We start from the raw sequence: 144,179 nt of genomic DNA, 5'->3' as shown, positions 1-144,179 counted from the left end.
ACTCTCCTGCTCAATGTCCGTACATTTTAATATCCCACCCAGTCTAATCCCACACTCCCCTCACTCCCCGTACCCTATAATATCCCACCCAGTCTAATCCCACACTCCCCTCACTCCCCGTACCCTTTAATATCCCACCCAGTCTAATCCCACACTCCCCTCACTCCCCGTACCCTTTAATATCCCACCCAGTCTAATCCCACACTCCCCTCACTCCCCGTACCCTTTAATATCCCACCCAGTCTAATCCCACACTCTCCTCACTCCCCAAACGCTCGAATATCCCACCCAATCTCTTGATCACCCCCAATACCCTTTATTATCCTAGTTAATCACATTACACTCTCCTGCTCACTCCCATAACCTGTAATATCCCACTCAGTCTAAATCCAACTCTCCGTGCCCTTTAATATCCCATCTGGTCTAATCCCACTCTCCTGATCACTCCCTGTATCGTTTAATATCCCGCCCAGATTAATCCCACCGACTGCTCATTCTCCATACTTTTAGCATCCCACCCAATCTAATCCCACTCTCCTGCTCAGTCCCCATACCCTTTAATATCCCACCAAATCTAATCCCACTCTCCTGCTCACTCCCTGTACCCTTTAATATCCCACCCAGTCTAATCCCACACTCCCCACATTCCCCAAAACCTTTAATATCCCACCCATTCACTCCCATTCTCCTTCTCACTCCCCACACCCTTTAATATCCCATTCAATCTAGTCTCAAACTCCCCACACACCCCACACACTTTAACATCCCATCCAGTCGAATCCCACTGTCATGCTCACTCACCCTACCCTTTAATAACCCAGTTACTCTCATTCCACTCTTCTGCTCACTCCCTGTATTCTTTAATAAACCTCCCAGTCCAATCCCACTCTCCTGCTCACTCCCTGTACCGTATAATATCCCACACAGTCTAATGCACTGTCCTGCTCACTCCCTATACCATTTAATATCCTGCTTAGATTAATCCCACAACTGCTCATTTTCCATACTCTTTAATATCCCACCCAGTCAAAACCCACTCTCCTGCTCACTCTCGATACTCTTTAATATCCCAACTAATATCCTACTTACTGTCATTACACTCTCCTACTCACTCCCATAACCTGTAATATCCCACCCAGTCTAAATCCCACTCTCCATACCCTTTAATATCCCATCTGTTCAAATCCCACTCTCCGGCTCACTCCCCGTAGCGTTTAATATCCCGCCCAGATTAACCCCACCGACTGCTCACCCTCCATTCGCTTTAATATCCCACCCACTGTAATTCCACTCTCCTGCTCTCTCCCCATACCCTTTAATATCCCACCCAGTCTAATCCCACTCTCCTGCTCACTCCCCATACCCTTTAATATTGCACCCAATCTAATCCCACTCTCTAATCCCACTCTCCTGCTCTCTCCCCATACCCTTTAATATCCCACCCAGTCTAATCCCACTCTCCTGCTCTCTCCCCATACCCTTTAATATCCCACCCAGTCTAATCCCACTCTCCTGCTCTCTCCCCACACCCTTCAATATCCCACCCAGTCAAATCCCACTCTCCTGTTCAACTCTAATACCTTTTAATATCCTGTCATCTAATCTCACTCTCCTGCTCAACTCCCATACCCTCGAATCTCACTGTCCTGCTCTCTCCCCATACCATTTAATATCCCGCCCAGATTAATCCCAGTCTCGTGCTCACTCCCTGTACCCTTTAATATCCCACCCAGTCTAATCTCACTCACTTGCTCACTCCCTGTACCCTTTAATATCCCACCCAGTCCAATCTCACTCACTTGCTCACTCCCCATACCCTTTAATATTTGTCTTTTTCAAGCATCTCTGTAATTTCCTTTTAAAATAACCCTAATTACAATGATAGGAAATCATAGAAGGAAAACTTGGGTGTCTCTTATTTAATTTCAATAATCTATTGTTGCAGCCAGAACAGTCTGTTGCATGGATAAGATACTGGCTGAGACTTGCCGAGTGACATTGGAGATGCAACTAACACCTGCAAGACATCATTTTTGGCAATAATATAGTGTAAATAAAATACACTTAAAAAGGACTAAAACCTGTATTAATGTGTGACTTAAGTCTTCCTGTATTTATGAGCAAATGAAAGCCTAGAAATTGCTGATTGTGATGTTAGCGAAAGAAAACCTGACACATTCCACTAACATTCCTCCATTAGTTTGGACTGGCTCACAATAGGGTTGCCAACCCTCCAGGATTGTCCTGGAGTCTCCAGGAATTAAAGATTAATCTCCAGGACACTACTACGAGCAACACCCAGGCGAAAAACTATAGGGACATGAAAGAAAATGTGTGTTTGTTTCATTTTTTTGAACACTTACATTTGTTAGTGATAGAAATATTGGAAATGGGGGAAAAAAGGCTGTTTGACTAGGTGGGATGGTTGGAGGAGGGAGGTCATGAAACCTTCAGGAATATGTCCAATCAGAGTTGGCAACCCCAGGTAGGCTGCTATTCTGGGGCCTAGGCACAGCAATGCCTGCAGAGCTATAACACAGATCCTCACTGCTGGCAACAATTCTAGTCTTGTGAATAGGGGCTGTTATACAGAATTTATAAATTGGAGTAAGTGTTCAGAGTCCATTGAGTATGAACTGCATTGAAGATGTTACAATGATGTGATGACTGAATATATTCTAATATATCTAATCTAGAATAAATATTCTAATATATCTATCTATATATTATTAAAAAAAACATGTGTGTGGTACATACTTCCTGTTGTCACAATGTTTGGACACGCTTGTGTGTAAACAATTCCCATTTAATTTTGCTATTTTACTGTCACAACGTAGTTGCAAGCTTTGGCCACTGGGTGACAATGTGGATCGAGTTTGTCGCCCAACTCTGTCACAGTCTCGTAAAAGCACAATGTGCCAAGAATGAGCAATTCAAAAGCAAAAATCTTGAAAGAATGAATGAGTGCAGAATGAAAGTAATATTGAATCAGAGATTAGAGAAATAGGCAGGGAAAGATTACGAGTGAATTGGATGCCTGTCCACCTGTATACGTACGAGTAATTTGTACCAGTTAAAGGTGCAATGACCCTTTTGATATACACTGTCCCGTCACAAAACAGTTAAGGAGGAGCGGCTCTCGAACCTTTGTGATGTCAGGTGTTCTGAGCTGGTAAATGAAGCTATTTTCTAAGTAATGCCAAACAAGAAGAGCATTCATTAAATCCATGGAGAGTAGAAGGAAGTACAGCTAATGTTAATGGATGCCACTAAAAGGTGACACTGCACCTTGCTTTAGTGTTTGGCTCGCAGAAAGTTTTGTTTACGGTCAATTCCGTGACAGCTCTCACCACTTAAATGTGTTTCAGATTGAACGAGGTTTTTGATAATCAAGAATACCCAATGGAAAGGAGGGCAGCTTTCGTTAGAAACGCAAAAGCTTTTGGTTTCGCAAAAGACAATGCAGATTTGTAGTTCCTCTTGACAAACAACACTTTATTAAAAGATTTTATTTGAAAAAAAAATCAAACCAATACATGCTGTGACATGAACCGATTGCGTCCAGATCTGGGTAACTGTCTGACAGATTGCCAGAGACCTTGGACCATGATGTGAATGTCTTACAAACTCCACTGTACTGGCTTGCTCAGCAAGACGCAGCCAATCTGCATCTTCCAGGAGTTTAATTGAGTATCTGTATTCTGATCCCTTAACAGAAAATTAAGTATCGTGACTTTTGAGCTTGATTTGCAACCAGGAAAAAATTTGGTCCAAATTCTGACCTTTCACATGATGAATAAGTCATTTCATGTAAAAATACCTGGGAATAATTCGAACAAATGTCACTAGTGAAATGGTGAGGTAAGTGTAAGAAAAGTTCTTTAATGTTAGACATATACCAGTGTCTATCATGTAACTGTGAACTAAATTCAAATGCAGGATTAATTACGATACAATAGGCCTTCATTGGCATTGTTCTGTCAGATCGAGGGCCGCCTCACTGTCTGTGGCCCACTTTAGATAACAGAAGCAGCACGTTCCAGACACCAATACAAAAAATGCATCTTATGAATTTCTGTAACACAGTAATAAAAATCCAATTGAAGAGTAAAAACAGTCATTAAATCTTTGCAAAATATACTCTGGATCTTACTTTGTCACCACATGCAAAAATTATTTGTGGATTATGGGATTATTGGTGAGGTTGTGAGTGTGGCTCAAAACATACTTTGTACAACTTGTCAGGTGTTTCAAATCAGCCCAAACTGTGCTCCCCCCGCCTCCCCTCTCCTCCCCACCAAAAAAATAAAAAGGCAAGAAAGAGAAATCAATAATACAAATCATAGACGAGTGGTGTGGCTGTGTGTTCTTCTAAAATGTTTCGACTCAAGGAGTTCATCAAAACACACGTGAACAAATGCTTTGATGTGAAAGCAGTGCTGCTATTATTTTTAAGTTTATTTTCTCAACAAACAATTAAATAAAACAAAAGAAAAGGGCTTTCAGCCCATTCAAAGCAACTCCTATACACTATTCATTGCCCACTCACCCACACCATGTACCATTCATTGCCCATTCACCCCACACCATGTACCATTCAATGCCCACTCACCCCACACCATGTACCATTCATTGCCCACTCACCCCACACCATGTACCATTCATTGCCCATTCACCCCACACCATGTACCATTCATTGCCCACTCACCCACACCATGTACCATTCATTGCCCACTCACCCCACACCATGTACCATTCATTGCCCACTCACCCCACACCATGTACCATTCATTGCCCATTCACCCCACACCATGTACCATTCATTGCCCATTCACCCCACACCATGTACCATTCATTGCCCACTCACCCACACCATGTACCATTCATTGCCCACTCACCCCACACCCTGTACCATTCATTGCCCATTCACCCACACCATGTACCATTCATTGCCCACTCACCCACACCATGTACCATTCACTGCCCACTCACCCACACCATGTACCATTCACTGCCCACTCACCCACACCATGTACCATTCATTGCCCACTCACCCACACCATGTACCATTCACTGCCCACTCACCCACACCATGTACCATTCACTGCCCACTCACCCACACCATGTACCATTCATTGCCCACTCACCCACACCATGTACCATTCATTGCCCACTCACCCCACACCATGTACCATTCATTGCCCACTCACCCCACACCATGTACCATTCACTGCCCACTCACCCCACACCATGTACCATTCATTGCCCATTCACCCACACCATGTACCATTCATTGCCCAATCACCCACACCATGTACCATTCATTGCCCACTCACCCCACACCATGTACCATTCACTGCCCACTCACCCCACACCATGTACCATTCATTGCCCATTCACCCACACCATGTACCATTCATTGCCCAATCACCCACACCATGTACCATTCATTGCCCACTCACCCCACACCATGTACCATTCACTGCCCACTCACCCACACCATGTACCATTCATTGCCCACTCACCCCACACCATGTACCATTCATTGCCCATTCACCCCACACCATGTACCATTCATTGCCCACTCACCCCACACCATGTACCATTCATTGCCCACTCACCCCACACCATGTACCATTCATTGCCCACTCACCCCACACCATGTACCATTCACTGCCCACTCACCCCACACCATGTACCATTCATTGCCCATTCACCCACACCATGTACCATTCACTGCCCACTCACCCCACATCATGTACCATTCACTGTCCACTCACCCACACCATGTACCATTCATTGCCCATTCACCCACACCATGTACCATTCACTGCCCACTCACCCCACACCATTTAGCATTTATTGCCCACTCACCCCACACCATGTACCATTCATTGCCCACTCACCCCACACCATGTACCATTCACTACCCAATCACCCCACACCATTTACCATTTATTGCCCACTCACCCCACACCGTGTACCATTCATTGCCCACTCACCCCACACCGTGTACCATTCATTGCCCACTCACCCCACACCATGTACCATTCACTGCCCACTCACCCCACAACATGTACCATTCATTGCCCATTCACCCACACCATGTACCATTCACTGCCCACTCACCCCACACCATTTACCATTTATTGCCCACTCACCCCACACCGTGTACCATTCATTGCCCACTCACCCCACGCCATGTACCATTCACTGCCCACTCACCCCACACCATGTACCATTCATTGCCCACTCACCCCACACCATGTACCATTCATTGCCCACTCACCCACACCATGTACCATTCATTGCCCACTCACCCCACACCATGTACCATACACTGCCCATTCACCCCACACCATGTACCATTCATTGCCCAATCACCCCACACCGTGTACCATTCACTGCCCACTCACCCACACCATGTACCATTCATTGCCCATTCACCCCACACCATGTACCATTCATTGCCCACTCATCCCACACCATGTACCATACACTGCCCATTCACCCCACACCATGTACCATTCATTGCCCACTCACCCCACACCATGTACCATACACTGCCCATTCACCCCACACCATGTACCATTCATTGCCCAATCACCCCACACCGTGTACCATTCACTGCCCACTCACCCACACCATGTACCATTCATTGCCCATTCACCCACACCATGTACCATTCACTGCCCACTCACCCCACACCATGTACCATTCACTAATCAAAGCTTACTCACAGGTACAAGTAATGAAAAATCATAGAATCATCGCAAGGTTACAGCACAGGAGGCCATTCGGCCCATCCAGCCCGTGCCGGCTCTATGCAAGAGCAATCCAGCTAGTCCCACCCCCCTGCCCTATCCACATAGCCCTGCACATTTTTTTCTTTCAACTACTTATCCAGTTCCCTTTTGATGACCATGATTGAATCTGCCTCCACCACCCCCTCAGGCAGTGCATTACAGATCCTAACCACTCGCTGTGTAAAAAAGTTTTTCCTCATGTCACCTTTGTTTTTTTTGCCAATCACCTTAAATCTATGTCCTCTGGTTCTTGACACTTCTGCCAATGGGAACAGTTCCTCTCTATCTACTCTGTCTAGGCCCTTCATGATTTTGAATACCTCCATCAAATCTCCTCGCAACCTTCTCTGTTCCAAGAACAACCCCAGCTTCTCCACTCTATCCATGTAACTAAAGTCTTCATCCCTGCAATCATTCTAGTCAATCTCTTCTGCACCCTCTCTAAGGCCTTCACATCTTTCCTAAAGTGTGGTGCCCAGAACTGGACACAATACTCCAGTTGTGGATGAACCAGTGTTTTATGAAGGTTCATCATAACTTCCTTGATTTTGTACTCTATGCCTCTATTTATAAAGCCCAGGATCCCATATGCTTTTTTAATCGCTTTCTCAACCTGTCCTGCCACCTTCAACGATTTGTGCATATATACCCCCAGATCTCTCTATTCCTGTACCACTTTTAGAGTTGTGCCCTCTAGTTTATATTGCCTCTCCTCATTCTTCCTACCGAAATGTATCACTTCACATTTTTCGGCGTTAAATTTTATCTGCCACGTGTCCACCCATTCCACCAGCATGTCTATATCCTCTTGAAGTCTATCACTATCCTCCTCACTGTTTACTACACTTCCAAGTTTTGTGTCATCAGCAAATTTTGAAATTATGCCCTGTACACCCAAGTCCAAGTCATTAATATATATCAAGAAAAGCAGTGGTCCCAGCACTGATCCCTGGGGAACACCACTGTACACCTCCCTTCAGTCCGAAAAACAACCGTTCACCACTGCTCTCTGTTTCCTGTCCCTTAGCCAATTCTGTATACATGTTGCTACTGCCCCATTTATTCCATGGGCCGCAATCTTGATGACAAGCCTACCATGCGGCACTTTATCAAACGCCTTTTGAAAGCCCATATACACCACATCAACTGCATTGCCCTCATCTACCCTCTGTTATCTCATCAAAAAACTCTATCAGGTTAGTTAAACATGATTTGTGTTTAACAAATCCGTGCTGGCTGTCCCAAATCAATCCACACTCGTCCAAGTGACTGTTAATTCTGTCCCAGATTATCGTTTCTAAAAGTTTCCCCACCACTGAGGTTAAACTGACTGGCCTGTAGTTGCTGGGTTTATCCTTACACCCTTTTTTGAACAAGGGTGTTACATTTGCAATTCTCCAGTCCTCTGGCTCCACCCCATATCTAAGAATGTTTGGAAGATTATGGCCAGTACCTCCGCAATTTCCACCCTTACTTCCCTCAGCAACCTAGGATGCATCCCATCCGGACAGGGTGACTTATCTACTTTAAGTACAGCTAGCCTTTCAAGTACCTCTTCTTTATCAATTTTTAGCCCATCCAGTATCTCAACTATATCTTCCTTTACTGAGACTCTGCCAGCATCTTCTTCCTTGGTAAAGACAGATGCAAAGTACTCATTTAGTACCTCAGCCATGCCCTCTGCCTCTATGAGTAGATCTCCTTTATAGTCCCTAATCGGCCCCACCCCTCCTCTTATTACCCGTTTACTGTTTACATGCCTGTAGAAGACTTTTGGATTCCCTTTTATGTTGGTCACTAGTCTATTCTCATACTCTCTTTGCCCCTCTTATTTTCTTTTTCACTTTCCCTCTGAACTTTCTGTATTCTGCCTGGTTCTCACTTGTGTTATCAACCTGACATCTCTCATACGCCCCTTTTTTCAGTTCCATCTTTTGTCATCCTGGGAGCTCTGACTTTTGGATGCAGTCTAGACACATTCCCATGAGGCTCGTCTGAATGTACCTAGACTGTACCTGAACCATCTCCTCTTTAAAGCCCGCCCATTGTTCAATTACAGTTTTTCCTGCCAATCTTTGATTCCAATTTACCCGGGCTGGATCTGTTCTCATCCTCTTGAAATTGGTCCTCCTCCAATTGAGTATTTTTACTTTAGATTGGTCCATGTCCTTTTCTATAGCTATTCTAAACCTTATGACACTGTGATCGCTGCTCCCTAAATGTTCCCCCACTGACACTTGCTCCACTTGGCCCGCCTCATTCCCCAGATCCAAGATCCAGCAATGCCTCCTTCCTCGTTGGGCTAGAACCGTACTGGTCAAGAAAGTTCTCCTAAACACATTTCAAAAATTCCTCCCCCTCTATGCTCTTATATTATTATTATCCCAGTCTATATTAGAATAGTTAAAGTCCCCCGTTATCACTACTCTGTGGCTTTTGCACCTCTCTGTAATTTCCCTGCAAATTTGCTCCTCTATCTCCTTCCCACTAGTTGGTGGCCTATAGAATACACCCAGTGGTGTAATGGCACCTCTTTTGTTTCTTAACTCTAACCAAATAGATTCTGTCCTTGACCCCTCCAGGACATCCTCTCTCTCCAGCACTGCAATATTCTCCTTAATCAATACTGCCACCCCCCTCCTCCTTTCTTTCCTTCCCTATCTTTCCTGAACACCTTGTATCCAGGAATATTTAGTACCCAATCCTGCCCTTTTTTGAGCCAGGTCTCCGTTATCGCCACAACATCGTATTCCCATGTGGCTACTTGAGCCTGTAGTTCACCAACCTTGTTTACCACGCTTTGTGCGTTTACACACATGCACTGCAAACCAATCTTAGACTTTCTTGTACTCTTTCTTAGTCTGATCCCACCTAATACTGCACTATTACTTGTTCTAGTGCTATCTTTCTCTCCCAATCCTTTGTGCCCTTTGTTTCTCCTTTCCAATGCGACATCCTGATGCCCATCCCGCTACCAAATTAGTTTAAACCCCCACAGCATTAGCGAACCTCCCTGTGAGGACTTTGGTCCCAGCTCCGTTGAGGTGCAACCCATCTGGCCTGTACAGGTCCCACCTTCCCCAGAATTGGTCCCGATGCCCCAGGAATCTAAAGCCCTCCTTCTTGCATCATCTCTCCAGCCACGCATTCATCTGCTCTATCCTCCTATTTCTATACTCACTAGTGTGTGGCACCAGGAGTAATCTGGTGATTACTACCTTTGAGGTCCTGCTTCTTAATCTCTTTCCGAACTCCTTAAAATCTGCCTGTAGGACCTCATCCCTCTTTCTACGTGTGTCGTTGGTCCCAATATGGACCACGACCTCTGGCAGTTCACCCTCCTCCCCCTCCCCCAGAATGTTCTGCTAAAAAGGCGAATAGAATGTTGGCCTTTATCTCAAGGGGGTTGGAATACAATGGGGAGGAAGTGATGCTTCAGCTGTGCAAAGCACTGGTCAGGCCCCATCTGGAGAACTGCGTTCAGTTTTGGGCACCACACCTCAGGAACGATATATCAACTTTAGAAGGGGTGCAGGACAGATTCAGCAACATGATACGGAGATTGAAGGTTTAAATTATGAGGACAGGTTGGACAAACTTGGGTTGTATTGCCTTGTGTTTAGAGGGTTGAGGAATGATCTAATCGAGGTGTTTAAAGTGATAAAGTGATTCCATAGAGTAGATACAGGGAAACAATTTCCTCTGGTGGGGGGAGTCCAGAACAAGGGGACGTAATCTCAAAATTAGAGCCAGGCCGCTCGGGAGTGAAATCAGGAAGCACTTCTTCACACAAAGGGGAGTGGAAATGTAGATTTCTCTCCCCCAGAAGGCTGTGGATGCTGGGACAATGGAAATATTCAAGATGAGATTGACAGATTTTTATTAGGGAAGAGCATTAAGAGATTTGGATCAAAGGCGGGTAAATGGAGTTAAGGTACAGATCAGTCATGATCTAATTAAATGGTACAACATGCACAAGGGACCGAATGGCCTGCTCATGTTCCTATGTTCCTTCTAAACCCTTTTTTTAATTCGTTCATGGGATGTGGGCATCGCTGGCGAGGCCGGCATTTATTGCCCATCCCTAATTGCCCTTGAGAAGGTGGTGGTGAGCCGCCTTCTTGAACCGCTGCAGTCCGTATGGTGAAGGTTCTCCCACAGTGCTGTTAGGAAGGGAGTTCCAGGATTTTGACCCAGCGACGATGAAGGAACGGCGATATATTTCCAAGTCAGGATGGTGGGTGACTTGGAGGGGAACGTGCAGGTGGTGGTGTTCCGATGTACCTGCTGCTCTTGTCCTTCTAGGTGGTAGAGGTCGCGGGTTTGGGAGGTGCTGTCGAAGAAGCCTTGGCGAGTTGCTGCAGTGCATCCTGTGGATGGTACACACTGCAGCCACAGTGCGCCGATGGTGAAGGGAGTGAATGTTTAGGGTGGTGGATGGGGTGCCAATCAAGCGGGCTGCTTTATCTTGGATGGTGTCGAGCTTCTTGAGTGTTGGAGCTGCACTCATCCAGGCAAGTGGAGAGTATTCCATCACACTCCTGACTTATGCCTTGAGGATAGTGGAAAGGTTTTGGGAAGTCAGGAGGTGAGTCACTCGCCGCAGAATACCCAGCCTCTGACCTGCTCTTTGTAGCCACAGTATTTATATGGCTGGTCCAGTTAAGTTTCTGGTCAATGGTGACCTCCAGGATGTTGATTGTGGGGGATTCGGCAATGGTAATGCCGTTGAATGTCAAGGGGAGGTGGTTAGACTCTCTCTTGGATGTTGTCCAAGTCTTGCTGCACGCGGGCACGGACTGTTTCATTATCTGAGGGGTTGAGAATGGAACTGAACACTGTGCAATCATCAGCGAACATCCCCATTTCTGAGCTTTGATGGAGGGAAGGTCATTGATGAAGCAGCTGAAGATGGTTGGGCCTAGGACGCTGGCCTGAGGAACTCCTGCAGCAATGTCCCGGGGCTGAGATGATTGGCCTCCAACAACCACTACCATCTTCCTTTGTGCTAGGTATGACTCCAGCCACTGGAGAGTTTTCCCCCTGATTCCCATTGACTTCAATTTTACTAGGGCTCCTTGGTGCCACACTCAGTCAAATGCTGCCTTGATGTCAAGGGCAGTCGCTCTCACCTCACCTCTGGAATTCAGCTCTTTTGTCCATGTTTGGACCAAGGCTGTAATGAGGTCTGGAGCCGAGTGGTCCTGGTGGAACCATTCACCAATCAAAGCCCACTCCCCAAACACCATGTACCATTCACCAATCAAAGCCCACTCCCCACATACCACATACCATTCAACAATCAAAGCCCACTCCCCACATACCAGGTATAATTCACCAATCAAAGCCCACTCCCCACATACCATGTACCATTCACCAATCAAAGCCCACTCCCCACATACCATGCATCATTCACCAATCAAAGCCCACTCCCCACATACCACATACCATTCACCATTCAAAGCCCACTCCCCACATATCATGTACCATTCACCAATCAAAGCCCACTCCCCACATATCATGTACCATTCACCAATCAAAGCCCACTCCCCACATACCATGTACCATTCACCAATCAAAGCCCACTCCCCACATACCTTGTACCATTCTCCAATTAAAGCCCACTCCCCACATACCATGTACCATTCACCAATCAAAGCCCACTCCCCACATACCATGTATCATTCACCAATCAAAGCCCACTCCCCACATACCATGTTCCATTCACCAATCAAAGCCCACTCCCCACATACCATGTACCATTCACCAATCAAAGCCCACTCCCCACATATCATGTACCATTCACCAATCAAAGCCCACTCCCCACATACCATGTACCATTCACCAATCAAAGCCCACTCCCCACATACCATGTACCATTCACCAATCAAAGCCCACTCCCCACATACCATGTACCATTCACCAATCAAAGCCCACTCCCCACATACCATGTATTATTCACCAATCAAAGCCCACTCCCCACATATAATGTATTATTCACCAATCAAAGCCCACTCCCCACACCATGTACCATTTACCAATCAAAGCCCACTCCCCACATACCATGTACCATTCACCAATCAAAGCCCACTCCCCACATACCATGTATTATTCACCAATCAAAGCCCACTCCCCACACCATGTACCATTTACCAATCAAAGGTCACTCCCCACATACCATGTACCATTCACCAATCAAAGCCCACTCCCCACATACCATGTATTATTCACCAATCAAAGCCCACTCCCCACACCATGTACCATTTACCAATCAAAGCTCACTCCCCACATACCATGTACCATTCACCAATCAAAGCCCACTCCCCACATACCATGTATTATTCACCAATCAAAGCCCACTCCACAGACCATGTACCATTCACCAATCAAAGCCCACTCCCCACATACCATGTATTATTCACCAATCAAAGCCCACTCCCCACACCATGTACCATTTACCAATCAAAGCTCACTCCCCACATACCATGTACCATTCACCAATCAAAGCTCACTCCCCACATACCTTGTACCATTCACCAATCAAAGCTCACTCCCCACATACCTTGTACCATTCACCAATCAAAGCCCACTCCCCACATACCATGTATCATTCACCAATCAAAGCTCACTCCCCACATACCTTGTACCATTCACCAATCAAAGCTCACTCCCCACATACCATGTACCATTCACCAATCAAAGCTCACTCCCCACATACCTTGTACCATTCACCAATCAAAGCCCACTCCCCACATACCATGTATCATTCACCAATCAAAGCTCACTCCCCACATACCATGTACCATTCACCAATCAAAGCCCACTCCCCACATACCATGTACAATTCACCAATCAAAGCCCACTCCCCACATACCTTGTACCATTCACCAATCAAAGCCCACTCCCCACATACAATGTACCATTCACCAATCAAAGCCCACTCCCCACATACCATGTACAATTCACCAATCAAAGCCCACTCCCCACATACCATGTACCATTCACCAATCAAAGCCCACTCCCCACATACCATGTACCATTCACCAATCAAAGCTCACTCCCCACATACCATGTACCATTCACCAATCAAAGCCCACTCCCCACATACCATGTACCATTCACCAATCAAAGCCCACTCCCCACATACCATGCATCATTCACCAATCAAAGCCCACTCCCCACATACCATGTACCATTCACCAATCAAAGCCCACTCCCCACATACCATGTACCATTCACCAATCAAAGCCCACTCCCCACATATCATGTACCATTCACCAATCAAAGCCCACTCCCCAAATACCATGTACCATTCACCAATCAAAGCCCACTCCCCACATACCTTGTACCATTCTCCAATTAAAGCCCACTCCCCACATACCATGTACCATTCACCAATCAAAGCCCACTCCCCACATACCATGTATCATTCACCAATCAAAGCCCACTCCCCACATACCATGTTCCATTCACCAATCAAAGCCCACTCCCCACATACCATGTACCATTCACCAATCAAAGCCCACTCCCCACATATCATGTACCATTCACCAATCAAAGCCCACTCCCCACATAACATGTACCATTCACCAATCAAAGCCCACTCCCCACATACCATGTACCATTCACCAATCAAAGCCCACTCCCCACATACCATGTACCATTCACCAATCAAAGCCCACTCCCCACATACCATGTATTATTCACCAATCAAAGCCCACTCCCCACATACAATGTATTATTCACCAATCAAAGCCCACTCCCCACACCATGTACCATTTACCAATCAAAGCCCACTCCCCACATACCATGTACCATTCACCAATCAAAGCCCACTCCCCACATACCATGTATTATTCACCAATCAAAGCCCACTCCCCACACCATGTACCATTTACCAATCAAAGGTCACTCCCCACATACCATGTACCATTCACCAATCAAAGCCCACTCCCCACATACCATGTATTATTCACCAATCAAAGCCCACTCCCCACACCATGTACCATTTACCAATCAAAGCTCACTCCCCACATACCATGTACCATTCACCAATCAAAGCCCACTCCCCACATACCATGTATTATTCACCAATCAAAGCCCACTCCACAGACCATGTACCATTCACCAATCAAAGCCCACTCCCCACATACCATGTATTATTCACCAATCAAAGCCCACTCCCCACACCATGTACCATTTACCAATCAAAGCTCACTCCCCACATACCATGTACCATTCACCAATCAAAGCTCACTCCCCACATACCTTGTACCATTCACCAATCAAAGCTCACTCCCCACATACCTTGTACCATTCACCAATCAAAGCCCACTCCCCACATACCATGTATCATTCACCAATCAAAGCTCACTCCCCACATACCTTGTACCATTCACCAATCAAAGCTCACTCCCCACATACCATGTACCATTCACCAATCAAAGCTCACTCCCCACATACCTTGTACCATTCACCAATCAAAGCCCACTCCCCACATACCATGTATCATTCACCAATCAAAGCTCACTCCCCACATACCATGTACCATTCACCAATCAAAGCCCACTCCCCACATACCATGTACAATTCACCAATCAAAGCCCACTCCCCACATACCTTGTACCATTCACCAATCAAAGCCCACTCCCCACATACAATGTACCATTCACCAATCAAAGCCCACTCCCCACATACCATGTACAATTCACCAATCAAAGCCCACTCCCCACATACCATGTACCATTCACCAATCAAAGCCCACTCCCCACATACCATGTACCATTCACCAATCAAAGCTCACTCCCCACATACCATGTACCATTCACCAATCAAAGCCCACTCCCCACATACCATGTACCATTCACCAATCAAAGCCCACTCCCCACATACCATGTACCATTCACCAATCAAAGCCCACTCCCCACATACCATGTACCATTCACCAATCAAAGCCCACTCCCCACATACCATGTACCATTCACCAATCAAAGCCCACTCCCCACATACCATGTACCATTCACCAATCAAAGCCCACTCCCCACATACCATGTACCATTCACCAATCAAAGCCCACTCCCCACATACCATGTACAATTCACCAATCAAAGCCCACTCCCCACATACAATGTACCATTCACCAATCAAAGCCCACTCCCCATATACCATGTACCATTCACCAATCAAAGCTCACTCCCCACATACAATGTACCATTCACCAATCAAAGCCCACTCCCCACATACCATGTACCATTCACCAATCAAAGCCCACTCCCCACATACCATGTACCATTCACCAATCAAAGCCCACTCCCCACATACCTTGTACCATTCACCAATCAAAGCTCACTCCCCACATACCATGTACCATTCACCAATCAAAGCTCACTCCCCACATACCATGTACCATTCACCAATCAAAGCTCACTCCCCACATACCATGTACCATTCACCAATCAAAGCTCACTCCCCACATACAATGTACAATTCACCAATCAAAGCCCACTCCCCACATACCTTGTACCATTCACCAATCAAAGCTCACTCCCCACATACCATGTACCATTCACCAATCAAAGCTCACTCCCCACATACCATGTACCATTCACCAATCAAAGCCCACTCCCCACATACCATGTACCATTCACCAATCAAAGCCCACTCCCCACATACCTTGTACCATTCACCAATCAAAGCTCACTCCCCACATACCATGTACCATTCACCAATCAAAGCTCACTCCCCACATACCATGTACCATTCACCAATCAAAGCCCACTCCCCACATACCATGTATTATTCACCAATCAAAGCCCACTCCCCACATACCATGTATTATTCACCAATCAAAGCCCACTCCCCACATACCATGTATTATTCACCAATCAAAGCCCACTCCCCACATACCATGTACCATTCACCAATCAAAGCCCACTCCCCACATACCTTGTACCATTCACCAATCAAAGCCCACTCCCCACATACCATGTACCATTCACCAATCAAAGCCCACTCCCCACATACCATGTACCATTCACCAATCAAAGCTCACTCCCCACATACCATGTACCATTCACCAATCAAAGCCCACTCCCCACATACCATGTACCATTCACCAATCAAAGCCCACTCCCCACATACCTTGTACCATTTACCAATCAAAGCTCACTCCCCACATACCTTGTACCATTCACCAATCAAAGCCCACTCCCCACATACCTTGTACCATTTACCAATCAAAGCTCACTCCCCACATACCTTGTACCATTCACCAATCAAAGCTCACTCCCCACATACCATGTACCATTTACCAATCAAAGCTCACTCCCCACATACCTTGTACCATTCACCAATCAAAGCCCACTCCCCACATACCATGTACCATTCACCAATCAAAGCTCACTCCCCACATACCATGTACCATTCACCAATCAAAGCCCACTCCCCACATACCATGTTCCATTCACCAATCAAAGCCCACTCCCCACATACCATGTACAATTCACCAATCAAAGCTCACTCCCCACATACCATGTACAATTCACCAATCAAAGCCCACTCCCCACTTACCTTGTACCATTCACCAATCAAAGCTCACTCCCCACATACCATGTACCATTCACCAATCAAAGCTCACTCCCCACATACCATGTACAATTCACCAATCAAAGCCCACTCCCCACATACCATGTACCATTCACCAATCAAAGCCCACTCCCCACATACCATGTACCATTCACCAATCAAAGCCCACTCCCCACATACCATGTACCATTCACCAATCAAAGCTCACTCCCCATATACCATGTACCATTCACCAATCAAAGCCCACTCCCCACATACCATGTACCATTCACCAATCAAAGCTCACTCCCCACATACCATGTACAATTCACCAATCAAAGCCCACTCCCCACATACCATGTACCATTCACCAATCAAAGCCCACTCCCCACATACCATGTATCATTCACCAATCAAAGCCCACTCCCCACATACAATGTACAATTCACCAATCAAAGCTCACTCCCCACATACCTTGTACCATTCACCAATCAAAGCCCACTCCCCACATACCTTGTACCATTCACCAATCAAAGCCCACTCCCCACATACCATGTACCATTCACCAATCAAAGCCCACTCCCCACATACCATGTACAATTCACCAATCAAAGCCCACTCCCCACATACCATGTACCATTCACCAATCAAAGCCCACTCCCCACATACAATGTACAATTCACCAATCAAAGCCCACTCCCCACATACCATGTATCATTCACCAATCAAAGCCCACTCCCCACATACCTTGTACCATTCACCAATCAAAGCCCACTCCCCACATACCATGTACCATTCACCAATCAAAGCCCACTCCCCACATACCATGTATTATTCACCAATCAAAGCCCACTCCCCACATACCATGTACCATTCACCAATCAAAGCCCACTCCCCACATACCTTGTACCATTCACCAATCAAAGCCCACTCCCCACATACCATGTACCATTCACCAATCAAAGCCCACTCCCCACATACCATGTACCATTCACCAATCAAAGCTCACTCCCCACATACCATGTACCATTCACCAATCAAAGCCCACTCCCCACATACCATGTACCATTCACCAATCAAAGCCCACTCCCCACATACCTTGTACCATTTACCAATCAAAGCTCACTCCCCACATACCTTGTACCATTCACCAATCAAAGCCCACTCCCCACATACCTTGTACCATTTACCAATCAAAGCTCACTCCCCACATACCTTGTACCATTCACCAATCAAAGCTCACTCCCCACATACCATGTACCATTTACCAATCAAAGCTCACTCCCCACATACCTTGTACCATTCACCAATCAAAGCCCACTCCCCACATACCATGTACCATTCACCAATCAAAGCTCACTCCCCACATACCATGTACCATTCACCAATCAAAGCCCACTCCCCACATACCATGTTCCATTCACCAATCAAAGCCCACTCCCCACATACCATGTACAATTCACCAATCAAAGCTCACTCCCCACATACCATGTACAATTCACCAATCAAAGCCCACTCCCCACTTACCTTGTACCATTCACCAATCAAAGCTCACTCCCCACATACCATGTACCATTCACCAATCAAAGCTCACTCCCCACATACCATGTACAATTCACCAATCAAAGCCCACTCCCCACATACCATGTACCATTCACCAATCAAAGCCCACTCCCCACATACCATGTACCATTCACCAATCAAAGCCCACTCCCCACATACCATGTACCATTCACCAATCAAAGCTCACTCCCCATATACCATGTACCATTCACCAATCAAAGCCCACTCCCCACATACCATGTACCATTCACCAATCAAAGCTCACTCCCCACATACCATGTACAATTCACCAATCAAAGCCCACTCCCCACATACCATGTACCATTCACCAATCAAAGCCCACTCCCCACATACCATGTATCATTCACCAATCAAAGCCCACTCCCCACATACAATGTACAATTCACCAATCAAAGCTCACTCCCCACATACCTTGTACCATTCACCAATCAAAGCCCACTCCCCACATACCTTGTACCATTCACCAATCAAAGCCCACTCCCCACATACCATGTACCATTCACCAATCAAAGCCCACTCCCCACATACCATGTACAATTCACCAATCAAAGCCCACTCCCCACATACCATGTACCATTCACCAATCAAAGCCCACTCCCCACATACAATGTACAATTCACCAATCAAAGCCCACTCCCCACATACCATGTATCATTCACCAATCAAAGCCCACTCCCCACATACCTTGTACCATTCACCAATCAAAGCCCACTCCCCACATACCATGTACCATTCACCAATCAAAGCCCACTCCCCACATACCATGTACAATTCACCAATCAAAGCCCACTCCCCACATACCATGTATCATTCACCAATCAAAGCCCACTCCCCACATACAATGTACAATTCACCAATCAAAGCTCACTCCCCACATACCTTGTACCATTCACCAATCAAAGCCCACTCCCCACATACCTTGTACCATTCACCAATCAAAGCCCACTCCCCACATACCATGTACCATTCACCAATCAAAGCCCACTCCCCACATACCTTGTACCATTCACCAATCAAAGCCCACTCCCCACATACCATGTACCATTCACCAATCAAAGCCCACTCCCCACATACCTTGTACCATTTACCAATCAAAGCTCACTCCCCACATACCTTGTACCATTCACCAATCAAAGCCCACTCCCCACATACCTTGTACCATTTACCAATCAAAGCTCACTCCCCACATACCTTGTACCATTCACCAATCAAAGCTCACTCCCCACATACCATGTACCATTTACCAATCAAAGCTCACTCCCCACATACCTTGTACCATTCACCAATCAAAGCCCACTCCCCACATACCATGTACCATTCACCAATCAAAGCTCACTCCCCACATACCATGTACCATTCACCAATCAAAGCCCACTCCCCACATACCATGTTCCATTCACCAATCAAAGCCCACTCCCCACATACCATGTACAATTCACCAATCAAAGCTCACTCCCCACATACCATGTACAATTCACCAATCAAAGCCCACTCCCCACTTACCTTGTACCATTCACCAATCAAAGCTCACTCCCCACATACCATGTACCATTCACCAATCAAAGCTCACTCCCCACATACCATGTACAATTCACCAATCAAAGCCCACTCCCCACATACCATGTACCATTCACCAATCAAAGCCCACTCCCCACATACCATGTACCATTCACCAATCAAAGCCCACTCCCCACATACCATGTACCATTCACCAATCAAAGCTCACTCCCCATATACCATGTACCATTCACCAATCAAAGCCCACTCCCCACATACCATGTACCATTCACCAATCAAAGCTCACTCCCCACATACCATGTACAATTCACCAATCAAAGCCCACTCCCCACATACCATGTACCATTCACCAATCAAAGCCCACTCCCCACATACCATGTATCATTCACCAATCAAAGCCCACTCCCCACATACAATGTACAATTCACCAATCAAAGCTCACTCCCCACATACCTTGTACCATTCACCAATCAAAGCCCACTCCCCACATACCTTGTACCATTCACCAATCAAAGCCCACTCCCCACATACCATGTACCATTCACCAATCAAAGCCCACTCCCCACATACCATGTACAATTCACCAATCAAAGCCCACTCCCCACATACCATGTACAATTCACCAATCAAAGCTCACTCCCCACATACCTTGTACCATTCACCAATCAAAGCCCACTCCCCACATACCATGTACAATTCACCAATCAAAGCTCACTCCCCACATACCTTGTACCATTCACCAATCACAGCCCACTCCCCACATACCATGTACAATTCACCAATCAAAGCCCACTCCCCACATACCATGTACAATTCACCAATCAAAGCCCACTCCCCACATACCTTGTACCATTCACCAATCAAAGCCCACTCCCCACATACCATGTACAATTCACCAATCAAAGCTCACTCCCCACATACCTTGTACCATTCACCAATCAAAGCCCACTCCCCACATACCATGTACCATTCACCAATCAAAGCCCACTCCCCACATACCTTGTACCATTCACCAATCAAAGCCCACTCCCCACATACAATGTACAATTCACCAATCAAAGCCCACTCCCCACATACCATGTACCATTCACCAATCAAAGCCCACTCCCCACATCCCATGTACAATTCACCAATCAAAGCCCACTCCCCACATCCCATGACCAGCTGCATTCCACAGATTGTTCATCCATGGCCCTCAGCTCACCGTGTTTAGTAAAGTAGTTCATGGTGCTGCCTATGTTAATCTCTCCAATCCTAACATGGTTCTCATCCAGAACTAATTTTAAAAGCAGGTAATTGCCACATTAACTTCCTTTGCTTGGAGACTGTTGTATGCAGTCAGCATTGTGTCCGGGGAGGCCTCAGAGCAGATTCTCCACTGACTGTGCTTGGGCACGGCACATATGGAAAATCAGGGAGGGGTGGGGTGAGGGGTGAGGGGATGAGGACTTTGAACGCTACTAACCGAGTCCCCTGATCTGTGGTCCTGTTTGAAGTCTGTTAATTGCTTTGAAAAGATATTCACCTTGTTACTTTTGACCAGGGATCCATGTTAACTCCTCCGTTCTCTCCACAGATGCTGACTGACCTATTATGTGTTTGCAGCATTTTCTGTTTTAGTTACACTAATAAATCCAATAGGGAATTCAGGAGAAATTGTTATACCCAGAGAGTGGTGAGAATGTGGAACTCGCTGCCACATGGAGTAGTTGAGGCGAACAGTGAAGATACATTTAAGGGGAAACTAGATAAACACATGAGGGAGGAAGGAATAGAAGGATATCCTGATAGGGTGAGATGAAGTAGGGAGGGAGGAGGCTCCTGTGGAGCACAAACCCTGGCATAGACCTGTTGGGCCGAATGGCCTGTTTCTGTGCTGTAGTTTCGACATAACTCGATCTAACGTGCTATCATCTCTTTGGCTGGCATGTTACTGGTGAAACACCGGATCTGATTTACGTTCAGGACTTTCTTTAGGGAGAAAATGCAAAACAATCACAGCCAATACCAGGCAGGAGATTGGATGCAGGAGGCAGGAATCTCTTCATCTTTAATGTGGCTGAGAGGATTCGAGTGGGTTATACTGCTCTGAACCGCAGCACACGCACCCCAGCCTTATCTGTAGTTAGCATCTCCGCAGAATGTTATAAAAGTCTCAATCCGTGAAAAGGGATGTAACACACAAGTAGAAATGGTTTGGAGTGGAAGTTACAAGTTGTCCCAAGTTACAAATTGTCCTATAAAAGTGCTGCTGACATTTCTGCCGGCAGATTGTAGAGGTGATACTACAAAGTGAAGGCTCAATAAATGGGAGCGTGGGTCACAGAATCAACCTCATGTTATAAAATTACCCCTAGTGTTTCAAGTTTAAAGGTTCAGGAATGGGCGGTGCCATCTGTGAAGGGACACCTACTCACCCTGTGCCAATGCAAACATGTCGTATTCATGAATCACAGCTCCCAACTGACCCAAAAATGAAGATATCACCAAAATAGAAATAAAAATGTGAAATCTCCTAAATGCCTTTATGATGTGGAAGTATAAGAGGAAGTGATCTGTGGTACTTTTCTGTACAATTGAATCATGAAATGACACCACAAAGTTTCCAGTTGTTCACCCTGAGGGAATCACCTTGTGTTCGGTAAGACCAGGAATGAATGTGTTTGGACATAGTATTATAAATCATTCTAACAAGCGTCTGAATTTCTGAATGGACTCAAGGAAAGCGGTTCACAGATTGCTGCAGGTCATCACAATATGCTCGGGGCATTAACCAACGTGGTAGCTTGTTCAAAAACATTTGGTACATACAGTTACATATCTACAGACGGACTGTGTGGACACTATATGTGTATAGAGATGGACCTACCTGTTTATATGGACAATTCTTTAACGTGCAATAGTCACCCTGCAAACCCCAACCAGCATTTTGTAGTACATCATTCACCTTCACTCTCTCGTAAAAAGTTTCAGCAGGTTGTCCGGGAGGCAAGTGTGTGACATTTGTCAGTAATTACAAACCGTGCTTTTCTCATTATCAGTGCCAAATAAATACAGTTTGCAATGACTAACACAAGAGTGTAAGGATTCCTCGCCAATTAAAAGTAAGCTTAACAAAAAAGTAACTGAATGAGGGTTGTGCCAAATCGGAGGATCTGTATATTGGGAGTGAGTTTGCTCTTGTTATTTCTCTTCAATCTGCCAACTGACTCAAATCCAGGACAATATCCCTAACTCCTCAGTATGTGCTTGTAGTCCTGTGCAGGATAATGAGGTAAGTTACGTTAAGTGAATGATCTAATTTGAATTATAAGATGTTTGAAGGTTAACTGCCTGCCTTCTGTGATGGCGTTTCATGGGGGAATCGTCTTGTGTAGATCATCAGACGGAGACTGGGTCCAATCATTTTGTGTGGAACCCTCAGTGCTTAGCGAAACAGCAAGTGTCCCGTTTGATTCACAGTCCATCCAGTCTCTGTCAGCTGATCGAACAGGAGACAGGTGAGGGGCCAGCCACGGCCTCACACTAGGTCACCGGGCAGCTCGGATTACTCTCAGAGGGCTGGTCCTTTAGCAGAAGGACAACTGACAAGGCTCGTTCTGGAATGTGTCGAACACTGGGTTTATTCTGGGCATTTTATATTTTATATTACATTTGATAGAGTAAAGAAGGAGAAACTGTTTCCAATGGCAGGAGGGTTGGTAACCAGAGGACACAGATTTATGATAATGGGCAAAAGAACCAAAAGGGGGAGATGAGGAGAATTTTTTTATGCAGTTGTTATAATCTGGAATGCACTGCCTGAAAGGGTGGTGGAAGCAGATTCAATGGTAACTTTCAAAACGGAATTGGATAAATACTTGAAAAGGAAAAATTTGCAGGGCTTTGGGGAAAGGGCAGGGGATTGAGACTAATTGGATAACTCTTTCAAAGAACCTGCACATGCACGATGGGCTGAATGGCCTCATTCTGTGCTGTATCATTCTATGATTCTATGATTTTCCAATTCAAGGATCGGACTGGACATTTAATTTTATCTGTACTTCTGCAAAATAAATCAGAGCTATTTCATGGTTCTGTTTGCTTTGTGTTGTACCCAGTGATTGCCCTGTACCCAGTGATTGCACTGCATCCAGTGATTGCACTGCAACCGGCGATTGAACTGCATCCAGTGATTGCACTGCACCCGGTGGTTGCACTGTACCTGGTGATTGCACTGCACCCGGTGATTGCACTGCACCCAGTGATTGCACTGTACCCAGTGATTGCACTGCATCGATTGATTGTACTGTACCCAGTGATTGCACTGCACCCTGTGATTGCACTGTACCCAGTGATTGTACTGCAGTCGGTGGTTGCACTGTACCCAGTGATTGTACTGTACTCAGTGATTGTACTGTACTCAGTGATTGTACTGTACCCAGTGATTGTACTGTACTCAGTGATTGTACTGTACCCAGTGATTGTACTGTACCCAGTGATTGTACTGTACCCAGTGATTGTACTGTACCCAGTGATTGTACTGTACTCAGTGATTGCACTGTACCCAGTGATTGTACTGTACCCAGTGATTGTACTGTACTCAGTGATTGTACTGTACTCAGTGATTGTACTGTTCCCAGTGATTGTACTGTACTCAGTGATTGTACTGTACCCAGTGATTGCACTGCACCCTGTGATTGCACTGTACCCAGTGATTGTACTGCAGTCGGTGGTTGCACTGTACCCAGTGATTGTACTGTACCCAATGATTGTACTGTACCCAATGATTGTACTGTACCCAGTGATTGTACTGTACCCAGTGATTGTACTGTAATGTAATGGTATCGGGTGCCAGTGGGGCTGGGATTTCCTAGAATAAATTACTGGATCTTTAAATACAAATTCTGAGAGATAAAAGCAACAAAAAAAAGCCCTTCCTGAATGAGACACTACCTGTTGCCGTGGAAACTGATGCCCAGCCTTGTTTGGTGAACTTGTCATCCAGCAAATGCCAATCGACGCTTTTAATCTTAGAATTATTCAACTAATTAAAGAAATACTCCAGGAGGGGTCCAAAAAGCAGAAACGTGGTTCGTTCCCAACATCTAGTGGTTCCCAAGTTGAAAAATGATATTCAAACTTGCCTACCCGAAGGATTTTAATGGTGGAGTGAGCACCTGGTGTACGAGAGCCATTACCACCACAAGATCATCCAGCTCACATTTGGGAAGCAGTTCCGCAGAGTGAAAATGAGCAGATGAATCATCTAATGCCCCCGATCCAGTCCCGGTTTATCCCTGGAATGCTGAGGACCGCCCACCTCCCAGTCTCAGAACCCTGGGTGGCTCAGAATAGGCTAAATTATGAAGGGGTTTGATAGGGTAGACACAGAGAAGGTGTTTACACTTGTGGGGGAGACCAAAACCAGGGGTCATCAATATAAGATAGTCACTAACAAATCCAATAGGGAATTCAGGAGAAATTTCTTTACCAGAGAGTGGTGAGAATGTGGAACAAGGTGTAGTTGAGGTGAATAGTATAGACGCATTTAAAGGGAAGCTTAGATAAACACATGAGGGAGAAAGGAATAGAAGGATATGCTGATAGGGTGAGATGAAGTAGGGTGGGAGGAGGCTCGTGTGGAGCATAAACACCGGCATGAACCTGTTGGGCCGAATGGCCTGTTTCTGTGCTGTAAATTCTATGTTAAAGTATGAGTAGGGGGTCAAGTATTTTTTCTCGCTGACATTTTCCACTCTCTCTCTTCTCCCATTCCCCCTCCTGCCCCCCCCCACCACCCCCCGAAAAGCTGTACTCACTCAGCCCATTTCCCCCCGTCCCACCTACACTTTCAAATGTTCACCCTCTCTCTCTTCACATCGCCTGGCTGCTCGTGTCCATCAGACCGAGGTGATGTGGTCGACCACTCGCGTGCCGTCCAGGTCCACCATCTCCATACACTCAATCTCCTCCTGGTCACTGGGACTTTTCCTTTCCGCCCTGTCCTTAGAGGGCGGCACGAAGGTCAGGATCACGGGTAAAATGGCAAAGCAGTGGAGAAAGGTGAAAAGCGCTATTAGAAACAGACACCTGAATAGTGTGCAGATCAGATTAGAAGGCACGGAAGTAAGTGGGATTATACCGACCATGTAGCAAAAGTTGCTCTGCAAAATGGCCACTCCATGCAGTTCCAAAGCATTTTTAACCCACTTCGTCCTTGTTAGGTCTTTGCCCAAGACAAATGTTGATATGAGTGGTGTACAGTTATCGATGGTGTAGTTTATCCCATAAATTAAGCAGAGAACAGAGATACAGTCTAGTTCCACCTCCCAGAGCGTCATGAAGCCAAGAACTCCAAACTCCACCGAGGCCACAGTCAGTGTGACCCAGACATTAACCAACGAGTTCGCCACCAGGAACGCAGAGAAGAAGAGGACAAACAGCGCACTGATGCACGAATTCTGCAAGGGTGCTCCGACAGACGAAGCATACCGATCCATATAGATAAAGGACGGGTTGAAAATCATAAACTTCACTTTGTAGGTCAGAGAAAGTTTCCTCAGTGTCTCCAGCAGGTCATAAATCTCTTCTCTGGTGTTCTCTGCTGTCTTGGCCACCAGATACATCCGTGAAGCGACCACCTCAAGATCACTGTTGGGTTTCCTCACCAGTATGATGTCATCCAAGAACTGAGTGTATTGTGGAGACTTCAGGAAGGAATTTCGCAGGGTTTCTAGGAAGTAGTTTCTGGACACTGCAGTGGTTATATTCAATTTTTTAAGGTAATTTAAATATGTTTCGAACCAAGATATTCTCACAAAGCCCTCAGTGATTTCCAACAAATCATCCTGAACACTGGCATTCCAGTATTCGATCGGTTCATAGATATAAAAGCCAATGACGGGGCTGTAGCTGGTGAAGTATCTCTGCTGGACAGTGCTGTATGAAACGGTGCGTGACTCAGTGGCCACGACGTTGCTGAGATCCAACCCTTCGCTGACCTGCAGGTAGCCCATTAAGGCAAAGGAGATATAAACCAGATAAAACAGAACCACAAAAGGCTTGACGTAAGTGTTTGTAATCCAGTCGCAATAATACTGCTTCAGAAACCAAAGCAGGAAATGATTTTCATACGTGCCCGCGTCACTCGAACCTGCCGCTTCCTCGCTGAATTTGGACATCATGATGAACCGGTACCAGGCGGGTTTACCTTGTAGATCATTGGGTTTTGGTACCTTTCTGCAAAAGATACTGTGCTGGTAATTATTTTCCAAGTAACCAGTGAAGACCAGGTTGGAGCCATAGAATGCCATCAGGTAGAGGTAGTTGAAAAGCACTGATATGCAAGTGTTAGCACAGAACTCCTTCACTGCTTCTATGTTGGTGAATGGGCTGGCACCAATGCCAAACGTGACCATGTACATAGCAGTGGTGAGTGTAATGGGCAGCATAGTGTCGGCATACACACTGGCAATCCTCTCCTTCACATGCTGATCCTCCATCGTCTCCCTCCACGACGAAAGCATCTCAAACATGCCATAAAGTCCATGACCTGAGAAAAGGGCGACAGAAAGGCTATGATTAAAATCAGAGAATCAACCGCTAGCCCAGGAAGCTGCTTGTTGCATGACAAGGTGACGGGCTGGTGCTCGCACAGCATGCAAACCGTAACCACCCGGCCCTTTCGTACACCCTTCACTTAGGGAGCTGCACAGGCCCAGCTTCTGACCCTCTCAAAATTGACATGGCCGCTCCGTGGACGGGCTGGGTCCTTGCTTGCTGATCCCGCACATCGGGGTCGATTGTGACTTTCGGTCGCCTGTCCTGGAGAGGAGAGGCCCCCCCCGCCCCGCCCCCCCACCACCACCACCATTTTCGAGGCCCTGGCATCTTTTAAATTTGGCAGGCGACCGGTGGGACGCCAAACAGCTGGGGGTCAAAGGGCGGCAGCGGCCTGGATTATTTCCGTAACCATCTGAGCCCAGGGGTGCTCCACCCGGGCCCACGAAAAGATTTCAACACTTACCGGCGGTGGGGCCTCTCAGCTTCCATCGGCCGTGGGACTGATCGTAGACCAAAAACGGCGGTCGGGGTCCTAGTTACATCGTAGCGCCCTGATGTCCATATTAAAAGGGGCCTAGCGCCTGAAACAGGCGGGTGCTTTGGACACCCGGCGGTAGGCCCCCTTTCAAAATGGCGCCGGTGTTAACGGGGTTCTGCGGCCTGTGAAGGCAGGCAAAATCAACCCATAATGTGTCAGCTCCACGACACATAGATAATATGGTCCGGATCACCATGGCGACTACCCCCAGCCTTTGCTATTTTACTGCACATCTCAACACGTTGCTTTTATGATTCTCTTTATTCTATGGTTCAGGTTGTCACACGGTTGTGCATTCTATATCTCTTTGGTGCAGTGAGCTGCCTTCTGACAACTCAGGATCGCGGAAACGTTACACAGGTGGTTCGCCACACTTGCAGTCGCTTAACATTTGTACGGGAGACTGTCACTGTTGGTGGGAGACCCGTCGGAGATGTTAGTCAAACCAATACCAACTACTTATGTGTCAGCTGTGGTTTAGTGGTAGCACTCCTGCCTCTGAGTCAGAACGTCGTGGGTTCATTGTCCCACTCCAGGGACTTCAGTCCATAATCCAGACAGATACTCCAGTGCTGCACTGTCGGAGGTGCTGTCTTTTGAATGAGGCGTTAAACCGAGGCCCCGTCTACCCTCGTAGGTGGACGTAAAAGATCCCACGGCACTATTTCGAGGACGAGCAGGGGAGTTCTCCCCGGTGTCCTGAACCAATATTTATCCTTCAACCAACGTCACTAAAACAGATGATCTGGTCATAATTACATGGCTGATTGTGGGATCTTGCTGTGCACAAATTGGCTGCCACATTTCCAACATTACAACAGTGACTACACTTCGAAAAAGTACCTCATTGGCTGTGAAGGGCTTTGGGATGTCCTGAGATTGTGAAAGGCGCTATATAAATGTAAGTCCTTCTTTCTTAATACACTGTGTTCCACTCTGAAATATCAATTCCTCCGCTGGGTGGACATTGGAGATTGGGCTTACCGTTGTCCATTACCGCGGGGCTTACACTGTTAACAGTGTACACACCGACCGGGCTTGACATCGAGACAAACATGAACACTGGTTCAGATTTTCCTGCGACAGCGAGATTGGTGACGTGCATCATAGGTTTCGCCATTGATAACTTCCTCCGTTTCCGATTAGAACACGTCCCAGCGAGCATGGCGACCATTCAGAAGCGGAGTGGTCAATGGCCAACGATTGACGCAGGGGCACCCCCTCCTGACCGACACAGGCTCCCGGTCCGGCAACGCCCCGATTTAAAAATAATGGAGAATTCAAGCCATTGCTGGGTCCCCAACGCCATTATTTACCAGTCTAAGTGGCAGCCGTCTATCAAGGAAAATCACGATCGCGATACATTTTCATGGGGACGCAGCTGTGATAATGAACTTAAGCATTGTTTTGGCGAGGGGGGTAACGATAGAGCGGCGCAAATGACCCAGGACACTTTGGAGTAAGTAATGGCGTAAGTTACTTACACCTTAAATTCCTGGACCATCTACACCAGAATAATGGTATAAAGTGTAGTTGCAACTTTACCATGGCACAGATTTTTAGGAAAATCTGGACCAACATCATCAGATCTGGCAAATTGTCAGCTTTCACTTGGTGTGTACAGTGACTCTCAAAATTGAATTTAAACTTAACTTTAATTCTCGAATGGCCATCCCATAGTTTGGGATGGTTATGTATACTTTCCACATTCAATATCAGAGAACTGCAGAGCCCACAAATGACATACAGACCACAACCTCAAACACCTACAGACCACAACCTCAAACACCTACAGACCACAACCTCAAACACCTACAGACCACAACCTCAAACACCTACAGACCACAACCTCAAACACCTACAGACCACAACCTCAAACACCTACAGACCACAACCTCAAACACCTACAGACCACAACCTCAAACATCTCCAGACCACAACCTCAAACATCTCCAGACCACAACCTCAAACATCTCCAGACCACAACCTCAAACACCTACAGACCACAACCTCAAACACCTACAGACCACAACCTCAAACACCTACAGACCACAACCTCAAACATCTCCAGACCACAACCTCAAACATCTCCAGACCACAACCTCAAACACCTACAGACCACAACCTCAAACATCTCCAGACCACAACCTCAAACATCTCCAGACCACAACCTCAAACACCTACAGACCACAACCTCAAACATCTACAGACCACAACCTCAAACATCTACAGACCACAACCTCAAACATCTACAGACCACATCCTCAAACACCAACACACCACATCCTCAATCCCCATCCCTGTCACCCCCTCTCCCTCTCACCCCCTCTCCCTCTCACCCCCTCTCCCTGTCACCCATTTCACCTCCCTGTCCCTGTCACCCCCTCGCCCTGTCACCCCCTCTCCCTGTCAACCCCCATCCCTGTCACCCCCCTCTCCCTGTCACCCCCTCTCCCTTTCAACGCCCATCCCTGTCACCCCCTGTCCCTCTCACCCCCTCTCCCTGTCAACCCCCATCCCTGTCACCCCCTCTCCCTCTCACCCCATCTCCCTGTCACCCCTTTCACCTCCCTGTCCCTATCACCCCCTGTCCCTGTCACCCCCTCTCCTTAACACCCCCTTGTCCCTCTCACCCCCCTCTCCCTGTCACCCCCATCCCTGTCACCCCCTCTCCCTGTCACCCCCCATCCCTGTCACCCCCCTCTCCCTGTCACCCCCATCCCTGTCACCCCCCTCTCCGTCACCCCCCTCTCCCTGTCAACCCCCATCCCTGTCACCCCCCTCTCCCTGTCACCCCCTCTCCCTGTCACCCCCTCTCCCTGTCAACCCCCATCCCTGTCATCCCCCTCTCCCTGTCACCCCCCTCTCCCTGTCACCCCCCTCTCCCAGTCACCTCCTCTCCCTGTCACCCCCTCTCCCTGTCACCCCCTCTCCCTGTCACCCCCCTCTCCCTGTCACCCCCCTCCCTGTCAACCCCCATCCCTGTTACCCCCCTCTCCCTGTCACCCCCTCTCCCTGTCACCCCCTCTCCCTGTCACCCCCCTCTCCCTGTCACCCCCTCTCCCTGTCACCCCCTCTCCCTGTCACCCCCTCTCCCTGTCACCCCCCTCTCCCTGTCAACCCCCTCTCCCTGTCACCCCCTCTCCCTGTCACCCCCCTCTCCCTGTCAACCCCCATCCCTGTCACCCCCTCTCCCTGTCACCCCCTCTCCCTGTCACCCCCCTCTCCCTGTCACCCCCTCTCCCTGTCACCCCCCTCTCCCTGTCACCCCCTCTCCCTGTCAACCCCCTCTCCCTGTCGCCCCCTCTCCCTGTCGCCCCCTCTCCCTGTCAACTCCGATCCCTGTCACCCCCTCTCCCTGTCACCCCCTCTCCCTGTCACCCCCCTCTCCCTGTCAACCCCCATCCCTGTCACCCCCTCTCCCTGTCACCCCCTCTCCCTGTCACCCCCCTCTCCCTGTCAACCCCCTCTCCCTGTCACCCCCTCTCCCTGTCACCCCCTCTCCCTGTCACCCCCCTCTCCCTGTCACCCCCTCTCCCTGTCACCCCCTCTCCCTGTCACCCCCTCTCCCTGTCACCCCCCTCTCCCAGTCACCCCCTCTCCCTGTCACCCCCTCTCCCTGTCACCCCCTCTCCCTGTCACCCCCTCTCCCTGTCACCCCCTCTCCCTGTCACCCCCTCTCCCTGTCACCCCCTCTCCCTGTCACCCCCTCTCCCTGTCACCCCCTCTCCCTGTCGCCCCCTCTCCCTGTCACCCCCTGTCCCTGTCAACCCCCATCCCTGTCACCCCCTCTCCCTGTCACCCCCTGTCCCTGTCACCCCCCCTCTCCCTGTCACCCCCCCTCTCCCTGTCACCCCCTCTCCCTGTCACCCCCCTCTCCCTGTCACCCCCTGTCCCTGTCACCCCCTCTCCCTGTCACCCCCCTCTCCCTGTCACCCCCTCTCCCTGTCACCCCCTCTCCCTGTCACCCCCCTCTCCATGTCACCCCCTCTCCCTGTCACCCCCCTCTCCATGTCACCCCCCTCTCCCGGTCGCCTCCCCGATTGCCCCCTCTCTCGGTCGCCCCCTCTCTCGGTCGCTCCTCCCCCCCCCCCCCGCCAATTGCCTCCTCTCCCGGTCCCCGAGGGTTGCTGCCAGTTTCAGAGTGGCCTGATCTTCGAGGCCTCTTCTCCCGCCAGTTGCCGGGGACGCTCATTAGGTGTCTGCAGCTCGCCGGTTTGATGATAGTGAGGCTCGAGGCCCAATATTAGGTGCACCTCGGGTCAATTGATATGGGTGCTGGAATCGTTCTCGACACCAACTGCTCCCATTCTCGGGCGTGAATTAATTTTCCCCCCATTGTGTCTAATACGCATGAATGATGGTTAGACAGCATCAAACTTTAATTTTCATACTTAAAGAAAGTATATACGGTATTAGCTCCACGCTTTCCTCCGGCCCCGATTATTTACACTGATATCTGCTGGTTTACGCATATTTTTACATTCCGACACATGTTAATGAGATCGTCAGGAAACTTAGGCATCAGTTGACATCGGCAAAATGGGCACAGGAAGGGTGTCATTCTGATTCCGTTCTCACAGGGAATTTCACCCAAGGGTTCAATTCCCCACAGATCACAGACCCCAAACTTGAAAGAGATTCAAACCTTTACAGATAGAGAACTTAAAACCTTACAGATAGAGAACTGAAACCTTACAGATAGAGAACTTAAAACCTTACAGATAGAGAACTCAAAACCTTACAGATAGAGAACTGAAACCTTACAGATAGAGAACTGAAACCTTACAGATAGAGAACTGAACCAAAACCTTACAGATAGAGAACTTAAAACCTTACAGATAGAGAACTTAAAACCTTACAGATAGAGAACTTAAAACCTTACAGATAGAGAACTGAAACCTTACAGATAGAGAACTGAACCAAAACCTTACAGATAGAGAACTGAAACCTTACAGATAGAGAACTTAAAACCTTACAGATAGAGAACTTAAAACCTTACAGATAGAGAACTGAAACCTTACAGATAGAGAACTTAAAACCTTACAGATAGAGAACTTAAAACCTTACAGATAGAGAACTGAAACCTTACAGATAGAGAACTGAACCAAAACCTTACAGATAGAGAACTGAAACCTTACAGATAGAGAACTCAAAACCTTACAGATAGAGAACTGAACCAAAACCTTACAGATAGAGAACTGAAACCTTACAGATAGAGAACTTAAAACCTTACAGATAGAGAACTTAAAACCTTACAGATAGAGAACTGAAACCTTACAGATAGAGAACTGAAACCTTACAGATAGAGAACTGAACCAAAACCTTACAGATAGAGAACTGAAACCTTACAGATAGAGAACTCAAAACCTTACAGATAGAGAACTTAAAACCTTACAGATAGAGAACTTAAAACCTTACAGATAGAGAACTGAAACCTTACAGATAGAGAACTCAAAACCTTACAGATAGAGAACTGAAACCTTACAGATAGAGAACTCAAAACCTTACAGATAGAGAACTGAAACCTTACAGATAGAGAACTGAAACCTTACAGATAGAGAACTGAACCAAAACCTTACAGATAGAGAACTGAAACCTTACAGATAGAGAACTGAAACCTTACAGATAGAGAACTGAAACCTTACAGATAGATAACTGAAACCTTACAGATAGAGAACCAAAACCTTACAGATAGAGGACTGAAACCTTACAGATAGAGAACCTAAAACCTTACAGATAGAGAACTGAAAACCTTACAGATAGAGAACCGAAACCTTACAGATAGAGAACTGAACCAAAACCTTACAGATAGATAACTGAAACCTTACGGATGGAGAACTGAAACCTTACAGATAGAGAACTGAAACCTTACAGATAGAGAACTGAAACCCATACAGATAGAGAACCCAAAACCCTGTTTAAGAAAGGTGAGAGAGGGAAACCAGGGAATTATAGACCAGTTAGCCTAACATCTGCTGCCAGGAAATTACTAGAGTTTATAATTAAGGATAATTATAGGACTGAACACCTTGAAAATTTTCAGCTGATCAAAGAGATTTGTAAATGCCTGATGAACTTGATTGAATTTTTTGAAGAGGTGACTAAAGTAGTGGACAGGGGAATGTCTATGGATGTTGTTTATATGGACTTTCAAAAGGCATTTGATAAAGTCCCTTATAAGAGACTATTAGCTAAAGTTGAAGCTCATGGAATTGAGGGCAAATTATTGACGTGGTTAGGAAATTGGCTGAGCGGCAGGAGACAGAGAGTAGGGATAATGGGCAGGTACTCAAATTGGCAGGATGTGACTAGTGGTGTCCCACAGGGATCTGTGTTGGGGACTCAACTATTCACTGTATTTATTAACGACTTAGATGTCGGGATAGAGAGCCACATATCCAAGTTTGCTGATGGCACAAAGATAGGCAGCATTGTAAGCAGTGTAGGTGGAAGCATAAAATTACAGAGAGATATTAATAGATTAAGTGAATGGGCAAAACTGAGGCAAATGTGAGGTCATCTACTTTGGACCTAAAAAGGATAGATCAGAGTACTTTCTAAATGGTGAATAGCTCTAAACAGTGGAGGTCCAAAGAGACTTAGGGGTCCATGTACATAGATCATTAAAATGCCATGGACAGGTACAGAAAATAATCAGAAAGGCTAATGGAATGCTGGCCTTTATATCTAGAGGACGAGAATACAAGGGGGTAGAAGTTATGCTGCAGCTGTACAAAGCCCTGGTTAGACTACACCTGGAATACTGTGTTCAGTTCTGGGCACCGCACCTTAGGAAGGATATATTGGCCTTGGAGGGAGTGCAGCGTAGATTTACTAGAATGATACCTGGACTCAAAGGGTTAAATCACGAGGAGAGATTACACAAACTAGGGTTGTATTTCCTAGAATTTAGACGATTAAGGGGTGATTTGATCAAAGTTTTCAAGATATTAAGGGGAACTGATAAGGTAGATAGAGGGAAACTATTCCCGCTGGTTGGGGAGTCTAGGACTCGGGGACATAGAGTAAAAATTAGAGCCCGGACTTTCAGGAGTGAAGTTAGGAAACACTTCTACACACAAAGGGTGGTAGAAGTTTGGAATTCTCTTCCGCAAACGGCAGTTGATGCTAGCTCAATTGTTAATTTTAAATCTGAAATTGATAGATTTTTGTTAACCCAAGGTATTAAGGGATATGTGGCTACTACAGGTACATGGAGTTAGGTCACAGATCGGCCATGATCTCATTGAACAGCGGAACAGGCTCGAGGGGCTAAATGGTCCTCTCCTATTCCTGTCTTCCTATGTTCCTATGTAGATAGAGATCTCAAACCCCTACAGATAAAGATCTGAAACCCAGACAAATCACAGATCTCAAACGTGACAGAGAGATTTAACACCCTATATATCACAGACCTCAAACCTGACAGAGAGACTCAAATCCCTAAAGATCACAGAGTTCAAACACTACTGACAGAGAGATCTCAAACCCCGACAGATAGAGATCTCAAACCCCGACAGATAGAGATCTCAAACCCCGACAGAGAGATCTCAAATACCGACAGAAATTTTTTTTTTTTATTCGTTCATGGGATGTGGGCGTCGCTGGCAAGGCCAGCATTTATTGCCCATCCCTAATTGCCCTCGAGAAGGTGGTGGTGAGCCGCCTTCTTGAACCGCTGCAGTCCGTGTGGTGACAGTTCTCCCACAGTGCTGTTAGGAAGGGAGTTCCAGGATTTTGACCCAGCGACAATGAAGGAACGGCGATATATTTCCAAGTCGGGATGGTGTGTGACTTGGAGGGGAACGTGCAGGTGGTGTTGTTCCCATGCGCCTGCTGCTCTTGTCCTTCTAGGTGGTAGAGGTCGCGGGTTTGGGAGGTGCTGTCGAAGAAGCCTTGGCGAGTTGCTGCAGTGCATCCTGTGGATGGTGCACACTGCAGCCACAGTGCGCCGGTGGTGAAGGGAGTGAATGTTTAGGGTGGTGGATGGGGTGCCAATCAAGCGGGCTGCTTTATCTTGGATGGTGTCGAGCTTCTTGAGTGTTGTTGGAGCTGCACTCATCCAGGCAAGTGGAGAGTATTCCATCACACTCCTGACTTGTGCCTTGCAGATGGTGCAAAGGCTTTGGGGAGTCAGGAGGTGAGTCACTCGCCGCAGAATACCCAGCCTCTGACCTGCTCTCGTAGCCACAGTATTTATATGGCTGGTCCAGTTAAGTTTCTGGTCAATGGTGACCCCCAGGATGTTGATGGTGGGGGATTCGGCGATGGTAATGCCGTTGAATGTCAAGGGGAGGTGGTTAGACTCTCTCTTGTTGGAGATGGTCATTGCCTGGCACTTATCTGGCGCGAATGTTACTTGCCACTTATCAGCCCAAGCCTGGATGTTGTCCAGGTCTTGCTGCATGCGGGCTCGGACTGCTTCATTATCTGAGGGGTTGCGAATGGAACTGAACACTGTGCAGTCATCAGCGAACATCCCCATTTCTGACCTTATGATGGAGGGAAGGTCATTGATGAAGCAGCTGAAGATGGTTGGGCCTAGGACACTGCCCTGAGGAACTCCTGCAGCAATGCCCTGGGGCTGAGATGATTGGCCTCCAACAACCACTACCATCTTCCTTTGTGCTAGGTATGACTCTAGCCACTGGAGAGTTTTCCCCCTGATTCCCATTGACTTCAATTTCACTAGGGCTCCTTGGTGCCACACTCAGTCAAATGCTGCCTTGATGTCAAGGGCAGTCACTCTCACCTCACCTCTGGAATTCAGCTCTTTTGTCCATGTTTGGACCAAGGCTGTAATGAGGTCTGGAGCCGAGTGGTCCTGGCGGAACCCAAACTGAGCATCGGTGAGCAGGTTATTGGTGAGTAAGTGCCGCTTGATAGCACCGACAGATAGAGATCTCAAATCCAGACAGATAAAGATCTCAAACCCGTACAGATAGAGATCTCAAACCCGTACAGATAGAGATCTCAAACCCCGACAGATAGAGATCTCAAATCCCGACAGAGAGATCTCAAACACCGACAGAAAGAGATCTCAAACCCCGACAGATAAAGAGCTCAAACCCCGACAGATAGAGATCTCAAACCCCGACAGATAGAGATCTCAAATCCTGACAGATAGAGATCTCAAACCCCGACAGATAAAGATCTCAAACCCGTACAGATAAAGATCTCAAACCCCGACAGATAAAGATCTCAAACCCCGACAGATAGAGATCTCAAATCCTGACAGAGAGATCTCAAATCCTGACAGAGAGATCTCAAATCCCGAGAGAGAAATCTCAGACACCGACAGAAAGAGATCTCAAACCCCGACAGATAAAGATCTCAAACCCCGACAGAAAGAGATCTCAAACCCATACAGATAGAGATCTCAAACCCGTGCAGATAGAGATCTCAAACCCTGACAGATAAAGATCTCAAACCCCGACAGATAGAGATCTCAAACCCGTACAGATAAAGAGCTCAAACCCGTACAGATCGAGATCTCAAACCCGTACAGATAGAGATCTCAAACCCGTGCAGATAAAGATCTCAAACCCGTACAGATAGAGATCTCAAACCCGTGCAGATAAAGATCTCAAACCCGTACAGATAGAGATCTCAAACCCGTACAGATAAAGAGCTCAAACCCGTACAGATAGAGATCTCAAACCCGTGCAGATAAAGATCTCAAACCCGTACAGATAGAGATCTCAAACCCGTACAGATAGAGAGCTCAAACCCGTACAAATCACAAAGACTCAACCCTGACAGACACTCAAACCCCTAAAGATAGAGATCTTAAAGCCCTACAGATATAGACGTCAAAGCCCTGTAGATAAAGGCCCAGAGCCGGGAAGACGGCGGGAGTGGGGGGGGAATTCCTGACGGGAAACCCAGAAGTGATTGACAGGCTAGCATTGGTTGCACAGAAGAAGAGCCAGGAAATGGATGCAAGAAGATAAGTCGTAGATTGGGGGGGGTCGGGGGTCATTGGGGGTGTCAGGAGTCATCGCGGGTGATTGGGGGGTCAGGTGTCGTCCGAGGGTCGGGGTCATCGGGGGGTTGGGGTCGTGAGTCATTGGGGGGTCAGGGGTCAGGATCGGGAGTCATTGGGGCGGTCAGAGATCGTGGAGGGGGTCGTGGATCAGGGGGGCAGTCAGAGATCATGGTGGGGGGTGGTCGGAGATCCTGGGGAGGGTCACTGGGTAGGCTTGTTGGGCCTGGGGGAAGTACTCCTACTCCTCTGGGCCCACAAGCAGTGCATTAAATGCACTTACCTGCTGTTTCGAGCCTTCTCACCTCCTCTCACGTAGCGTGAATCAGAAGGCCCAGGAATCCCGGTCCCCATGGGTTAAAAACAAAAAAGCTGTGAAAATGGAGGCCCGCAGCCTCCTTAAAAGCTTTTTGTGACCAACCCGCCTCCTGGGAGTGGGTTGACGCTCGACCCGCCTCTGTTAAAACCAGAAATGGGCGGGTTGGGGGCAGGTTTTAGATTTTTAAAATTTTCACCGCACCCTGCCCCCAAACCCACCAATTTTTCGGCGAAAAGTTTCAAACCCCTATGGATAGAGAGCTCAAACCCCTATAGATAGAGAGCTCAAACCCCTATAGATAGAGAGCTCAAACCCCTATAGATAGAGAGCTCAAACCCCTATAGATCGAGAGCTCAAACCCCAATAGACAGGCATCTCAAACCTCTATAGATAGAGAATTCAAACCCCTATAGACAGACATCTCAAACCCCATAGATAGAGAGCTCAAACTCCTATAGATAGAGAGCTCAAACCCCTATAGATAGAGAGCTCAAACCCCTATAGACAGGCATCTAAAACCTCTATAGATAGAGAATTCAAACCCCTATAGACAGACATCTCAAACCCCATAGATAGAGAGCTCAAACTCCTATAGATAGAGAGCTCAAACCCCTATAGATAGAGAGCTCAAACCCCTATAGATAGAGAGCTCAAACCCCTATAGATAGAGAGCTCAAACCCCTGCAGATAGAGAATTCAAACCCCTATAGATAGAGAGCTCAAACCCCTATAGATAGAGAGCTCAAATCCCTCTAGATACAAAGCTCAAACCCCTATAGATAGAGAACTCAAACCCCTCCAGATAGAGAGCTCAAACTCCTATAGATAGAGAATTCAAACCCCTCCAGATAGAGAATTCAAACCCCTATAGACAGAGAGCTCAAATCCCTCTAGATACAAAGCTCAAACCCCTATAGATAGAGAGCTCAAACTCCTATAGATAGAGAATTCAAACCCCTGCAGATAGAGAATTCAAACCCCTATAGACAGAGAGCTCAAACCCCTATAGATAGAGAGCTCAAATCCCTCTAGATACAAAGCTCAAACCCCTATAGATAGAGAGCTCAAACCCCTATAGATAGAGAGCTCAAACCCCTATAGATAGAGAGCTCAAACCCCTATAGATCGAGAGCTCAAACCCCTATAGATAGAGAGCTCAAACCCCTATAGATAGAGAGCTCAAACCCCTATAGATAGAGAGCTCAAACCCCTATAGACAGAGAGCTCAAACCCCTATAGATAGAGAGCTCAAACCCCTATAGACAGAGAGCTCAAACCCCTCCAGATAGAGAGCTCAAACCCCTATAGATAGAGAGCTCAAACCCCTCCAAATAGAGAGCTCAAACCCCTATAGATAGAGAACTCAAACCCCTATAGATAGGGAGCTCAAACCCCTCCAGATAGAGAGCTCAAACCCCTATAGATAGAGAACTCAAACCCCTCCAGATAGAGAATTCAAACCCCTATAGATAGAGAATTCAAACCCCTATAGATAGAGAGCTCAAACCCCTCCAGATAGAGAGCTCAAACCTCTATAGATAGAGAACTCAAACCCCTATAGACAGAGAGCTCAAACCCCTATAGATAGAGAGCTCAAACCCCTATAGATAGAGAACTCAAACCCCTATAGATAGAGAGCTCAAACCCCTCCAGATAGAGAGCTCAAACCCCTATAGATAGAGAACTCAAACCCCTATAGATAGAGAGCTCAAACTCCTATAGATAGAGAGCTCAAACCCCTATAGACAGAGAATTCAAACCCCTATAGATAGAGAGCTCAAACCCCTATAGATAGAGAGTTCAAACCTGACAGAGAGTTTCAATTCCCTACAGATCATGGTATTGTAGTAGGTGCAGCACAGGAGGAGGCCATTCGGCCCATTGTGCCTGTGCCCGCTCTTTGAAAAAGCTATCCAATTAGTCCCATTCCCCTGCTCTTTCCCAATAGCCCATTGATAATTTTTTCCCTTCATTTATCCAATTCCCTTTTGAAAGTTACTATTGAATCTGCTTCCACCACCCTTTCAGGCAGGGCATTCCAGATCATAACAACGCACTGCATAAAAAATGTTTCCTCATGTCGCCTCTGGCTCTTTTGCCGATCACCTTAAATCTGTGTCCTCTGGTTACTGAACCTTCTGCCACAGGAAACAGTTTCTCCTTATTTACTCTATCAAAAACCTTCATGATCTCGAACACCTCTATCAATTCTCCCCTTAACTTTCTCTGTTCTAAGGAGAACAACCCTAGTTTATCCAGTCTATCCACGTTGCTGAAGTCCTTCATCCCTGGCATCATTCTAGTAAATCCCCTCTACACGCTCTCTAAGGCCTTGGCATCCTTCCTAAAGTGTGGTGCCCAGAATTGAACACAATTCTTCCGGGTATGGAAGGGTTGTCTTATGAGGAAAGATTGAACAGGTTGGGTCTATACTCATTGGAGTTTAGAAGAATGAGAGGAGATCTTATTGAAACATACAAGATTCTGAGGGGATTCGATAGGGTAGATGCTGAGAGGATGTTACCCCTCATGGGGGAATCTAAAACTCGGGGGCATAGTCTCAGAATAAGGGGTCGCCCATTTAAGATGGAAATGAGGAGGAATTTCTTCTCCCAGAGGGTCATGAATCTTTGGAATTCTTTACCCCAAAAAGCTATGGAGGCTGAGTCATTGAATACATTAGGGAGTCAAAGGACATGGGGAAAGGGCGGGAAAGTGGAGTTGAGATAAAAATCAGATCAGCCATGATCTCATTGAATGGCGGCTCAGGCTCGAGGGGCCGAATGGCCTACTCCTGCTCCTATCTCTTATGGTCTTATGGTCTTACAATATTCCAGCTGAGGCCGAACAAGTGTTTTATAAAGGTTTAGCATAACTTCCTTGATTTTGTACTCTATGCCTCTATTAATAAAGCCCAGGATCCCATTTGCTTTTTAACAGCCTTCTCAACTTGTCCTGCCACCTTCAAAGATTTGTGTACATACACCCCCAGGTCTCTCTGTTCCTGCACCCCCTTTAAAATTGGACCATTTAGTTTATATTGCCTCTCCTCACTCTCCCTACCAAAATGCATCACTTCACACTTCTCTGCGTTAAATTTCATCTGCCGTGTGTCTGCCCATTTCACCAGTCTGTCTACGTCCTCCTGAAGTCTGTTACTATCCTCCACATTGTTTACTACATTTCCAAGGGTCATGTCATCTGCAAATTATGAAATTATACCCTCTGTACCCAAGACCAGGTCATTAATATATATCAAAAAGAGCAGTGATCCTAATACTGACCCCTGGGGAACAGCACTGTATACTTCCCTCCAGTCTGAAAAACAACCGTTCACCGCTACTCTCTGCTTTCTGTCCCTTCGTCAATTTTGTATCCACACTGCCACTGTCCCTTTAATCCCATGGGCTTTCATTTTGCGAACAAGTCTATTATGTGGCACTTTATCAAATGCCTTTTGAAAGTCCATATACACAACATCAACCGCATTACCCTCATCAACCCTCTCCGTTACTTCATCAAAGAACTCAATCAAGTTAGTCACGATTTTCCTTTAACATGTCTGTGCTGATTTTCATTTATTAGCCCATACTTTTCTAATTGCCAATTAATTTTGTTCCGGATTATTGTCTCTATAAGTTTCCCCACCACCGAAGTTAGGCTGACTGGCCTGTAATTGCCGGGTTTATCTCTCTCCCCTTTTTTGAACAAGGGTGTAACATTTACAATCCTCCAGTCCTCAGGCACCGCCCCCATATCTAAGGAGGATTGGAAGATTGTGGCCAGAGCCTCCACAATTTCCACCTTTACCTCCCTCAGTAACCGAGGATGCATCCCATCTGGACCGGGTGAGTTTTCTACTTTGAGGACTGCCAATCTTTTAAGTCCCTCCTCTTTATCTATTTTTATCCTATCCAATATCGCCACTACCTCCTCCTTTACTGCTACAATGGCAGCATCCTCTTCTCTAGTGAAGGCCAATGTGAAGTATTCATTTAGTACCTCAGCCATGCCCTCTGCCTCCACAAGAAGATCCCCCCTTTCCTTTCTTTCCTTCCCTATCTTTCCTGAATATTTTATATCCAGAAATATTAAGTTCCCAATCCTCTCCTTCTTTGAGCCAGGTCTCTGTTATTGCCACTCTATCATAGTCCCATTTGGTGACTTGAGCCTGCAGCTCACCAGCCTTATTTACCACACTACCTGCATTTACACACATGCACTCTAAACTCATCCTAGTCTGCCTCACATTTGCCCCCTGCCTGATCCCTCCTATTTCTGAACTATTCTTTACTCTAGTGCTATTTGTCCCTCCAGTCCTTTGTGCACCTTGTTTCTCCTCTCGAATGTTTCATCCTGGTGCCCATCCCCCTACCAAATTAGTTTAAACCCTCCTCCACCGCACTAGTTAACCTCCCCGTAAGGACATTGGTCCCAACTCTGTTGAGGTGCAACCCGTCCATCAATCTGAAGCCCTCCCTCCTGCACCATTGCTCCAGCCATGCATTAACCTGCTCTATCCTCCTATTTCTGTACTCACTAGCACGTGGCACTGGGAGTAATCCAAAGATTACTACCTTTGAGCTCCTGCTTTTTAACTTCCTTCCTAGCTCCTGAAACTCTGACTGCAGGACCTCAACCCTTTTCCTTCCTATGTTGTTGGTTCCCACATGGACCATGACTTCTGGCTGTTCCCCTTCCCCTCTCAAAATGTTCTGCACCCTCTCCGGATTGTCCTTTACCCTGGCACCAGGGAGGCAACACGCCATGAGGGACTCACATCGATGGTCACAAAAATGCCCATCTATCCCCCTGACTATCGAATCCCCTATAACAACTGCATTTCTTTTGCCCCCCTGTGCAGCCGTGTCCCCCACGATGCCGTGGATTTGCTCCTGACTGCACTCTCCCGAGGTGCCAACACTGAATACTGGGGGTTTGTAGTGCCACACACCCAGGGGACTCCTGCACTGCCTGCCTGTTCCCCCTAGTCTATGGGCTGGTCAGCCATTCCCTCTCTGCCTGAACTCTCTGTAGCTGTGGGGTGACCACCGCCTGAAACGTGCGATCCACGAAACTCTCAGCTTCCCGTATGCACGGTAGTGACGCCAACTGTCCCTCAAGCTCAGAAACTCTGAGCTCGAGCTCGAGCAGTTGGAGGCACTTCCTGCACATGTGGTTTTCCAGGACACACAAAGTTTTCTGGAGTTCCCACATGGCACGGGATGTGCATGCGATGGGCCCCAGGACACAGAGATCAAACCTGACAGAGAGACTCATATCCCCACAGTTAGAGATCTCAAAACCATACAGATATAAAGGTCAAACCCGATAAATTAAGGAGGTCCATCCCCGAAAGATAAAGATAAACCCCTACAGATCACACAGCCATCGGGGACAGGCACCCTGGGCTCCTGTCACTAACCATTGGGGACAGGCACCGTGGGCTCCTCTCACTAACCCTCGGGGACAGGCACTGTGGGCTCCTCTCACTAACCCTCGGGGACAGGCACCGTGGGCTCCTCTCACTAACCATTGGGGACAGGCACCCTGGGCTCCTGACACTAACCATTGGGGACAGGCACCCTGGGCTCCTGTCACTAACCCTCGGGGACAGGCACCGTGGGCTCCTGTCACTAACCATTGGGGACAGGCACCCTGGGCTCCTGTCACTAACCCTCGGGGACAGGCACCGTGGGCTCCTCTCACTAACCCTCGGGGACAGGCACCGTGGGGTCCTCTCACTAACCATTGGGGACAGGCACCCAGGGCTCCTCTCACTAACCCTCGGGGACAGGCACCGTGGGCTCCTCTCACTAACCATTGGGGACAGGCACCGTGGGCTCCTGTCACTAACCATCGGGGACAGGCACCGTGGGCTCCTCTCACTAACCATCGGGGACAGGCACCGTGGGCTCCTGTCACTAACCATTGGGGACAGGCACCGTGGGCTCCTCTCACTAACCCTCGGGGACAGGCACCGTGGGCTCCTGTAACAAACCATTGGTGACAGGCACCGTGGGCTCCTCTCACTAACCATTGGGGAAAGGCACCGTGGGCTCCTCTCACTAACCATCGGGGACAGGCACCGTGGGCTCCTCTCACTAACCATTGGGGACAGGCACCCTGGGCTCCTCTCACTAACCATTGGGGACAGGCACCGTGGGCTCCTCTCACTAACCCTCGGGGACAGGCACCATGGGCTCCTCTCACTAACCATCGGGGACAGGCACCGTGGGCTCCTGTAACTAACCATCGGGGACAGGCACCATGGGCTCCTCTCACTAACCATCGGGGACAGGCACCGTGGGCTCCTGTAACTAACCATCGGGGACAGGCACCATGGGCTCCTCTCACTAACCATCGGGGACAGGCACCCTGGGCTCCTCTCACTAACCATCGTGGACAGGCACCGTGGGCTCCTGTAACTAACCATTGGGGACAGGCACCGTGGGCTCCTCTCACGAACCATCGGGGACAGACACCGTGGGCTCCTGTAACTAACCATCGGGGACAGGCACCATGGGCTCCTCTCACTAACCCTCGGGGACAGGCACCGTGGGCTCCTCTCACTAACCATTGGGGACAGGCACCGTGGGCTCCTCTCACTAACCCTCGGGGACAGGCACCGTGGGCTCCTCTCACTAACCCTCGGGGACAGGCACCGTGGGCTCCTCTCACTAACCATCGGGGACAGGCACCCTGGGCTCCTCTCACTAACCCTCGGGGACAGGCACCATGGGCTCCTGTCACTAACCATCGGGGACAGGCACCCTGGGCTCCTGTAACTAACCATCGGGGACAGGCACCGTGGGCTCCTGTCACTAACCGTTGGGGACAGGCACCCTGGGCTCCTGTCACTAACCCTCGGGGACAGGCACCATGGGCTCCTGTCACTAACCATCGGGGACAGGCACCGTGGGCTCCTCTCACTAACCCTCGGGGACAGGCACCATGGGCTCCTGTCACTAACCATCGGGGACAGGCACCCTGGGCTCCTGTAACTAACCATCGGGGACAGGCACCGTGGGCTCCTGTCACTAACCGTTGGGGACAGGCACCCTGGGCTCCTGTCACTAACCCTCGGGGACAGGCACCATGGGCTCCTCTCACTAACCATCGGGGACAGGCACCCTGGGCTCCTCTCACTAACCATTGGGGACAGGCACCCTGGGCTCCTCTCACTAACCCTCGGGGACAGGCACCGTGGGCTCCTGTCACTAACCGTTGGGGACAGGCACCCTGGGCTCCTGTCACTAACCCTCGGGGACAGGCACCGTGGGCTCCTCTCACTAACCATCGGGGACAGGCACCATGGGCTCCTGTCACTAACCCTCGGGGACAGGCACCATGGGCTCCTGTCACTAACCATCGGGGACAGGCACCCTGGGCTCCTGTCACTAACCGTTGGGGACAGGCACCCTGGGCTCCTGTCACTAACCATCGGGGACAGGCACCGTGGGCTCCTCTCACTAACCCTCGGGGACAGGCACCCTGGGCTCCTCTCACTAACCATCGGGGACAGGCACCATGGGCTCCTGTCACTAACCATCGGGGACAGGCACCCTGGGCTCCTGTCACTAACCGTTGGGGACAGGCACCGTGGGCTCCTCTCACTAACCGTTGGGGACAGGCACCGTGGGCTCCTCTCACTAACCATTGGGGACAGGCACCCTGGGCTCCTGTCACTAACCGTTGGGGACAGGCACCGTGGGCTCCTGTCACTAACCATCGGGGACAGGCACCGTGGGCTCCTCTCACTAACCATTGGGGACAGGCACCGTGGGCTCCTGTAACTAACCATTGGGGACAGGCACCGTGGGCTCCTCTCACTAACCATCGGGGACAGGCACCGTGGGCTCCTCTCACTAACCATCGGGGACAGGCACCCTGGGCTCCTGTCACTAACCATCGGGGACAGGCACCATGGGCTCCTGTCACTAACCGTTGGGGACAGGCACCGTGGGCTCCTGTCACTAACCATCGGGGACAGGCACCGTGGGCTCCTCTCACTAACCATTGGGGACAGGCACCGTGGGCTCCTCTCACTAACCCTCGGGGACAGGCACCGTGGGCTCCTCTCACTAACCCTCGGGGACAGGCACCATGGGCTCCTGTCACTAACCATCGGGGACAGGCACCGTGGGCTCCTGTAACTAACCCTCGGGGACAGGCACCATGGGCTCCTGTAACTAACCATTGGGGACAGGCACCGTGGGCTCCTCTCACTAACCCTCGGGGACAGGCACCGTGGGCTCCTGTAACTAACCATTGGGGACAGGCACCGTGGGCTCCTGTCACTAACCCTCGGGGACAGGCACCGTGGGCTCCTCTCACTAACCATCGGGGACAGGCACCGTGGGCTCCTCTCACTAACCATCGGGGACAGGCACCGTGGGCTCCTCTCACTAACCCTCGGGGACAGGCACCCTGGGCTCCTGTAACTAACCATTGGGGACAGGCACCGTGGGCTCCTGTCACTAACCCTCGGGGACAGGCACCGTGGGCTCCTCTCACTAACCATCGGGGACAGGCACCGTGGGCTCCTCTCACTAACCATCGGGGACAGGCACCGTGGGCTCCTCTCACTAACCATCGGGGACAGGCACCGTGGGCTCCTCTCACTAACCCTCGGGGACAGGCACCATGGGCTCCTCTCACTAACCATCGGGGACAGGCACTGTGGGCTCCTCTCACTAACCCTCGGGGACAGGCACCATGGGCTCCTCTCACTAACCATTGGGGACAGGCACCGTGGGCTCCTCTCACTAACCATTGGGGACAGGCACCGTGGGCTCCTGTAACTAACCCTCGGGGACAGGCACCGTGGGCTCCTCTCACTAACCATTGGGGACAGGCACCGTGGGCTCCTCTCACTAACCATCGGGGACAGGCACCGTGGGCTCCTCTCACTAACCCTCGGGGACAGGCACCGTGGGCTCCTGTCACTAACCCTCGGGGACAGGCACCGTGGGCTCCTCTCACTAACCATCGGGGACAGGCACCGTGGGCTCCTGTCACTAACCCTCGGGGACAGGCACCGTGGGCTCCTCTCACTAACCCTCGGGGACAGGCACCGTGGGCTCCTCTCACTAACCATCGGGGACAGGCACCGTGGGCTCCTCTCACTAACCCTCGGGGACAGGCACCGTGGGCTCCTCTCACTAACCATTGGGGACAGGCACCGTGGGCTCCTCTCACTAACCATCGGGGACAGGCACCCTGGGCTCCTCTCACTAACCATCGGGGACAGGCACCGTGGGCTCCTCTCACTAACCATCGGGGACAGGCACCCTGGGCTCCTCTCACTAACCATCGGGGACAGGCACCCTGGGCTCCTCTCACTAACCATCGGGGACAGGCACCGTGGGCTCCTCTCACTAACCATTGGGGACAGGCACCGTGGGCTCCTCTCACTAACCATTGGGGACAGGCACCGTGGGCTCCTCTCACTAACCATCGGGGACAGGCACCGTGGGCTCCTCTCACTAACCATTGGGGACAGGCACCATGGGCTCCTGTCACTAACCATTGGGGACAGGCACCGTGGGCTCCTCTCACTAACCATTGGGGACAGGCACCCTGGGCTCCTCTCACTAACCATTGGGGACAGGCACCGTGGGCTCCTGTCACTAACCATTGGGGACAGGCACCGTGGGCTCCTCTCACTAACCCTCGGGGACAGGCACCGTGGGCTCCTCTCACTAACCATCGGGGACAGGCACCGTGGGCTCCTCTCACTAACCATTGGGGACAGGCACCGTGGGCTCCTCTCACTAACCATTGGGGACAGGCACCGTGGGCTCCTCTCACTAACCATTGGGGACAGGCACCGTGGGCTCCTGTCACTAACCATTGGGGACAGGCACCGTGGGCTCCTGTCACTAACCATCGGGGACAGGCACCGTGGGCTCCTCTCACTAACCATCGGGGACAGGCACCATGGGCTCCTGTCACTAACCATCGGGGACAGGCACCATGGGCTCCTCTCACTAACCCTCGGGGACAGGCACCATGGGCTCCTGTAACTAACCATTGGGGACAGGCACCGTGGGCTCCTGTAACTAACCATTGGTGACAGGCACCGTGGGCTCCTCTCACTAACCCTCGGGGACAGGCACCGTGGGCTCCTCTCACTAACCATCGGGGACAGGCACCGTGGGCTCCTCTCACTAACCCTCGGGGACAGGCACCGTGGGCTCCTCTCACTAACCGTTGGGGACAGGCACCGTGGGCTCCTGTCACTAACCGTTGGGGACAGGCACCGTGGGCTCCTCTCACTAACCATCGGGGACAGGCACCGTGGGCTCCTGTAACTAACCGTTGGGGACAGGCACCGTGGGCTCCTCTCACTAACCATCGGGGACAGGCACCGTGGGCTCCTCTCACTAACCATTGGGGACAGGCACCGTGGGCTCCTCTCACTAACCATTGGGGACAGGCACCGTGGGCTCCTCTCACTAACCATCGGGGACAGGCACCGTGGGCTCCTCTCACTAACCCTCGGGGACAGGCACCGTGGGCTCCTCTCACTTACCATTGGGGACAGGCACCGTGGGCTCCTCTCACTAACCATTGGGGACAGGCACCCTGGGCTCCTCTCACTAACCATTGGGGACAGGCACCGTGGGCTCCTGTCACTAACCATTGGGGACAGGCACCGTGGGCTCCTGTCACTAACCATCGGGGACAGGCACCGTGGGCTCCTCTCACTAACCATTGGGGACAGGCACCGTGGGCTCCTCTCACTAACCGTTGGGGACAGGCACCGTGGGCTCCTCTCACTAACCATTGGCGACAGGCACCGTGGGCTCCTCTCACTAACCCTCGGGGACAGGCACCGTGGGCTCCTCTCACTAACCATCGGGGACAGGCACCGTGGGCTCCTCTCACTAACCATTGGGGACAGGCACCGTGGGCTCCTCTCACTAACCATTGGGGACAGGCACCGTGGGCTCCTGTCACTAACCATTGGGGACAGGCACCGTGGGCTCCTCTCACTAACCATTGGCGACAGGCACCGTGGGCTCCTCTCACTAACCATTGGCGACAGGCACCGTGGGCTCCTCTCACTAACCATCGGGGACAGGCACCGTGGGCTCCTCTCACTAACCCTCGGGGACAGGCACCGTGGGCTCCTGTAACTAACCATCGGGGACAGGCACCGTGGGCTCCTGTCACTAACCATCGGGGACAGGCACCGTGGGCTCCTGTAACTAACCATTGGGGACAGGCACCGTGGGCTCCTGTCACTAACCATTGGGGACAGGCACCGTGGGCTCCTCTCACTAACCATTGGGGACAGGCACCGTGGGCTCCTCTCACTAACCATCGGGGACAGGCACCGTGGGCTCCTCTCACTAACCATCGGGGACAGGCACCGTGGGCTCCTCTCACTAACCATCGGGGACAGGCACCGTGGGCTCCTCTCACTAACCATCGGGGACAGGCACCGTGGGCTCCTCTCACTAACCATCGGGGACAGGCACCGTGGGCTCCTCTCACTAACCATCGGGGACAGGCACCGTGGGCTCCTGTCACTAACCATCGGGGACAGGCACCCTGGGCTCCTCTCACTAACCCTCGGGGACAGGCACCGTGGGCTCCTGTAACTAACCGTTGGGGACAGGCACCGTGGGCTCCTCTCACTAACCATCGGGGACAGGCACCATGGGCTCCTCTCACTAACCATTGGGGACAGGCACCGTGGGCTCCTGTAACTAACCCTCGGGGACAGGCACCGTGGGCTCCTCTCACTAACCGTTGGGGACAGGCACCGTGGGCTCCTCTCACTAACCGTTGGGGACAGGCACCGTGGGCTCCTCTCACTAACCGTTGGGGACAGGCACCGTGGGCTCCTCTCACTAACCATTGGGGACAGGCACCGTGGGCTCCTCTCACTAACCATTGGGGACAGGCACCCTGGGCTCCTGTCACTAACCATCGGGGACAGGCACCGTGGGCTCCTCTCACTAACCATTGGGGACAGGCACCGTGGGCTCCTGTAACTAACCATCGGGGACAGGCACCGTGGGCTCCTCTCACTAACCATCGGGGACAGGCACCGTGGGCTCCTCTCACTAACCATCGGGGACAGGCACCGTGGGCTCCTGTCACTAACCATTGGGGAAAGGCACCGTGGGCTCCTGTCACTAACCATTGGGGACAGGCACCGTGGGCTCCTCTCACTAACCATTGGGGACAGGCACCGTGGGCTCCTCTCACTAACCATTGGCGACAGGCACCGTGGGCTCCTCTCACTAACCGTTGGGGACAGGCACCGTGGGCTCCTCTCACTAACCATCGGGGACAGGCACCCTGGGCTCCTCTCACTAACCCTCGGGGACAGGCACCGTGGGCTCCTGTCACTAACCATTGGGGACAGGCACCCTGGGCTCCTCTCACTAACCATTGGGGACAGGCACCCTGGGCTCCTGTCACTAACCATCGGGGACAGGCACCCTGGGCTCCTCTCACTAACCCTCGGGGACAGGCACCGTGGGCTCCTGTAACTAACCATCGGGGACAGGCACCATGGGCTCCTGTAACTAACCATCGGGGACAGGCAACGTGGGCTCCTCTCACTAACCCTCGGGGACAGGCACCGTGGGCTCCTGTAACTAACCATCGGGGACAGGCACCATGGGCTCCTGTAACTAACCATTGGGGACAGGCACCCTGGGCTCCTCTCACTAACCATTGGGGACAGGCACCGTGGGCTCCTCTCACTAACCATTGGGGACAGGCACCGTGGGCTCCTCTCACTAACCGTTGGGGACAGGCACCGTGGGCTCCTCTCACTAACCCTCGGGGACAGGCACCGTGGGCTCCTCTCACTAACCATCGGGGACAGGCACCGTGGGCTCCTGTCACTAACCATTGGGGACAGGCACCGTGGGCTCCTCTCACTAACCGTTGGGGACAGGCACCGTGGGCTCCTCTCACTAACCCTCGGGGACAGGCACCGTGGGCTCCTCTCACTAACCGTTGGGGACAGGCACCGTGGGCTCCTGTCACTAACCATTGGGGACAGGCACCGTGGGCTCCTCTCACTAACCCTCGGGGACAGGCACCGTGGGCTCCTCTCACTAACCGTTGGGGACAGGCACCGTGGGCTCCTCTCACTAACCATTGGGGACAGGCACCGTGGGCTCCTCTCACTAACCGTTGGGGACAGGCACCGTGGGCTCCTCTCACTAACCCTCGGGGACAGGCACCGTGGGCTCCTCTCACTAACCATTGGGGACAGGCACCGTGGGCTCCTCTCACTAACCATTGGGGACAGGCACCGTGGGCTCCTCTCACTAACCGTTGGGGACAGGCACCGTGGGCTCCTCTCACTAACCCTCGGGGACAGGCACCGTGGGCTCCTCTCACTAACCATTGGGGACAGGCACCGTGGGGTCCTCTCACTAACCCTCGGGGACAGGCACCGTGGGCTCCTCTCACTAACCGTTGGGGACAGGCACCGTGGGCTCCTGTCACTAACCATTGGGGACAGGCACCGTGGGCTCCTCTCACTAACCCTCGGGGACAGGCACCGTGGGCTCCTCTCACTAACCGTTGGGGACAGGCACCGTGGGCTCCTCTCACTAACCATTGGGGACAGGCACCGTGGGCTCCTCTCACTAACCGTTGGGGACAGGCACCGTGGGCTCCTCTCACTAACCCTCGGGGACAGGCACCGTGGGCTCCTCTCACTAACCATTGGGGACAGGCACCGTGGGCTCCTCTCACTAACCGTTGGGGACAGGCACCGTGGGCTCCTCTCACTAACCCTCGGGGACAGGCACCGTGGGCTCCTCTCACTAACCGTTGGGGACAGGCACCCTGGGCTCCTGTCACTAACCATCGGGGACAGGCACCCTGGGCTCCTCTCACTAACCATTGGGGACAGGCACCGTGGGCTCCTCTCACTTACCATTGGGGACAGGCACCGTGGGCTCCTGTCACTAACCATTGGGGACAGGCACCCTGGGCTCCTGTAACTAACCATCGGGGACAGGCACCGTGGGCTCCTCTCACTAACCATCGGGGACAGGCACCGTGGGCTCCTGTAACTAACCATTGGGGACAGGCACCGTGGGCTCCTGTCACTAACCCTCGGGGACAGGCACCGTGGGCTCCTCTCACTAACCATCGGGGACAGGCACCATGGGCTCCTGTCACTAACCATCGGGGACAGGCACCGTGGGCTCCTCTCACTAACCCTCGGGGACAGGCACCGTGGGCTCCTGTAACTAACCATCGGGGACAGGCACCCTGGGCTCCTCTCACTAACCCTCGGGGACAGGCACCGTGGGCTCCTCTCACTTACCATCGGGGACAGGCACCGTGGGCTCCTGTAACTAACCATTGGGGACAGGCACCGTGGGCTCCTGTAACTAACCATTGGGGACAGGCACCGTGGGCTCCTCTCACTAACCATTGGGGACAGGCACCGTGGGCTCCTCTCACTAACCATTGGGGACAGGCACCATGGGCTCCTCTCACTAACCCTCTGGGACAGGCACCGTGGGCTCCTGTAACTAACCATCGGGGACAGGCACCGTGGGCTCCTCTCACTAACCATTGGGGACAGGCACCCTGGGCTCCTGTAACTAACCATCGGGGACAGGCACCGTGGGCTCCTCTCACTAACCATCGGGGACAGGCACCGTGGGCTCCTCTCACTAACCCTCGGGGACAGGCACCGTGGGCTCCTCTCACTAACCCTCGGGGACAGGCACCGTGGGCTCCTCTCACTAACCATTGGGGACAGGCACCGTGGGCTCCTCTCACTAACCATCGGGGACAGGCACCGTGGGCTCCTCTCACTAACCCTCGGGGACAGGCACCGTGGGCTCCTCTCACTAACCCTCGGGGACAGGCACCGTGGGCTCCTCTCACTAACCATTGGGGACAGGCACCCTGGGCTCCTCTCACTAACCCTCGGGGACAGGCACCATGGGCTCCTCTCACTAACCATCGGGGACAGGCACCGTGGGCTTCTCTCACTAACCATCGGGGACAGGCACCGTGGGCTCCAGTCTCCCTAGCCTTCATGTTAACAAAGTCATGTAATCAGGAGGCATCTTGCTTTTCCTCCCCTCTAAAGCCACTCCCTCCTCCTGGTGACAGCTGCAAAAATAGCCTCAAGGTGAAGTGAACCAATTTTGCAGCTGTTTTTTGACCTGGGCCAGGCGGTCCCCATTGTCAGTGAGAGGAATTGTGTGTTCTGTCCTCTGAACAGAGCCCAAAGTGTGAAATTGGTGTGACGGACTATCGGGGTTACCGCTTTTCCAGTGCAGAGCCTCGCTCCGTGTGCTCGGGAGGCAGGTATCAGGCAATGTACAACAGCCCTAATCAGCCAACCCGCACTCACTGCTTCTAAGGGCCTTTCTGGATCCTTGGAACGTTACCCTGTAACAGCTATTGACAAACGGAGACTATACCGGAGAACAGCGAAAAACGCACACCTTCATTTTAAAATGCCACTCACACCGATTCATTTAACTACTTCTCTCTCCACTCCATGCTACTTGATATCTCTAACACACTTTAAAATACCCTCCGATAAATTCGCCATCAGAGAATGCAGAAACAACTAGAGGAACAAAGAGACATAAATTGTGTAACATTTTTCTTGTGATGAACACCTCAGGAGTGTAACTAATATCCAGAGACCGAATGTAGATTCAACAACTGCTGCTTCCACTTTTAGCTTCGGTGATCTAATGGGATCAAGTCCAGCTTCAGGTCAACCTTTTCTCTGACAAATACAGATAGACGTTAATAGGAACATAAGAACATAGCAACAGGAGGAGGTCATTCAGCCCCTCAAGCCTGTTCTGCCATTCAATTAGATCTTGGCTGTTCTGTATCTTAACTCCATCTCCCCACCTTGATTCTGTAACCCTTAATACCCTGACCTAACAAAAATCTATCAATCTCAGTTTTGAAATTTTCAATTGACCCCCAGCCTCAACAACTTTCTGGGGGAGAGAGTTCCAGATTTCCACCACCCTTTGTAAGAACATGAGAACATAAGAAATAGGAGCAGGAGTAGGCCATACGGCCCCTCAAGTCTGCTCCACCATTCAATCAGATCATGGCTGATCTTCAACCTCAACTCCACTTTTCTGCCTGATCCCCATATCCCTTGATTCCCATAGTGCCCAAAAATCTATCGATCTCAGTCTTGAATATATTCAACGACTCAGCATCCACAGCCCTCTGGGGTAGAAAATTATAAAGATTCACAACCCTCTCAGTGAAGAAATTTTTCCTCATCTCAGTCTTAAATGGCCGACCCCCTTAACATGTGACTACGCCCCCTAGTTCTAGATTCTCCCACCAGGGGGAACGTCCTCTCAGCATCTACCCTGTCAAGTCCTCTAAGAATTTTATACGTTTCATTGAGATCACCTCTCATTCTTCTAAACTCCAGACAGTATAGGCCCATTCTACTCAATCTCTCCTCATAGGACAACCCTCTCATCCCAGGAATCAATCTAGTGAACCTTTGTTGCACCGCCTCTCAGGCAAGAATATCCTCTCTTAAGTAAGGAGACCGAAACTGAACACAGTACTCCAGGTGTGGTCTCACCAGAGCCCTATATAATTGCAGCAAGAACTCCTTACTCTTATATTCCAACCCCCTTACAGTAAAAGCTAACATACAATTTGCCTTCCAATTGCTTGTTTACTTTCTGTAATTCGTGAACAAGGACACCCAAATCCCTCTGAATACCAACATTTCTTAATCTCTCACCTTTTAAAAAATATTTTGCTTTTCTATTCTTCCTACCAAAGTGGACAATTTCACATTTCCCCACATTATACTCCATCTGCCACCTTCTCGCCCACTCACTTAACCTGTCGATATTCCTTTGTAGACTTTTTGCATCCTCCTCACAGCTTACTTTCCCACCTAGCATTGTATCGTCAGCAAACTTGGATACATTACACTCAGTCCCTTCACCCATATTGTAAATAGCTGAGGCCCAAGCACCGATCCTTGCGGCACCTCACTAGTTACAACCTGCCAACTCACAAATGATTTTTTTATTCCTACTCTCTGTTTTCTGTCCATTAATCAATCTTCAATCCATGCTAACATGTTACCCCCAATCCCATGAACCCTAATCTTGTGTGACAACCTCTAGTGTCACATTATCGAATGCCTTTTGCAAATCCGAATATACTACATCCACTGGTTCCCCTTTATCTACCCTACTAGTTACACCCTCAAAAAACTCTAATAAATTTGTCAAATAAAATTTCCCTTTCATAAAACCGTGAGAACTCTGTCTAATCATATTATGATTTTCAAAGTGTCCTGTTACTACATCCTTAATAATAGATTCCAGCATTTTCCCTACTACTGATGTCAGGCTAACTGGCCTATAGTTTCCTGTTTTCTCTCTCCCTCCTTTCTTGAATAGCAGGGTTACATTTGCTACCTTCCAATCCACAGGGACCATTCTAGATCTAGGGAATTCTGGAAAATCACGACCAATGCATCCACTATCTCTGTAGCCGCCTCTTTTAGAACCCTAGGATGTAGGCCATCAGGTCCAGGGGCTTTGTCGGCTTTTAGTCCCATTAATTTCGCCAGTACTTTTTCTTTATTAATATTAATTGCTTTAAATTCCTCCCTCCAATTAGCCCCATGGTTCTCCACTATTTCCGGTATGTTTTTTGTGTCTTCTACTGTGAAGACAGATACAAAATATTTGTTTAAGTCTCTGCCATTTCCTTATTCCCCATTATAATTTCTCCTGTCTCAGCCTCTGAGGGACCCACGTTTATTTTCGCCACTCTCTTCCTTTTTACATACTTGTAGAAGCTCTTACAATCTGTTTTTATATTTCTTGCTAGTTTGCTCTCATATTCTATTTTCTCCCTCTTTATCAATTTTTTGGCCATCCTTTGTTGATTTCTAAAGCCCTCCCAATCCTCAGGCTTGTGTGAAGAACTGCTTCCTGACATCACTCCTGAACAGCCTAGCTCTATTTTTAAGGCTATGCCCCCTTGTACTGGACTCCCCCACAAGTGGAAATAGTTTCTCTCTATCTTCCCTTTCACATCCTTTAATCATCTTAAACACCTCAATTAAATCACCCTTTAATCTTCTATACTCAAGGGAATGCAAGTCTAGATGCTAGTCTATACTCAAGGGAACACAAGTCTAGATGTTAGTCTATACTCAAGGGAATACAAGTCTTCATGTTAGTCTATACTCAAGGGAACACAGATGTGGAGATGCCGGTGATGGACTGGGGTGGACAAATGTAAGGAATCTTACAACACCAGGTTATAGTCCAACAAATTTATTTTAAAATCACAAGCTTTCGGAGATTATCTCCTTCGTCAGATGAATGACGAAGGAGATAATCTCCGAAAGCTTGTGATTTTAAAATAAATTTGTTGGACTATAACCTGGTGTTGTAAGATTCCTTACAAGGGAACACAAGTCTAGATGTTAGTCTATACTCAAGGGAATACAAGTCTTCATGTTAGTCTATACTCAAGGGAACACAAGTCTAGATGTTAGTCTATACTCAAGGGAACACAAGTCTAGATGTTGAGAACTTCGATGTCGGGGTCTTTTGACTGTGACAGACAGAATGACGAGTCCCCATTACAATTGTTCAAAATCATTTTTTGCTCATAACAACAAACTTACATTTCTATAGCATCTTTCAAATCTGCAGGACATCCCAAAGCACATCACAGCCAATGGATTACTGTTTGAAGTCCGATTTCCTCGATACTGCACTGGGAGTGTCATTCTAGATTATGTGCTCAAGTTGGCAAGTGGATCTTGAACTCACTATATCCTGACTCAGAGGCGAGTGTGTTACCAACGGGCCATGCTGACACTGGCAAGGTTACAATTATCCAGTCATTCCAATTAAGCAACATAAATAAAATAGCACAGGAGGTATCTAGTACTCAAAAAAAGTTCAAATGAACAGATAATTTGAATTAAGTGTATAGAAATACAGAGAAGTTACAACATGGAAACAAGCTAGTCCTCGTCAGCAAAATTGAAGCCCACTGCAATAAAAGGGGCAGATTCAGCATGGATACGAAATTCACTAAGTGACAAGAAACAGAGAGTAGTGGTGAACCGTTGTTTTTCGGACTGGAGGAAGGTGTACAGTGGTGTTCCCCAGGGGTCGGTACTAGGACCACTGCTTTACTTGATATATATTAATGACTTGGACTTGGGTGTACAGGGCACAATTTCAAAATCTGCAAATGACACAAAACTTGGAAGTACAGTGAACAGTGAGGAGGATAGTAATAGACTTCAAGAGGACATAGACAGGCTGGTGGAATGGGCGGACACGTGGCAGATGAAATTTAACGCAGAGAAGTGCGAAGTGATACATTTCGGTAGGAAAAACGAGGCGAGGCATTATAAACTAAAGGGTACAATTCTAAAAGGGGTGCAGGAACAGAGAGACCTGGGGGTATATGTGCACAAATCGTTGAAGGTGGCAGGGCAGGTTGAGAAAGCGGTTAAAAAAGCAGACAGAAATCTGGGCTTTATAAATAGAGGCATAGAGTACAAAATCAAAAGTTATGATGAACCTTTATAAAACACTGGTTCGGCCACAACTGGAGTATTGTGTCCAATTCTGGGCACCGCATTTTAGGAAGGATGTGACGGCCTTAGAGAGGGTGCAGAAAAGAATGGTCCCAGGGATGAGGGACTTTAGTTACGAGGATTGACTGGAGAAGCTGGGATTGTTCTCCTTAGAGCAGAGACGGTTGAGAGGAGATTTGATAGAGGTATTCAAAATCATGAAAGGTCGAGACAGAGTAGGCGGAAGGGTCAAGAGCCAGAGGATGTTGATTTAAGATGATTGACATGAGGAAAATCTTTTTTACACAGCGAGTGGTTAGGATCTGGAATGCACTGCCCGAGGGGGTGGTGGAGGCAGATTCAATCATGGCCTTCAAAAGGGAACTAGATAAGTACTTGAAGGGAAGAAACTTGCAGGGCTACGGGGAAAGTGCGGGGGAGTGGGACTAGCTGGATTGCTCGTGCAGAGAGCCGGCACGGGCTCGACGGACCGAATGGCCTCTTTTTGTGCTGTAACGATTCTATGATTCCATGTCAGTGTTTACTCTTCACGTGAGTAGATAGATCTAATCACATTTACCCACCCTGTTCCCATACCCCTGCATCCACCTCTCCAATCTAATCTTGAATGTTGACATAGTTTCTGCCTGAACCACTAACCCTGGAGGTGAATTCCACAGCCTCACAATTCTGTGTGAAGAAGTTTCTCCTGTCCTCTGTTCTAAATCTCTTACATTTAATCTTGTATCTATGGCCTCTCATTCCTGACCCCTCAACTACTGGAAACAGTCTGCTTCTATCTACCCTGTTCCATCATTTCATAATGTTAAATACTTCTCTATCATATCGCCCCGTAATCTGCATTGATCCAACGAAAAGATCCAATTTTTCAAGTCTTTCTTTGTATTTGTATCCCCAAATCCCAGGCGGAATCCCAGTGAATCTGCATTGCACCCTTTCAAAAGTCTCCAAATCCTTCCTATAGTGTGGAGCCCAAAGTAACTTTGAATTAAGAGCAGACTGTAATAAATTATATAATTCTCTTGCTTGACAAAATAAATGGCTGCTTAAGTAAAAAACACTAAGATTAATTTTATATAATTTCTGCAGAAACGTATGCAAATCTTTGTTGAGAATAGATTGATAAGAATTGTATGCAGATTTTTAAACTGAAATATGTGCATCTCAGATATAAACATGTCTGTGACTATACAGTGATTTTTAACCCTTTCAGGACTGTAGTGATACCAACGTAACAGTTCAAACATGAATGGCAATTACAGTTGTATAATTACCTAAAATAATGAAGGGAATCCCCAGGAAGGTGGAATTGTACTTCCCTCCCATCAAATTGATGATCCCTGCTGATGTGAGGGTGGCCAAGGCCATTGTCACTAAGCCCAGGAGGCCAAGCCAGGGCTTGCTGCGCACACAGTCTTGCATGGAGCAGCACAGCATGGCCAGCATCCAAACCACCAGTAGGCAAGTCACCAGGTACCACTCCGAAACTTGGCTGCTCTTCTGAAAATCCTCCCTCAGCGAGGAAGATGTAAACGGATAGAGCTTCAACTCTTTGTTGGATTTCTGGAAATTTTCGATGGTCTCGCAGAAAGTCGACTCCCATTTCTCTGCCACCAGATCGTTTAGGGAGTTGCGAGTTTGCAGGTAGTAGGTGATCTGCATCGCCCGAGCAGATTTCACCCGATCTTTGTTCTGCAGAGTAACACCTCCGAGCTGATGCCCAATAAACACCTCCTGGCCATCTTTAAGGTAGGTATTTGGGTAACTGATGATGATCCCTGTGTGGTTCAGGGTCCGTGCAGCCCTCAGCTCTTCCAGCACATGCACAATGTCATCCAGGGCGCACATCTTATTATCCTTTAGAATACACATGTGGGCAAATGAGTAGTTGAAGCCCAACATTGGCACCTGGATCCGTGTCACAAACGAGTGCAACTGGAAAGAAGTAAGAAGAGGTTGTGGGATAAATTAACCGGATAGCAAACATTCTACATAACTCTCCATTTATTATTGGAGCTAATTTCATTTACATTGTGGCAAATTAGATCAAACTTCAGGAGACCAATAAATCGAAAGGGAATTAAGGGCAGTGACTGATGTTGCAGACTCCGGTAAACTCTACTGGTCTCACTAGCCTTTGCCAATCTCATGCTGGATGTTTGCAACTGGAATCCAGGATATAAAGAGCCACAGAGAGCAGCAGAGTTTGAACACTGGCATATGCTCTTCATCCTGCAACATTCACAGGGACAACAATAAAAAGGAAGAAAGAACTTGCATTTATTTAGCACCTTTCACAACCTCAGGACGTCCAAAGCACTTTATAACCAATCAAGTACTTATTGATGTGTGGTCACTGTTATGATGTAGGAAACGAGGCAGCCAATTTGTGCAAAGCAAGATCCCACGAACAGCAATATGATAAATAACCAGATAATCTGTTTTAGTGATGTTGGTTGAGGGATAAATATTGGCCAGGACATTGGGGAGAACTCCCCTGCTCTTCTTCGAATAGTGCCATGGGATCTTTTACATCCACCTGAGAGGGCAGACAGGGCCTCGGTTTAATGTCTTATCTAAAAGACAGCACCTCCAACAGGTAAATTAACCGGAGAGCAAACATTCTACATAACTCTCCATTTATTATTGGAGCTAATTTCATTCATATTGTGGCAAATTAGATCAAACTTCAGGAGACCAATAAATCGAAAGGGAATTAAGATCAGTAACTGACACTGCAGACTCTCTCAGTACTACACTGGAGTATGAGACTTGATTATGTGCTCAAGTTTCTGGAGTGGGACTTAAACCCACATCTTCTAACCTCAGTAAGACAAGAGTGCTACCAACTGAGCCACAGCTAACTCCTAGTACTATGTATGGATATTCATGTAGAGGAGATGAATTGGAAACAGCTTGACCTTCACAGTCAACCCTGATACGTTCCTCCCTGCCTTAGTTTTAACAAATTTGTAAATGTGCTGTCTACAAACACACAGGGGAAATTATCGTGCTCAAGTTAAGAATTCCCAGTTATTGAACATTCGAACATTCGTGAACATATGTTCACTGTCTTTATTAATGACCTGGACAGTGGTGTTGGGAGCATGGTCAGTAAGTTTGCAGATGACTCCAAAATCTGTGCAAGGGTTAAGACAGTGGAGAAATGCAACCAAATGCAAAGAGATTTAGATGTGTTAGGACAATGGGCCACACAATGGCATTTAATTTAAATAAACGTAGTGTCATGCATATTGGTACGGCCAACACAGAATACACGTATCATTGCAGGGATCAATACTGAAAGAGGGTGAGAGAGAAAGATCTTGATGTTAATGTGCCCAGATCACTGGAGGTTCATGATCAATGTGGAGAAGCAGTAGCTAAAGCTAACAGGGTATTGGGTTGTATTAATAGAACCATCCAGTATAAATCAAAGGACACCATTTTGTCACTATACAGGTCGTTGGTCAGACCGCATCTGGAATACTGGACCCAGTTTTGGTTCCTTTACATGGTGGGTGATATAGTGGCTTTGGACAAGATCCAAAGGAGAGCCACAATAATTATTCTGGAAAGATATGTTGATAAGGTTAGATGAAGTAGGGAGGGAGGAGGCTCGTGTGGAGCATAAACACCGGCATAGACCAGTTGTGCTGAATGGCCTGTTTCTGTGCTGTAAATACTATGTAGTTCTACGATTCCCAGCTTAAAGATCCTCAGCTACTCAGATAGGCTCAAGGATCTTGGTCTGTTTACTTTAGAGCAGCGTAGACTTAGAGGAGACCTAACAGCGGTCGATATAATAATTAAACGGCTGGGTAGCTTCCTTATTGATAGATTATTCCAATTTAACAGATTGGGAAGGAGCAGGGGACATAAATTATGGGCGAGTGGGAATAGACTGGATGTTGGGCAGTTCTCCTGTTCCCAGAGAAACATAGAAAGATAGAAAATAGCAGCAGGAGTAGGCCATTCGGCCCTTCGAGCCTGCTCCGCCATTCAATATGATCATGGATGATCCTCTATCTCAATACCATATTCCCACTCTCTCCCCATACCCCTTGATGCCTTTTGTGTCTAGAAATCTATCTAGCTCCTTCTTAAATATATTCAGTGACTTGGCCTCCACAGCCTTCTGTGGTAGAGAATTCCACAGGTTCACCACCCTCTGAGTGAAGAAATTTCTCCTCATCTCGGTCCTAAATGTCCTACCCCGTATTCTGAGACTGTGTCCCCTCGTTCTGGACCCCCCAGCCAGGGGAAACATCCTCCCTGCATCCAGTCTGTCTAGGTCTGTCAGAATTTTATACGTTTCAATGAGATCCCCTCTCATTCTTCTAAACTCGAGTGAATACAGGCCGAGTCGACCCAATCACTCCTCATACGACAGTCGTGAGAATTGTGAGCCTCTGGAATACATTGCCGGCTGGTGAGTGCTGACTCTCTGCCTTCAAGTGGAAGCTGGACCAGTTCCGAACTGGGGCAGAGATCATATTATATAGAAGGTAAGTGTTTTTATAGATTAAAGTTGGTCCATGTGATCTCCTGGAATGGTTTCGATCGTCTGAGGGGGGTCGGAGAGGAATTTTCCAGAGTATTTTTTCCCTTATTGGCCCTGGGTTTTTTCGCCTCTCCCGGGAGATGACATGGTTACGGCTGGGGAGAGGGGTAAGGAAGTGTTAAATCATGATGTCCATCCAGGAACGGGCTTGATGGACCAGCTGGTCTTTTCTTGCCCGTCAATTTTGTATGTTCATACGTTCAATAACTTGCCAATCTTAACTTGAGCACAGTTCATGAGCTACTGTCTCCAGCCCACTCATCAAGAATACACAGCCCTTCATAGGAAACATCATAACATCCCACTGCCAATAGTCTCCTCTGTGTGTTTACATTTACACATTTATTAATACTAAGGCAGAGAGGAAAACATCAGGGAACATAGCAAAGTGACCTACAACAGCAGCGAGTAATGAGGGGAGAGCTCAGTTAGATCACCACAGGTTAAGGGTTGAAAATGAATTTCTTGTGACAGATGTATAAACCTTATGGGCGTCACTGGGTCCTTGATTTCATCCCCACTCAAAGGAAAAGTTTTATCCCACACTCACTCTAGTGTCCAGGTAAGGTCTGCGGACAACCACAACTTGCACTGGAGTTAGCACCAAACAGCCTGTATATACTGGAGTTAGCACCAAATGGCCTGTATATACTGGAGTTAGCACCAAATGGCCTGTATATACTGGAGTTAGCACCAAACGGCCTGTATATACTGGAGTTAGCACCAAACGGCCTGTATATACTGGAGTTAGCACCAAACGGCCTGTATATACTGGAGTTAGCACCAAACGGCCTGTATATATGGGAGTTAGCACCAAACGGCCTGTATATACGTGAGTTAGCATCAAACGGCCTGTATATACTGGAGTTAGCACCAAAGCCTGTATATACTGGAGTTAGCACCAAATGGCCTGCATATAACTCGAACTTGCACCAAACGGTCTGCGCATAACTGGAGTTAGCACCAAACAGACCCTGTATAATTAGAGCTGGTACCAAACAGCCCGCGTATCACTAGTTTGCACCGAACAACTCGCATATAAAATTAGCACTCAATGGTTTGTATATAACTAGAGTGAGCACCAAATGGTCTGTGTATATCTAGAATCATCACCAAACGGCCAGCATACAAGGAACATAGCAGCATTACCAACAGGATTAGACCATTCAACCCCTCGAGCCTGCAACGCCATTCGATTAGATCATGGCCGATCTGTACCTCAACTCCATTCACCTGCCTTTGCTCCATATCCCTCGATACCCTTACCTAACAAAAATCTATCGATCTCAGTCTTGAAAGCTCCAATTGTCCTGCAGCATCCACAGCCTTTTGGGGGAGAGAATTCCAGATTTCTACCACCCATTGTGTGAAAAAGTGATTTCTGATTTTGCTCTTGAATGGCTTAGCTCATAATTTAAGATTATGTCCCTTTGTTCTTGATTCCCCACCAGATCAAATAGCTTCTCCATATCTACCCTATCAAATCCTTTTAACATTTTAAACACCTCGATCAGATCACCCCTCAAACTTCTAAACTCAAGAGAATACAAGCCAAGCTTATGCAACCTGTCCTCATAATTTAACCATCTGAGTCTCGGTATCATTCTGGTGAATCTGCCCAGCACCCCCTCCAAGGCCAGTATATCCTTCCTGAGATGCGGTGCCCAGAACTGAACGTAGTTACTCCAGATGGGGTCTGACCAAGGCTCTGTACAACTGAAACATATATTTCTCCCCTTTATAATCCAACTCCCTTGAGATAAAGGCCAACATTCCATTAGCCTTTTTGATTACTTTTTGTACCTGTCTATAAACTTTTTAATAATTTGTGCATTTGGATCCCAAATCTCTCTGCTCCTCTACAGTTCCTAGTTTCTCACCATTTAGAAAATACCCTGATTTATCTATCTTGGGTCCAAAGTGGATAACCTCAGACTTGCCCAAAGTGAACTCCACCTGCCATTGTTTAGCCCACTCACTTAATCTGTCGATCTCCCTTTGCAACTTCCTGCTCCCACCTACGTTACTCACTGTCCCTTCTAACATAGTGTCATCTGCAAACTTGGACATACACCTCTATTCCTTCATCCAAGTCATTAATAAATACGATGAAAAGTTGAGGCCCTGGACGAGTTCCCTGGGGAACACCACTTGCCAATCAGAGAACCTTTTATTCCCACTCTATGTCTCCTACCTCCCAACCAATTTCCAACCCAAGTCAAAAGGCTACCTAATTGTTCCTGGAGTGGAAACCAAAAGGTCCTGGAGATTTATATATCCTAAGTCCCATTATTATTATTTTACTTATATTGAATCCAATAAGTTCCTCCCCTTGATTTATCTTTAGTTTCTCTTCTATCACTGGTATTTTATCATCTTCCTCTACTGTGATAATGGATATAAAGTACTCATTTAATAAATCTGCCATAAGCTTGTTGTCTATTACTGTCTCACTGTGTCTGTCTTTAATGATCCCCCCACATCTCTTAGCCACTATCTTACTCTTAATATATTTATAAAATCTTTTTATTATTAGCCTTTTTATTACTTGCAAGTATTTTTCGTATTCCCTTTTTGCAGCTCTTAATATTTTTTGTGTCTCTGTTGCTTTCTATCTCTCACAGTCCTCTGGATTACCACTTTTCTTGGCATCTGCAAAAACCACTTCCTTTACCACAACAACTTGCATTTATATAGCACCTTCAATGTAGTAAAATGTCCCAAGGCGCTTCAGAGGAGCGGTTTTTAAACAAAGTTCGACACAGAGCCACATAAGGAGATATTAGGACAGGTGACCAAAAGCTTGGTCAAAGAGGGAGGTCTTAAGGAGCGTCTTAAAGGAGGAGAGAGGTAGAGAGGCGGAGAGGTTTAGGGAGGGAATTCCAGAGTTTTGGGCCTAGGCAGCTGAAGGCACGGTGACCAATGATGGAGCGATTAAAATCGGGGATGCGCAAGAGGCAAGAATTGGAGGAGCGCAGAGATCTCAGAGGGTTGCAGGGCTGGAGGAGGTTACAGAAATAGGGAGGGACAAAGCCATGGAAGGATCTGAACACAAGGATGAGAATTTTAAAATCAAGGCATAGGAGAGCCAATGTGGGTCAGCGAGCACAGGAGTTATGGGTGAGTGATACTTGGTGTCAGTTAGATTATGGGCAGCAGAGTTTTGGATGAGCTCAAGTTTATGGAGGGTGGAAGATGGGAGGCCAGCCAGGAGAACATTAGAATGGAGCTGCCTGGATGAGTGCAGCTCCAACAACACTCAAGAAGCTCGATACCATCCAAGATAAAGCAGCCCGCTTGATTGGCACCCCATCCACCACCCTAAACATTCACTCCCTTCACCACCGGCGCACTGTGGCTGCAGTGTGTACCATCCACAGGATGCACTGCAGCAACTCGCCAAGGCTTCTTCGACAGCACCTCCCAAACCTGCGACCTCTACCACCTAGAAGGACAAGAGCTGCAGGCGCATGGGAACAACACCACCTGCACGTTCCCCTCCAAGTCACAGACCATCCCGACTTGGAAATATATCGCCGTTCCTTCATTGTCGCTGGGTCAAAATCCTGGAACTCCCTTCCTAACAGCACTGTGGGAGAACCGTCACCACACGGACTGCAGCGGTTCAAGAAGGCGGCTCACCACCACCTTCTCAAGGGCAATTAGGGATGGGCAATAAATGCCGGCCTTGCCAGCGACGCCCACATCCCGTGAACGAATAAAAAAAAAGTCTAATCTGGAGATAACAAAGGCTTGGATGAGGGTTTCAGCAGCAGATGAGCTGGGGCAGGGGTGGAGACGGGCGATGTTATGGAGGTGGAAGTAAGTGGTTTTGATGAAGGAGCGGATATGTGGTCTGAAGTTCAGCTCAAGGTCAAATAGGACGCCGAGGTTGCGAACGGTCTGGTTCAGCCTCAGACGGCGGCCAGGGAGAGGGATGGAGTCGGTGGCTAGGGAACGGAGTTTGTGGTGGGGACCAAAGACAATGGTTTTGGTCTTCCCAATATTTAATTGGATGTCAGAGAAGCAGCCTTGGCGAATCAGAAACAGTGGAGGGGTCGAGAGAGGTCACGGTGAGGTGGAGCTGGGTGTCGTAATGCGTACATGTGGAATCTGATGTCACATTTTCAGATAATGTCGTTGAAGGGCAGCATATAGATGAGAAATAGGAGGGGTTTATATTATAGGCACCCAATAATGGGAAGGAGATAGAGGTGCAAATTTGGAGGCGAATTACAGAAAGATGCAAGAGCTATAGAGAAGTGATAATGGGGGACTTCAATTATCCCAATATAGACAGGGATAGTAACAGTGTAAAAGGCAAAAAGGGAGAGGAATTCCTGAAATGTGTACAAGAGAACTTTCTGGAACAATGGGCGTTAAATTGGGCCGTGTAGCGCCCGTTGTTTCGGCACTACACGGCCTCACCGACATCCAAGATGGCATCTTGGATGCGCACGCACGTTTCCAGCGTGACGTGCACCAGACACCATCTTGGTACAGAAGTTAGAGCAGGCGCAGATAACGCACGCTGGAATCATCTAAAGTAGGGAGAAAATAGCTTCAGTGTGCAACACTGATTTAAAGTGATAAACACCATTTTGGGACTTAACGCTCAACTCAACGCAGTCTTAACCCCAACCATCTGAACGTGTCTTAGAGTGCCTGGAGGACCCCCCACCAGCGCTATTTAAAGGGACCATGCAGGATTTACAGGTTAGTGGCTGGGTTATTGCTTCTGGCTGCCGAGACATTTGTAACTGTTTTTGGAGGTCTCCTAGACTTCAATACTAGGACGTGAGGACATAGCCTAACATTGAGAGCCAGGATGTGCAGGAGTGAAGTTAGGAAATGCTTCTACATGCAAAGGGTGGGAGACGTTTGGAACGCTCTTCTGCAGATGGAAGTTAATGCTAGCTCAATTGTGAATTCTAAATCTGAGATTGATAGATTTCTGTGAACCAAGGCTAAGACGGGTATATGGAGTTAGGTCACAGGTTCATCATGATTTAATTGAATGGTGGAACAGTCTCGAGGGGCTAAATGCCACTGCCACTTGCTGCCTCTTGTTATGCGCCACCTTCCCCTGCAAGAAAGCGGGACGTGTGCCTGGGTGATGTGCCTGTCATGGTTGAATAGCTGTCAGTGTGGGTGGCTTGTAACAGTGGTGATGTGTAAGGGTGAGTGGAAGCGTCTGATTGGAAGAGTTGAGTACTAATGGAAAGAGTTTGTTGGTATGTGGGTGATGGGGGTGTAGTGCATGGTGCAGTTGGTAGGAGACGCCACTTGACAGTTGACCTCACCCACCTTGACCACTCATGTCAAAGCATTGAACTTCTTCCTGAACTGCATCCATGTTCATGATGCTGTGCGCCTGGCATTGACTTCGTCCTCCGCTGCCTCCCACTGCCTTTTGAGTATATGTCTGGAGGGCCTCTTGCCACCCGACCCCCCCCCTCCCCTGTGAATATAGGATGTCCCTCCTTCTGTCCACCTCTTGCACCCAAGGTCTGTAGTGCATCAACAGAGAACCTTGGTGCACGTACTCTCGCAGGCCTGGTACCAACTCAGATCGGCAGATTGGTGCAGTCTGGCATGCAGATTGGAGGATGTGGGATTTAGTAGTGCGCAACCTTTATTCAATGTTTTAACATAACTCATCAGTGTGTAAACATAGGGATGGGATCTGCATCTGTGCTTTACGTGTGCGAGGTCTGATCTCTGTTCAGACTCCATGCAGACAGTAGATTGTTACTTTCAGCAAATAACAGGTACCAGCTACCTTTAAGAGATTTCCAAGAAACATCCTCCCTTTAAGAGATTGAGCTCCCTCTGGTGGTGGAAAGTGCGAATTGCATTGATTCCACGTGCAAGGCCTGGAAAGGAACGCCGATTGCAGATAAGTGCTCCCTTGGGTCCAAACTTGCGTCTTGCCTGCCCAGGGTCCGTCGGGCACAGGGACTGCCCAAAACGGACCCTTCTCGAATTTTTCCCCCATTGTGTTTCCAGCCCAACCAGGAAGGAAGCAGTAATGGATAAAGTTCTGGAGAATTAAGTGGGGCAAGTGGAGCATGTTTCAGTGGGGAGCATTTGGGGAACAGTGATCATAATATCATTAGGTTTAGAATAGTTATGGAAAAGGACAAGGAACAATCAAATGTGAAAATACTTAACTGGAGGAGGGCAAATTTCAGTGAGTTAAAAAGAGATATTGCCCAGGTGGATTGGAATCAAAAATTGACAGGCAAAACAGTAATTGAACAAATGGGAGGCCTTCAAGGAGGAGATGGTTCGGGTACAGAGTAGACACATCCCTACGAGGGGGAAAGGAAGGGCATCCAAAGCTAGAGCTCCCTGGATGACCAAAGATATAGAGGATATAGGGGGAGAGAAATTCGGAAGGGCCCATTTTCGGGCGTGGGTAGCATGACCTGTTGTTACCCTCCTTTCCCTCCTCCTAATGGACTGCATGTCCCATTTGCAATGTGCACCTGCACCTTTAAGAGGTGCAGGCTGCTGATGACGTGCGCTGAGCACGCCTCATTTCCGGCTTCCTCAGTCTCCGTGCAGCCTCTCAGCAGCGCGAGTAGCACTGGCTGCGCGGAGATATCATGGTAAGTAGCAGGCAGCTTAAATTCATGTGCTGCCTGCATAGGGGCCATCGGTAACAGCAAGGATGGCAGGACTGGCTTGAGAGAGGGCCCCACGCTTTTTGGGTGATGCACTGGAGGCCCTGGTGGAAAGGGTGGATGAAAGGAGGGCCAACATGTACCCGCAGGGTGGCACGAGACCTTCCAGACTGCAGCTCCGCAGGCATTGGCAGGCTGTGGCGCAGGAAGCCAACGCCAGGAGCATTGCACCACGCACATGGGTGCAGTGCCGAAAGAAGTTCAATGATTTGACACGAGTGATTAAGGTGAGTGAGTGCAAGTGTCAAGTGGCACATCCTACCAACTACACCACTGTTCGACACCCCCCCGTCACCCACCCACCCATCCATACTCGGCATGCTGCATCTCACCCGCACATAGTACCACACTTGCAGGCCATACAACCACCACTCACAGGTCTCACACACACGGGCAGCTATTCGACCATGACAGACACATCACCCACACACACCTTGCAGGACACTCACTGACACACTGTCCTCTGTCTTGCAGGAGAAGGTGGCACATAACAGCCGGCAGCAGGAGGGACCTGAGGGTGGACGGGGACATTTACACGTCCTCACCCCTCCCAGAGGAGACGGTTCTCCGGATCGTTGGGCGGGCTGGAGGTCCCGGTGAAGGGGGTCTCTGCATATCTAATGCTCCTTCTCCTTTTCCACATCTCCCTCCTCCCATAATCTTTTCTGAATCATGTGCTGCAGATGCTGTCAGCACACACGTCTTACTTGCTCCTCTCCCCACTCCACAACTCAACCTGTTTCCATTTGTCATTGCAGATACCCAAAAGCACATTACGGCACTGTCCGAGGAGGAGGAGGAGGAGGAGGGAGACACTGAAGCCACACCGTCACTCGATCCGACACTTGCTTCCACCAGCTCAGAGACTGACACTGTGCGTCCTTTAGAGGGTAGGTTAGAGGAGGGATCTGCACATGGTGAGACACCGAGAACAAGTGCGCAGGAGCCGGGGCGGGGGGAACGGATACCACAGGTGCCAGCTCGCCGGAGGGTGAGGTCGCTCACTAGTTCTGCTGCAGAGGAGTCAGATGAGGACTTCGATGGGCCAGGTTACAGAAGACGGCTGATGGGCGTATACCAACAAATGCTTGGGGCACTGAAAAGCCTGCCAGAAAGTCTGCGCACAATGAGAAGGGGCATGGAGGAGTCCAGCTCCAACTTGGCACAGGGCTTTGCACAGAGCTTGGAGCCCATCCTTTCCAACATGGAACGGGTGGTCACCTCCATCAGCGCACCTGTGGAACCCACCATGATGCAGTGTCTGATGGCTGATGTCACGGCTTCCATTGCAGCACAAACCAACGTCATCAAAGGTCTGCAAACTACGGTTGCTGCACAGACTGCTGCAATGGAAGCTCAGACTGCTGCCTTGGAAGCTCAGGCTGCTGCTATCGTGGCTCTGGGGACCACAGTGGAACGGGGCTTCCAGGGCCTCACAGCACTCCAGCAATCCGTTCTCCAGCTGATTACCAGGGGTGCTGAGGCACCGCCCCAGAAGAGTGGCAGTGGCGCCATGGCAGTCGGACCTGCTGTCCTCTCTCAGGACAACAGCATTCCTGCTCCCACTCCTGCCACTCTGCCAGTGCCCCAGTTGTTGCCTCTCAGCCAGCCAGGCCAGACTGCTGCAGCCCATGCTGAGATGGTGCAGTCTGAAGCCGGACCCTCCTGGCCCAGAGCTGCTCGAGGTCGTCCTCCGAGGCAATCTGCACACTCCTCCATTGAAGGCCAGCAGCCTCCCACCACCCATGGTCCAGCGACTGGGGAAGCACCTCGTAGGAGCACTAGGATAGGTAAAGGCACACGCATAAAAGGCACTAAGGGAATACACAAGGGTGAATAGTTCTGTTGTGTTTCCATAATTTCATTTATTCATTGATAAATGTGACTTTGAATTTGCATTTGGTGGTGGTTTTCATTTATGTGATGAGCTGAGAAGGACACCAATGTGTAATCAGATGGAGGGCGATTTGATTGTCTTGTGGGAGCGGAAAGATGGGGAGTGTAGGACTGTTGGTGTAGTTCCAATTATTGATAACGGGCACGGATCAGGCGAGCACGCAGAGCCTTTGCAGACAAATGGTCCCTGTTGCACCCTTGCGTCTTCCTCCACTTCCTCTTCTGGCTCCACCCCCTCCTCCTCCTCAGTCTCTTCCTCCTCAGCCTCCTCCTCCTCCACCTCTGGCTCAGGATCTTCTGCAATCATTGGTGGCAAAGGCTGGTCCCTTATGATGGCGAGGTTGTGCAGCATGCAGCAGACCACCACGAATCTGCCCACCCACTCAGGGGAGTACTGCAGAGCTCCTCCAGACCGGTCCGGGCAGCGGAAGCATTGTTTGAGGAGGCCAATGGTGTGCTCCACAATGTTGCGTGTGGCAGCATGGCTCTCATTATAGGCCTGCTGTGCATATGTGCATGGGTTCCTGACCGGTGTCATGAGCCACAGTGTGAGGGGATAGCCCTTGTCGTCCAGTAGCCAGCCTTTGATTTGCCAAGCTGGGTGAAAGATAGCTGGCACGTTGGACTGCCGCATGACAAAGGCGTTGTGACTACTCCCAGGGTAGTGGGCATCGACCTCCATGATTCGATGCATGTGGTCGCACACCAGCTGCACGTTGAGGGAGTGCAAGCCCTTTCGGTTGACGGAGACAGCAGAGTTGATGTGCGGGGCACGCAGGGCATAGTGCGTGCAGTCAATGGCACCCCGCACCATGGGGAAGCCGGAAATGCGGGCGAACCGCCGTGCTCGCTGGTTCTGCTTGTCTCTCTGCAGAGGGAAGGTGATGAAACATTGAAGCTTAGAAAATAGGAGCAAGAGTAGGCAATTCGGCCCTTCGGGCCTGCTCCGCCATTCGAAATGATCATGGCTGATCGTCTAACTCAGTACCCTGTCCCCACTTTTTCCCCATATCCCTTTAGCATTAAGAAATATATCTATCTCCTTCTTGAATATATTTAATGACTTGGCCTCCACTGCCTTCTGCGGTAGAGAATTTCACAGGTTCACCACCCTCTGAGCGAAGAAATTTCTCCTCATCTCGGTTCTAAATGGCATACCCCGTATCCTGAGACTGTGACCCCTGGTTCTGGACTCCCCAGCCATTGGGAACATCCTCCCTGCATCTAGTCTGTCTAGTCCTGTTAGAATTTTATGTTTCGATGAGATCACCTCTCATTCTTCTAAACTCTAGTGAATATAGGCCTAGTCGACCCAATCTCTCCTCATACGTCAGTCTTGCCATCCCAGGAATCAGTCTGGTAAACCTTCGTTGCATTCCCTCCATGGCAAGGACATCCTTCCTCAGATAAGGAGACCAAAACTGCACACAATACTCCAGATGTGGTCTCACCAAGGCCCTGTATAACTGCATCCCTGCTCCTGTACTCAAATCCTCTTGCAATGAAAGCCAACATACCATTCGCCTTCCTAACTGCTTGCTGCACCTGAATGCTCGCTTTCAGTGACTGGTGTACAAGGACACCCAGGTCTCGTTGCACCTCCCCTTTTCCCAATCTATCACCATTCAAATAATAATCTGCCTTTCTGTTTTTAGAACCAAAGTGGATAACCTCACATTTATCCATGTTATACTGCATCTGCCATCTTCTTGCCCACTCACCCAACTTGTCTAAATCACATTGGAGCCTCTTTGCATCCTCCTCACAGCTCACATTCCACCCCAGCTTTGTGTCATCTGCAAACTTGGAAATGTTACATTTAGTTCCCTCATCCAAATCATTGATATATATTGTGAATAGCTGGGGCCCAAGCACTGATCCCTGCAGTACCCCACTAGTCACTGCCTGCCACCCAGAAAAAGACCCGTTTATTCCTACTCTCTGTTTCCTGTCTGTCAACCAATTCTCAATCCATGCCAGTATATTCCCCCCAATCCCATGTGCTTTAATTTTGCACACTAACCTCTTGTGTGGGACCTTATCAAAAGCCTTCTGAAAATCCAAGTACATCACATCCACTGGTTCTCCCCTATCTATTCCACTAGTTACCTCCTCAAAAAACTCCAGTAGATTTGTTAAGCATGATTTCCCTTTCATAAACCCATGCTGACTTTGTCCAATCCCATTAATGCCCTCCAAGTGTTCTGTTATCACATCTTTTATAATAGACTCGAGCATTTTCCCCAACACTGGGGTTAGGCTAACTGGTCTGTAATTCCCTGTTTTTTCTCTCTCCCTCCTTTTTCAAATAGTGGGGTTACATTTGCCACCCTCCAATCTGTAGGAACTGTTCCAGAGTCTCATGTCCTCATGTGGTACAGTGTGTCTGTGACCTCCCTTATGCAGCAGTGCCCTGCATACTGGGAGATGTTGCACATGTCACCAGCAGAGGCCTGAAATGCTCCTGAGCCGTAGAAATTCAGCACCACGGTGACCTTCACAGCCACAGGCAATGCTGTCCTCGCCCTGCTCTGAGGCTGCAGTTGTGGCCGCACCAGTTGACAGATCTCGGTCATGGCCTCCTTGGTGAACCTCAGGCGTCGGATGCAATCCTCCTCGGTCATGTTGAGGTAAAAGAATTGATCCCGGAAGACCCTCATCAGGTAGGGCCTCCTGCTCAGTGCCCTGCGCCTCCTCGTCCTCCGTCTCCTCGCAGCTTGATCTGCTGGGCGTGGCCTCTCTGCATGCTCCCAGTCGTGCTCAATGTCCAGCGGGAGCCCTAGCAGACTGCCCATGGTTGGTAAGAATGTTGTTCCACCAGGGTTGTAACTTTCCGACCTGTAAGGCAGTACCTGCCAAACCACTCTCAAACGTATTGTAGGAACTCTCAATAAGAATAGAGAGCTTCAAAAAACTCCTCCAGCAGCCAGAAGCAATAATCCAGCAACTAACCTGAAAAACCTGCCTGCCCCTGGTGGGGGGTCCTTCAGGCACTGTAAGACACGTTCAGATGATCGGGATTAAGACTGTGCGTTGAGTTGAGTGTTAAGGTCCAAAATGGTGTCTATCACCTTAAATCAGCGTTGCACACTGATTGCACGCATTTTCTCCCTACTGTACATGTTCGGTATTTGCGCCTTTGCTAACTCCAATACCGAGACGGCGTCCGGCGCAGGAAACGTGCGTGCACGGCCAAGACACCATCTTGGATGTTCAATAGGCCGCATAGCGCAGAAACAAGGGCCAATTTAGAGCTCCTTGTGATTAAAATGAAACAAAAAATGGTTATGACAAATGTAAGGTTCATAATACAGTAGAGAACCAGGCTGAATACAGAAAGTACAGAGGAGATCTAAACAAAAAGGGAATAAGAGGGGCAAAGAGAGAGAATATGAGAATAGACTACTGGCTAACATAAAAGGGAACTCAAAAGTCTTTTAGAAACATAAATAGTAAAAGGGTAGTCAAAGGAAGTGTAGGGCCGACTAGGGACCACAAGGGGAACTTCTTGTGGAGGCAGAGGGCTGCCTGAGGTCCAAAATGAAAACTTCCCATCCATCTTCACTAGAGAAGAGGATGCTGCCATTGTAGCTGTAAAGAAGGAGGTAGTAGTGATATTGAATAGGATAAAAATAAAGAGGCATTATTTAAAGATTGGCAGTCCTCAAAGTAGAAAACTCACCCGGTCCGGATGGGATACATCCTAGGTTAATGAGGGAAGTCAGGGTGGAGATAGTGGAGGCTCTGGCCACAATCTTCCAATCCTCCTTCGATATAGGGACGGTGCCAGAGGACTGGAGGATTACAAATGTTCCATCCCGTTCAAAAAATGGGAGAGAGATAAACCCGGCAATTACAGGCTAGTCAGGTTAACGTTGGTGGTGAGGAAACTTTGAGACGCAATAATCCGGAACAAAATTAATTGGCACTTGGAAGAGTATGGGCTAATAAATGAAAGTCAGCACGGATTTGTAAAAGGAAAATCGTGTTTGACTAACTTGATTGAGTTCCTTGATGAAGTAACGGAGACGGTTAATGAGGGTAATGCAGTTGATGTTGTGTATATGGACTTTCAATCGGCATTTGATAAAGTACCACATAATAGACTTGTTAGCAAAATTAAAGCCCATGGGATTAAAGGGACAGTGGCAGCATGGATACAAAATTGACGAAGGGACAGAAAGCAGAAGGTAGTGGTGAACGGTTGTTTTTCAGACTGGAGGGAAGTATACAGTGGTGTTCCCCAGGGGTCAGTATTAGGACCACTGCTCTTTTTGATATATATTAATGACCTGGACTTGAGTGTACAGGGTATAATTTTAAAGATTGCAGATGACACAACACACGGAAATGTAGTAAACAGTGGAGCATTGTAACAGACTTCAAGGGGACAAAGACAGACTGGTGAAATGGGCAGACACATGGCAGATGAAAATTAACGCAGACAAGTGTGAAGTGATGCATTTTGGTAGGAAGAACGAAGAGAGGCAATATAAACTAAATGGTATAATTTTAAAGAGGGTGCAGGAACAGAGAGACCTGGGGGTATATGTACACAAATCTTTGAAGGTGGCAGGACAAGTTGAGAAGTCTGTTAAAGAAGCATATGGGATCCTGGGCTTTATTAATAGAGGCATAGAGTACAAAATCAAGGAAGTTATGCTAAACCTTTATAAAACACTGGTTAGGCCTCAGCTGGAGGATTGTCTTCAATTCTGGGCACCACACTTTAGGAAGGATGTCAAGGCCTTAGAGAGGGTGCAGAAGAGATTTACTAGAATGGTATCAGGGATGGGGGATTTCAGTTATGTGGAGAGATTGGAGAAACTGGGGTTGTTCTCCTTAGAACAGAGAAGGTTAAAGGGAGATTTGATAGAGGTGTTCAAAATCATGAACAGTTTTGATGGGACACTGGGACAGGAAGGAGCAGTACCATTGGGACAGGCTCCACCTGAACCCGGCTGGGACCAGTGTCCTAGTGGAAAGGATAAATAGGGCGGTCACTCGGACTTTAAACTAGTAAATGGGGGGGATGACTTAGGTGGAAAAGGTAGTATAAATAATAATTCTAAAACAAACAAAAAGGAAGAGAATAGAGTGATAGTCAGACATTATGCTTTAGGCACTGCACTCCAGGCAAAGGGAAAACTACAAGATATAAAATAATTAAATCAGGAGAGAGAAAAATGAGAAATGTGTGAGAAAAACATTAGAGCAGAAGGACAGGTTAGGGTGTGTCGCCCAAATAAATGTTCTTTATACAAACGCATGGAATACAAGGAACAAATTGAATGAATTGCAGGCGCAAACTCAACTTAGATGTACCACGTGTTAGCCATTACTGAGACATGGCTGCGAGACGGTCAGGACTGGGAGCTGAATATACCAGGTTATAAGGTCTATAGGAAGGATAGGGAAACTGGTAGGGGGGAGGAGTAGCCTTAGTGATTAAGGTTGAAATTTCTTCAGTGATAAGAGAGGATATAACAAGAGGTAAGCAGCAGTGGTGACTTTATGGGTAGAATTAAGAAATAGAAAAGGATTTAGTGGGAGACCATAAGAGATAGGAGCAGGAGTAGGCCATTCGGCCCCTCGAGCCTGCTCCGCCATTTAATGAGATCATGGCTGATCTGATTTTTACCTCAACTCCACTTTCCCGCCCTTTCCCCATATTCTTTGACTCCCTTGCTGATCAAAAATTTGTCTAACTCAGCCTTGAATATATTCAATGACTCAGTCTCCACAGCTTTTTGGGGTAAAGAATTCCAATGATTCACGACCCTCTGGGAGAAGAAATTCCTCCTCATTTCTGTCTTAAACGGGCGACCCCTTATTCTGAGACTATGCCCCCTAGTTTTAGATTCCCCCATGAGGGGTAACATCCTCTCAGCATCTACCCTATCGAGTCCCCTCGGAATCTTGTATGTTTCAATAAGATCTCCTCTCATTCTTCTAAACTCCAATGAGTATAGACCCAACTTGTTCAATCTTTCCTCATAAGACAACCCTTCCATACCCGGAATCAACCAAGTGAACCTTCTCTGCACCGCCTCCAATACAAGTATGTCCTTCCTTAAATAAGGGCACCAGAACTGTACGTAGTACTCCAGGTGTGGTCTCACCAGCACCCTGTACAGTTGTCGCATGACTTCCCTGCTTTTATACTCCATCCCCATAGAAATAAAGGCCAATATTCTATTCGCCTTCCGGATTACCTGTTGCACCTGTATGTTGACTTTTTGTGTTTCATGTACGAGGACACCCAGATCCCTCTGTACCGCAGCATTTTGTAGTATTTCTCCATTCAAATAATATTTTGCTTTTTTATTTTTCCTCCCAAAGTGGATGACTTCACATTTTCCCACATTATATTCCATCTGCCAAATTTTTGCCCATTCGCTTAACCTGTCAATATCCCTTTGCAGACACTTTGTGTCCTCATCGCAACTTGCTTTTCCACCTATCTTTGTGTCATCAGCAAATTTGGCCACAAGACACTCTGTTCCTTCATCCAAGTCATTGATATATATTGTAAATAGTTGAGGCCCCAGCACTGAGCCCTGCGGCACCGCACTAGTTACAGATTGACATTTTGAAAATGACCCTTTTATTCCGACTCTTTGTTTTCTGACAGTTAGCCAATCCTCTATTCATGCCAGTATGTGTATAGGCCCCCAGGTAGCAGCTGTGAAGTGGCAGAATGTACAAATGCAGAGATTAGACGAGCATGTCGCAAAGGCAGAGTGGTTTTGATGGGAGATTTTAACATTAGTATGGATTGGGATAAGCAGACGAGCTCATGCAAGAAAGATAGCGAATTTCTTGAGTGTGTTCAGGACACCTTTCTGCAACAGTATGTCCTAGAACCAACAAGGGGGCAGGCCATACTAGATTTAATAATGAGTAGTGAGCCAGATTTAGTTAACAGTCTAATGGTGTGTGAACATTTACTTAATAACGATCATATTATGATTGAGTTCAACGTTGTGTTTGAACAGGAGAAATCCGTATCAGCTACTAAGATTCTAAATTTAGGTAAGGCTGACTTCAACGGGATGAGACAGAGACAGTTCACAGTAAACTGGGCAAATCTGTTAATGGGTAAAAGGACAGAAGATCAGTGGGAGGTGTTCAAAAAAAAATTTAACGTGATACGGAATTACTTCAATCCTCCAAGGGGCAAGAGCACCACTTGCCAAAAAAACACCATCAACGACAAAAGAGATAAGGGACAACATAAAACTAAAAGAAAAAGCATACAAAAGTGCAAAAAATAGCACAGATCCTGGTGACTGGAAGAGATACAAAAAACAGCAAAGCGTTACAAAACAGATAGTAAGAGCTACAAAAAGGGAGTATGAAAAGAAACTTGCAAGGGATATCAAAATCAATGCAAAAAAAATGTACAATTATATTAGGAAAAAGAGGGTGGTCAAGAGCAATGTGGGCCCCTTAAAAACAGGTAATAGTGATATTGTAAATGAAAATAAACAAATGGCGGACATGTTAAATAATTACTTTGCGTCAGCATTTACAGTAGAGGAAGGCATGCCATACACCCAAAGGAAGCTCATTTTGAATCGGGGACGGAGACTCACCGTAATTAATGTAAGCAAATTAGCAGTAATGAAGAAAATAATGGCACTAAAGAGTGACAAACCCCCAGGACCAGATGGTTTCCATCCCAGGGTTTTAAAGGAAGTAGGTGAGAACATTGCAGAAGCCCTAACTATAACTTTTCAAAGTTCTCTCAATTCAGGAACCGTTCCTTTAGATTGGAAAATTGCACATGTCACTCTGTTATTTAAGAAAGGTGAGAGAGGGAAACCAGGGAATTATAGACCAGTTAGCCTACCATCTGCTGTTGGGAAATTTCTAGAGTCTATTATTAAGGATAGAGTGACTGAACACCTTGAAAATTTTCAGCTGATCAGAGAGAGCTAGCATGGATCTGTAAAGGGTAGGTCATGCCTGACAAACCTGATTGAATTTTTTGAAGAGGTGACTAAAGCAGTGGACAGGGGAATGTCTGTGGATGTTGTTTATATGGACTTCCAGAAGGCATTCGATAAAGCCCCTCATAAGAGACTGTTAGCTGAAGCTGAAGCTCATGGAATAGAGGACAAATTATTGATCTGGTTAGGAAATTGGCTGAGCGGCAGGAGACAGAGAGTAGGGATTATGGGCAGGTACTCAAATCAACAGGATGTAACTAGTGGTGTCCCACAGGGATCTGTGTTGGGGACTCAACTATTCACTGCATTTATTAACGACTTAGATGATGGAATAGAGAGCCACATATCCAAGTTTACAAAGAAAGGTAACAATGTCAGCAGTATAGATGGAAGCATAAAATTACAGAGAGATATTAATAGATTAAGTGAATGGGCAAAACTGAGGCAAATGGATTTCAGTGTAGGCAAGTGTGAGGTCATCCACTTTGGACCTAAAAAGGATAGATCAGAGTACTTTCTAAATGGTGAAAAGCTCGAAACAGTGGAGGTCCAAAGAGACTTACACACTTCTACACACAAAGGGTGGTAGAAGTTTGGAACTCTCTTCCGCAAACGGCAGTTGATGCTAGCTCAATTGTTAATTCTAAATCTGAGATTGATAAATTTTTGTTAACCCAGGGTAATAAGGGATAAGGGGCTAAGGCAGGTATATGGAGTTAGGTCACACATCAACCATGATCTCATTGAATGGCGGAAGAGGCTCGAGGGGCTAAAGGGCCTACTCCTGTTCCAATCTTCCCACGATAGGGTAAATAAGGAGGAACTATTTGCAGTGGCAGAAGGGATGGTAACCAGAGGACACAGATTTAAAGTGATCGGCAAGAGCCAGAGGCGACATGAGGAAACAATTTTTTACGCATTTTTGGACTGATCTGGAATGCACTGCCTGAAAGGGCGGTGGAAGCAGATTCAATAGTAACTTTCAAAAGTGAATTTGATAAATACTTGAAGGGGAAAAATTTGCACTGCTATGGGGAAAGGGAATGGGACTAATTGGATAGCTCTTTCAAAGAGCTGGCATAGGCACAATGGGTCGAATGGCCGCCTCCTTTGCTGTACCCACTATGATACTATGATACAACTCGAGTTAGCAGCAAATGGCCTGCATATAACTAGAGTTAAAGCAAATGGCCTGCATATAACTAGAGTTAACAGCAAATGGCCTACATATAACTAGAGTTAACAGCAAATGGCCTACATATAACTAGAGTTAACAGCAAATGGCCTGCATATAACTAGAGTTAACAGCAAATGGCCTGCATATAACTAGAGTTAACAGCAAATGGCCTGCATATAACTAGAGTTAACAGCAAATGGCCTGCATATAACTAGAGTTAACAGCAAATGGCCTACATATAACTAGAGTTAACAGCAAATGGCCTACATATAACTAGAGTTAACAGCAAATGGCCTGCATATAACTAGAGTTAACAGCAAATGGCCTGCATACAACTAGAGTTAACAGCAAATGGCCTGCATATAACTAGAATTAAAGCAAATGGCCTACATATAACTAGAATTAAAGCAAATGGCCTACATATAACTAGAGTTAAAGCAAATGCCTGCATATAACTAGAGTTAGCAGCAAATGCCTACATATAACTAGAGTTAACAGCAAATGGCCTGCATATAACTAGTTAGCAGCAAATGCCTACATATAACTCGAGTTAACAGCAAATGCCTGCATATAACTAGAGTTAGCAGCAAATGCCTACATATAACTAGAGTTAAAGCAAATGCCTGCATATAACTAGAGTTAGCAGCAAATGCCTACATATAGCTAGAGTTAACAGCAAATGGCCTGCATATAACTAGAGTTAAAGCAAATGCCTGCATATAACTAGAGTTAGCAGCAAATGGCCTGCATATAACTAGAGTTAAAGCAAATGCCTGCATATAACTAGAGTTAACAGCGAATGGCCTACATATAACTAGAGTTAACAGCAAATCACCTGCATATAACTAGTTAAAGCAAATGCCTGCATATAACTAGTTAGCAGCAAATGGCCTGCATATAACTAGAGTTAAAGCAAATGCCTGCATATAACTAGAGTTAACAGCGAATGGCCTACATATAACTAGTTAAAGCAAATGCCTGCATGTAACTAGTTAGCAGCAAATGGCCTGCATATAACTAGTTAAAGCAAATGCCTGCATATAACTCGAGTTAGCAGCAAATGGCCTGCATATAACTAGAGTTAAAGCTAATGCCTGCATATAACTAGAGTTAGCAGCAAATGGCCTGCATATAACTAGAGTTAAAGCAAATGCCTGCATATAACTAGAGTTAACAGCAAATGGCCTACATATAACTAGAGTTAACAGCAAATCACCTGCATATAACTAGTTAAAGCAAATGCCTGCATATAACTAGTTAGCAGCAAATGGCCTGCATATAACTAGAGTTAAAGCAAATGCCTGCATATAACTAGAGTTAACAGCGAATGGCCTACATATAACTAGTTAAAGCAAATGCCTGCATGTAACTAGTTAGCAGCAAATGGCCTGCATATAACTAGTTAAAGCAAATGCCTGCATATAACTCGAGTTAGCAGCAAATGGCCTGCATATAACTAGAGTTAAAGCTAATGCCTGCATATAACTAGTTAGCAGCAAATCGCCTGCATATAACTAGTTAAAGCAAATGCCTGCATACAACTCGAGTTAGCAGCAAATGGCCTGCATATAACTAGTTAAAGCAAATGCCTGCATATAACTAGAGTTAGCAGCAAATGGCCTGCAAATAACTAGAGTTTTTTTTTATTCATTCATGGGATGTGGGTGTCGCTGGCGAGGCCGGCATTTATTGCCCATCCCTAATTGCCCTCGAGAAGGTGGTGGTGAGCCGCCTTTTTCAACCGCTGCAGCCCGTGTGGTGAAGGTTCTCCCACAGTGCTGTTAGGAAGGGAGTTCCAGGATTTTGACCCAGCGACGATGAAGGAACGGCGATATATTTCCAAGTCGGGGTGGTGTGTGACTTGGAGGGGAACGTGCAGGTGGTGTTGTTCCCATGCGCCTGCTGCTCTTGTCCTTCTAGGTGGTACAGGTCGCGGGTTTGGGAGGTGCTGTCGAAGAAGCCTTGGCGAGTTGCTGCAGTGCATCCTGTGGATGGTACACACTGCAGCCACTGTGTGCCAGTGGTGAAGAGAGTGAATGTTTAGGGTGGTGGATGGGGTACCAATCAAGCGGGCTGCTTTATCTTGGATGGTGTCGAGCTTCTTGAGTGTTGTTGGAGCTGCACTCATCCAAGCAAGTGGAGAGTATTCCATCACACTCCTGACTTGTGCCTTGTAGATGGTGGAAAGGCTTTGGGGAGTCAGGAGGTGAGTCACCCGCCACAGAATACCCAGCCTCTGACCTGCTCTCGTAGCCACAGTATTTATATGGCTGGTCCAGTCAAGTTTCTGGTCAATGGTGACCCCCAGGATGGTGATGGTGGGGGATTTGGCGATGGTAATGCCGTTGAATGTCAAGGGGAGGTGGTTAGACTCTCTCTTGTTGGAGATGGTCATTGCCTGGCACTTTTCTGGCGCGAATGTTACTTGCCACTTACGAGCCCAAGCCTGGATGTTGTCCAGGTCTTGCTGCATGCGGGCTCGGACTGCTTCATTATTTGAGGGGTTGCGAATGGAACTGAACACTGTGCAATCATGAGCGAACATCCCCATTTCTGACCTTATGATGGAGGGAAGGTCATTGATGAAGCAGCTGAAGATGGTTGGGCCTAGGACACTGCCCTGAGGAACTCCTGCAGCAATGTCCTGGGGCTGAGATGATTGGCCTCCAACAACCACTACCATCTTCCTTTGTGCTAGGTATGACTCCAGCCACTGGAGAGTTTTCCCCCTGATTCCCATTGACTTCAATTTTACTAGGGCTCCTTGGTCCCACACCCTCGGTCAAATGCTGCCTTGATGTCAAGGGCAGTCACTCTCACCTCACCTCTGGAATTCAGCTCTTTTGTCCATGTTTGGACCAAGGCTGTAATGAGGTCAGGAGCCGAGTGGTCCTGGCGGAACCCAAACTGAGCATCAGTGAGCAGGTTATTGGTGAGTAAGTGCCGCTTGATAGCACTGTCGACGACACCTTCCATCACTTTGTTGATGATTGAGAGTAGACTGATGGGGCGGTAATTGGCCGGAGTGGATTTGTCCTGCTTTTTGTGGACAGGACATACCTGGGCAATTTTCCACATTGTCGGGTAGATGCCAGTGTTGTAGCTGTACTGGAACAGCTTGGCTAGAGGCGCAGCTAGTTCTGGAGCACAAGTCTTCAGCACTACAGCTGGGATGTTGTCGGGGCCCATAGCCTTTGCTGTATCCAGTGCACTCAGCCGTTTCTTGATATCACGTGGCGTGAATCGAATTGGCTGAAGACTGGCTTCTGTGATGGTGGGGATATCGGGAGGAGGCCGAGATGGATCATCCACTCAGCACTTCTGGCTGAAGATGGTTGCAAACGCTTCAGCCTTGTCTTTTGCACTCACGTGCTGGGCTCCACCATCATTGAGGATGGGGATGTTTACAGAGCCTCCTCCTCCCGTTAGTTGTTTAATTGTCCACCACCATTCACGACTGGATGTGGCAGGACTGCAGAGCTTTGATCTGATCCGTTGGTTGTGGAATCGCTTAGCTCTGTCTATAGCATGTTGCTTCCGCTGTTTAGCGTTCATGTAGTCCTGAGTTGCAGCTTCACCAGGTTGACACCTCATTTTTAGGTACGCCTGGTGCTGCTCCTGGCATGCTCTTCTACACTCCTCATTGAACCAGGGTTGATCCCTTGGCTTGTTGGTAATGGTAGAGTGAGGAATATGCCGGGCCATGAGGTTACAGATTGTGCTGGAATACAATTCTGCTGCTGCTGATGGCCCACAGCGCCTCATGGATGCCCAGTTTTGAGCTGCTAGATCTGTTCTGAATCTATCCCATTTAGCAGCAAATGGCCTGTATATAACTCAAGTTAACAACAAATGCACTTGAGGCTAATCTTATATATTTACCCTTAGTGCAATGGTTCCAATTCAGTCAGAATGGGCTCATTTTATTTTGAACTCGGTTTCTAGTTTTACCGAGATAAGTTAAGAATGTGATTTTTTTTTTCCACTCACTGATCTGCAAATACACCTAAGCCTTTTTGTTCCTTAAGTCTTTTCACAAAAGGAATGTCAATCAATTGAATCAAACTCCATGTCACGTCAAACATGCACAAACACCATATAATTAAACCATGCAATGGTCTTTCATATCTTGAAGCTACGCTGTCCCACATGTCATGCTGAAACAAAAATAAAATCCACATGAGCTGATAAAGTCTGAGGTTTGGAATTGTTTTTTCCTAGTACCATTCATTCTGAAGTTATTAAAGTTTTCTTAGTCTAGTCTCAGGAACGTAGGTGGTGTAATCACCGTACTGACCTCTACTCTTCAGCTTCACCTCGGGTTGCCAACTCTGGTTGGACATATTCCTGGAGGTTTCATCACATGACTTCCCACCTCCAATCACCCTGCCCGGTCACACGGCCTTTTTTTTTAAACCCCATCTCCAATACTTTCATAACTAATAAACAAAAGTGTTCAAAGGAAATGAAAAAAAACACACAATTTCTTTAATGCTCCTATGATTTTTCTCCCCAGTTGCTTGCAGCAGAACCTGGGAGATTGATCTTTCCAGGACAATCCTAGAGGGTTGGCTTCAGGGCCTGGCCTATGACTAGCATGTGCCAAGGAGCAAAGTACATGTATTTTTGCGAAAACATATAACACAAGTTCTTGAAAATGGGCCCTTCCTACACAAACGCGAATATCCTCCTAGGCAATGACATTAAATGGTCATTCTTATAACTAGCATAGAGAGACACAGCACTTTTAGAGGGAGTCCAACCTGACAGTTAAATTATAAAATATTAATTTATTCAGCTTTAAAAAAAAAACGTCCCAAAAGAAAAGGGCTAGAAGCTGAGCCATTGGGTTTGGACTGATGCCCAAAAGTTTCGTCAGAGGGAGAGTTTTGGAGAAGGTTTTTAAAAGCAAAGAGTGAGGTAGAGGCAGAAGGACTTCGGAAAGAAGTTCTAAATAGGGCAGCTGAATGATGGAATAGACTGGAGGGAGGGAGGGAGGCCACTGTCGGAGGATCAGAGAGCACCAAATGAAGGCACATTAGCCTAGAGCAGATTTACTATGGTAGGGTGGGGTGAGGCCATGGAAGGTGTTGTAGTTGAGGACGAGAATTTCAAATTTGATGTGTTAGGGATGGGGAGCCAGCATAGGTGGGATGATGTGAATGGGATTTTGTGCCAGTCGGGATGTGAGTAGCAAAGTTTTGGATCATTTGGAATTTATGGAGTGTGGAAATCCCAAGAAAAGGGGTTTAAAAAAAAAATCGAGCCTGAAGGTAGTGATGACATGGAGCGTTTTGGCAGTATGGACTGAGGTAGGCAACATTACAGGGTGGAAGTAAGCAGTCTCAGTGGTGGGAAGGATGGGATAGGAGATCTGAAGTTCATCTCAGGGTCAAAAAGGACAACCTGGTCCAACGTGAGAAAGCAGCCAGGGAGTGGGAAGGGGACAGTGGCAAGGGAGCAGAGTTTATGGCAGGGGAAAAAATTCTGCAAACATACACATAAGAGCACCAATTAGTCTACTGGTAAACAACAAAACAACCGAAAGGTAACGAGATGGTATGAGGATAGTGGGGGGGGGGGGGATTGTGTGAAGGTGAGAGGGGATTGTATAAGGGTGGTATCGATAGAATGAGTGAGGTATTTGCATGGTTTCTGAGAAAAGAAAGAATGAAAGAACCAATGAATGAATGTGTTGTCACCTCCCAAATCCGTGCCAATCTTTCCCGCAATTCCATGTTTGAATCCCTCCAATCAGGTATCCGCCCCTGCCACAGTACTGAGACGGCCCTTAGCAAAGTCAGAAATGACATCCTGTGACTGTGGTGAAATATCCCTCCTCATCCTTCTCGACCTGTCTGTAGCCTTTAACACGGTTGACCACACCATCCTCCTCCTTCGCCTCTCCTCCGTCGTCCAGCTGGGTGGGACTGCTCTCGCCTGGTTCCATTCTTCTCTCTCCAGTCATAGCCAGAAAATCTCCTGCAATGGCTTCTCTTCCTGCTCCCGCACCGTTACTGCTGGAGACCCCCAATGATTTATCCTTGGCCCCCTCCTATTTCTCGTCTACATGCTGCCGCTCAGCGACATCATCTGAAAACACGTCAGGTTCCACATGTAGGCTGACGACACCCAGCTCTACCTCACCACCACCTCCCTCGACCCCTCCACTGACTCTGATTTGTCACACTGCTTGTCTGACATCCAGTATTGGATGAGCAGAAATTTCCTCCAATTAAATATTGGGAAGACCAAAGCCATTGTCTTTGGTCCCTGCGACTCAATCCATTCCCTGGCCACCGACTTCGTCTCTCTCCCTGGCCTCTGTCTGAGGCTGAACCAGACTGTTCGCAACCTCGCCGTCCGAACTGACCCTGAGCTGAACTTCCAATCCGATATCCGCTCCATCACCATGACCACCTACTTCCACATCCATAACATTGCCCGTCTCCGCCCCTGCCTCAGCAAAGTCACAAATGTCATCCTCTGTGACCGTGGTGAAATATCCCTCCTCATCCTTCTCGACCTGTCTGCAGCCTTTGACGTGGTTGACCACACCAGCCTCCTCCAACACCTCTCCTTCGTAGTCCAGCTGGGTGGGACTGTGCTCATTCATTCCTTTGTTACCTCCAGACTGGACTATTCCAAAGCTCTCCTGGCTGGCCTCCCACCTTACACTCTCTGAAATCTTGAGCTCATCCAGAACTCTGCTGTCCGTATCCTAACTCGCACCAAGTACTGTTCACCCATCACTCCTGTGCTCGCCGACTTACATTAGCTCCCAATCCGGCAATGCCTCGATTTCGAAACTTTCATCTTTGTTTTCAAATCCCTCCATGGCCTCGCCCTCCCTATCTCTGTATCCTCCTCCAACCCTCCGAGATCTCTGCACTCCTCCAATTCTAGCCTCTTGCGCATCCCCCATTTTCTTTGCTCCACCATTGGTCACCGTGCCTTCAGCTGCCTAGGCCCTAAGCTCTGGAATTCCCTCTCTAAACCTCTCCACCTTCTACCTCTCTCTCCTCCTTTAAGACGCTCCTTAAAACCTACCTCTTTGACCAAACTTTTGGTCACCTGTCCTAATATCTCCTTATGTGGCTCAGTGTCAAATTTTGTTTGATAATCGCTCTTGTGAAGCACCTTGGGACATTTTACTACGTTAAAGGGAATGAACGAAATAACGAACATTTATATAGCGCCTTTCACAACCTCAGGACGACCCAAAGTGCTTCACAGCCAATGAAGTACTTTTGAAGTGTAGTCACTGTTGTAATATAGGGAAATGAGGCAGCCAATTTGCGCACAGCAAGATCCCACAAACAGCAATGAGATAAATGGTTTTAGTGATAAATTTTGAGGGATAAATGTTGGCCAGAACACCTTGGTAAATCCCTTACTCTTCTTTGAAAAGTGCTGTGGGATCATTTATGCCCACCTAAGAGGGTAGAAAGGACCTCGGTTTAACATCTCATCTGAACGATGGCCGCTCTGACAGTGCAGCACTCCCTCAGTACTGCACTGGAGTGTCAGCCTAGATTATCTGCTCAAATCCTGGAGTGGGACTTGAACTTCTGGCTTAGAGGACAGAATGCTACTAATGAGTCAAGGCTGAAGGTGGAATTTGGTTGGTATGAAGAGGGCATCTGAAGCTATGAAGATGGTATTTGGATGATATAGGGGTAGGTATCTCTTGGTATGAGGGGGATATCTGGTAGTATAAGAACATAAGAAATTGGAGCAGGAGTAGGCCAATCGGCCCCTCGAGCCTGCTCCGCCATTCAATAAGATCATGGCTGATCTGATCCCAACCACAAATCTAAAGAACACAAGAAGTCGGAGCAGGACCCGGCCACATAGCCCCTGGGCCCTCTCCGCCACCCACAGGGCATTGACCGATCCGAACTCAGCTTCATGTCCAATTTCCTGCCCGCTCCCCATGGGACCACTTGGACAAATTGAGGGGGTATCATGGTATGGGGGTATCTGATGGTATCAAGGGGGTCTCTGATGGTATGAGGGCAGGTATCTGATGGAATCTGATTGGCATGAAGGTGGTTATGTGATTGCATGAGAGCGGGTATCTAATGGTATCTCGATGGTATGAGGGTGGGTATCCACGTGGTGTGAGGGTGGGTATCCAGGTGGTGTGAGGGTGGGTATCCAGGTGGTGTGAGGGTGGATATCCAGGTGGTGTGAGGGTGGATATCCAGGTGGTGTGAGGGTGGGTATCCAGGTGGTGTGAGGGTGGGTATCCAGGTGGTGTGAGGGTGGGTATCCCTGTGGTGTGAGGGTGGGTATCCAGGTGGTGTGAGGGTGGGTATCCAGGTGGTGTGAGGGTGGGTATCCAGGTGGTGTGAGGGTGGGTATCCAGGTGGTGTGAGGGTGGGTATCCAGGTGGTGTGAGGGTGGGTATCCAGGTGGTGTGAGGGTGGGTATCCAGGTGGTGTGAGGGTGGGTATCCAGGTGGTGTGAGGGTGGGTATCCAGGTGGTGTGAGGGTGGGTATCCAGGTGGTGTGAGGGTGGGTATCCAGGTGGTGTGAGGGTGGGTATCCAGGTGGTGTGAGGGTGGGTATCCAGGTGGTGTGAGGGTGGGTATCCAGGTGGTGTGAGGGTGGGTATCCAGGTGGTGTGAGGGTGGGTATCCAGGTGGTGTGAGAGTGGATATCTGATGGTATGAGGGTGGGTATCTGATGGTATGAGGGTGGGTATCTGATGGTATGAGGGTGGGTATCTGATGGTATGAGGGTGGGTATCTGATGGTATGAGGGTGGGTATCTGATGGTATGAGGGGGGGTATCTGATGGTATGAGGGTGGGTATCTGATGGTATGAGGGTGGGTATCTGATGGTATGTAGGTGGGTATCCAGGTGGTGTGAGAGTGGGTATCCAGGTGGTGTGAGAGTGGGTATCTAGGTGGTATGAAGGTGGGTATCTGATGGTATGAGGTGGGTATCTAAAGTTATCTGATGGTATGAAGGTGGGTATCTGACCGTATATGGGTACCCACCCATTTGGATGATATGACGATACCCTCAGATATGCACCCATGGTATCCGATGGTACGAGGGTGGGTATCTGGATGGTGAGATAGTGGCTACCTAATGCTATGAAGGTGGGTATCTGAACAGCATGAGTGTGCATATCTAATAGGATGAAGATGGAGTCTGATGGTACCTGGATGGTATGAGGGTATCTGTATGTTTTGAGGGTTGGTATCTGATAGTATGAGGCGGGTATCTGATGGCATGAGGGTTGGTATCTTGATGGCATGAGAGTGCATATCTGATAGGATGAGAGTGGGTATCTGATGGTCATAGGGTGGATATCTGATGATCTGTGGGTGGATATCTGAATGGTATGAAAGTTGGTATCTAATGGAATGAGGGTGGATAACATGGTATAAGGTGCATGTGTGATGGTATGAGGGTAACTATATGGTATATGGGTGCATATCTGATGGGTTGAGAGTGGATATCTGGTGGTATGAGTGTGGGTATCTGGTGGTACGAGTGTGGGTATCTGATGGTACGAGGGTGGGTATCTGATGGTACGAGGGTGGGTATCTGATGGTACGAGGGTGGGTATCTGATGGTACGAGGGTGGGTATCTGATGGTACGAGGGTGGGTATCTGATGGTACGAGGGTGGGTATCTGATGGTACGAGGGTGGGTATCTGATGGTACGAGGGTGGGTATCTGATGGTACGAGGGTGGGTATCTGATGGTACGAGGGTGGGTATCTGATGGTACGAGGGTGGGTATCTGATGGTACGAGGGTGGGTATCTGATGGTACGAGGGTGGGTATCTGATGGTACGAGGGTGGGTATCTGATGGTACGAGGGTGGGTATCTGATGGTACGAGGGTGGGTATCTGATGGTACGAGGGTGGGTATCTGATGGTACGAGGGTGGGTATCTGATGGTACGAGGGTGGGTATCTGATGGTACGAGGGTGGGTATCTGATGGTACGAGGGTGGGTATCTGATGGTACGAGGGTGGGTATCTGATGGTACGAGGGTGGGTATCTGATGGTACGAGGGTGGGTATCTGATGGTACGAGGGTGGGTATCTGATGGTACCTGGATGGTGTGAGGGTAGGTATCTAATGTTATGAGCGTGCATACATCATGGTATGCTGGTGGGTATCTGATGGTATGAGGGAGGGTATCTCATGTTTGAGGGTGGGTATCTGATAGTATGAGGGTGAATATCTGATAGTCTGAGGCTGGTATCTGATGGTATAAGTGTGTAACTGGATGGTAAGATGGTGGGTATGTGATGGGATAATGGTGGGTATTTGATATCTGGATGGCATGGGGATGGGTATCTGATGGTATGAGGGTGGGTATCTGATGCTCTGAGGGTTGGTATCTGATGATATAAGGATGGGTATCTGATGGTATGAGATTGGGAAATTGCTGATATGGGGGTGGATATCAGATGGTATGGAGTGTGTATCTGATGGGATGATGGTGGGTGTCTGATGGTATATGGGGAGGTAGCTGATGGTAGGTATCTGGATGGTATGAGGATATCTGTATGGTGTGAGGGTGGTTGTCTGATGTTATGAGGGTGGTTGTCTGATGTTATGAGGGTGGTTGTCTGATGTTATGAGGGTGGTTGTCTGATGTTATGAGGGTGGTTGTCTGATGTTATGAGGGTGGTTGTCTGATGTTATGAGGGTGGTTGTCTGATGTTATGAGGGTGGTTGTCTGATGTTATGAGGGTGGTTGTCTGATGTTAGGAGGGTGGTTGTCTGATGGTACGGGCATGGTTGTCTGATGGTACGGGCATGGGTATCTGATGGTACGGGCATGGGTATCTGATGGTACGGGCATGGGTATCTGATGGTACGGGCATGGGTATCTGATGGTACGGGCATGGGTATCTGATGGTACGGGCATGGGTATCTGATGGTACGGGCATGGGTATCTGATGGTACGGGCATGGGTATCTGATGGTACGGGCATGGGTATCTGATGGTACGGGCATGGGTATCTGATGGTACGGGCATGGGTATCTGATGGTACGGGCATGGGTATCTGATGGTACGGGCATGGGTATCTGATGGTACGGGCATGGGTATCTGATGGTACGGGCATGGGTATCTGATGGTACGGGCATGGGTATCTGATGGTACGGGCATGGGTATCTGATGGTACGGGCATGGGTATCTGATGGTACGGGCATGGGTATCTGATGGTACGGGCATGGGTATCTGATGGTACGGGCATGGGTATCTGATGGTACGGGCATGGGTATCTGATGGTACGGGCATGGGTATCTGATGGTACGGGCATGGGTATCTGATGGTACGGGCATGGGTATCTGATGGTACGGGCATGGGTATCTGATGGTACGGGCATGGGTATCTGATGGTACGGGCATGGGTATCTGATGGTACGGGCATGGGTATCTGATGGTACGGGCATGGGTATCTGATGGTACGGGCATGGGTATCTGATGGTACGGGCATGGGTATCTGATGGTACGGGCATGGGTATCTGATGGTACGGGCATGGGTATCTGATGGTACGGGCATGGGTATCTGATGGTACGGGCATGGGTATCTGATGGTACGGGCATGGGTATCTGATGGTACGGGCATGGGTATCTGATGGTACGGGCATGGGTATCTGATGGTACGGGCATGGGTATCTGATGGTACGGGCATGGGTATCTGATGGTACGGGCATGGGTATCTGATGGTACGGGCATGGGTATCTGATGGTACGGGCATGGGTATCTGATGGTACGGGCATGGGTATCTGATGGTACGGGCATGGGTATCTGATGGTACGGGCATGGGTATCTGATGGTACGGGCATGGGTATCTGATGGTACGGGCATGGGTATCTGATGGTACGGGCATGGGTATCTGATGGTACGGGCATGGGTATCTGATGGTACGGGCATGGGTATCTGATGGTACGGGCATGGGTATCTGATGGTACGGGCATGGGTATCTGATGGTACGGGCATGGGTATCTGATGGTACGGGCATGGGTATCTGATGGTACGGGCATGGGTATCTGATGGTACGGGCATGGGTATCTGATGGTACGGGCATGGGTATCTGATGGTACGGGCATGGGTATCTGATGGTACGGGCATGGGTATCTGATGGTACGGGCATGGGTATCTGATCTCTGGATGGTATGAGGGTGGGTATCAGATGGTATGAGCTGGAGGTCTGATTATATGAGGGTGGGTAGCTGATGGTATCTGTATGATATGAGGGTATCTGTATGATGTGAGGGTGGTTATTTGGTGTTATGAGGGTGTTTATCTGATGGTATGCAGGTGGGTAATTGATGGTATCTGCTGGTATGAGAATGGATATCTGATGAGTGTGGGTATCTGGATCGTATGAGGGTCGGTATCTGATGGGATGAGGGTGGATATCCGGATGTTATTATGGTGGTAATTTACTGGTATGAGGGAGGGGATCTGATGGGATGATGGTGGGTAACTGATGGTATGAGGTGGGTGTCTGATGGTATCAGGACATATGTGATGATATGAAGGAGGATATTTGATGGTCTGGGGGTAGGTAGCTCACGTATGAGGGTGGGTAACATGGTATGAGGTGCGTGTGTGAAGGAATGAGGGTAGGGATCAGATGGTATCTGGATGGTTTGAGGGTATCTGTATGTTATGAGAGTGCATATCTGACGGTACGAGGGCGGGCATCTGACGGTACGAGGGCGGGCATCTGACGGTACGAGGGCGGGCATCTGACGGTACGAGGGCGGGCATCTGACGGTACGAGGGCGGGCATCTGACGGTACGAGGGCGGGCATCTGACGGTACGAGGGCGGGCATCTGACGGTACGAGGGCGGGCATCTGACGGTACGAGGGCGGGCATCTGACGGTACGAGGGCGGGCATCTGACGGTACGAGGGCGGGCATCTGACGGTACGAGGGCGGGCATCTGACGGTACGAGGGCGGGTATGAAGGTGGAGATCAGATGGTATGTGGGTGGGTAGCTGGTGGTACGAGGTGGGTATCTGATGGTATAAGCGTGGGTATCTGATGGTATAAGCGTGGGTATCTGGATGTTATTACGGTGGGATCCTGTTGGTATGGGGGTGCGTATCTGATGGGATGAAGGTGGATAACTGATGGTATGAGGTGGGTGTCTGATGGTATCAGGTCGTATGTGATGATATGAAGGAGGATATCTGATGGTGGGGGTGGGTAGCTCATGTACAAGGGTGGGTGTCTGACGGGATGAGGGTGGGTGTCTGACGGGATGAGGGTGGGTGTCCGACGGGATGAGGGTGGGCGTCCGACGGGCTGAGGGTGGGCGTCCGACGGGCTGAGGGTGGGCGTCCGACGGGATGAGGGTGGGCGTCCGACGGGATGAGGGTGGGCGTCCGACGGGATGAGGGTGGGCGTCCGACGGGATGAGGGTGGGCGTCCGACGGGATGAGGGTGGGCGTCCGACGGGATGAGGGTGGGCGTCCGACGGGATGAGGGTGGGCGTCCGACGGGATGAGGGTGGGCGTCCGACGGGATGAGGGTGGGCGTCCGACGGGATGAGGGTGGGCGTCCGACGGGATGAGGGTGGGCGTCCGACGGGATGAGGGTGGATAGCTGATGGGATGAGGGTGGGTATCTGAAATCTTGATATGATGGGTATCTAATGGTATGAGGGTTGGTGTCTGATGGGATGACGGTGGGTAATATGGTATGAGGTGGGTATCTTATGGTATGAGTTTCAGTATCTAATGGTACGAGGGAGAGTATCTGTTGGTACATGGGTATCTAATGAAATGATGCTGGATGTCTGGTGGCGTGAGATAGGATATCTGATGTATGAACGTGAGTATGCAATGGTATGAGGGTGGATAAAATGGTGTGAGGTGGGTATCTGCTGGTATGAGGTGGGTATCTGCTGGTATGAGGTGGGTATCTGCTGGTATGAGATGGGTATCTGATGGCATGAGTTGAGTATCTGATGGTCTCAGGTGGGTGTCCGATGGTATGAGGGTAAATATCTGATCTTTGATGATATGAGAATGGGTATCAGATGGTATGAGCTGGATGTCTGACGGTATGGGGGTGGGTATCTGATGGTATCTGCTGGTATGAGCGTGGTATCTGGTGGAGGGAGATGGGTATCTGGTGCTATGAGGGTAGGTATCTGATGGTCTGAGATACAGACCATCAGATACATTAATATTAGGGTGGCTGTCTGATGGTATGAGAGTGGGTATCTGCATGTTAATATGGTGGGAATCTGCTGATATGAGGTGGGTAGCTGGACAGCATGAGAGTGCATATCTGATGGGATGAGAGTGGGTGCCTGATATGAGGGTGGATATCTGATGGTAGGAGGGTGGATATCTGAATGGTACGACAATGGGTATGTGATGGCATGGGGTTGGGTATTTGATGGCCTGGGGTGGGTATCGGATGGTAGGAGGGAGGGTATCTGAGGGTGGGAATCTGATGTTATGAGTGGATATCTGATGGAGTGTGGGTAGGTATCTGGTGGTATGAGGGTGCATGTCTGATGTATTGAGGCTGGGTATCTATTGGTCTGCTTGGCATGAGTGTGCATATCTGATGGGATCAGGATAGGTATCTGAAGGTACCTGCTGGTTAGAGGGTGGGAACCTGCTGGTTAGAGGTTGGGAACCTACTGGTTAGAGGTGGGACTCTGATGGTATGATGGAGGGTATTTGACCATTGGAGGGTGGGTATCTGATGACATAGGGTTGGGTATTTGATGGCCTGGGGTGGGTATGATGGCATAGGGGTACATATTTAATGGCCTGGGCATGGGTATCTGCTGGTATAAGGGTTGGGTATCTGATGGAAGGAGGGAGGGTATCTGGTGATATGTGGTGGGTATCTAATGGTATCTGCTGAAATGAGGCGGGTATCTGATGGTATGAGGCTGTGTATCTATTGGTCTGCTTGGCATGAGTGTGCATATCTGATGGGATCAGGATAGGTATCTGAAGGTATCTGATAGTATGAGGATGGCAATCTGCTGGTTTGAGCGTGGGAATCTGCTGGTATTGATGTGGATATCTAATGGTAAAGCTTGATTATCTAATGGAATGTCGATGGGTATTTGATTGAATGAGGGTGGGTAACTGAGGGTATGTGGGTGTGTAACTAGTGGTATGAGGTGGGTATCTGGTGGTATGAGGGTGCCTGTCTGGTGGTGAGGTTGGCTATCTAATGGACTGCTTGGTATGAAAGTGCATATCTGATAGGATCAGGATAGGTATCAGATTGTATCTGCTGGTATAAGGGAGGGTATTTGATGGTAAGAGGTTGGGTATCTGATAGTACGAGGGTGGGTATCTGAGGGTATTCGTGTGGGTATCTGAGGGTATTCGTGTGGGTATCTGAGGGTATTCGTGTGGGTATCTGAGGGTATTCGTGTGGGTATCTGAGGGTATTCGTGTGGGTATCTGAGGGTATTCGTGTGGGTATCTGAGGGTATTCGTGTGGGTATCTGAGGGTATTCGTGTGGGTATCTGAGGGTATTCGTGTGGGTATCTGAGGGTATGGGGTTGTTATTTAATGGGATGTCGGAGGGTATGAGATTGGATGAGGGTGGAAATCTGAGGGGACGATGGTGGGTATGTGTGGGGATGGGGCGAGTATCTGATCGTATCTTCTGGTATGAGGTTGGATATCTTATGGTATGAGGTGGGTATCTGATGGTGTGAGGGTGCATATCTGGTGGTATGAGGCTGCATATCTAATGGTCTGCTTCGTATGAGAGTGCATATCTGATGGGATCAAGATGGTATCTGCTGGTATGAGGGTGGGTATTTGATGGTACTATTTTGGGTATCTGAGGATATATGGGTGGATATCTGGTGGTTAGAGATGGGTATCTGAAGGCATGCGGTGGGTAACTGGATGGTACGAGGATGGGCATCTGATGGCATGGGGTGGGTATCTGATGGGATGTGTATCTGATATGAAGATGGGTATCTGATGGTGTGAGGTATCAGATGGTGTGAGGGTGACTATCTGCTGGGGTGAGAGTGGATATCTGATGGAATGAGGGAGAGAATCCGATGGCATGAAAGTGAGTATTTGATGGCGTGAGGGTGGGTGACTGATGGTATGAGGGTGGGTATCTGCTGGGATGTTGGTGGGTATCTGATGGGATCTGGATGGGTAACCGAAGGTATGAGGAAGGGTATCTAGTGGGATGAGGGTGAACACCTGATGGTCTGAGGCGAGTATTTGATGTTCTGAGGTGAGTATCTGATGATGAGGGTGGGTATCCGATGGGACGAGGTGAGGATTTGGTAGTGAGAGGTGGGTATCTGATGGTACGAGGTGGGTATCTGATGGTGAGGTGCGTATCTACTGGTATGAGTTAGTTATCTCATGGTATGAGGGTGAGTAGCTGATGGTGTGAAATAGCTGATGGTGTGAAGTGTTTGAAGGTATGCACATGGGTACGTATCGGTATGAGGGTGGGTATCTGCTGGAATGAGGTATCTGGTGGTATCAGGGTTGTCATCTGCTGGGATGAGGTGGTAATTTGCTGGGATGAGGGTGTGTGTCTGATGGGATGAAGTGAATATCTGATGGAATGCACTAAGTATCTGCTGGGATAAGGTGTGTGTCTGCTGCGATGAGTATCTGATGGTGTGAGGTGGGTATCTGATGGTGTGAGGTGGGTATCTGATGGTGTGAGGTGGGTATCTGATGGTGTGAGGTGGGTATCTGATGGTGTGAGGTGGGTATCTGATGGTGTGAGGTGGGTATCTGATGGTGTGAGGTGGGTATCTGATGGGATAAGGTGGGTACTTGATGAGGTTGGGTATCTGAAGTGAGGAGGTTCTATGCTGAGATGAGGTGGGTATCCGATGGTCTGGGGCAGGTATCTGAAGTGAGGAGGGTATATGCTGGGGCGAGGCGGGTGTCCGATGGGGGAAGCGGGTGTCCGATGGGGGGAGGTGGGTATTGACGGGTGAGGTGGGTACCGATGGTCTGGGGAGGGTACCGATGGGGTGAGGTGGGTATCGATGGTCTGGGGTGGGTATCGATGGGGTGAGGCGGGTATTGATGGGGTGAGGCGGGTATCGATGGTCTGGGGCGGGTATCGATGGGGTGAGGCGGGTATCGATGGTCTGGGGTGGGTATCGATGGGGTGAGGCGGGGTATCGATGGGGTGAGGCGGGTATCGATGGTCTGGGGTGGGTATCGATGGGGTGAGGCGGGTATCGATGGTCTGGGGTGGGTATCGATGGTCTGGGGTGGGTATCGATGGGGTGAGGCGGGTATCGATGGTCTGGGGTGGGTATCGATGGGGTGAGCCGGGTATCGATGGTCTGGGGTGGGTATCGATGGGGTGAGGCGGGTATCGATGGTCTGGGGTGGGTATTGATGGGGTGAGGCGGGTATTGATGGGGTGAGGCGGGTATCGATGGTCTGGGGTGGGTATTGATGGGGTGAGGCGGGTATTGATGGGGTGAGGCGGGTATCGATGCGGTGACCCGGGTATCGATCATCTGGGGCGGGTATCGATGGGGTGACCCGGGTAACGATGGTCTGGGGCGGGTAACGATGGTATGGGGCGGGTATCGATGGGGTGACCCGGATATAGATGGGGTGAGGTGAGGGTCGACGGTCCGGGGCGGGTGTCGATGGGGTGAGGTGGGTATCGATGATCTGGGGTGGGTATCGATGGGGTGAGCCGGGTATCGATGGTCCGGGGTGGGTATTGACGGTCCGGGGTGGGTAGGGATGGGGTGAGGCGGGTATCGACGGTCTGTCCCGGGTATCGACGGTCTGTCCCGGGTATCGACGGTCCGGGGTGGGTAGGGATGGGGTGAGCCGGGTATTGACGGTCTGTCCCGGGTATCGATGGTCCGGGGTGGGCATTGACGGTTTGCCCCGGGTATCGATGGTCCGGGGTGGGTAGGGATGGGGTGAGCCGGGTATTGACGGTCTGTCCCGGGTATCGACGGTCCGGGGTGGGTATCGACGGTCCGGGGTGGGTATCGACGGTCCGGGGTGGGTATCGACGGTCCGGGGTGGGTATCGACGGTCCGGGGTGGGTATCGACGGTCCGGGGTGGGTATCGACGGTCCGGGGTGGGTATCGACGGTCCGGGGTGGGTATCGACGGTCCGGGGTGGGTATCGACGGTCCGGGGTGGGTATCGACGGTCCGGGGTGGGTATCGACGGTCCGGGGTGGGTATCGACGGTCCGGGGTGGGTATCGACGGTCCGGGGTGGGTATCGACGGTCCGGGGTGGGTATCGACGGTCCGGGGTGGGTATCGACGGTCCGGGGTGGGTATCGACGGTCCGGGGTGGGTATCGACGGTCCGGGGTGGGTATCGACGGTCCGGGGTGGGTATCGACGGTCCGGGGTGGGTATCGACGGTCCGGGGTGGGTATCGACGGTCCGGGGTGGGTATCGACGGTCCGGGGTGGGTATCGACGGTCCGGGGTGGGTATCGACGGTCCGGGGTGGGTATCGACGGTCCGGGGTGGGTATCGACGGTCCGGGGTGGGTATCGACGGTCCGGGGTGGGTATCGACGGTCCGGGGTGGGTATCGACGGTCCGGGGTGGGTATCGACGGTCCGGGGTGGGTATCGACGGTCCGGGGTGGGTATCGACGGTCCGGGGTGGGTATCGACGGTCCGGGGTGGGTATCGACGGTCCGGGGTGGGTATCGACGGTCCGGGGTGGGTATCGACGGTCCGGGGTGGGTATCGACGGTCCGGGGTGGGTATCGACGGTCCGGGGTGGGTATCGACGGTCCGGGGTGGGTATCGACGGTCCGGGGTGGGTATCGACGGTCCGGGGTGGGTATCGACGGTCCGGGGTGGGTATCGACGGTCCGGGGTGGGTATCGACGGTCCGGGGTGGGTATCGACGGTCCGGGGTGGGTATCGACGGTCCGGGGTGGGTATCGACGGTCCGGGGTGGGTATCGACGGTCCGGGGTGGGTATCGACGGTCCGGGGTGGGTATCGACGGTCCGGGGTGGGTATCGACGGTCCGGGGTGGGTATCGACGGTCCGGGGTGGGTATCGACGGTCCGGGGTGGGTATCGACGGTCCGGGGTGGGTATCGACGGTCCGGGGTGGGTATCGACGGTCCGGGGTGGGTATCGACGGTCCGGGGTGGGTATCGACGGTCCGGGGTGGGTATCGACGGTCCGGGGTGGGTATCGACGGTCCGGGGTGGGTATCGACGGTCCGGGGTGGGTATCGACGGTCCGGGGTGGGTATCGACGGTCCGGGGTGGGTATCGACGGTCCGGGGTGGGTATCGACGGTCCGGGGTGGGTATCGACGGTCCGGGGTGGGTATCGACGGTCCGGGGTGGGTATCGACGGTCCGGGGTGGGTATCGACGGTCCGGGGTGGGTATCGACGGTCCGGGGTGGGTATCGACGGTCCGGGGTGGGTATCGACGGTCCGGGGTGGGTATCGACGGTCCGGGGTGGGTATCGACGGTCCGGGGTGGGTATCGACGGTCCGGGGTGGGTATCGACGGTCCGGGGTGGGTATCGACGGTCCGGGGTGGGTATCGACGGTCCGGGGTGGGTATCGACGGTCCGGGGTGGGTATCGACGGTCCGGGGTGGGTATCGACGGTCCGGGGTGGGTATCGACGGTCCGGGGTGGGTATCGACGGTCCGGGGTGGGTATCGACGGTCCGGGGTGGGTATCGACGGTCCGGGGTGGGTATCGACGGTCCGGGGTGGGTATCGACGGTCCGGGGTGGGTATCGACGGTCCGGGGTGGGTATCGACGGTCCGGGGTGGGTATCGACGGTCCGGGGTGGGTATCGACGGTCCGGGGTGGGTATCGACGGTCCGGGGTGGGTATCGACGGTCCGGGGTGGGTATCGACGGTCCGGGGTGGGTATCGACGGTCCGGGGTGGGTATCGACGGTCCGGGGTGGGTATCGACGGTCCGGGGTGGGTATCGACGGTCCGGGGTGGGTATCGACGGTCCGGGGTGGGTATCGACGGTCCGGGGTGGGTATCGACGGTCCGGGGTGGGTATCGACGGTCCGGGGTGGGTATCGACGGTCCGGGGTGGGTATCGACGGTCCGGGGTGGGTATCGACGGTCCGGGGTGGGTATCGACGGTCCGGGGTGGGTATCGACGGTCCGGGGTGGGTATCGACGGTCCGGGGTGGGTATCGACGGTCCGGGGTGGGTATCGACGGTCCGGGGTGGGTATCGACGGTCCGGGGTGGGTATCGACGGTCCGGGGTGGGTATCGACGGTCCGGGGTGGGTATCGACGGTCCGGGGTGGGTATCGACGGTCCGGGGTGGGTATCGACGGTCCGGGGTGGGTATCGACGGTCCGGGGTGGGTATCGACGGTCCGGGGTGGGTATCGACGGTCCGGGGTGGGTATCGACGGTCCGGGGTGGGTATCGACGGTCCGGGGTGGGTATCGACGGTCCGGGGTGGGTATCGACGGTCCGGGGTGGGTATCGACGGTCCGGGGTGGGTATCGACGGTCCGGGGTGGGTAGGGATGGGGTGAGCCGGGTATTGACGGTCTGTCCCGGGTATTGACGGTCTGTCCCGGGTATTGACGGTCTGTCCCGGGTATCGATGGTCCGGGGTGGGTATCGATGGTCCGGGGTGGGTATCGATGGTCCGGGGTGGGTATCGATGGGGTGAGCCGGGTATTAACGGTCTGTCCCGAGTATTGACAGTCTGCCCCGGGTATTGACGGTCTGTCCCGGGTATCGATGGTCCGGGGTGGGTATCGATGGGGTGAGCCGGGTATGGACGGTCTGCCCCGGGTATGGACGGTCTGCCCCGGGTATGGACGGTCTGCCCCGGGTATGGACGGTCTGCCCCGGGTATGGACGGTCTGCCCCGGGTATGGACGGTCTGCCCCGGGTATGGACGGTCTGCCCCGGGTATGGACGGTCTGCCCCGGGTATGGACGGTCTGCCCCGGGTATGGACGGTCTGCCCCGGGTATGGACGGTCTGCCCCGGGTATGGACGGTCTGCCCCGGGTATGGACGGTCTGCCCCGGGTATGGACGGTCTGCCCCGGGTATGGACGGTCTGCCCCGGGTATGGACGGTCTGCCCCGGGTATGGACGGTCTGCCCCGGGTATGGACGGTCTGCCCCGGGTATGGACGGTCTGCCCCGGGTATGGACGGTCTGCCCCGGGTATGGACGGTCTGCCCCGGGTATGGACGGTCTGCCCCGGGTATGGACGGTCTGCCCCGGGTATGGACGGTCTGCCCCGGGTATGGACGGTCTGTCCCGGGTATGGACGGTCTGCCCCGGGTATGGACGGTCTGTCCCGGGTATGGACGGTCTGTCCCGGGTATGGACGGTCTGCCCCGGGTATTGACGGTCTGCCCCGGGTATCGATGGTCCGGGGTGGGTAGGGATGAGGTGAGCCGGGTATGGACGGTCTGTCCCGGGTATGGACGGTCTGTCCCGGGTATGGACGGTCTGTCCCGGGTATGGACGGTCTGTCCCGGGTATGGACGGTCTGTCCCGGGTATCGATGGTCCGGGGTGGGTATTGACGGTCTGTCCCGGGTATGGACGGTCTGTCCCGGGTATGGACGGTCTGTCCCGGGTATGGACGGTCTGTCCCGGGTATGGACGGTCTGTCCCGGGTATGGACGGTCTGCCCCGGGTATGGACGGTCTGTCCCGGGTATGGACGGTCTGTCCCGGGTAGTGACGGTCTGTCCCGGGTAGTGACGGTCTGTCCCGGGTATTGACGGTCTGTCCCGGGTATGGACGGTCGGACCCGGGTATGGACGGTCGGACCCGGGTATGGACGGTCTGCCCCGGGTATGGACGGTCTGTCCCGGGTATGGACGGTCTGTCCCGGGTATGGACGGTCTGTCCCGGGTATGGACGGTCTGCCCCGGGTATGGACGGTCTGTCCCGGGTATGGACGGTCTGCCCCGGGTATGGACGGTCTGCCCCGGGTATCGACGGTCTGCCCCGGGTATCGACGGTCTGCCCCGGGTATCGACGGTCTGCCCCGGGTATCGACGGTCTGCCCCGGGTATGGACGGTCTGTCCCGGGTATGGACGGTCTGTCCCGGGTATGGACGGTCTGCCCCGGGTATGGACGGTCTGCCCCGGGTATGGACGGTCTGTCCCGGGTATCGACGGTCTGCCCCGGGTATGGACGGTCTGCCCCGGGTATGGACGGTCTGCCCCGGGTATCGATGGGGTGAGCCGGGTATGGACGGTCTGTCCCGGGTATGGACGGTCTGCCCCGGGTATGGACGGTCTGTCCCGGGTATGGACGGTCTGCCCCGGGTATGGACGGTCTGCCCCGGGTATGGACGGTCTGCCCCGGGTATGGACGGTCTGCCCCGGGTATCGATGGTCCGGGGCGGGTATCGATGGGGTGAGCCGGGTATGGACGGTCGGTCCCGGGTATGGACGGTCTGCCCCGGGTATGGACGGTCTGTCCCGGGTATGGACGGTCTGCCCCGGGTATGGACGGTCGGTCCCGGGTATGGACGGTCGGTCCCGGGTATGGACGGTCTGTCCCGGGTATGGACGGTCTGCCCCGGGTATGGACGGTCTGCCCCGGGTATGGACGGTCTGCCCCGGGTATGGACGGTCGGACCCGGGTATGGACGGTCTGCCCCGGGTATGGACGGTCTGCCCCGGGTATGGACGGTCTGCCCCGGGTATGGACGGTCGGACCCGGGTATGGACGGTCTGCCCCGGGTATGGACGGTCTGTCCCGGGTATGGACGGTCGGACCCGGGTATGGACGGTCGGACCCGGGTATGGACGGTCTGTCCCGGGTATGGACGGTCTGTCCCGGGTATGGACGGTCGGACCCGGGTAGTGACGGTCTGCCCCGGGTATGGACGGTCTGTCCCGGGTACGGACGGTCGGACCCGGGTACGGACGGTCTGTCCCGGGTACGGACGGTCTGCCCCGGGTATCGATGGTCCGGGGTGGGTATCGATGGTCCGGGGTGGGTATCGATGGTCCGGGGTGGGTATCGATGGTCCGGGGTGGGTATCGATGGTCCGGGGTGGGTATCGATGGTCCGGGGTGGGTATCGATGGTCCGGGGTGGGTATCGATGGTCCGGGGTGGGTATCGATGGTCCGGGGTGGGTATCGATGGTCCGGGGTGGGTATCGATGGTCCGGGGTGGGTATCGATGGTCCGGGGTGGGTATCGATGGTCCGGGGTGGGTATCGATGGTCCGGGGTGGGTATCGATGGTCCGGGGTGGGTATCGATGGTCCGGGGTGGGTATCGATGGGGTGAGCCGGGTATGGACGGTCTGCCCCGGGTACGGACGGTCAGTCCCGGGTACGGACGGTCTGCCCCGGGTACGGACGGTCTGTCCCGGGTATGGACGGTCTGCCCCGGGTATTGACGGTCTGTCCCGGGTACGGACGGTCTGCCCCGGGTACGGACGGTCTGCCCCGGGTACGGACGGTCTGCCCCGGGTACGGACGGTCGGACCCGGGTATCCGCTGACCTGTAGTATGAGCCGGGCGTGGTGCGGGTCCAGCAGGTTGCCGCTGGCCGGTGCCGCCGAGCCGGTGATGATGACCCGGCCGTAGGGCCCCGGGCTCTGGAGGTCGGAGTAGAGCAGGTGCTTGGACTGGTTGACGGGGAAGAGGCTGTTGACGAGGGTGCGCTCGATCTTGGCCAGGCTGTGCCGCGGGGCGAACAGGTACTCCATGTTATCCTCCACCCGGTAACGGCTGAAACTCGCCCCGAACAGGATGGCCAGCAGCACGGGCGCCGAGGCGAAGAACACCGGGTGGTTGCCGATGAAGAAGCCCAGGCGGTAGAAGCAGGTCTTCAGCCCCCGGTGCAGCAGCTGCCGCAGCATCCTCACGGGGCCCGGGCCTCACACAGCGGCCGCGGCCCAGGCCTCGGCCCAGCAGCCGGCCGCCATCCACCGGGCGGACGCTTTAACTCTTCCGATCCCGCCCTTCAGCTGACTTCAGGCCCGCCGACTGGACGCTCTGCTCCCGGGATCGTGGTGCTGCCGTCGGCGGGGAGGAGGAGGAGGAGGAACGACTAGGCCCCGGCCCCGGTCCCGGCCCCGGCCTCGGCCTCGGCTTCTCCCGGCAATGTGAGTGCGGCCGTCGGCGGGGAGGAGGAACCCGATACGGCTAGGCCCGGCTCCCCCCCGCCTCTGCTTTCGACGTTAGCGGCCCCTCCAGGCCCCAGGCTGCAGTACAGGGCTCACCGCTACCTGCAAACTAAGAGGCTGCAGGCGGAGCTTGGGCTGGGCTGGGCCGGGCCGGTGGGAGGGGGAAGCGGAGCGTCTGTCCGTCTCTCTCTCTCTCTCTCTCCCCCCCTGAAACCACCTCTTACATCCGGCCCGCTTCGAGCAGACAAGCAGCTGATGGAGGGTTTCTGACCCACAGGCCGCCTTTCACACCACTGTCCCCCCCTCCCCTCCTCTCCCCTGCCCCTCTCAGGTGGATCTAAAAGATCCCACCGCACCATTCAATGATCAGGGGAGTTCTCCCCGGTGTCCCCGGGCCAACATTTATCCCTCAACCAACATCGGTAAAACAGATTATCTGGCCATCGTCTCATTGCTGTTTGTGGGATCTTGCTGTGCACAAATTGGCTGCCGCCTCCCCTACATCGCAACGGTGACTGCACTTCACAAGCGCTTGGCTGGCTGTGAAGGGCTTTGGGATGTCCTGAGGTGGTGAAAGGTGCGACAGGAGCCCACTGGATGCAAACCGCAAACCGCCCTTATCTGTTACAATTTACATTTATGATGTGGAGATGCCGGGTGATGGACTGGGGTGGACAAATGTAAGGAGTCTTACAACACCAGGTTATAGTCCAACAGCTTGTGATTTCAAATAAAGCTGTTGGACTATAACCTGGTGTTGTAAGACTCCTTACATTTGCATTTATACAGCGCCTTTAACGTAGTAAAAATATCCCAAGGAGGGTTAGCAAACAAAATATGACACCGAGCCAACATAAAGAGTCATTGGGTCAGTTGCTTAGTCACAGAGGTAGGTTTTAAGGAGCGTCTTAAAGGAGGAGAGAGAGGTAGAGAGGCGGAGAGGCTTAGGGAGGGAATTCCAGAGCTTAGGGCCTCGGCAGCTGAAGGCACGGCCACCAATGGTGGGGCGAAGGAAGCAGGGGATGTACAAGAGGCTGAATTATTGGAGTGTAGAGTTCTCGGAGGGTTGGGCTGGAGCATTCACAATGACATTACATTGGGATCTCACTGCTAATTCCATCCACTGTTACCGTGCAGCCTCTGACTATAGAAGTACAGAAGGAAGCCGTTTGGCTCACCGTGCCGGCTCTTTGAAAGAGCTGTCCAAATTAGCCCCTCTCTGTTTCCACTTATTAATATTATGGGCCTGAATTTGCTGGAAACTTGTACCCGCAGTAATGGCGTGTGGCATTATTAATACGTAAAACTGCCAGGAAATAATGGAGTGAGTTATGCCGTTATTTGACTTGCACCATAATATGCTGGGACATATGCACCGACAGCTTTGCCTAAGCCGATAAAATGTCCTCACATGACTCTCCACCTGGGAGGTGAACAAACGGACCCGTAAAGCTGTGGAGCCTCACCCCAGCAGTCTGGAAATTGTTCTCCGAATTTTCTTTTTCGAATTCTCTCAGTTAAGGCAGTCTTTTCTTGCTAGTTTTGCTATCCAGAGTCCTGATAGGAAGTTGAAAGTAGTGTAATGGCCTATGCACTGGGCATTGCCCTGTTTGTGATTATCGTGGGTGACCTGGAGGAGGAGTAGAGGGAGCAGGCATGTCGCTTGAAGCTCTGTGGCCGGAGACTGAGCCAATCTCAATACTAGCCCCTCCACCCGCCAGAGAGTGTACAGGGAATGGGTGTCATTTGAGGCACTGTCAGAGCAGCTGTGCTTGCGCAGACTGCGATTCAGCAAGCAAGCAATTAGCCACCTGTGAGATGCTCCATGAAAACCTAAAACCGCGGTCTTCCACAGGGCATCCAACTTCATTAAATACAACATGTCCCTTATGCAGCAAAGAGTCAGGTCCATCAACCTCCGCAGGATTGCTGGCTTCCCCAGGGTGCAGGGGGCCAGCGATGGGACTCACGTGCCACTGAAGGCTCCACTTACATAAGAAATTGGAGCAGGAGTAGGCCACACGGCCCCTCGAGCCTGCTCCGCCAATCAATACGATCATGGCTGATCTTCTACCTCAACTCCACTTCCTGCCCTATCCCCATGTCCCCTGATTCCCTTGGTGTCCAAATATCCATCAATCTCAGCCTTGAATATACTCAACGACTGAGCATCCACAGGCCTCTGGGGTAGAGAATTCTAAAGATTCACAACCCTCTGAGTGAAGAAATTTTTCCTTATTTCAGTCTCAAATGGCCGACCAATTAAACCTGTCACCTTCATAGAAAAGAAGGGTTACCACTTGCTAAATGTTCTAATTGTCTGCGATGCCCGACTGCATACCCTGCAAGTTAACGCACAGTATCGGGGGAGCACTAAAGATGCCTTTGTCCATTGCCACTCTGCCGTCCACGACTTGTCCAGCAGGGAGGCCGATCGATCCTGGGGAGACAGAATTTTGCAACTTTACTTTAAACCTTCCTGCGACATTTCTGTTGAAAAGGGGATGTGCTGACACTAAAGATTAGTTTTTACAGCCTTTTAAAAGGGTTTATTGAAATGTTACTTTTTTTAAGTTGATTTAAGGTGATTTCAAGAGTTGCAGCTCACTGACCTCCCAGTGTCGAGCCGCAATCTGAGTTAAGGTGGCTGTTCTCAGCTTTTTATAGTGCCATGTGGTCGGTCAGCGGGGTCAGTCATTGGCTGCGGTGTCCACCAAGTCCCTGATTCGTCATTTACCTCGCTACATCGTAGACGGATCAATGTTCCAGCAAATTGAAGCGTAAATATAGTGCGATATGAAGGGAGAGCATAAATGGTGCCGAACATACCGTACCAGTAAAGGCTGTTATGGCCTTTGGTTATCTAGGCTCCCCATGCCCTGAGCTGTGCTTCTGAATATTTCCCAGTTTAATTCTCTGAATATTGGTCAGGGAATGAGAACTCTTCCTTGTTCAGTATCATGGCTAAACATTTAGAAGAAGTTGTTTCTGTTCACTATTCGCCTTTGGAGTTGCCCAATGTCTGTTTCCTAATTTCATTTCCCAATGTTTTCAAAGAATATTTCAGTACGGCTTTTGGCAGGGAGAGCGGGAGAGGGGGAGAGGGAGAGCAGGACAGAGGCAGACACGTTCAGGTTCCAACACGGAGCTTTCAGCCACCCTGGTACTTTAAACGATGGATCATTGTCTCTCCCTTTTAGCACAATCGCAATAATGAGCAAGTTCACTGGGTGATCGGTTCATTCCAACCGAAGCACAATTAATTAGAACATGCCTGCAATAGGTAAGAGTGTCACGCTCCCTAATAGATACCCGTGCACTATACAGAATGCACAGTGTATCAGTCCAACCATGGGGTGCTTGAGTTAGGCAGCAAAAGGTGAAGAGAAAGTAACTCATGAAGAAGGCATATCAGCTGTTAGTAAATGGGACCAGGACAGTGAAGGGCAGGAAGAGTTCTGAAGGGTAGCACACACAAAAAATAGCAGCTCTAGCATGCACGGAAAGGAATTAGGCAGCAGGGAAGTGGTAGATACATTCACCACACTTTCAATTTTGAACCAAAGTGCAAAGGTAAACAATCACAAAGAATGTAAATTATGGCCCAGATTTTCCTGGGGATTTATGCCATTGTAATGTCACGTCTACCTCAAAGCGGCCCTTGAACGGCTCAAATGAAAGAGGAAATTATGGAGTAAGTGACTTACAACATTAATTGTGCCACTCCATATTTTCCTGGGACTTTTGCACCGCTCCACTGTTACCCTTGCTGGAAGCAGTTGGAGGGTACGTATCATAGCTCTACCCTCATTAAAATCAATGGCGATCGCGATTTTCCTGTTTTTAAGCCAGTTTTCACACCGCTGCCAATTAGATTTCAAAATAGTGGCCTGGCAGTGGAAAGTGGAGAGCCAAAATCAAATCAATCCAAAGGAAGAGTCTCACCTGAACTATCAAATGAACTGCAGCTGCAACAATTATCATCAACAGCACAATCACGATAAAGCATTTCTTGACAAACAAATTATGCCTTTATCAGGATTCAATTAGTGTAGATTGGACAGTGTAGTTCAGTAGTCATATATATGCAGCAATTACATAAATCGATAGTGATCCAAACACTCCCCATGTGTATTCTGTATACATTAATGTCGCCCAACCCAGCTTGAAATGTTCACACTGCTAATTTTGTCAATTATCCTTAAAACACATGGAATTTATCTCGACTCATTGGTAATTCGATGGTAACTATGTTTTAATAGGTAACATAAAATCCATAGTATGCGCAGTCTAAATCAATTGACAGTTGCCAGCAGTAGATGAAAAATAACACTTAATTTAACTCTGATCCTTCTCCTGATCCCTAACTAGGATTGACATCATCTCAGCTTTCGGGCACATGAAAATCAGCCTATTCATCTGCCTTGCCTTTCTTTCCAAATCTATTTATTTCTATGTGGCATGGTGGAATCTGATTGTGGGAGTCAATTGTTCAAATATATCGATCAATAGCTAACAGAAGACAGATCTCTGGCCAACCATGGGTTCAAACAAACTCTCCTGAAATTTACAAGTCTAGTAAATGCTCATGTCTACTAAAATTTTATTGGCCCCGATTTTGCTGTCAAAATAACAGTCAGACTAATGGCGCACTCCATTATTTATGCACAAATGGTACGGTAACTTCAGGCGAGGGGCAGACGCGCGGTTAAATGCAACAATCCAAAAGTTGCTGTCCAAGATGTGCCGTTCTGTCGTTAGCTCCGCGATAACGGCATCTCGCTGTCTGACTCATCTTTGAAATGCTTTCAACAGCTGTATTTTCGCAGTAGATACAAACCAGACTCGCCATAGAAAGTTAAGTCTTGTCCATTTCAGTCTAAATACCTTTTTAATGATGTGTTAAGTGTTAATTACCGCCAGTCAAACGCTTTTTTTTTCTCTCTCAATCCAATCTTTCTTTCCCTCTCTTTATTTCTCTTCCTGTACCTGATTTGCCACTAAATTCACCCTCTCTAATTTACACTTCCTCCTCAGTCCTTGCGCTGTTCATTTCACAATCTTTAAATCTCACTGGTTAAGGAGATACCCAGTTGCTTGCCCTGTTCATTCAGGTCCCAGATGCCCTGTTACCCTTGCTGCGATGTTACTTTCAGTAACTTGCCATGCAAAATAATTTAAAAACCTAAAAGTGCAAGCACAAGTCTAACTAACAGCGGATACCATTAGATGCCTTGCTACAGCAAAATTTGGCCCATTGTTAATGTAATAATATGTTTAAAATGAGGGAGGAAGAATCAGATAGGTGTGTAATTTCCATGCACATTGCTGTAAGGTTTGTGGATAATTGAGAAGATAAAAGAAGTCATCCAACCAGAGCACGTAATCAATAAGGGTAAATAGGAATTGGGTTTCATTGTACTAATTCATTTTCACGGACAGAACTTCTAATACTTTCTTTTTAAATCTAGAAAAGCCAATTCCTGTGTTATCTCCAATTGTCAGGACTCATTTCAAGTTGTCACTGAGTTAAATTGTAGCATTTTATCACCATGACAGAAATCTCGCCATTAGCAGCAGGATCAGTCATTGACCTTAGGATTCCCCAACATGCCCACTGCTGTGCACTTCAATTAGAACTGCAGGAAAATAATGGAGGAACTTATGATCGGCAAGCCAGACGGTGAAATTCACAGTGATCTCGCCATTGCAGGAAAATCTGGGCCTATTTCGCAGTGGAATATCTGGGTCTGGCTACAAGTTACCTCACATTGCTAAATCTGTCTGACTGTCAAATATAACAGTTAAAATAAGTCTGACTGTCAAATATCACAGTTACATAGTCTGACTGTCAAATAGCACAGTTATGTAGGTCTGACTGTGAAATATCACAGTTATACAGATCTGACTGTCAAATATCACAGTTATATAGGTCAAACTGTCAAATATCACAGTTATATAGGTCACACTGTGAAAAAGCACAGATATATAGGTCTGACTGTCAAATATCACAGTTATATAGTCTGACTGTCAGTATCACAGTTATATAGGTCTGACTGTCAAATATCACAGTTATATAGCTCAAACTGTCAAATATCACAGTTATATAGCTCAAACTGTCAAATATCACAGTTATACAGTCTGACTGACAAATATCACATTTATATAGGTCACACTGTCAAATATCACAGTTATACAGTCTGACTGACAAATATCACAGTTATATAGGTCACACTGTCAAATATCACAGTTATATAGGTTGGACTGTTAAATATCACAGTTATATAGGTTGGACTGTCAAATATCACAGTTATATAGGTCTGATTTAAATATCACAGTTATCTTGGTCTGACTGACAAATATCACAGTTATATAGGTCTGATTAATATATCACAGTTGTATAGGTCTGATTTAAATATCACAGTTTTGTTGGTCTGACTGTCAAATATGACAATTATTGAGGTCTGACTGTCAAATATCACAGTTATATAGGTCTGACTGTCAAATATCACAGTTATATCGGTCAAACTGTCAAATATCACAGTTATGTAGGTCTGACTGTCAAATATCACAGTTATAGAGGTCAGACTGTCAAATATCACAGTTATATAGGTCACAATGTCAAATATCACCGTTATATAGTCTGACTGTCAAATATGACAATTATAGAGGTCTGACTGTCAAATATCACAGTTATATAGGTCTGACTGTCAAATATCACAGTTATATCGGTCAAACTGTCAAATATCACAGTTATGTAGGTCTGACTGTCAAATATCACAGTTATAGAGGTCAGACTGTCAAATATCACAGTTATATAGGTCACAATGTCAAATATCACCGTTATATAGTCTGACTGTCAAATATCACAGTTATATAGGTTTGATTCAAATATCACAATTATACAGGTCAAACTGTCAAATATCACAGTTATATAGGTCTGACTGTCAAACATCACAGTTATATAGGTCTGACTGTCAAATATCACAGTTATATCGGTTGGACTGTCAAATATCACAGTTATATAGGTTGGACTGTCAAATATCACAGTTATATAGCTTGGACTGTCAAATATCACAGTTGTATCGGTCTGATTTAAATATCTCAGTTATATAGTCTGACTGTCAAATATCACAATTATAGAGGTCTGACTGTCAAATATCACAGTTCTATAGGTCTGACTGACAAATATCACAGTTATAGAGGTCTGATTCATATATCACAGTTGTATCGGTCTGATTTAAATATCTCAGTTATATAGTCTGACTGTCAAATATCACAGTTATATGGGTCTGACTGTCAAATATCACAATTATAGAGGTCTGACTGTCAAATATCACAGTTATCTTGGTCTGTCTGTCAAATATCACAGTTATATAGGTCAAACTGTCAAATATCACAGTTATGTAGGTCTGAATGTGAAATATCACAGTTATACAGATCTGACTGTCAAATATCACAGTTATGTAGGTCAAACTGTCAAATATCACAGTTATATAGGTCACACTGTGAAAAAGCACAGATATATAGGTCTGACTGTCAAATATCACAGTTATATAAGTCTGACTGTCAAATAGCACAGTTATATATGTCTGACTGTCAAATATCACAATTATAGAGGTCTGACTGTCAAATATCACAGTTATCTTGGTCTGTCTGTCAAATATCACAGTTATATAGGTCAAACTGTCAAATATCACAGTTATGTAGGTCTGACTGTGAAATATCACAGTTATACAGATCTGACTGTCAAATATCACAGTTACGTAGGTCAAACTGTCAAATATCACAGTTATATAGGTCACACTGTGAAAAAGCACAGATATATAGGTCTGACTGTCAAATATCACAGTTATATAAGTCTGACTGTCAAATAGCACAGTTATATAGGTCTGATTGAAATATCACAGTTATATCGGTCTGACTTTCAAATATCACAGTTATATAGCTCAAACTGTCAAATATCACAGTTATACAGTCTGACTGACAAATATCACAGTTATATAGGTCACACTGTCAAATATCACAGTTATATAGGTTGGACTGTCAAATATCACAGTTATATAGGTTGGACTGTCAAATATCACAGTTATATAGGTCTGATTTAAATATCACAGTTATCTTGGTCTGACTGACAAATATCACAGTTATATAGGTCTGATTAATATATCACAGTTGTATAGGTCTGATTTAAATATCACAGTTTTGTTGGTCTGACTGTCAAATATCACAGTTATATAGGTCTGACTGTCAAATATGACAATTATAGAGGTCTGACTGTCAAATATCACAGTTGTGTAGGTCTGACTGTCAAATATCACAATTATAGAGGTCTGACTGTCAAATATCACAGTTATAGAGGTCAGACTGTCAAATATCACAGTTATATAGGTCACAATGTCAAATATCACCGTTATATAGTCTGACTGTCAAATATCACAGTTATATAGGTCTGATTCAAATATCACAATTATATAGGTCAAACTGTCAAATATCACAGTTATATAGGTCTGACTGTCAAATATCACAATGAGAGAGGTCTGACTGTCAAATATCACGGTTTTTAGGTCTGACTGTCAAATATCACAATTATAGAGGTCTGACTGTCAAATATCACAGTTATAGAGGTAAGACTGTCAAATATCACAGTTATATAGGTCACAATGTCAAATATCACCGTTATATAGTCTGACTGTCAAATATCACAGTTATATAGGTCTGATTCAAATATCACAATTATATAGGTCAAACTGTCAAATATCACAGTTATATAGGTCTGACTGTCAAATATCACAATGAGAGAGGTCTGACTGTCAAATATCACGGTTTTTAGGTCTGACTGTCAAATATCACAGTTATATAGGTCAAACTGTCAAATATCACAGTTATGTAGGTCTGACTGTCAAATATCACAATTATAGAGGTCTGACTGTCAAATATCACAGTTATAGAGGTCAGACTGTCAAATATCACAGTTATATAGGTTTGACTGTCAAATATCACAGTTATATAGGTCACACTGTCAAATATCACCGTTATATTGTCTGACTGTCAAATATCACAGTTATATAGGTCTGACTTTCAAATATCACAGTTATATAATCTGACTGTCAAATATCACAGTTATATAGGTCAAACTGTCAAATATCACAGTTATACAGTCTGACTGACAAATATCACAGTTATATAGGTCACACTGTCAAATATCACAGTTATATAGGTTGGACTGTCAAATATCACAGTTATATAGGTTGGACTGTCAAATATCACAGTTATATAGGTCTGATTCAAATATCACAATTATATCGGTCAAACTGTCAAATATCACAGTTATATAGGTCTGACTGTCAAATATGACAATTATAGCGGTCTGACTGTCAAATATCACAGTTATATAGGTTGAACTGTCAAATATCACAGTTATATAGGTTGAACTGACAAATATCACAGTTATATAGGTCACACTGTCAAATATCACCGTTATATAGTCTGACTGTCAAATATCACCGTTATATAGGTCTGATTCAAATATCACAGTTATAGAGGTCTGACTGTCAAATATCACAGTTATATAGGTCACACTTTCAAATATCACAGTTATGTAGGTCTGACTGTCAAGTATCACAGTTATAGAGGTTTGACTGTCAAATATCACAGTTATGGAGGTCTGACTGTCAAATATCACAGTTATATAGGTCAGAATGTCAAATATCACAGTTATATAGGTCTGACTGTCAAACATCACAGTTATATAGGTCTGACTGTCAAATATCACAGTTATATACTCTGACTGTCAAATATCACAGTTACATAGGTTGGTCTGTCAAATATCACAGTTATATAGGTCACACTGTCAAATATCACAGTTATATCAGTTGGACTGTCAAATATCACAGTTATAGAGGTCTGATTTAATTATCACAGTTATATAGGTCTGATTTAAATATCACAGTTATATAGGTCTGACTGACAAATATCACAGTTATAGAGGTCTGACTGTCAAATATCACAGTTATCTTGGTCTGACTGTCAAATATCACAGTTATGTAGGTCAAACTGTCAAATATCACAGTTATATAGGTTGGACTGTCAAATAGCACAGTTATATAGGTCTGACTGTCAAATATCACAGTTATATAGGTCTGATTGAAATATCACAGTTATATAATCTGACTGTCAAATATCATAGTTACATAGCTCAAACTGTCAAATATCACAGTTATACAGTCTGACTGACAAATATCACAGTTATATAGGTCATACTGTCAAATATCACAGTTATATAGGTTGGACTGTCAAATATCACCGTTATATAGTCTGACTGTCAAATATCACAGTTATATAGGTTGGACTGTCAAATATCACAGTTATATAGTCTGACTGTCAAATATCACAGTTATATAGGTCTGATTCAAATATCACAATTATATAGGTCAAACTGTCAAATATCACAGTTATATAGGTCTGACTGTCAAACATCACAGTTATATAGGTCTGACTGTCAAATATCACAGTTATATCGGTTGGACTGTCAAATATCACAGTTATATAGGTTGGACTGTCAAATATCACAGTTATATAGCTTGGACTGTCAAATATCACAGTTGTATCGGTCTGATTTAAATATCTCAGTTATATAGTCTGACTGTCAAATATCACAATTATAGAAGTCTGACTGTCAAATATCACAGTTATCTTGGTCTGACTGTCAAATATCACAGTTATATTGGTCAAACTGTCAAATATCACAGTTATGTAGGTCTGACTGTGAAATATCACAGTTATACAGATCTGACTGTCAAATATCACAGTTATGTAGGTCAAACTGTCAAATATCACAGTTATATAGGTTGGACTGTCAAATATCACAGTTATAGAGGTCTGATTTAAATATCACAGTTATATAGGTCTGATTTAAATATCACAGTTATATCGGTCTGACTGACAAATATCACAGTTATAGAGGTCTGATTCATATATCACAGTTGTATCGGTCTGATTTAAATATGTCAGTTATATAGTCTGACTGTCAAATATCACAGTTATATGGGTCTGACTGTCAAATATCACAATTATAGAGGTCTGACTGTCAAATATCACAGTTATCTTGGTCTGTCTGTCAAATATCACAGTTATATAGGTCAAACTGTCAAATATCACAGTTATGTAGGTCTGAATGTGAAATATCACAGTTATACAGATCTGACTGTCAAATATCACAGTTATGTCGGTCAAACTGTCAAATATCACAGTTATATAGGTCACACTGTGAAAAAGCACAGATATATAGGTCTGACTGTCAAATATCACAGTTATATAAGTCTGACTGTCAAATAGCACAGTTATATATGTCTGACTGTCAAATATCACAATTATAGAGGTCTGACTGTCAAATATCACAGTTATCTTGGTCTGTCTGTCAAATATCACAGTTATATAGGTCAAACTGTCAAATATCACAGTTATACAGTCTGACTGACAAATATCACAGTTATATAGGTCACACTATCAAATATCACAGTTATATAGGTTGGACTGTCAAATATCACAGTTATATAGGTTGGACTGTCAAATATCACAGTTATATAGGTCTGATTTAAATATCACAGTTATCTTGGTCTGACTGACAAATATCACAGTTATATAGGTCTGATTAATATATCACAGTTGTATAGGTCTGATTTAAATATCACAGTTTTGTTGGTCTGACTGTCAAATATCACAGTTATATAGGTCTGACTGTCAAATATGACAATTATAGAGGTCTGACTGTCAAATATCACAGTTGTGTAGGTCTGACTGTCAAATATCACAATTATAGAGGTCTGACTGTCAAATATCACAGTTATAGAGGTCAGACTGTCAAATATCACAGTTATATAGGTCACAATGTCAAATATCACCGTTATATAGTCTGACTGTCAAATATCACAGTTATATAGGTCTGATTCAAATATCACAATTATATAGGTCAAACTGTCAAATATCACAGTTATATAGGTCTGACTGTCAAATATCACAATGAGAGAGGTCTGACTGTCAAATATCACGGTTTTTAGGTCTGACTGTCAAATATCACAATTATAGAGGTCTGACTGTCAAATATCACAGTTATAGAGGTAAGACTGTCAAATATCACAGTTATATAGGTCACAATGTCAAATATCACCGTTATATAGTCTGACTGTCAAATATCACAGTTATATAGGTCTGATTCAAATATCACAATTATATAGGTCAAACTGTCAAATATCACAGTTATATAGGTCTGACTGTCAAATATCACAATGAGAGAGGTCTGACTGTCAAATATCACGGTTTTTAGGTCTGACTGTCAAATATCACAGTTATATAGGTCAAACTGTCAAATATCACAGTTATGTAGGTCTGACTGTCAAATATCACAATTATAGAGGTCTGACTGTCAAATATCACAGTTATAGAGGTCAGACTGTCAAATATCACAGTTATATAGGTTTGACTGTCAAATATCACAGTTATATAGGTCACACTGTCAAATATCACCGTTATATTGTCTGACTGTCAAATATCACAGTTATATAGGTCTGACTTTCAAATATCACAGTTATATAATCTGACTGTCAAATATCACAGTTATATAGGTCAAACTGTCAAATATCACAGTTATACAGTCTGACTGACAAATATCACAGTTATATAGGTCACACTGTCAAATATCACAGTTATATAGGTTGGACTGTCAAATATCACAGTTATATAGGTTGGACTGTCAAATATCACAGTTATATAGGTCTGATTCAAATATCACAATTATATCGGTCAAACTGTCAAATATCACAGTTATATAGGTCTGACTGTCAAATATGACAATTATAGAGGTCTGACTGTCAAATATCACAGTTATATAGGTTGAACTGTCAAATATCACAGTTATATAGGTTGAACTGACAAATATCACAGTTATATAGGTCACACTGTCAAATATCACCGTTATATAGTCTGACTGTCAAATATCACCGTTATATAGGTCTGATTCAAATATCACAGTTATAGAGGTCTGACTGTCAAATATCACAGTTATATAGGTCACACTTTCAAATATCACAGTTATGTAGGTCTGACTGTCAAGTATCACAGTTATAGAGGTTTGACTGTCAAATATCACAGTTATGGAGGTCTGACTGTCAAATATCACAGTTATATAGGTCAGAATGTCAAATATCACAGTTATATAGGTCTGACTGTCAAACATCACAGTTATATAGGTCTGACTGTCAAATATCACAGTTATATACTCTGACTGTCAAATATCACAGTTACATAGGTTGGACTGTCAAATATCACAGTTATATAGGTCACACTGTCAAATATCACAGTTATATCAGTTGGACTGTCAAATATCACAGTTATAGAGGTCTGATTTAATTATCACAGTTATATAGGTCTGATTTAAATATCACAGTTATATAGGTCTGACTGACAAATATCACAGTTATAGAGGTCTGACTGTCAAATATCACAGTTATCTTGGTCTGACTGTCAAATATCACAGTTATGTAGGTCAAACTGTCAAATATCACAGTTATATAGGTTGGACTGTCAAATAGCACAGTTATATAGGTCTGACTGTCAAATATCACAGTTATATAGGTCTGATTGAAATATCACAGTTATATAATCTGACTGTCAAATATCATAGTTACATAGCTCAAACTGTCAAATATCACAGTTATACAGTCTGACTGACAAATATCACAGTTATATAGGTCATACTGTCAAATATCACAGTTATATAGGTTGGACTGTCAAATATCACCGTTATATAGTCTGACTGTCAAATATCACAGTTATATAGGTTGGACTGTCAAATATCACAGTTATATAGTCTGACTGTCAAATATCACAGTTATATAGGTCTGATTCAAATATCACAATTATATAGGTCAAACTGTCAAATATCACAGTTATATAGGTCTGACTGTCAAACATCACAGTTATATAGGTCTGACTGTCAAATATCACAGTTATATCGGTTGGACTGTCAAATATCACAGTTATATAGGTTGGACTGTCAAATATCACAGTTATATAGCTTGGACTGTCAAATATCACAGTTGTATCGGTCTGATTTAAATATCTCAGTTATATAGTCTGACTGTCAAATATCACAATTATAGAAGTCTGACTGTCAAATATCACAGTTCTATAGGTCTGACTGTCAAATATCACAATTATAGAGGTCTGACTGTCAAATATCACAGTTATCTTGGTCTGACTGTCAAATATCACAGTTATATTGGTCAAACTGTCAAATATCACAGTTATGTAGGTCTGACTGTGAAATATCACAATTATAGAGGTCTGACTGTCAAATATCACAGTTATAGAGGTCAGACTGTCAAATATCACAGTTATATAGGTTTGACTGTCAAATATCACAGTTATATAGGTCACACTGTCAAATATCACCGTTATATTGTCTGACTGTCAAATATCACAGTTATATAGGTCTGACTTTCAAATATCACAGTTATATAATCTGACTGTCAAATATCACAGTTATATAGGTCAAACTGTCAAATATCACAGTTATACAGTCTGACTGACAAATATCACAGTTATATAGGTCACACTGTCAAATATCACAGTTATATAGGTTGGACTGTCAAATATCACAGTTATATAGGTTGGACTGTCAAATATCACAGTTATATAGGTCTGATTCAAATATCACAATTATATCGGTCAAACTGTCAAATATCACAGTTATATAGGTCTGACTGTCAAATATGACAATTATAGCGGTCTGACTGTCAAATATCACAGTTATATAGGTTGAACTGTCAAATATCACAGTTATATAGGTTGAACTGACAAATATCACAGTTATATAGGTCACACTGTCAAATATCACCGTTATATAGTCTGACTGTCAAATATCACCGTTATATAGGTCTGATTCAAATATCACAGTTATAGAGGTCTGACTGTCAAATATCACAGTTATATAGGTCACACTTTCAAATATCACAGTTATGTAGGTCTGACTGTCAAGTATCACAGTTATAGAGGTTTGACTGTCAAATATCACAGTTATGGAGGTCTGACTGTCAAATATCACAGTTATATAGGTCAGAATGTCAAATATCACAGTTATATAGGTCTGACTGTCAAACATCACAGTTATATAGGTCTGACTGTCAAATATCACAGTTATATACTCTGACTGTCAAATATCACAGTTACATAGGTTGGTCTGTCAAATATCACAGTTATATAGGTCACACTGTCAAATATCACAGTTATATCAGTTGGACTGTCAAATATCACAGTTATAGAGGTCTGATTTAATTATCACAGTTATATAGGTCTGATTTAAATATCACAGTTATATAGGTCTGACTGACAAATATCACAGTTATAGAGGTCTGACTGTCAAATATCACAGTTATCTTGGTCTGACTGTCAAATATCACAGTTATGTAGGTCAAACTGTCAAATATCACAGTTATATAGGTTGGACTGTCAAATAGCACAGTTATATAGGTCTGACTGTCAAATATCACAGTTATATAGGTCTGATTGAAATATCACAGTTATATAATCTGACTGTCAAATATCATAGTTACATAGCTCAAACTGTCAAATATCACAGTTATACAGTCTGACTGACAAATATCACAGTTATATAGGTCATACTGTCAAATATCACAGTTATATAGGTTGGACTGTCAAATATCACCGTTATATAGTCTGACTGTCAAATATCACAGTTATATAGGTTGGACTGTCAAATATCACAGTTATATAGTCTGACTGTCAAATATCACAGTTATATAGGTCTGATTCAAATATCACAATTATATAGGTCAAACTGTCAAATATCACAGTTATATAGGTCTGACTGTCAAACATCACAGTTATATAGGTCTGACTGTCAAATATCACAGTTATATCGGTTGGACTGTCAAATATCACAGTTATATAGGTTGGACTGTCAAATATCACAGTTATATAGCTTGGACTGTCAAATATCACAGTTGTATCGGTCTGATTTAAATATCTCAGTTATATAGTCTGACTGTCAAATATCACAATTATAGAAGTCTGACTGTCAAATATCACAGTTCTATAGGTCTGACTGTCAAATATCACAATTATAGAGGTCTGACTGTCAAATATCACAGTTATCTTGGTCTGACTGTCAAATATCACAGTTATATTGGTCAAACTGTCAAATATCACAGTTATGTAGGTCTGACTGTGAAATATCACAGTTATACAGATCTGACTGTCAAATATCACAGTTATGTAGGTCAAACTGTCAAATATCACAGTTATATAGGTTGGACTGTCAAATATCACAGTTATAGAGGTCTGATTTAAATATCACAGTTATATAGGTCTGATTTAAATATCACAGTTATATAGGTCTGACTGACAAATATCACAGTTATCTTGGTCTGACTGTCAAATATCACAGTTATGTAGGTCTGACTGTGAAATATCACAGTTATACAGATCTGACTGTCAAATATCACAGTTATGTAGGTCAAACTGTCAAATATCACAGTTATATAGGTTGGACTGTCAAATATCACAGTTATAGAGGTCTGATTCATATATCACAGTTGTATCGGTCTGATTTAAATATCTCAGTTATATAGTCTGACTGTCAAATATCACAGTTATATGGGTCTGACTGTCAAATATCACAATTATAGAGGTCTGACTGTCAAATATCACAGTTATCTTGGTCTGTCTGTCAAATATCACAGTTATATAGGTCAACCTGTCAAATATCACAGTTATGTAGGTCTGAATGTGAAATATCACAGTTATACAGATCTGACTGTCAAATATCACAGTTATGTAGGTCAAACTGTCAAATATCACAGTTATATAGGTCACACTGTGAAAAAGCACAGATATATAGGTCTGACTGTCAAATATCACAGTTATATAAGTCTGACTGTCAAATAGCACAGTTATATATGTCTGACTGTCAAATATCACAATTATAGAGGTCTGACTGTCAAATATCACAGTTATCTTGGTCTGTCTGTCAAATATCACAGTTATATAGGTCAAACTGTCAAATATCACAGTTATGTAGGTCTGACTGTGAAATATCACAGTTATACAGATCTGACTGTCAAATATCACAGTTACGTAGGTCAAACTGTCAAATATCACAGTTATATAGGTCACACTGTGAAAAAGCACAGATATATAGGTCTGACTGTCAAATATCACAGTTATATAAGTCTGACTGTCAAATAGCACAGTTATATAGGTCTGATTGAAATATCACAGTTATATCGGTCTGACTTTCAAATATCACAGTTATATAGCTCAAACTGTCAAATATCACAGTTATACAGTCTGACTGACAAATATCACAGTTATATAGGTCACACTGTCAAATATCACAGTTATATAGGTTGGACTGTCAAATATCACAGTTATATAGGTTGGACTGTCAAATATCACAGTTATATAGGTCTGATTTAAATATCACAGTTATCTTGGTCTGACTGACAAATATCACAGTTATATAGGTCTGATTAATATATCACAGTTGTATAGGTCTGATTTAAATATCACAGTTTTGTTGGTCTGACTGTCAAATATCACAGTTATATAGGTCTGACTGTCAAATATGACAATTATATAGGTTGGACTGTCAAATATCACAGTTATATAGGTCACAATGTCAAATATCACCGTTATATAGTCTGACTGTCAAATATCACAGTTGTGTCGGTCTGACTGTCAAATATCACAATTATAGAGGTCTGACTGTCAAATATCACAGTTATAGAGGTCAGACTGTCAAATATCACAGTTATATAGGTCACAATGTCAAATATCACCGTTATATAGTCTGACTGTCAAATATCACAGTTATATAGGTCTGATTCAAATATCACAATTATATAGGTCAAACTGTCAAATATCACAGTTATATAGGTCTGACTGTCAAATATCACAATGAGAGAGGTCTGACTGTCAAATATCACGGTTTTTAGGTCTGACTGTCAAATATCACAATTATAGAGGTCTGACTGTCAAATATCACAGTTATAGAGGTAAGACTGTCAAATATCACAGTTATATAGGTCACAATGTCAAATATCACCGTTATATAGTCTGACTGTCAAATATCACAGTTATATAGGTCTGATTCAAATATCACAATTATATAGGTCAAACTGTCAAATATCACAGTTATATAGGTCTGACTGTCAAATATCACAATGAGAGAGGTCTGACTGTCAAATATCACGGTTTTTAGGTCTGACTGTCAAATATCACAGTTATATAGGTCAAACTGTCAAATATCACAGTTATGTAGGTCTGACTGTCAAATATCACAATTATAGAGGTCTGACTGTCAAATATCACAGTTATAGAGGTCAGACTGTCAAATATCACAGTTATATAGGTTGAACTGTCAAATATCACAGTTATATAGGTCACACTGTCAAATATCACCGTTATATTGTCTGACTGTCAAATATCACAGTTATATAGGTCTGACTTTCAAATATCACAGTTATATAATCTGACTGTCAAATATCACAGTTATATAGATCAAACTGTCAAATATCACAGTTGTACAGTCTGACTGACAAATATCACAGTTATATAGGTCACACTGTCAAATATCACAGTTATATAGGTTGGACTGTCAAATATCACAGTTATATAGGTTGGACTGTCAAATATCACAGTTATATAGGTCTGATTCAAATATCACAATTATATCGGTCAAACTGTCAAATATCACCGTTATATAGGTTGAACTGACAAATATCACAGTTATATAGGTCACACTGTCAAATATCACCGTTATATAGTCTGACTGTCAAATATCACCGTTATATAGGTCTGATTCAAATATCACAGTTATATAGGTCTGATTTAAATATCACAGTTATATAGGTCACACTTTCAAATATCACAGTTATGTAGGTCTGACTGTCAAGTATCACAGTTATAGAGGTTTGACTGTCAAATATCACAGTTATGGAGGTCTGACTGTCAAATATCACAGTTATATAGGTCAGAATGTCAAATATCACAGTTATATAGGTCTGACTGTCAAACATCACAGTTATATAGGTCTGACTGTCAAATATCACAGTTATATACTCTGACTGTCAAATATCACAGTTACATAGGTTGGACTGTCAAATATCACAGTTATATAGGTCACACTGTCAAATATCACAGTTATATCAGTTGGACTGTCAAATATCACAGTTATAGAGGTCTGATTTAATTATCACAGTTATATAGGTCTGATTTAAATATCACAGTTATATAGGTCTGACTGACAAATATCACAGTTATATAGGTCTGATTCATATATCACAGTTGTATCGGTCTGATTTAAATATCTCAGTTATATCGTGTGACTGTTAAATATCACAGTTATATAGGTCTGACTGTCAAATATCACAGTTATCTTGGTCTGACTGTCAAATATCACAGTTATGTAGGTCAAACTGTCAAATATCACAGTTATATAGGTTGGACTGTCAAATAGCACAGTTATATAGGTCTGACTGTCAAATATCACAGTTATATAGGTCTGATTGAAATATCACAGTTATATAATCTGACTGTCAAATATCATAGTTACATAGCTCAAACTGTCAAATATCACAGTTATACAGTCTGACTGACAAATATCACAGTTATATAGGTCACACTGTCAAATATCACAGTTATATAGGTTGGACTGTCAAATATCACCGTTATATAGTCTGACTGTCAAATATCACAGTTATATAGGTCTGATTCAAATATCACAATTTAATAGGTCAAACTGTCAAATATCACAGTTATATAGGTCTGACTGTCAAATATCACAATGAGAGAGGTCTGACTGTCAAATATCACAGTTATATAGGTCTGATTCAAATATCACAATTATATAGGTCAAACTGTCAAATATCACAGTTATGTCGGTCTGACTGTCAAATATCACAATTATAGAGGTCTGACTGTCAAATATCACAGTTATAGAGGTCTAACTGTCAAATATCACAGTTATATAGGTTGAACTGACAAATATCACAGTTATATAGGTCACACTGTCAAATATCACCATTATATTGTCTGACTGTCAAATATCACAGTTATATAGGTCTGATTCAAATATCACAGTTGTATAGGTCAAACTGTCAAATATCACAGTTATATAGTCTGACTGTCAAATATCACAGTTATATTGGTCTGATTCAAATATCACAGTTATATAGGTCACACTGTCAAATATCACAGTTATGTAGGTCTGACTGTCAAGTATCACAGTTATAGAGGTTTGACTGTCAAACCTCACAGTTATGGAGGTCTGACTGTCAAATATCACAGTTATATAGGTCAGAATGTCAAATATCACAGTTATATCGGTCTGACTGTCAAACATCACAGTTATATAGTCTGACTGTCAAATATCACAGTTACATCGGTTGGACTGTCAAATATCACAGTTATATAGGTCACACTGCCAAATATCACAGTTATATCGGTTGGACTGTCAAATATCACAGTTATATAGGTTGGACTGTCAAATATCACAGTTATAGAGGTCTGATTCATATATCACAGTTGATTCGGTCTGATTTAAATATCTCAGTTATGTAGTCTGACTGTCAAATATCACAGTTATGTAGGTCAAACTGTCAAATATCACAGTTATATAGGTTGGACTGTCAAATATCACAGTTATATAGGTCACACTGTGAAAAAGCACAGTTATATAGGTCTGATTCAAATATCACTTACATAGGTCTGATTTAAATATCACAGTTATATACGTCTGACTGTCAAATATCACAGTTATATAAGTCTGACTGTCAAATAGCACAGTTATATAGGTCTGATTTAAATATCACAGTTATATAGGTGTGACTTTCAAATATCACAGTTATATAATCTGACTGTCAAATATCATAGTTACATAGCTCAAACTGTCAAATATCACAGTTATACAGTCTGACTGACAAATATGACAGTTATATAGGTCAAACTGTCAAATATCACTGTTATAGAGGTCGGATTCAAATATCACATTTATATAGGTCTGACTGCCAAATATCACAGTTATATAGGTCAGACTGTCAAATATCACAGCTATATAGGTCTAACTGTCAGATATCACAGTTATATAGGTCAGACTGTCAAATATCACAGCTATATAGGTCAGACTGTCAAATATCACAGCTATATAGGTCTAACTGTCAGATATCACAGTTATATACGTCTGATTCAAATATCACAGTTATATAGATCTGATTCATATATCACAGTTGTATAGGTCTGATTTAAATATCACAGTTATATCGGTCTGACTGTCAAATATCACAGTTTTATTGGTCTGACTGTCAAATATCACAGTTATATGGGTCTGATTCAAAAGCACAATTATATCGGTCAAACTGTCAAATATCACAGTTATATAGGTCTGACTCTCAAATATCACAGTTATGTCGGTCTGACTGTCAAATATCACAGTTATACAGGTCACACTGTCAAATATCACAGTTATGTAGGTCTGACTGTCAAATATCACAGTTATAGAGGTCTGACTGTCAAATATCACAGTTATATAGGTCTGATTCAAATATCACAGTTATACAGGTCTGACTGTCAAATATCACAGTTATATAGGTCACACTGTCAAATATCACAGTTATATCGGTCACACTGTCAAATATCACAGTTATATAGGTTGGACTGTCAAATATCACAGTTATATAGGTCTGACTGTCAAATATCACAGTTATATCGGTTGGACTGTCAAATATCACAGTTATAGATGTCTGATTTAAATATCACAGTTATATAGGTCTGATTCAAATATCACAGTTATATAGTCTGACTGTCAAATATCACAGTTATGCAGGTCTGACTGTCATTATCACAGTTATATAGGTCTGACTGTCAAATATCACGGTAAAGTAGGTCAACCTGTCAAATATTACTGTTATATAGGTCTGATTCATATATCACAGTTATATAGGTCTGACTGTCAAATATCACAGTTTTATTGGTCTGACTGTCAAATATCACAGTTATATAGGTTGGACTGTCAAATATCACAGTTATATAGGTCTGACTGTCAAATATCACAGTTATATCGGTTGGACTGTCAAATATCACAGTTATAGATGTCTGATTTAAATATCACAGTTATATAGGTATGACTGACAAATTTCACAGTTGTATAGGTCTGATTCATTTCTCACAGTTATATGGGTCTGATTCAAATATCACAATTATTTCGGTCTGACTGTCAAAATCACAGTTATATAGGTCTGATTCATATATCACAGTTATATAGGTCTGACTGTCAAATATCACAGTTTTATTGGTCTGACTGTCAAATATCACAGTTATATAGGTTGGACTGTCAAATATCACAGTTATATAGGTCTGACTGTCAAATATCACAGTTATATCGGTTGGACTGTCAAATATCACAGTTATAGATGTCTGATTTAAATATCACTGTTTTATAGGTCTGACTGACAAATTTCACAGTTGTATAGGTCTGATTCATTTCTCACAGTTATATGGGTCTGATTCAAATATCACAATTATTTCGGTCTGACTGTCAAATATCACAGTTATATAGGTCTGATTCATATATCACAGTTATATAGGTCTGACTGTCAAATATCACAGTTTTATTGGTCTGACTGTCAAATATCACAGTTATATAGGTCTGACTGTCAAATATCACAGTTATGTAGGTCAGACTGTCAAATATCACAGTTATATTGGTTGGACTATCACATCTCACAGTTATATAGGTCTGATTCTAATATCACAGTTATATAGGTCACACTGTCAAATATCACAGTTATGTAAGTCTGACTGTCAAATATCACAGTTATAGAGGTCTGACTGTCAAATATCACAGTTATAGAGGTCTGACTGTCAAATATCACAGTTGTATAGGTCGAACTGTCAAATATCACAGTTATATAGGTCTGACTGTCAAATATCACAGTTATCCAAGTCTGACTGTCAAATACCGCAGTTATATAGGTCTGACTGTCAAATATCACAGTTATATTGGTCTGACTGTCAAATATCACAGTTATATAGTCTGACTGTCAAATATTGCAGTCATATTGGTTGGACTGTCAAATATCACAGTTATATGGTTGAAACTCTCAAATATCACAGTTATATCGGTCTGACTGTCAAATATCACAGTTATAAAGGTCAAGCTGTCAAATATAACAGTTATATAGGTCTGATTCAAATATCACAGTTATATAGGTCACACTGTCAAATATCACAGTTATATAGGTTGGACTGTCAAATATCACAGTTATATCGGTCACACTGTCAAATATCACAGTTATACAGTCTGACTGTCAAATATCACAGTTATATAGGTCAAACTGTCAAATATCACATTTACAAATACGACTTCTTTTCGAGGATTTCATTTCCACATCGTTCACCTGAGGAAGGAGGTAGCCTCTGAAAGCTTGTGAATTTAAAATAAAATTGCTGGACTATGACTTGGTGTTGTAAAATTGTTTACAATTGTCAACCCCAGTCCATCACCGGCATCGCCACATCATGATTCAAATATCACAGTTATATAGGTCACACTGTCAAATATCACAGTTATATAGGTTGGACTGTCAAATATGACAGTTATATAGGTCAAACTGTCAAATATCACTGTTATAGAGGTCGGATTCAAATATCACATTTATATAGGTCTGACTGCCAAATATCACAGTTATATCGGTCTGACTGTCAAATATCACAGCTATATAGGTCAGACTGTCAAATATCACAGCTATATAGGTCTAACTGTCAGATATCACAGTTATATACGTCTGATTCAAATATCACAGTTATATAGATCTGATTCATATATCACAGTTGTATAGGTCTGATTTAAATATCACAGTTATATCGGTCTGACTGTCAAATATCACAGTTTTATTGGTCTGACTGTCAAATATCACAGTTATATGGGTCTGATTCAAAAGCACAATTATATCGGTCAAACTGTCAAATATCACAGTTATATAGGTCTGACTCTCAAATATCACAGTTATGTCGGTCTGACTGTCAAATATCACAGTTATACAGGTCACACTGTCAAATATCACAGTTATGTAGGTCTGACTGTCAAATATCACAGTTATAGAGGTCTGACTGTCAAATATCACAGTTATATAGGTCTGATTCAAATATCACAGTTATACAGGTCTGACTGTCAAATATCACAGTTATATAGGTCACACTGTCAAATATCACAGTTATATAGGTCACACTGTCAAATATCACAGTTATATAGGTTGGACTGTCAAATATCACAGTTATATAGGTCTGACTGTCAAATATCACAGTTATATCGGTTGGACTGTCAAATATCACAGTTATAGATGTCTGATTTAAATATCACAGTTATATAGGTCTGATTCAAATATCACAGTTATATAGTCTGACTGTCAAATATCACAGTTATGCAGGTCTGACTGTCATTATCACAGTTATATAGGTCTGACTGTCAAATATCACGGTAAAGTAGGTCAAGCTGTCAAATATTACTGTTATATAGGTCTGATTCATATATCACAGTTATATAGGTCTGACTGTCAAATATCACAGTTTTATTGGTCTGACTGTCAAATATCACAGTTATATAGGTTGGACTGTCAAATATCACAGTTATATAGGTCTGACTGTCAAATATCACAGTTATATCGGTTGGACTGTCAAATATCACAGTTATAGATGTCTGATTTAAATATCACAGTTATATAGGTATGACTGACAAATTTCACAGTTGTATAGGTCTGATTCATTTCTCACAGTTATATGGGTCTGATTCAAATATCACAATTATTTCGGTCTGACTGTCAAAATCACAGTTATATAGGTCTGATTCATATATCACAGTTATATAGGTCTGACTGTCAAATATCACAGTTTTATTGGTCTGACTGTCAAATATCACAGTTATATAGGTTGGACTGTCAAATATCACAGTTATATAGGTCTGACTGTCAAATATCACAGTTATATCGGTTGGACTGTCAAATATCACAGTTATAGATGTCTGATTTAAATATCACTGTTTTATAGGTCTGACTGACAAATTTCACAGTTGTATAGGTCTGATTCATTTCTCACAGTTATATGGGTCTGATTCAAATATCACAATTATTTCGGTCTGACTGTCAAATATCACAGTTATATAGGTCTGATTCATATATCACAGTTATATAGGTCTGACTGTCAAATATCACAGTTTTATTGGTCTGACTGTCAAATATCACAGTTATGTAGGTCAGACTGTCAAATATCACAGTTATATAGGTTGGACTATCACATCTCACAGTTATATAGGTCTGATTCTAATATCACAGTTATATAGGTCACACTGTCAAATATCACAGTTATGTAAGTCTGACTGTCAAATATCACAGTTATAGAGGTCTGACTGTCAAATATCACAGTTATAGAGGTCTGACTGTCAAATATCACAGTTGTATAGGTCGAACTGTCAAATATCACAGTTATATAGGTCTGACTGTCAAATATCACAGTTATCCAAGTCTGACTGTCAAATACCGCAGTTATATAGGTCTGACTGTCAAATATCACAGTTATATTGGTCTGACTGTCAAATATCACAGTTATATAGTCTGACTGTCAAATATTGCAGTCATATTGGTTGGACTGTCAAATATCACAGTTATATGGTTGAAACTCTCAAATATCACAGTTATATCGGTCTGACTGTCAAATATCACAGTTATAAAGGTCAAGCTGTCAAATATAACAGTTATATAGGTCTGATTCAAATATCACAGTTATATAGGTCACACTGTCAAATATCACAGTTATATAGGTTGGACTGTCAAATATCACAGTTATATCGGTCACACTGTCAAATATCACTGTTATACAGTCTGACTGTCAGTATCACAGTTATATAGGTCTGACTGTCAAATATCACAGTTATATAGCTCAAACTGTCAAATATCACAGTTACATACGTCTGATTCAAATATCACAGTTATATAGGTCACACTGTCAAATACCACAGTTATATAGGTTGGACTGTCAAATATCACAGTTATATAGGTCTGACTGTCAAATATCACAGTTATATAGGTCACACTCAAATATCACAGTTATATAGGTTGGACTGTCAAATATCACAGTTATATAGGTCTGACTGTCAAATATCACAGTTATAGAGGTCTGACTGTCAAATCTCACAGTTATATAGGTCAGACTGTCAAATATCACAGTTATATAGGTCTGATTCAAATATCACAGTTATATAGGTCTGACTGTCAAATATCACAGTTATAGAGGTCTGACTGTCAAATCTCACATTTATATAGGTCACACTGTCAAATATCACAGTTATATAGGTCTGATTCAAATATCACAGTTATATAGGTCTGACTGTCAAATATCACAGTTATATAGGTCTGACTGTCAAATATCACAGTTATAAAGGTCAAACTGTCAAATATAACAGTTATATAGGTCTGATTCAAATATCACAGTTATACAGGTCACACTGTCAAATATCACAGTTATATAGGTTGGACTGTCAAATATCACAGTTATATAGGTCTGACTGTCAAATATCATAGTTATATAGGTCAGACTGTCAAATATCACAGTTATATTGGTCTAATTCAAATATCACAGTTATATAGGTCACATTGTGAAATATCCCAGTTATTGAGGTCTGACTGTCAAATATCACAGTTATGTAGGTCTGACTGTCGAATATCACAGTTATATAGGTTGGACTGTCAAATCTCACAGTTATAGAGGTCTGACTGTCAAATCTCACAGTTATATAGGTCAGACTGTCAAATATCACATTTATAGAGGTCACACTGTCAAATATCACAGTTATATAGGTCAGACTGTCAAATATCACATTTATAGAGGTCACACTGTCAAATATCACAGTTATATAGGTCACACTGTCAAATATCACAGTTATATAGGTTGGACTGTCAAATATCACAGTTATATCGGTCTGACTGTCAAATATCACAGTTATTTTGGTCTGACTGTCAAATATCACAGTTATATAGGTCACACTGTCAAATATCACAGTTATATAGATCTGATTCAAATATCACAGTTATATAGTCTGACTGTCAAATATCACAGTTATGCAGGTCTGACTGTCATGATCACAGTTATATAGGTCTGACTGTCAAATATCACGGTAAAGTAGGTCAACCTGTCAAATATTACTGTTATATAGGTTGGACTGTCAAATATGACAGTTACATAGGTCACACTGTCAAATATCACATTTGTATAGGTCTGACTGCCAAATATCACAGTTATATAGGTCTGACTGCCAAATATCACAGTTATATAGGTCAGACTGTCAAATATCACAGCTGTAGAGGTCTGACTGTCAAATATCACAGTTATATAGGTCTGATTCTAATCTCACAGTTATATAGGTCTGACTGTCAACTGTCACAGTTATATAGGTCAGACTGACAAATATCACAGCTATATCGGTCTAACTGTCAGATATCACAGTTATATAGGTCTGACTGTCAAATATCACAGTTATATAAGTCTGACTGTCAAATACCACTGTTATATAGGTCTGACTGTCAAATATCACAGTTATGTAGGTCTGATTCATATATCACAGTTGCATAGGTCTGATTTAAATATCACAGTCATATTGGTCTGACTGTCAAATATGACAGTTTTATTGGTCTGACTGTCAAATATCACAGTTATATGGGTCTGATTCAAAAGCACAATTATTTCGGTCAAACTGTCAAATATCACAGTTATATAGGTTGGACTGTCAAATATCACAGTTATGCAGGTCTGATTGTCAAATATCACAGTTGCATAGGTCTGACTGTCAAATATCACAGTTATAAAGGTCACACTGTCAAATATCACAGTTATATAGGTCTGATTCAAATATCACAGTTATATAGTCTGACTGTCAAATATCACAGTTTTTTCGGTCACACTGTCAAATATCACAGTTCTCTAGGTCACACTGTCAAATATCACAGTTATATAGGTCTGACTGTCAAATATCACATTTATATAGGTCAGACTGTCAAATATCACAGTTATATAGGTCTGATTCAAATATCACAGCGATATAGGTCTAACTGTCAGATATCACAGTTATATAGGTCTGACTGTCAAATATCACAGTTATGTAGGTCTGACTGTCAAATATCACAGTTATATAGGTCACACTGTCAAATATCACAGTTTTTTCGGTCTGACTGTCAAGTATCACAGTTATATCGGTCTGACTGTCATATATCACAGTTATATAGGTCACACTGTCAAATATCACAGTTATATAGGTCACACTGTCAAATATCACAGTTATATAAGTCAGACTGTCAAATATAACAGTTTTATAGGTCTGACTGTCAAATATCACAGTTATATAGGTCCGACTGTCAAATATCACAGTTATATAGGTTGGACTGTCAAATATCACAGTTATATAGGTCTGAATTATATATCACAGTTATGTAGGTCTGACTGTCAAATATCACAGTTATATTGGTCTGACTGTCAAATATCACAGTTCTATAGTCTGACTGTCAAATATCACAGTTATATAGGTCACATTGTCAAATATCACAGTTATATAGGTTGGACTGTCAAATATCACAGTTTTTCGGTCAGACTGTCAAATATCACAGTTGTATAGATCTGATTCAAATATCACAGTTATATCGGTCTGACTGTCAAATATCACAGCTATATAGTTCTGACTGTCAAATATCACAGTTATATAGTCTGACTGTCAAATATCACAGTTATATAGGTCACACTGTCAAATATCAGAGTTATATAGGTCTGACTGTCAAATATCACAGTTAGATAGTTCTGACTGTCAAATATCACAGTTATATAGTTCACACTGTCAAATATCACAGTTATATTGGTCTGACTGTCAAATATCACAGTTATTATAGGTCTGATTTAAATATCACAGTTATGTAGGTCTGACTGTCAAATATCACAGGTATATTGGTCTGACTGTCAAATATCACAGTTATGTAGATCTGATTCAAATATCACAGTTATATCGGTCTGACTGTCAAATAGCACAGCTATATAGTTCTGACTGTCAAATATCGCAGCTATGTAGGTCAGACTGTCAAATATCACAGTTTTATAGGCCTGATTCAAATTTCACATTTATATAGGTTGGTCTGTCAAATATCACAGTTTTATAGGTCGGACTCTCCAATATCACAGTTATATCGTCAAACTGTCAAATATCACTGTTATATAGGTCTGACTGTCAAATATCACAGTTTTCTAGGTTGGACTGTCAAATATCACAGTTATATAGGTCTGATTTAAATATCACAGTTATGTAGGTCTGATTTAAATATCACAGTTATTTCGGTCTGACTGTCAAATTTCACAGTTATATAGGTCTGATTTAAATATCACAGTTATGTCGGTCTGACTGTCAAATATCACAGTTATATAGTCAAACTGTCAAATATCACTGTTATATAGGTCTGACTGACAAATATCACAGTTATATAGGTCTGACTCAAATATCACAGTTTTTCGGTCTGATTCAAATATCACAGTTATATAGGTCTGACTGTCAAATATCACAGTTATTTTGGGTGGACTGTCAAATATCACAGTTATGTCGGTCTGATTCATATATCACAGTTATATAGGTCTGATTGAAATAGCACTGTTATATAGTCAAACTGTCAAATATCACAGTTATATAGGTCTGACTGTCAAATATCACAGTTATATAGTCAAACTGTCAAATATCACAGTTATATAGTCAAACTGTCAAATATCACAGTTATATAGGTCACACTGTCAAATATCACAGTTATATCAGTCACACTGTCAAATATCACAGTGAAATAGGTCACAATGTCAAATATCACAGTTATATAGGTCAGACTGTCAAATATATCAGTTATATAGGTCTGACTGTCAAATATCACAGTTATGTAGGTCTGACTGTCAAATATCACAGTTATGTAGGTCTGACTGTCAAATATCACAGTTATGTAGGTCTGACTGTCAAATATCACAGTTATGTAGGTCAAACTGTCAAATATCACAGTTATACAGGTCTGATTTCAATATCACAGTTATATAGGTCTGACTGTCATATATCACAGTTAGATAGGTCTGATTCATATATCACAGTGAGATAGGTCTGATTTAAATATCACAGTTATATAGGTCTGACTGTCAAATATCACAGTTATATAGGTCTAATTTAAATATCACAGTTATATAGATCTGATTCAAATATCACAGTTATACAGGTCTGACTGTCAAATATCACAGTTATATAGGTCTGACTGTCAAATCTCACAGTTATATGGGCCTGATTCAAAAGCACAATTATATAGGTCAAACTGTCAAATATCACAGTTATGTCGGTCTGACTGTCAAATATCACAGTTATATCGGTCAGACTGTCAAATATCACAGTTATATAGGTTGGACTGTCACGTATCACAGTTATATAGGTCTGATACAAATATCACAGTTATATAGGTCACACTGTCAAATATCACAGTTATGTAGGTATGACTGTCAAATATCACAGTTAATGAGGTCTGACTGTCAAATATCACAGTTATAGAGGTCTGACTGTCAAATATCACAGTTATATAGGTCAGACTGTCAAATATCACAGTTATATAGGTCTGACTGTCAAATATCACAGTTTTTTAGGTCTGATTCAAATATCACAGTTATATAGGTCTGACTGTCAAATATCACAGTTATATAGGTCTGGTTTTCAAATATCACAGTTATATAGCTCTGACTGTCAAATATCACAGTTATATAGGTCACACTGTCAAATATCACAGTTATATAGGTCTGATTCAAATATCACAGTTATATAGTCTGACTGTCAAATATCACAGTTATATAGGTCACACTGTCAAATATCACAGTTTTTTAGGTCACACTGTCAAATATCACAGTTATATAGGTCTGACTGTCAAACATCACAGTTATATCGGTCTGACTGTCAAATATCAACGTCATGGAGGTCTGACTGTCAAATATCACAGTTATGTAGGTCTGACTGTCAAATATCACAGTTATATAGGTCTGATTCAAATATCACAGTTATATAGGTCTGACTGTCATATATCACAGTTATATATGTCAGACTGTCAAATATCACAGTTTTTTGGTCAGACTGTCAAATATAACAGTTATATAGGTCTGACTATCAAATATCACAGTTATATAGGTTGGACTGTCAAATATCACAGTTATATAGGTCTCATTTAAATATCACAATTACATAGGTCAAACTGTCAAATATCACAGTTATTTTGGTCTGACTCAAATATCACAGTTATATAGTCTGACTGTCAAATATCACAGTTATATAGGTCTGACTGTCAAATATCACAGTTATATAGGTCTGACTGTCAAATATCACAATTATAGAGGTCTGACTGTCAAATATCACAGTTATATAGGTCTGACTGTCAAATATCACAGTTATATCGGTCACACTGTCAAATATCACAGTTATATAGGTCAAACTGTCAAATATCACAGTTATATAGGTCTGACTGTCAAATATCACAGTTATATAGTCAAACTGTCAAATATCACAGTTATATCGGTCTGACTGTCAAATATCACAGCTATATAGTTCTGACTGTCAAATATCACAGTTATATAGGTCTGACTGTCAAATATCACAGTTATATAGGTCACACTGTCAAATATCACAGCGAAATAGGTCACAATGTCAAATATCACAGTAATATAGGTCAGACTGTCAAATATATCAGTTATATAGGTCGGACTGTCAAATATCACAGTTATATAGGTCTGACTGTCAAATATCACAGTTATGTCGGTCACACTGTCAAATATCACAGTTATATAGGTCAAAATGTCAAATATCACAGTTATATAGGTCTGACTCAAATATCACAGTTATATAGTCTGACTGTCAAACATCACAGTTATATCGGTCACACTGTCAAATATCAGAGTTATATAGGTCTGACTGTCAAATATCACAGTTAGATAGTTCTGACTGTCAAATATCACAGTTATATAGGTCATATTCAAATATCACAGTTATATAGTCTGACTGTCAAATATCACAGTTATATAGGTCACACTGTCAAATATCACAGTTATATAGGTCAAACTGTCAAATATCACAGTTATATAGGTCTGACTGTCAAATATCACAGTTATATAGGTCTGACTGTCTAATATCACAGTTATATAGGTCTGACTGTCAAATATCACAGTTATATAGGTCACACTGTCAAATATCACAGTTATACAGGTCAAACTGTCAAATTTCACAGTTATATAGGTTGGACTGTCAAATATCACAGTTATATAGGTCTCATTTAAATATCACAATTACATCGGTCAAACTGTCAAATATCACAGTTATATAGGTCTGACTATCAAATATCACAGTTTTGTAGGTCTGACTGTCAAATATCACAGTTTTGTAGGTCTGACTGTCAAATATCACAGTTATATAGTCACACTGTCAAATATCACAGTTGTATAGGTCTGACTCAAATATCACAGTTATATAGTCTGACTGTCAAATATCACAGTTGTATCGGTCACACTGTCAAATATCACAGTTTTATCGGTCTGACTGTCAAGTATCGCAGTTATATAGGTCTCATTTAAATATCACAATTACTGAGGTCAAACTGTCAAATATCACAGTTATATAGGTCAAACTGTCAAATATCACAGTTATAGAGGTCTGACTGTCAAATATCACAGTTATATAAGTCTCATTTAAATATCACAATTACATAGGTCAAACTGTCAAATATCACAGTTATATAGGTCTGACTATCAAATATCACAGTTATATAGGTCTGACTGTCAAATATCACAGTTATGTAGGTCAAACTGTCAAATATCACAGTTATATAGGTCTCATTTAAATATCACAATTACATAGGTCAAACTGTCAAATATCACAGTTATATAGGTCTGACTATCAAATATCACAGTTATATAGGTCTGACTGTCAAATATCACAGTTATATAGGTCAAACTGTCAAATATCACAGTTATATAGGTCTGACTCAAATATCACAGTTATATAGTCTGACTGTCAAATATCACAGTTATATAGGTCACACTGTCAAATATCACAGTTTTATCGGTCTGACTGTCAAATATCACAGTTATTTCGGTCTGACTGTCAAATATCGCAGTTATATAGGTCTGACTGTCAAATATCACAGTTATAGAGGTCACACTGTCAAATATCACAGTTATATAGGTCGTATTCAAATATCACAGTTATATAGTCTGACTGTCAAATATCACAGTTATACAGGTCACACTGTCAAATATCACAGTTATATAGGTCACACTGTCAAATATCACAGTTATATAGGTCTGACTGTCAAACATCACAGTTATATAGGTCTGACTGTCAAATATCACCGTTGTGTAGGTCTGACTGTCAAATATCACTGTTATATATGTCTGACTGTCGAATATCACAGTTTTCTAGGTTGGACTGTCAAATATCACAGTTATATAGGTCTGACTGTCAAATATCACAGTTATGTAGTCAAACTGTCAAATATCACTGTTATATAGGTCTGACTGACAAATATCACAGTTATATAGGTCTGACTCAAATATCACAGTTTTTCAGTCTGATTCAAATATCACAGTTATATTGGTCTGACTGTCAAATATCACAGTTATATAGGTTGGACTGTCAAATATCACAGTTATATAGGTCTGACTGTCAAATATCACAGTTATATAGTCAAAATGTCAAATATCACAGTTATATAGGTCTGACTGTCAAACATCACAGTTATATCGGTCTGACTGTCAAATATCAACGTTATGGAGGTCTGACTGTCAAATATCACAGTTATGTAGGTCTGACTGTCAAATATCACAGTTATATAGGTCTGATTCAAATATCACAGTTATATAGGTCTGACTGTCATATATCACAGTTATATATGTCAGACTGTCAAATATCACAGTTTTTTGGTCAGACTGTCAAATATAACAGTTATATAGGTCTGACTATCAAATATCACAGTTATATAGGTTGGACTGTCAAATATCACAGTTATATAGGTCTCATTTAAATATCACAATTACATAGGTCAAACTGTCAAATATCACAGTTATTTTGGTCTGACTCAAATATCACAGTTATATAGTCTGACTGTCAAATATCACAGTTATATAGGTCTGACTGTCAAATATCACAGTTATATAGGTCTGACTGTCAAATATCACAATTATAGAGGTCTGACTGTCAAATATCACAGTTATATAGGTCTGACTGTCAAATATCACAGTTATATCGGTCACACTGTCAAATATCACAGTTATATAGGTCAAACTGTCAAATATCACAGTTATATAGGTCTGACTGTCAAATATCACAGTTATATAGTCAAACTGTCAAATATCACAGTTATGTAGGTCAAACTGTCAAATATCACAGTTATATAGGTCTCATTTAAATATCACAATTACATAGGTCAAACTGTCAAATATCACAGTTATATAGGTCTGACTATCAAATATCACAGTTATATAGGTCTGACTGTCAAATATCACAGTTATATAGGTCTGACTGTCAAATATCACAGTTATGTAGGTCAAACTGTCAAATATCACAGTTATATAGGTCTCATTTAAATATCACAATTACATAGGTCAAACTGTCAAATATCACAGTTATATAGGTCTGACTATCAAATATCACAGTTATATAGGTCTGACTGTCAAATATCACAGTTATATAGGTCAAACTGTCAAATATCACAGTTATATAGGTCTGACTCAAATATCACAGTTATATAGTCTGACTGTCAAATATCACAGTTATATAGGTCACACTGTCAAATATCACAGTTTTATCGGTCTGACTGTCAAATATCACAGTTATTTCGGTCTGACTGTCAAATATCGCAGTTATATAGGTCTGACTGTCAAATATCACAGTTATAGAGGTCACACTGTCAAATATCACAGTTATATAGGTCGTATTCAAATATCACAGTTATATAGTCTGACTGTCAAATATCACAGTTATACAGGTCACACTGTCAAATATCACAGTTATATAGGTCACACTGTCAAATATCACAGTTATATAGGTCTGACTGTCAAACATCACAGTTATATAGGTCTGACTGTCAAATATCACCGTTGTGTAGGTCTGACTGTCAAATATCACTGTTATATATGTCTGACTGTCGAATATCACAGTTTTCTAGGTTGGACTGTCAAATATCACAGTTATATAGGTCTGACTGTCAAATATCACAGTTATGTAGTCAAACTGTCAAATATCACTGTTATATAGGTCTGACTGACAAATATCACAGTTATATAGGTCTGACTCAAATATCACAGTTTTTCAGTCTGATTCAAATATCACAGTTATATTGGTCTGACTGTCAAATATCACAGTTATATAGGTTGGACTGTCAAATATCACAGTTATATAGGTCTGATTTAAATAGCACTGTTATATCGGTCTAACTGTCAAATATCACAGTTATATCGGTCCGACTGTCAAATATCACAGTTATATCGGTCCGACTGTCAAATATCACAGTTATATAGGTCTGACTGTCAAATATCACAGTTATATAGTCAAACTGTCAAATATCACAGTTATGTAGGTCACACTGTCAAATATCACAGTTATGTAGGTCTGACTGTCAAATATCACAATTAAAGAGGTCTGACTGTCAAATATCACAGTTATATCGGTCACACTGTCAAATATCACAGTTATACAGGTCTGACTGTCAAATATCACAATTAATGAGGTCTGACTGTCAAATATCACAGTTATATAGGTCACACTGTCAAATATCACAGTTATATAGGTCACACTGTCAAATATCACAGTTATATAGGTCTGACTGTCAAATATCACAGTTATATAGGTCACACTGTCAAATATCACAGTTATATAGGTCGTATTCAAATATCACAGTTATATAGTCTAACTGTCAAATATCACAGTTATGTAGGTCACACTGTCAAATATCACAGTTATATAGGTCTGACTGTCAAACATCACAGTTATATAGGTCTGACTGTCAAATATCACCGTTATGTCGGTCTGACTGTCAAATATCACAGTTATATAGGACTGATTCAAATATCACAGTTATATAGGTCTGACTGTCATATATCACAGTTATATCGGTCACCCTGTCAAATATCACAGTTGTGTAAGTGAGACTGTCAAATATAACAGCTATATAGGTCTGATTTAAATATCACAGTTATATAGGTCTGACTGTCAAATATCACAATTATATAGGTCTGATTTAAATATCACAGTTATGTAGGTCTGACTGTTAAATATCACAGTTATATAGTCAAACTGTCAAATATCACAGTTATATAGGTCTGATTTAAATATCACAGTTATATAGGTCACACTGTCAAATATCACAGTTATATAGGTCTGATTCATATATCACAGTTATATAGGTCTGATTTAAATTGCACTGTTATATCAGATTGACTGTCAAATATCACAGTTATATCGGTCTGACTGTCAAATATCACAGTTATATAGTCAAACTGTCAAATGTCACAGTTATGTAGGTCTGACTGTCAAATATCACAATTATATAGGTCTGACTGTCAAATATCACAGTTATTGGGATGTGGGCGTCGCTGGCGAGGCCGGCATTTATTGCCCATCCCTAATTGCCCTTGAGAAGGTGGTGGTGAGCCGCCTTCTTGAACCGCTGCAGTCCGTGTGGTGAAGGTTCTCCCACAGTGCTGTTTGGAAGGGAGTTCCAGGATTTTTACCCAGCGACGATGAAGGAACGGCGATATATTTCCATATCGGTCACACTGTCAAATATCACAGTTATATAGGTCACACTGTCAAATATCACAGTTATATAGGTCACACTGTCAAATATCACAGTGAAATAGGTCACAATGTCAAATATCACAGTTATATAGGTGTGACTGTCAAATATATCAGTTATATTGGTCTGACTGTCAAATATCACAGTTATATAGGTCTGACTGTCAAATATCACAGTTATATAGGTCAAACTGTCAAATATCACAGTTATACAGGTCAAACTGTCAAATATCACAGTTATACAGGTCTGATTTAAATATCACAGTTATATAGGTCTGATTCATATGTCACGGTTCTGTAGGTCTGATTTAAATATCACAGTTATATAGATCTGATTCAAATATCACAGTTATATAGGTCTGACTGTCAAATATCACAGTTATATAGGTCTGACTGTCAAATATCACAGTTATATCGGTCACACTGTCAAATAACACTGTTATATAGGTCTCACTGACAAATATCACAGTTATTTTGGTCTGATTCAAATATCACAGTTATATTGGTCTGACTGTCAAATATCACAGTTATATAGGTTGGACTGTCAAATATCACAGTTATATAGGTCTGATTCATATATCACAGTTGTATAGGTCTGATTTAAATATCACAGTTGCATAGGTCTGATTTAAATATCACAGTTATATAGGTCTGACTGTCAAATATCAAAGTTATACAGGTCTGACTGTCAAATATCACAGTTATATAGGTCTGACTGTCAAATATCACAGTTATATAGGTCTGACTGTCAAATATCACAGTTATATAGGTCACACTGTCAAATATCACAGTTATATAGGTCTGACTGTCAAATATCACAGTTATACAGGTCTGACTGTCAAATATCACAGTTATATAGGTCACACTGTCAAATATCACAGTTATATAGGTCGTATTCAAATATCACAGTTATGTAGTCTGACTGTCAAATATCACAGTTATATAGGTCACACTGTCAAATATCACAGTTATATAGGTCTGACTGTCAAACATCACAGATATATACGTCTGACTGTCAAATATCACCGTTATGTAGGTCTGACTGTCAAATATCACAGTAATATAGGTCTGACTGTCAAATATCACAGTTATATAGGACTGATTCAAATATCACAGTTATATTGGTCTGACTGTCATATATCACAGTTATATCGGTCACACTGTCAAATATCACAGTTATATAGGTCACACTGTCAAATATCACAGTTATAGAGGTCACACTGTCAAATATCACAGTTATATAAGTCAGACTGTCAAGTATAACAGTTATATAGGTCTGACTGTCAAATATCACAGTTATATCGGTCTGACTGTCAAATATCACAGTTATATCGGGTGGACTGTCAAATATCACAGTTATATAGGTCTGATTTAAATATCACAGTTATATAGGTCTGACTGTCAAATATCACAGTTATATAGGTCTGATTTAAATATCACAGTTATGTAGGTCTGACTGTCAAATATCGCAGTTATATAGGTCTGACTGTCAAATATCACAGTTATACAGTCAAACTGTCAATTATCACTGTTATATAGGCCTGACTGTCAAATATCACAGTTATATCGGTCACACTGTCAAATATCACAGTTGTATAGGTCTGACTCAAATATCACAGTTGTATAGTCTGACTGTCAAACATCACAGTTATATAGGTCACACTGTCAAATATCACAGTTATATAGGTTGGACTGTCAAATATCACAGTTTTATAGGTCAGACTGTCAAATATCACAGTGATATAGGTCTGATTTAAATATCACAGTTATATCGGGTGGACTGTCAAATATCACAGTTATATAGGTCTGATTTAAATATCACAGTTATGTAGGTCTGACTGTCAAATATCACAGTTATATCGGTCTGACTGTCAAATATCACAGCTATATAGTTCTGACTGTCAAATATCACAGTTATATAGGCCTGATTCAAATATCACATTTATATAGGTTGGTCTGTCAAATATCACAGTTGTGTAGGTCGGACTGTCAAATATCATAGTTATATCGTCAAACTGTCAAATATCACTGTTATATAGGTGTGAGTCAAATATCACAATTATATAGGTCTGACTGTCAAATATCACAGTTTTCTAGGTTGGACTGTCAAATATCACTGTTATATAGGTCTGATTTAAATATCACAGTTATATAGGTCTGATTTAAATATCACAGTTATATAGGTCTGACTGTCAAATATCACTGTTATATAGGTCTGATTTAAATATCACAGTTATATAGGTCTGACTGTCAAATATCACAGTTATATAGTCAAACTGTCAAATATCACTGTTATATCGGTCTGACTGACAAATATCACAGTTGTATAGGTCTGATTCAAATATCACAGTTCTATAGGTCTGACTGTCAATATCACAGTTTTATCGGTCTGACTGACAAAT

At 45.8% G+C, this 144,179-nt stretch overlaps 1 protein-coding gene across 1 annotated transcript; it reads right to left on the bottom strand.

Annotated features, from left to right (window-relative positions):
* Nucleotides 1-26,288: 26,288 nt before the first annotated feature.
* On the bottom strand, nucleotides 26,289-105,054 carry ptchd1 (patched domain containing 1). Its single transcript, XM_067992498.1, has 3 exons — nucleotides 104,208-105,054; nucleotides 59,736-60,396; nucleotides 26,289-28,005 (listed from the first exon to the last, which is right to left on the bottom strand). Exons 1-3 carry the CDS (start codon nucleotides 104,565-104,567, stop codon nucleotides 26,354-26,356), a joined length of 2,673 nt encoding a protein of 890 aa, XP_067848599.1. The 5' UTR covers nucleotides 104,568-105,054; the 3' UTR covers nucleotides 26,289-26,353.
* Nucleotides 105,055-144,179: the final 39,125 nt, after the last annotated feature.

Source organism: Heptranchias perlo, chromosome 11 (assembly GCF_035084215.1).
Source record: "Heptranchias perlo isolate sHepPer1 chromosome 11, sHepPer1.hap1, whole genome shotgun sequence".
Classification (NCBI taxonomy): domain Eukaryota; kingdom Metazoa; phylum Chordata; class Chondrichthyes; order Hexanchiformes; family Hexanchidae; genus Heptranchias; species Heptranchias perlo.
Note: the sequence above shows the minus strand (reverse complement) of the source record. Positions and strands in the feature narration are given on the sequence as shown.

Bases quoted from the DNA above. Each gene is read 5' to 3' on its own strand.
- ptchd1 (XM_067992498.1), bottom strand. From the start codon at position 104,567: ATGCTGCGGCAGCTGCTGCACCGGGGGCTGAAGACCTGCTTCTACCGC. The intron at 60,397-104,207 runs GTCAGCGGATAC...ACTTCTTTCCAG, and splicing joins ACGCCCGGCTCATACTACAG to TTGCACTCGTTTGTGACACG. The intron at 28,006-59,735 runs GTAATTATACAA...CCCTTTTCTCAG, and splicing joins GATTCCCTTCATTATTTTAG to GTCATGGACTTTATGGCATG.